Genomic DNA, 144,179 nt, shown 5'->3' with positions numbered 1-144,179 from the left:
GAGATATTGTCTTTGTTCTAGCCATTGACCTACAAGGATTAAAATTAACCCATCAATATCTTGACAAGTTAGTTAATTACAATGCAATAGCAGTATCCATAATCCATTCACTAGCCAACCAAGAACAAACAAGAACAATTTTAGCATGACATTTCATCAAACACATTGAGTGCACTTTCAAACTGTGAAATTTTTTGAATCAATTCATCCATAGGCAACCCACATTATTTAGTTTTAGCATTAATTCACACTAAAACTTACAGTATAAACACAAAAACACATCAAAACAGAGCATGGGTACTACCTAGGGTTAGTAAGAGCACAAAAACATGACTATGCATAGTGAAAATGAAGAGAAAAGAAGTAGAACTTACCTTTGGAGAGAAGTTAGCAAAGGGAGGAAGAGATTTGTGAGTTAAAATGCAGAGAAATGAGTGAATGAAGGTGCGCCCAGAGTGAGAAAGGGAGAATGTGAGCGGGAGTTGTGAGCGAGGGTTTGGGGAAAGAAAAGTGAGTGAGTTCTGTCCCTGTCCCTCACTTAAGCACGATTTCTCGCTCAAGCGATATAGTCTCGCTTAAGTGAAATGCGCGTGGAAGAAACTTTAAAGAGTCTTGCGCAGGCGAGACTGTTTCGCCCAAAATTGTCTTGGTACCGGGCATTCTCGCTCAGGCGAGCCACTACTCGCTTAAGCGAGTATATCAGCAAAAATGGTTGGCTCAGGTTCTGCATATCTCGCCCAGGCGAGACATGTTTAGCTTGGGCGAGATTTCGTGCAGTTTTACAAAACCTTGATTTTGACACTTTTCAATATTTTGTTCAACTTTCACTCACTCAATTCATGATCCTTTCAGTTCAAATAACTCAGAAACACACATCAAACCATACTTCAATCAATTCTCTATCATTCCAAAAGGTTTCACATCAACAAACTCAAAATCAAGCTTTTAAACTCAAATTTCACAATTTGGCCAAAACAAGGTAACTTTTAGTATTCAATGAACTCAATTATGGCACCAAAACTCATTCCCATGCTTAAAACACTAGTTTTGTTTGAAAACACCAAAAGTGCATGGTTTGCCTTATTGAGATGATTGGATGCTAAAAACTCACCTTTTTACACACAAAAATAGAACTATAAACACAAACACGTAATTACATACACAAACACATTTAATCACACAAGATGAAATTGAAGTGCAAGAACATAATTAAAACACTTGGTTGCCTTCCAGGAAGCGCTTGTTTAACATCACGAGCCTGACGCCTGTTTCATTAAGGTTCATCAAGTTGAATGATTGTGGCGAGCCTATCAATCTCACCACCTAAGTAGGGCTTCAAACTTTGCCAATTTACAACCCAACTTCTTTGTGATTCAGGATCCTCTAACTCAATGGCTCCATAGGGTTTCACATTTTTTACAAGAAATGGTCCTGACCACTTTGATTTTAGCTTTCCAGGGAATAATCTCAACCTGGAGTTGAATAATAGCACTGATTGGCCAGGATAAAATTCTCTTTTAAGAATTTTCTTGTCATGATAAGCTTTCATCTTTTCCTTGTAGAGCATAGAGGACTCATAAGCGCTGAGTCTCATTTCTTCCAATTCTTGCAGCTGTAATTTTCTTTTTTTCTCCTGCTGCCTTTGGATCAAAATTCAAGAATTTCAAGGCCCAGAATGCCTTGTGTTCCAATTCAACCGGTAAGTGACATGACTTGCCATATACCAGCTGGAATGGGGATAAACTAGTGGGAGACTTATAAGCAGTTCTGTAGGCCTAGAGTGCGTCATCCAACTTCATTGACCAATCTTTTCTTGAAGATGCCACTGTCTTCTCTAGAATACGCTTGATTTCCCTATTTGACACCTCTACTTGTCCATTGGTCTGTGGATGATAAGGTGATTCAATTTTATGCCGCACTCCATAATGTTCCAAAAGTGTGAACCACCATCACTAATCAACACTCTTAGAGTACCAAACCTGCAAAAGATGTTCTGCTTGAGGAATTTGATTACGGTTTTGGCATGGCCTTAGGAACTGCTACTGCTTCAACCCATTTTGTCACATAATTGTAACACCCCGGTAGGATATTACTTAAAATAAAATAAAAATAAAATAAAATAAACAGGCAGAAATAAATACATCATTTATTAATTAAAGCATTTCCCAAAAAATACGGGAAAATTCAAATCCTTTAAATTTAATTTCCAACATAAATAAATAAAGTATTAATAATATACTCAAATCCTCCTATTACAAATTCATTGTTCAAAACCATAATGAAATTACAGAAAGTTATTTAAAAATGTTTTATAAACAATCCCAAGATCTTTGTTCCCACTCTTCGCTTCTATGCAGCTCCTGGCTCACCTGAAACATCATCTGCTCCCGGATAATAAATTACCCGATCATCGCCACACACACACACATATAGGGTGAGCTATGCAGAGATAGACATATAAACATAAAATAAATATGCCTTCCATCCCAATGAAAATAACACCACTAAAAATATTTCATTATTTTCAAATTACCCATCCCTGATCTCAAAGTCCTTCGTGAGTCATATGCATGAACTAGGTCTTGGGACTTCACTGTGCTCCCACGAAACTAACCCATTCGTGGTCCAACCCTATGAGCCTATCCTGCTCATAGTCCTGCCCTACAGACTTCTCGTCTGTAGTAAAGCATCCAAGCCTCCATCGCTCGGACCTTGGCACGAACGCAATCACCATACTATGGACTCCTCGCCCAATAGCAGCCGACGAGAACATAATAGTTCCTTGCCCATCATGCGTCCCACCATCAAGCACATCCCAGACCCCTATTTGACTTAGTCTTTCAAGCCAACACCACAAACACATGCACATAATTCCTATACTTTAGGAAATAACAAGTAACAGTACAAACAACACATATAAACATGACTCCTCGCCATTCCATTACTTTTAAAGTATGATTATAATGTTCCCATACTTTCCCAAAACCCGTCATGATCATGCACCACTCGATCATAGTGATATCATCAATAGTGGCTTTATTCACACACTTATAACATCATACATTCGAGCTGACATATATAGGTTCATATATTCAACATGTTTCAACAAGCACTACCATAAACATACTTATCAATCACACATATATAAGTTTATATATATATATATATATATATATATATATATATATATATTCATCAATCAAGGCCATATCAACACTTAAGCACACTTAATCATCCATTAGTAATCATACTATTAGGGAATTCAAACACCCAATCATGAGTGATGTATATCTCCCTCTGCAGGCATCCAATTCAAATCTCCACCGTTCAAAGTGAAAAACAACATGTTGTGAAAAACCTTCCAAAATTTCACCTCAATCGAACGGTTAACGAATCGGCAATTGTAGTTTTACGAAAACTGCGCAGATTAGGAAAATTGGTGGCGCCTAGCGCCATAATCAGTAGCCTAGCGCCTGGCGGTACAAAACTACCGCCGGGCGGTTCCTGTTTCGCAAAAATACGAAAAATAGCGTTTTTCGTGAATCAGAACACCACACACCACTGGTATGGCGCCTGGCGGCCAAAGGGGTGCCGCCAGGCGATTCTTGCACCTACGAACCTTACCCCTTCACAACAACTCTGATTTCCATAAATTTCTGACTCCATAGGATACGATCCTAGTTATTGGGATTATGGTTCATCCCTAACACTTCCCATTCACGAATTCATTAACATTTTCCATTTAGATTAGTGTTGTTTTCGAAATCCCCAATTCTTCAACCCTAAGATAACCTTCATGCAATTTTCTTCTCAATTAAACCCCAATTCCATGAATTTCCAATGAAATACGATGTTTAATCATTCTTAAGGATTAGAACGCGATTTCTCGCCGATCAGAAACCTCCCAGAACGTAAGGAACATCGAAATTGAACCAAAAGTCTTACGTTGCCTGGCGTGTCAATCAACACCGCCAGGCCCTTCATCTAGAAAACCCAAAAACTTGGTACAAAGCCATGCGTCGCCTGGCGGTCGGGAGCTTACTGCCAGGCGGTTCCTCTCTAGGAACCTAGAAATAATACAACGCAGATGAGTAGCCTGGCGGCATTTCTTTACCCGCCAGGCGGTTTCTGAAAAAATCCCAGAAACATGAATTTTCATACAATTTGGACATATTATTAACACCCAATAATCATATAATCCAGGCAATCAAACAATACAAAATTAAAGGTATGGTTCCAGCTCCCCTAACCTGTTAATCCTTGCTCAATTTGAAGAATCAAGGCTTCTCTTGTGTCACCAATAGTCCCACCTTAGCCTTCTCCCAATGCACTTGATGCTCTTAACAATTCCACATGAAAACTCACCTTCAGACTCTCTTTTCCACTGTCAAATTCGTTTTTCCTACTACCCTTTCATGTTTTCCTCTCTTTCTTCTCCAAAACTACACTAATTAGACCATTAACTAAGCCTTAATGCTTGTTAATGTTAGGGAAAACGAAAATGCTTTCAATTAGGTGTTAATGATCATTGAAAGACTATTATTGGGTGCCTTCCCAGCCCACTAGGTTGTCCTTCTTGCAGCTAAGGTTTTCTCTGGCCTTTCATATTCATGCCAAAAGAAAATTTGCATGCCAAAAGAAAATTTGCCAAAAATAAAGTTAAATTCATTCTTAGCAAGGTTTGAACCCATAACCCCTCAATCACCATTCAAATGCATAACCAATTCAACCAATCATGTTTCATGATAATTCCTATAATTTTAGGATTACATTATCACGTTTCACATTCAAATATACATTAAAATAATACAAAAGTTAAAATAACATACAATTAGCATACAGAGGATTTGAACCCATGTCCTCTCACATAATTAAGTACTCTCAACCACTTGAGCTAGTACTTTTTCACATCATAGTACTTCACATTAAATGTCTTAAAGGCTCCTATTACCTGCATTTATTAAATAATTATTTAATTAATTATTTAAATTTCTCGGGTCTTACAATAATCAACTGCCACCAAAATGTATTCATTTGAGAAAGAAGATGGCAGTGGTCCCATAAAATCGATTCCCCAACAATCAAAGGCTTCAAACTCTAAAATGATATTCAGTGGCCTTTCATGTCTTTTTGAGATTCCCCCTATTCTCTGATAGCTATTGCAGTGTTGCACATATTTTTGTGCGTCTTTGAATAAGGTAGGCCAGTAAAATCCAGATTGGAGGACTTTTGCAGCTGTCCTCTCTCCATTAAAATGCCCTCCATATGGGAAACTATGACAGTGCAACAGAAAGCTATTTGCCTTTTCATTAGATACACACCTTCTCAACAGTTGATCAGCTCCAATTTTAAACAAATGAGGATCATCCCACACATATTGGTATGCATTTCTCAGGAATTTCTTCTTCTAGTGCCAATTAAAATCTTTAAGTATGACCCCTACAACTGTAAAATTGGCCATGTCATCAAACCATGGCCTTTCTTGCACCATCATCAATTTTTCATCAGGAAACTCCTCCTGCACCTCTGATTAAGTGTTGGTCACCTCAGTATTCACCAATCTGGACAAATGATCAGCTACAAAGTTTTCACTTCCCTTTTTATCCTTGATCACCAAATCAAATTCCTGCAACAATAAGATCCATCTAATTAGTCTTCGTTTTGAATCAGATTTGGTTAACAAATATTTAATTGCAGCATGATCAGTATATACAGTGACAGATGAACCAATCAAATATGCTCTAAATTTTTCCAATGCATAAACTATAGCTAGGAATTCCTTTTCAGTTGTTGCATAATTAATTTGAGCTTCATTAAGGACTTTGCTAGCATAGTATATAGCATGAAAAACCTTGGATTTTCTCTGTCCTAAAATTGCTCCTATGGCATAGTCACTTGCATCACACATTAACTCAAAACCTAAATTCCAATCAGGAGCCATTATCACAAGAGCTGAAATCAATTTCTGTTTTAACAATTCAAAAGCATGCAAACATTCGACATCAAAATTGAAAGGTGTATCCTTGTTGAGCAGATTGCTGAGTGGTTTGGCAATCCTGGAGAAATCTTTGATGAATCATCTGTAGAACCTAACATGGCCTAGAAAACTCTTGATACCCTTCATATTTTTAGGTGGCAGCAGCTTTTCAATGATCTCCACTTTAGCTTTGTCAACTTCAATACCTTTAGTAAAGATTTTGTGGTCCAGCACCACACCTTCAGTTACCATAAAATGGCACTTTTCCTAGTTCAAAACCAGATTGGTATCAACACACCGCTTCAGTACGGTGTTTAAGTTTTCCAGGCATTGATCAAATGAAGCACCAAATACAGAAAAGTCGCCCATAAAGACTTCTATGCATTTTTCCACCAAGTCAGAGAAGATTGCAAGCATGCATCGTTGAAAGGTTGCTGGTGCATTACACAATCCAAACGACATTTTCCTGTAAGCAAACACACCAAAGGGACAAGTAAAAGTAGTTTTTTATTGGTCTTCTGGATCTATTGCAATTTGATTGTAACCAAAATATCCATCCAGAAAACAATAGAAAGCTTGTCCTGCTAACCTTTCTAGCATTTGATCCATGAAAGGTAAAGAAAAATGATCTTTCCTAGTGGCCTGATTTAATTTTCTATAATCTATGAACATTCTCCAACCTGTGATTGTTCTAGTAGGAATTAATTCATTTTTATCATTACAAACAACAGTCATACCTCCTTTTTTTGGAACTACCTGGACCAGGCTGACCCAGGCACTATCAGAGATTGGATAGATCATACCTGCATCAAGTAATTTCATTACTTCTTTCTTGACCACCTCTTTTATGGTTGGATTCAATCGCCGCTAAGGCTGTGCTATAGGCTTGTAATCTTGTTCCATGTGAATTTTGTGCATACAATAGGATGGACTAATTCCTTTAAGATCAGATAAAGTCCAACCTATTGCACCCTCATTGGCTTTAAGAATTGAAATTAGTTTTTCTTCTTCAGAAGTCGTTAAAGCACTATTGATCACCACTGGTTTGTTACCTCCATCTGCAAGAAAAACATATTTTAAATGAGGAGGTAATACCTTTAGCTCCAACTTCTGATTTTCAGTTCTATTTTCTTGTTGCAAATTCTCAATTTGTATTTCATTTGATGCAACTCCTTTTGCTGAATTCAGATGTGTTAAGTATTCATCAACTTTCTTTTCTTCATCATCCTTCAGATCATCATAAGCACCAATCAAATCTTTTTTCAATGGGCTTGCCTTTGTCAATTGCTTCCTGGATGAAAGAAAAATTTCATCTATCACATGCATCTTGAAGCATTGTTGCTTGTCCTTCGGGTGCTGCATTGCTTTAAACACATTAAATTTGACTTCATCATCTTGTACCTTGACCTTCAGTTTGCCATCATCAACGTTAATAATGACCTTGGCCATCTTCATAAAAGGTCTTCCTAGTATTAGAGGAACTTCAGTGTCTTCCTCAATATCCATCACTACAAAATCAACTGGAAACATGAATCTGTCAACCTTAACCAAGACATCCTTTGCCATACCATATGGATACTTCATAGATCTGTCAGCTAGCTGTAATGTCATCCGTGTATGCCTTACTTCCAGATCCCCTATTCTCCGTAGCATAGACAAAGGCATCAAATTTATACTGGCACCTAAATCAAGCAATGCTTTTCCCATTAGCAATGTTCCAATTGTAACTAGAATAGTGAAGCTCCCAGGGTCTTTGGATTTCTGAGGTAATGATTTCTGAGGTAATGATTTCGGAATTATAGCACTGCACCCTGCTTCAAGCTCCACTGTCTCTTCAAAAAATCTTATCTTTTTTGTTAGGATCTCTTTCATGAATTTTGCATATGTTGGCATTTGCTCCATAGCCTCCACAAAAGGAATATTAATCTACAGTCGCTTGAAAATGTCCATGAATCTTGCAAACTGCCTTTCCTTATCTTTTTTGGAAGGATTTTGAGGGTATGGTAGACTCTTTGATGTGATCCTAACAAGGCTTATAGCTTGGGTGAACGCCTAGGCCCAAATCATGCTTAAAGCCCAATACATGGCCCACATGCACCTTCAAGCTCAAGCCCATCAAGAGGCCCAATAACAAGGAGCATGCTCAAAAAGATCCAATTAGGCTTCATTCAAGATGGCCCAAACCCACATGGGCTTCTCACACTCTTCACATTGGCCAAAGAAGATATGAAGATTTGAAGAGGTGTATCAAAGAGCAATAGCAATAAGATTAGCCCATTGTTTAGGCCTTGCTTTCTAGAATAATAAGTCAAATAATGTGTAGTTGAATTACTAAAAGTGGGCTTGACTAAGCCCAATAGGAGGGGTGGCCATGAGTTATCAAAAGTCCAAGGTGCACTAAGTGGAAGTCAACACTCCTTCCTAGACTTCATGGATCATGCATCCCATGGAGCCAAGTCCACACTCCACCCATGCGCCTCCTTCATCCAAGGGCTAAGGGAGTGTCTTCTTTTCCAAGCCTTCATCCAAAGGCTAGGAAGTTACCTCCTTCTCCAAGCTTGATCTAAGGGCCAAGATCAAGGCTCACTCCATCTAATGGCTCTCCTTTCTCATGTGTAAATGGCTTCATATAAAAGCCAAAATTTCACTCATTTGTAATCACTCTTGAATTTTGCAATAAAAGCATAGTGTTGAGAGTACTCCACCCTATTGCATTTGAGAGTCTCCTTTGCTAGAGGATTGAATCATCTCCTCTAGCCACATTTCCTTAGCTTTCTCTTAAGCTAAACCTTCAAACACCTTAGTCCAAACCAATGCTTAGCAAGAGCCTTAAACACTTGTTTCCACTCCCTTCCATGGATCATGTCTACTTCATGGAGCTTTCATCCATTCCGCACCAAGAGCTCCACCACTCTTCAACTGAGGTACCTGTTTCTCACCCATCTCCCTCTTTTTCTCCTCACTTTTATTTTTTTCTTCTTTTTCTTCTCTTTTATTTACAAACTCTCTTTTATTTTGTTCTTCCTCTCCCTCACACTCATTTTTTTCTTTCTCTCTCTCTTTTTCCTCCAACACCTTCTCCTCTACAACCAGGTTGTCTCCAATCCCTTTTCCCACAATTTTACCACTTCTGGTGGTAGTTGATTTACAATGCTCCTTGGGATTAGTTTGTGTGTTGGCTGAAAATTGACATGCCTGCTGATCTGATAATTGTTTTGCCAACTGTCCAACCTGTGTTTCAAGGTTCTTGATTGAAGCTTTTGTATTTTTCTGATTAGTCAAAGAAGCTTGCATAAACTTTTCTAGAGTATCCTCCAGTTTAGTTGTTCTGTCATGCACCGAAGGATAATGTTGTTGTTGCTGTTGATAAGGAGGTTGTCTGTTTGAAGGACCAACATCTTGCTTCCATCCAAAATTCTGATTTTGATTATTTCTCCACCCCTGTGAGAAGTTATTATTGTTGGAGAAATTTCCTGGTCTTCCTTGGTTACTCACATATTGAACTTCTCCTTGTGAGCTGCTCTGATACGAACAATGACCATTTGGATGATTGCATCCACAGAAGTCACATCTCATGGGTTGTTGACTGGGAGAAGATTGCACAACTTGTAATTACTCTGGTAATTTAGACATATGCTTCGTTAGTGCTTCAATCTGACAGAATTTTATTTTGAACTAAGATTGCATCTGTAATACTAAGATCAAGCACTCCCTTCCTCTGAACAGATTGCCTATTATGCTGAGCTTGATGATCTATGGATGCTAATGCCTCAATGATTCTTGTTGCTTGCTCCGCATCGACACTCATCATTGTTCCACCTGCTACTGCATCTAATATCATCTTGGTATTAGGCCTCAGACCGTTACAAAATATGTTGAGTTGAGCAATATCTTCAAATCCGTGATTTGGGCATTTCCTCAATAAAGAATTGAACCGCTCCCAAGCTTAACAGAATGGCTCATCTAGTCCTTGCCTAAACGTCTAAATATCAACTTTGGCTTTGATGTAGCGAGATGGTGGAAAGAATATGTTCAAGAATTTCTCCTCAATATCTTTCCAGCTATTCAAACTCTGATTTGGATGTGACTTAAGCCATTCCTTTGCTTTACCTGCCAAAGAAAAAGGAAACAAACACATGTATACATGCTCAAGATCTCCTTCTTGAAAGCCCATGGTTCCTATCAATTCATTGAATGTAGAGAGATGAGTATATGGATCTTCATTATCCATTTAAGTGAATTGATGAGAACTGATTAAGCTGAGGAAATCTGGCATCATCTCCAAAGTTTTAGTGGTAGGTGGTATTGTTATGCTAGAAAAATATCTTGGACCTTGTTGCATAGCATAGTCTCCAAGTGTCTTTCTGGTTGGAGCTGGTCTTTGATTCTCCATGTTTTCTACTTGAGGTGTGATGGAAGTACTGGAAGATTCTTCTCTTGTCTTTCCTTGCTTCTTTTTGTTTTTTGTCTCTATTCCTTCTAGTTGTCTTTTCTATCTCCAAGTCAAATGCTAATCAATCTTCAGGAACCTAACCTCATAAGAGCATAAATAAAAACAACTCAAGCAAGGATTAGTACAAAGGAGAATATTGAATAAACTATCTAATTAAGAAAATATACATAGAGCTCGATGAGATAACTAAAAATTTCAAAAGAACATCGTTCCCTGGCAATGGCGCCAAAAATACTTGTTCTCTTGGAGAGCGTACCAAAAGTCAACTATAGTATAATGATTTGAAGTAGGAGTGTCGAACCCACGAGGAACGAATTTAGTGAAAATTAATAATTATCTTAATCAACATATGTACAAAGATTTTAATTTGATTTGACATTAACTACTGCATAAAATAAATACAGTAAAAGTGGAAAAGTTTAGAAAAATTCAGTAAAAGAAACTGGGATTGAATTTCATCTATCTCCCTTGTCTGTAATCTGGATGAATATAATATATAACATCTAAAAATACCAATATTGATGCACACTCAAAAATCATTTATATTGATCCCTCGTGTATAAAATTCATAAGATTAGTTCACTGAATATTGATTCCTCACATATTCAACAAACAATCCAGCATTACGGTCAAGTGTTAAAAGCAATTGATATATTGAGATCTCTTCCTAGCATCACAATATATCAAGTATCATTGTATAAATCAAATTTTTAGAAATATTTTTCAGTCAAATCTAAAAATCAAAATCAAAACATCTATTGATCATATAGAATCAAGCATTAAGAACAGAAGAATAATACCTATATTGAGTAAAAACAGAAATGCTATATATAAATATCACCAGATTACATCCAAGTTCGAGTAGATTACATTCAATCCCAAGAAGGAAGATTAGCCACTCATGGCAGCCATCAAAACCTATGAACTAAAAAAGAAGAAGAAAATATGATTTGTGTTATGCTCCTGGTCGCAACTCCAGCAGGTCTGTATTCTTCTCCAAAATCACAGCTACCTTCACTTTCTGACTCACAGAGTATTTATACTCCACGAAGGTTCGCTTGAGCCACTCATTCTCGCTTAGGCGAGATAGACTTCTTTAGGTTGAAGAAAGGTCTCGCTTGGGCGACCATATTCTTGCTTAGGCGAGAATTGCAAAAAAACACTGAGGGCTTCTTCACGAACTCTCGCTTGGGTGAGCTCAAGCTCGCCTGAGCGAGAAAGGCGGCAAGTATCTCGCTTAGGTGAGATGACTTTAGCTTGGGCGAGCATGTTCTGGCTTAAGCGAAACACCTTTGATTTGAGCGACCTGTTGCACACTTTCCTCCTTTTCTTCTTTATTTCTTGCTTTCTCCTTCACTCTTCTTGAGTTCTCTTTAATCTTTCCTGAAAACACACACAAAATAGGATCAAATGATTTCTTTAAATCAAAACTTGGAAACATGTGATTGAAACTCATTTGTCTTACATTTAGGGAGAATCAATATGAAATGAACACAAATTAAAAGCATAAGTGCTAGACTTTTTTATGAATCTTTACCAAATTTTGGCACTTATCATTGACCCATGGGTTGTGGGCCAAATTAACAACTTTATTTGTGTGTTTGTGTTTATGTGTGTGTAGGGGGGTTGGGTGGAGGGGCTGGGCCATGGGCCAAATTGGCAGATGTGTGTGTGTGTGTGTGTGCACACGCGTGCACGCACAGGTGTGTCATATGACAAATTATGTGTCTATGTGTGATAAACCTTTTAGTCGCCTAAGATTTATGCAAAACTTGATTTCATCAATACTATAGTGTAGTGGCAAAACAAGGTATTAATCTAAAGAGGGGTGATGTTGAGTTTATGTGAATGTGTAATAATGATCTCAATGGAGTAAATCTAACTAAACTAATTTAAACAATCTAAAACCAACCTAAATTGAAACCTATCATGAATCTAATTCTTAATCTACACATTTGCCTAAATAAGTAAACTTATTCTAACCTAAATGTTTGAGAAAATGTCTTAAAGAACTAAAATATGAATTTTTCAATGCAGTTGTCCTAAACATGATTTATAGATTTAAATTAACTCTAATATGCATTTTAAACAAAATTAAAACTATAGGAATTGAAAATCATGAGTTAAAGCAAGTAATTCACAAAACGAATATAAATAGTAATGTGTTTATGTGAAAAAATGCATGATAGGTTCAAATATGCTCATAGAATGAGCGTAATAAGATAAAATCAACCTAAATTGAATCTTATCATGATGCATGAATCTAATTCTAACTTTACACATTTTGCCTAAATAAAGGAACTTATTCTAACCTAAATGTTTGAGAAAATGTCTTAAAGAACTAAGATATGGATTTTTCAATGCAGTTGTCCTAAACATGATTTATAGATTTAAACTAACTCTAATATGCATTTAAAACTGAATTAAAACTATAGAAATGGTGTTTAGGAATTACAAGTGCTAGTAGCAAAGTTGCACAATGATTGTGACATTTTCTTTTAAGAATATATTGTATAATATTCTTTTGAAGACTTTATATTTTTGAATGATGTAATATAATAAATAGACATAAATATGTGTATATTAGTTTATACAAACTAATGTATGAATAGTTAAATTAGAACAATACATTAGTTGTAATATGTGTAAAGTGGGTACAACTATCTTTTATTGTGTAGTTAAAAGAGGTTCATGTAATAGGCTTGGAAAAGTAGTTGCATAAGCTATCTTAAACTAAGGACGATGTTAGTCTCCAGTAATCTTTGATATGGATATATCTTCTGAAAACCATTGTCTAACATTTATACATGTTGAGCCCCTCGTGTCATTTTCCACAACATAGAAAACACTCTCTTCTCTCTCTTCAAAAACAGAGAGCCCTAGCTCCCACATTAGAGGTGCACCATGAAAAGGAAAATAAGCATGTAGTAAGAAAAAGGAAGAAGAGAGGAGAGGAAGAAAACAAGATGCAGTTGAACTGTAAGAAAGCAAAACTCTTATTTGCATTGTATTTTCACACTATGTTCACACATTGAAAAACGAGAGAGGATCTATCTTAAATAGATCCCAAAACAGAAAAGGGGAAAACAACCCTAACTGATTTCTAACATCAAAAACCATACCCCTAACAGATTCCAAAAATAGAAACCCTAAATAATAGGGTTTCAACACCCTCCCCTCAAGCCGGATGATGTATATGCATCATACCGAGCTTGGGAAGTATGGTTTTGAAGGATGTGCGATGGAGAGCCTATATAAATATGCTTGCAGATTGCTTAGAAGAACGGATCGGTAGTAAATGGAATAGCTTGCTCTGAAGTTTCTCACAGACAATATGATAGTCCAGATCAATATGTTTGCTTCGCTCGTGGAAGGTGGGATTGTGAGCGATTTGCCTGGTCGACTGACTATCGTAGTATAGGATGGCTTGATTTGTGGTTTGGACATGCAAGCCATGGAAGAGGTAACTGGACCATTGAATCTCGCAACTGGTAGTAGTCAGGGCCTTGTATTCGGCCTCTGAAGAGGATCTCGATATTGTGCTTTGCTTCTTTGATTTCCAGGAAATCAAGGATGTGCCTAAAAAGACACAATATCCTGTTATGTTGCGTCATGTGTTAGGGCAAGTAGCCCAATCTGAGTCGCTAAAGGCCTTGATTTGAATGTTGTTGGATGCAGCAAAGAAAAGGCCATTAGCTGGGCTTGCCTTGATGTATCTTAGGATATGTTGGGCAGCTTGATGATGATATATGGTAAGTGCCTGCACAAATTGGCTTAATAAGTGTACAAAATAACAAATGCCAGGTTTGAAATTAGTAAGATAAAGCAACTTCCCTATTAGACGTCTATAGGAATTAGGATCCTTGACAAGTGGAGCTTTATCATAGAGGATTTTAGTGTTGTTCATGAGAGGACTTTGACTAGGTTTGTAGTCCAGCATCCCTATTTCTGATAGAATATCCAAGGCATATTTTCTTTGACACAAATGAATTCCCTTGCTAGATCTAGCAACTTTAAGACCCATGAAGTACTTTAAGGGTCCTAAGTATTTAATTTTGAAGGTTCTGTGCAAGGATGTCTTTATTCTCTCAATTTTTGTCATAGAATTCCTTGCCAAAATCACATCATCCACATAGACAAGTAAAACCATGAAAGTATTTAAGCTTTATTTAGTAAATAAGGAGTAATAAGTTTTAGATTGTATAAAATCAATTGAAGTAAGGAAAGAAGATAGCTTAGAAAACCATTGGTGGCTAGCTTGTTTTAAGCCATAGAGGGACTTGGTTAGCCTGCAAACCTAACCTAGTTTGGGAATACGAAGCTTGGGAGGTGGACTCATGTACACTTCTTCATCAAGGTTCCCATGTAAGAAGGCATTCTCAACATCTAGTTTAAGTAAATACCAGTTTCTGGTGGCTGTAGTGGCTAATAAAAGTCTCACTATTGTGAGTATAGCAATAGGGGAAAACGTATCAATGAAATCAATTCCTTCCAATTGTGTGTAATCTTTAGCCACAAGTCTTGCTTTGTGCCTTTCAATAGTACTATCAGAATTGTATTTGATTTTGAAAATCCATTTACATCCTATAGGTTTTTTTCCTTTAGGGAGATTAGTAAAGTGCCAGGTTTCATTATTTTCTAGAGCCTTTATTTCTTTATTAATAGCATCAACCCATTTAGTATCTTGACAAGCTTCAGAATAAGTTTGGGGTTCATGATAAGTAGAAACAACAAGAGTGTAATTAAGGTGTTCTTTAGAAAGAGATTCATATGAGAGAATGGAACTAATAGGGTAATTAGTTTTCTGAACAGATTTGTTATGGACAAAGTGTCTAGGGATCATGGAATTGTTCACCTGGTGTATGTAATCCTTTAGATAAGAAGGAGTCTTTCTTTGCCTTTTTGATCTTCGTAGATTTGTATCTTCAGTGTTTTGATAATTGTTGCTTAGTTGCTCATTGTCTTCATTGTAGGTAGAATCATCACTAACAATGTCAAGAATGGATTTTGTTTCAGTGTTATCAACAGTCTCTCTCGGAAGAACTTGATAAGCATATTTGTCATTCTTAAGTAAGTGATTTTCGTTTTCAAACAAGAAATCCAAGTCATGATTTTTGTCATCAGTGGCTTGACTGCACTGATTCAAAGCCTTATAAGGGAAAACATTTTCATGAAAAATTACATTTCTAGGAACGAAAATTTCTCTACTCATGATGTCAAGGAGAACATAACCTTTAATACCAATTTTAAAGCCCAGGAAGACACACTTTCTAGCCCTAGGGTCATGTTTGGTTATGTTATTTTAAAGAGTACTAGCAAAACTTAAAGTTCCAAAAACCTTAAGATTGAGATAAGTAGGAGGTTTATCATACAAAATTTCATAAGGACATTTATTATTCAGAACAATAGTAGGCAATCTGTTAATGATGTGAATAACATGAGTAGTAGCGTAACACCAATAAGCCTTGGGCAAATTAGATTGAAACAACAAACTTCGTGTTACATTAAGAATGTGTTGGTGTTTACGCCCCACCACTGAATTCTATTGTGGAGTTTCTACACAACTTCTCTGGTGATTTATTCCTTAAGTGTTAAACACATCAACATAGTTAAACTTTGGCCCATTATCAATTCTAAAACATTTGATGGTTTTGCCAAACTAATTTTTTAATATGAATTATGAAATATTGAATAAGTTTTCTGGTTTCAAATTCAGTGTGATAAGAAAAATCCAGGTATGCCTAGAATGATCATCTACCACAATTAGGAAATATTTATGACCATGAATAAAAGGAATAGTTATGGGTCCCCATATATCAAGATGAATAAGGTCAAAGCAAGAATCATAAATAGTATCACTTTTAATGAAAGGCAGTTTATGTTGTTTGGATAAATCGCAAACATCACATACATCAGAACCTTTAGATTGAATGTAAGGAAAAGCTTTACAAATGTGATCAATAGTTCTACGAGCAGGGTGCCCAAGCCTAAAATGCCATATATTAATGTCACACTTAGCATAATTAAGCACAATACTAAGGACAAAATTAGTATTTTCAACAACAAGGGTGCCATTAAGATAGTATAAGCCCTGATTGAAATTGACTTGCCTAATCATCTGAGATGTGGTAATGTCCTGTATCTGACAACACCTAGAGGAAAAAATCATATTACAGTTCAAATCTTTGATTAAGGTTTGAACTGAAATTAAATTGAAAGAAAATTTTGAAACATACAAAACATTAAAAAGAATAAGTTTTTCAGAAAATAGGACTATTCCAGCGAAATTTACAGTGACATTACTATTATTAGGCAGTTTAATATTTGCAGGTCTTATCTTGAAAAAGGTGGTAAAGCAACCTTTATTTTGTGCAACATGATCAGTTGCACCAGTATCAAGAGCATGGTGGTCTTTACCTTGCGATTCTTTGTCAAAAGAAGTGGCATGCCTTTGAATTTGGTTAATATTGTGCCTAGAATCATTAGTCACTCAGGAGTTTCAACAATTTTTTCATTTGGTCTGCTGTGAGCCCTTTGATGGTGTCATCCCTGACATTCTACTTGTCATTAGGGTCTTCTTTCATATTCAGATTACAAACCTGCTACTCCTTCTAATCTTGACTTCCTTTTTCAGGGGGATTGATGTTGTATCCAGTCCTCTATTTATACTAGGGGGATAGCCATGTTTGGAATAACATTCATCAATGGTATGATTCATCTTATGGCAATAAGAGCAATGTTTGCCATAATTGGGATTCCTACCTCTACCCCTTCCTTGAGACTGAGAACTAACACCTTTGCCTTGACCTTTCCAATTGCTCTGTTCTTAAGATTTGTAATGCCTTTCGGTGGTATTGAATAAAACCTTACCTTTTAGGTTTAAACTAGTAGCACCATTGTTTTGTCTTTCTTGTTGCATAATGAGGGATTAAACTTTATTCATATTGGGTAGGGGTTCTAACAACAGAATTTGAGTCTTAATAGTGTTATAGTTATCATTCAAACCCTTTAGAAAACATATCACATACTCAATTTCCCTTTGTTTCACGAAAGCTTTAGAAAGATTACATTCACAAGGCTTACCACAAACGCAATTAGGAATAGGTGTGAGAAGCTCTAATTCTTCCCAAACGATCTTCATATCTATGAATAATTAAGTGATACTCCTTTCACCTTGCTTGGCAGAGTGTATTTCCTAAAGAAGGTCTGAAATGTGGAAATAATCCCCCTTTGTGAATCTTTCCTTTCAGTCTTCCCAAAGATCTTTTGTAGAATCAATATAGATCACACTTTCTACTATTTGAGGAGAAAGAGTCCTAATAATTCCAGACAAAATCATAACATTGGCTATTTCCCAAGCTTCATAGAGAGGCTAGTCTCTGGTGGGAATTTTAATGTTGTCATCCACAAATTTCAATTTACTTTTGGACATGAGAGCTCTTCTCATATTTCTACTCCATGAGCTGTAATTAGTCTCATTTAGAGCTAGGGATACAAGAACCTGTCATGGGTTCTCCCCTAGATGTATGTAGTATGGGCTGGTGGGGATAAGGGATTGATCAAGATCCAATCTTTGTGTATGTTGACCTGCGTTGTTGACTTCTGACTTGATTTCTTTATTATTGTTGTCATTCACCATGGTGCACGAAACCTTCTTGAGACTAGCAAATCATTGAGGCAAGAAAAATAGAGTGGGCAGACAGAAACAGAGCAGGCTATGAACCTGCTCTAATACCATATTGAGCCTCTCGCATCATTTTCCACAACACAAAAAACACCCTCTTTTCTCTCTTCAAAAACATATAGCCCTAGCTCTTGCATCAGAGGCGCACCATGAAAAGGAAAATAAGCATGGAGGAAGAAGAAGGAAGAAGAGAGGAGAGGAAGAAAACAAGATGCAGTTGAATAGTAAGAAAGAAAAACTCTTATTTACACTATATTTTCACACTATGCTTAGACACTGAAAAATGAGAGAGGATCTATATTAAATAGATCCCAAAACAAAAAAGGGGAAAACAAACCCTAACTGATTTCTAACATTAGAAACCCTAACCCTAACAGATTCCAAAAACAAAAACCCTAAATAGTAGGGTTTCAACATATACTATATATTAAAACGTAATTAAATATTTTGAGAATACAATATATCTTCATCTTATTATTGATGTAACAATTGAGAATATATATATATATATATATATATATATATATATATATATATATATATATATATATATATATATATATATATATATATGTATATATATATACATATATATATACATACATATATATATATATGACTCGATTTCTTATATGATTAGGCAATATGTTTATGCACAAATCATGTGTATAGTTGCAAACCTTGGACAAAGTAGATGCAGTCAAGGTTTTTAAAGCATAAATATCATAAACTATTTTACTTTCAGTCTTCTTTTATTTCACCTAAAATAAGATATTTTTATGATACTATCTTGGAAGAATAGTTATTGAACTGTTGGTGATAGTGTTGGGATTAATATTTGGAATGATTTGTGGTGTTCTGCTAGATGCATTTCTCTCCTTGCAAGTGTGCCTTATATTGTTCAGTTACATTTTTGCCACTATTTCTCAAGCATGGGCTAATTTTGTTTGGATTCTACCTCCTTTTTAAATGGGATTCTAAGTTGCAATCTACACACAATATTGAAGTGACTCCCTCTAAAGATATTCCTAATGGGATATATGACGATTTTGAGATTTTGAACTGAAAAGGAAGCTAGAAAATTTTTCTTTGTTGCTACTGCTCCAAAGAAATAGGGGAAGCTAATTTGACTTTCTTTTATTCCTCCTTAAAAGTTTCTTGTGTTTATGGAAACTTCTTCGTAATATGGTTTTGGTTGATAAATAGGTACATGGTAGAGGGTTGAATTTATGTTCCATGTGTTTTCTTTGTAAGTATAAGGAGGAATCATTCTACATCTTCTCTCCAAATGTCAAACTATTGTATAAATTTGGTCTTTTAGCATATACAAGTCCTTTAGCAATTCCCAAACATTAGTTGGATGAAGATGAATATTGATGGTGCAACTTGTGGAAGTCTTCGTCTTGTGACTTGTGTTGGCTTTTCTAGAGGTAGTATGGGTGAACATATTGGAAATTTATTTGCTTTTTTATGGGTGCAAAATATTTTATATATTGAAATTAATAGAATTATTCTTGTTATTAAGCATCACTCGAGAGGTTGACTTTGGACGTGTTTGGCTATAAAGTATTTTTGTATTGCAATGTAAGGTTTTTTATGTATCTCAAAATGTTCCTTGGTCTTTTAGAAAGAGATAAAATGCATGAAAATATGTAAAATAATGGAGTTTAAGTTTTTCATATTTTTAAGGAAAGAAATCATTGTATTGATAAGTTGCTTCTTTAGAATTATAAATAAAATTCATTATAAATGGTATGATATTATGCCATCAATGATTGCTCTTTATTCTTCTCATTATAGGTATAAACGTTCTATGTCTAAAGTTGTTTAGCTTTTATAGAAGAAGTTTGGTATATATTTTTTGTACATGAGTTTGGTTTGGCCACCCATTTTATATTTTGTTATTATTTTTTTAATTATATTTTTCATGAGATGGTAAATGATTTGTGATCTTTGATATGTAAGCCTAATTGAGATGTCATAGTATATCACTATAAAATTAGTCGGTACAACAAAATTACCAATACTAAAAAATTCATCAGTAAAATGTTCATCGATGTAACGTCCCAAAAACTGGATAACCTCATATTAAATAAAGCATCACATACATGAATTGTTCAGAGAGTACGGAGATTAGAGTATAAGAGTATCCCATACGTCGGATATACCCAAATACAAAGAACGGGCCCTACACGTCCCAAACCGAAAAGTACAGGAAAGAACACAATTAAAGACCATAGGTCATGTTCGGACAGGAAAACATAAATAGTAAAATATTCCAGCAATAGGCCCCTCAGTAGGCCCAACACCTATCCCATCCATCAAGCTGCAGCATTCCTATTACCATCACCACTGTCAGGGGTTCTCACATCTGCTCACATCAACAAGGTTGATGATCATCACAATAGAGAAAACCACACACAACATACAAGCAAGCAACAGGGTAAGCTAGAGTAAAAGAATCTTATATCATCACAGTCAACATGCAGTCTCAGGTCAAACATAAATAACAAGCATCACACCAGAGCTATCAAAAACATGTATGAGACTCCAAGACTTGACTATCCGGATACGCATATCGAGGCACCACCACGTGGCAGTGGAATTATGTCCTAGCAGTGAGGCGTCACCGCGAGGCCTTCGTGGAATTACACCCTTACAGGAGGCACCACCACGTGGCCTTCGTGGAATTACGCCCTGGCCCTAAAGCACCACCACGACCCCCCATGGAATTACGTCCTTTCGTCGAGGCACCACCATGAAATTCTCCTTGAGAGGGTCTATGGAATTACGTCCAACAGATAAGGCGCCACCAAAATCTCTCACCACAAGAGTCATGGAATTATGCCCTACCCATACTTTATACATGTCCCACCCACCAATCAAGAATTTCCATAACATTAATATCATGCATAAGTAACAAATCATGCAACTCATGCCTTCCAATTCATACCCAATAAAGCAACATACCATTTCCATCTCGAACTCACATACAAATCATGGCATCCTCCCTCAACCCACAAAGTAAAGCATTTAGATCAAACAAGCAATCACGCATCAGTGTACCATTCAACAATAACATCCAAACCTACCCGCTGCCTCGCTCAAGCAAGCAGGGCTCGCTCAGGCGACGGGGCCCTCTCGCTCAGGCGAAAACCCTCTCGCCTAGGCGAGATCGCGAAAAGGGAAAGAGCGGACTCTGCGAGGTCTCGCTCAGGCGAGTCCCTGCTCGCCTAGGCGAGACCACTTCTCGCTCAAAAATAAAAACCTCTCGTCTAAGCGGGAGATCGAGCAGCAGGTCCTGGGCGAGCCTCTGCTAAACTCGCCTGGGCGAGGCAAGCTCGCATGGGCAAGAAAACCAGTGCCCGCCACTGTTCCTTCGAGCGACAGCCACACACATGCATCCACACAGTCCAACAAGCATTTTCAACCGATTAAATCCACACACAGACCATCCAACCATCACATACTCATCAAACAGACAAATTCTACCGAAGAAGATATGATAAGGTCTAGCTTCCCTTACTTGGAAAAGCTAACAGAAACTTCGATACGTAGACGTGAACATCACAGCTCTACAAGCAGCCCCAAGACTTGAACACGATGGAACATGAAACAGAGTAAGGTTACTACGAAAACCCTAACTAGAATAATTGAACCGCAACCGGGAAGGATTAGTCATTAGCTAACAGAATACTTACTTGGAAAGTAGAAACGAAATTGGGCTTGGTTTGATCGAGATTGTGTAAACCCTAGCAGAGCTCTCTAGGTCAGTGGAGGAAGACAGCTACGTTCTGCGATTGAGTGAGAGTAATTATGTTAGGGCATATTGGGGTTTGGCTTTATCCCTTGGGCCAGCCCTTAGGTCCATTACACTAGGGCAGCCCTTTTAGATTAGGGCAGAAAAAGGGAAAAAGAATTAATTGGGCCTTACAATTGATATAATAGATAACAAAATACATCGCTAATTACTAATGACAAAAAATCCATTAGCAATTAATCGTCAATAATTATCGATAGCCTAAATCCATTGGTAAAAATATTTGTTTGCATTATCAATGAATTTCCCTAACGGATCCATTACTGACAAAAATATTTGTCAGTAATTAAAATCCTAAAATTCAACAGTAAATTCTATTTCATCAACAGATTTTATTTGTCGATATTTTATCAATAGAATCTTTTTTCACATATAAAGTTTGTTGATAATATGGTATCTTGTAATGTAAGTGATGTCTAACATGAGTTTTACACACACAAAATGATGAAAATTGTTTACTAATTGCAGATTGATGACACCTATATCATATGAGTTTTGTAAGTCTTGATTTCATTATTTAGTTAGAACATTTATTCTCTAAAAGTTACATATTTATGACAATGATTTTGTAAGTAATGAGTTTTATAGGTAATTATTTGAATTCTTTTTTAATTTTTTATTTTTCATCATGAACTTATATCTTATTGGAAGTACAAATCAAAAATTTTAAGAATGCTAACGAAGTTAGGTTAAAAAGTAAATATCTTATTATAATTAAAATAAATAAATAAATAAAGGTATAATGGATGATAAAATTATATAAAGGATTATTATATATATATATATATATATATATATATATATATTATATAGAGAGAATATGAATAAATAAAATAAATATTCTCTTTTAACATATTTTTTTTATCTTATTATTATATCTCTTATATTTTCACAATTTTTAAAATTTTCAACACTTATTTTATATTATATGACTCCTAATATTTCATATTACAATATGACTCTTAAAATTTAATATGTCTACATCCAACTTTTAATATTAAAATACAAACTTAAACAAAATATTACTGTACATATAAAATATATGTGAGATCTCTTTATAAAAGTAATTCAATTTTTATCGTTGAAAAAGTAATTTAAGTCTATTTTGTGATTCAATTTCCTTTTGTATCGAATAACTTACCTAATTACATCTAAATAGTGTTTTGGTATTAAAATCTCCAACTCATAATTTGAATATTCATCACTATCGACAGTGACGGATCTTTTTGGGGTAGGGAGGGGCCTGGCCCCCCCAAAATTTTGACTTTTTTTTTCAATTATATATATATATATATATAATATATATTTGAAATTTATTAAATTTTTAAATTTTTTAAATTGTAGGTAATATATATTAGAAATTAATAAAAATTTAATTTTTTAATTTTTTATTTCTTTTATTTAATCTTAAAATTTAATGTAAATACATAATAAAATATAAAATTAAATATAATAAAAAATAAAAATATTTAGGTTTAATTTTTCTTTTGGTCCCTGTTTTTATTTAAAAATTGATACTAGGATTAAGTTAATTACACCAATAAAGTAAATCATCCATATTAAGAGTCTCAATTTTAATGAAAAGATCATTGATTTGTTTCGAGAAATTTAACGAAATATATCGTAAAAGACCGAATTACATCAGTTTTTCAAAAATCGGGACCAAATTGAGATTAAAAAAATTGGAGGACCAACTTAACATTGTTAAACGAAAGTATGAATCAAACGAGTAATTAAACCAAATATTTATTAACATAATTTTTATTTTCCTTTTCAATGTCTTTTTAGTTTGTCATAAATTGTAATAATCTCTTACTCTTATATGTCTTCTTTTTTTTTTCTAAAGAAAAAAAAAATTAGACATAAGCTCATTATATTTCTCATTTATTCTCTTTCTTTCCTGTCTCTTGTCTTGATAATGAAAAAAATATTTTTTATCTCATGAGCTTTTTGTATATTCATTTTCTTATGAATATAGAAAACATAATAATAATGTATTATGTATTAATAATAATGAATATATTTTTCTTTTAATAATGATCAATTATTTATTATGATCAATTAGATTATGATCAATTATTTTTTAGTATTATTTACAAACAAGGTATATTTATAAAGAATGAAAGAATAAATTAATCGTTTAAGAGTGATGAAAAGAAAATTATTGACTAAAACAAGATAGATTCTACCTCTTCACATATTATATTTTGAAACATTATACTAATAATAAAAAATGTTCAGTTAAAAAAGTCATTTTTTGAAACATTATACTAATGATCGAATATGATGATCTCAAAATTATATTACTTTGGCCCCTCCGACACTTTTAGTCAAGATCCGTCAATGAATATCGATAAAGTTATCTAAAATATTTATATGAAATTCCTGGATTAAGTTAAATTAATAAGATTTTGAAGAAGAATTTTTAAATTATAATTTCTTTTAATTATGCAATTTTTCAATGAATATATCATTATATTAAATATTTCAAGTTTGATAAAAGAAATAATATTTCAATAAAACTTAGCATAATGTTGACAAATAAAATTATATTTTATCATTAAGATTATGGACGCTTAAATATGATATAGAATATTTGATTTTGTAAATAAAAACATACCACACTAAAATAAGATACATAGGACATTTTGAAAAAAAAAATACTGTAAGTAAAAGGAATTAAAAAACAAAAAGAAATGAAAAATAAAACGCCCACCGTGGGTTCGAAATCAGACCACAAGGATAAGACATTTTGAAAAAAGAAAACTGTAAGTTATCTAAAATAAAAAATAAAAAACATAAAAACATGAAAAAAAAAACGCCCACCGTGGGGCTCGAACCCACGACCACAAGGTTAAGAGCCTTGCGCTCTACCAACTGAGCTAGACGGGCAGATATTAATAGTTTATACATTACTTTATTTATTTTTAAATTTATAAATTAACATGTGACTTTAGTTATTAAATAGTTAATATTCTATATTTAATTATTTATTTACATTCTAGAATTAATATGTTCAAATCAATGAATATATATGATATAAGAATATTTTTTTGGAAGAAAGTAAAACTATAATTGATAATTTGTAAAAAGATTTCCGATGAGAGTTACTTATTAGAATTAGCTTAAAAATAAATATATTATTTAATATTATTGTTTAAATTTGAAGAAGAGGTTACTTATGTAAATAATTCTTTTTAATTTATAAGCAACTCCATTTAAATTTAAACATGTGAATAGAATCTCTATTGAAATAATATTTTTATTTGTAATTTTGTTTCTCTCTATATAATATAAAAAAAAGTATGATTAAGTCTTACAAATTTATTCGAGTTTGGAACATGTTCAAATATTTAAGGTTAAATTACTCTTTTGGTTCTTGTATTTGTCAACTGATGTCAAATTGGTTCTCCAATTTTTCGTTGTCTCAATTTGGTTCTTGTTTTTTTTAAAAATGACTCAATTTGGTCATTGTCACTAATTTTTACCAAACGTGTTAAAGTCAATGCCACATGTCAATTTCTGTTTTTGTTATTGTTTTAATTTTTTTTTTTGAATTTTTTTTTTGAATTTTTAGATTTTTTACACGTTTCATTTTACAATTGTGTCACGTGTCAAAATAATTTAATTTGGTCCCTATATTTGTTTTTAGTTTCAATTTAGTCTCAATTTTTTGTAAAAATGAAGTCATATTGTTTCTCCTTAAATTGACACTTAATTTACTTTTTGTATAAATCTTATGATCATATTCTTACTAAAATTGACATTTTTATTAAATATACAAACTTTTTTTTAGTTTTATTATTAAACAAAGTTAAATCCCAAACTTAATTTCAACACTTAACAATTTTGTCATCATATATAAAGACATCAAGTGTACCATATTATACAAACTTAGTGAAGATTAAAAATCAAATAACTTGTCACACATAAGTTTAGGAACTAAATTTCAAGTTCAAAACAAAACCAAAGTTTAATGTTTGTAAAGAATTTAAAGTTAATTTAAAATATTTCTACAAATATTTAATAAAAGTGTTAATTTTTGTAAGAATATCATCATAATATTTACGTGTCAATTTAAGGAGGGATAATATTGTTTCATTTTTACAAAAATTGAGAGTAAATTGAAACTAAAAATAAATATAAGGACCAAATTGAATATTTTGACACGTGACACAATTGTGAAGTGACACGTGCAAAAGATAAAAAAAATAAAAAAATATTCAAAAAAACTAGAAATTGACACGTAGCATTGACTTGAATATTGTCTGGTCAAACTAACGGTAAAAACCAAATTGAATCATTTCTAACATAATGAGGACCAAATTGAGACGGAAAAAACTTGAGGACCAAATTGACATTACTTGACAAATAAAATAACCAAAAGAATAATTTAACCAATATTTAACTTAAAATTACGAAGGTAATTTTATAATATCATATCCAAGTAAGATTATTAATATCACAAACTTTTATTAATATCATAGAAAGATTATTTCATAATATCGTATCCTTACGAGATATGATTCTATTAATAGAATAAACTTTTATTAAACTTATATTCACAAAACTTAGTATACCTCAATGTTGATATAATATTATGTTTATTGAAATTAAGAATATATATATATATATATATATATATATATATATATATGGGTAACAGGCCAGCCATATCCCGGTCTGTTTGTACGTGGAAAGGCTGACCACATCCCAACCCAGAGAGAGGGAAGGAGACACGTGCGCAAGCCCAATAGACAAAGGAAAAGGGGTCAGCATGGTGCAGAGGTCAGGTACATCTTGGCTCGCCGCCTGGTCGGGTATATCCCGGCCCAATAGTGGCCAGTTGGGTAGGATGATGATGTATAGATGAGCAACCTCAGTTAATGTGGAAATAATTTATCCTTGACAAGGTACAGACGAGCAATCTTAGTCAATAAGGAAAGAGCTGATCATTGACAAGGTACAAATGAACAAATTTCAGAATGGAAAGAGCTGATCTTTGACAAAAGGCACATACGAACAATCTCATTCAAAAAGGAAAGAGCTGATCTTTGACAAAATGCAAACACACAATCTTAGTCAATAAGGAAAGAACCAACATGTACAACCTTATTCAGAAAGGAAAAGTTGATCCTCGAATACAAACGACCCGCAAATAATAATAATAGGTTCGTTAAGAGATTAGTATAAATTAGGGTCTAGTGTTTAGTAAACACGTAAATGTATGCTTTTCTTATTTTACTACATATACCTCATATCAAATCGCTATTTGACTTGAGCGTTGGAGTGTTTGTAAGTACCCCCACCCTCAGAATTCATACAATAAGCATATCCAGGAGGAGTCTGGAGAGAAGCAGAAGGGTCGACATAGAGGATTCTTGATATCTTCTGATTCTGTACTAAGATAGTATCGATCAGATACAATATATATAAAGATATATTATTGATTAATTTTCGTTAATTTTATATTTTAGTTCAACCATTTTACTTTATAGTAAACTATGTGTATGTGTTTACTTTTTATGATAAAAAAAGTAATAAAATTATTTATTATTGTTATTATTATAATTTTAAAATTAAATATAAGTATTTTTTATAATTTTATTATAGATAGCTTTATTTTAATTGTATAGGTAATTGTTTAATTAAAAAAATATTAAGTTTATAAACGGTCAAATAAATTAAAATTTACAGAAATATTGACTTAAAAAGAAAATTAATAAAATAATTATTTTAATTTAAAAAAAATATTTAAAAGATAAAATTAAAATAAATATGAACACTAAATTAATTAAAATTTAATGAAACAACCATATGAAAAGTAAAATTGATAAAATAATTATTTTGATTTAAAAACTTTTATTTAAAAGGTAAAATTAAAAAAAATATAAATACAAAAAGGAAATCATTCTTATATATAAATATAGATAAAATTTATTTTTTATTCCGATAGAATGTTCTTATAAACTTACACACTCATTAATATTTTCTTTGAAAACTATTTATTTCTATTTTACATAATTGATTCACACCCACATTCATGGTACAATTTACGAGTGAACTAAAAATATGAAATCATACATTTAACATAATGCAGTAGCCAAATACGTAACAATAACGGTTAAATGTAACTTTTTGAGACTTATTTTAACTAAAACTTTGATTTTATGTTTATGTTCTACCATTTCTTATAACCACTGAAGTAGAAATTAACATAAATATGTATTTTAAAAATCATTGTTTTTCAGAAATATTATTTAAAAAAATTAAACATAATAATTAAATTTTCTTATATTTTAGATAAAATAAAATTTTTCCGAAACTAATGTTTTTTTTGAAGTATTTATAATTATTTATAGGCATTTATCTTAATGAAGTTCAATTTTCAAAAAAATGTAAAACAAACTTCAAAAACATTATTTTCAATACACAATCCAATAAATATCGTTCTTAATACACAATGCAATAAAATGCAATAAAATGTCTTTAATACACAATTCAATGATAAGTCAGATGAGTAGTTTATAAGAATTTTTCAAAATTAAAATTATTATAATTTTATGAAATATAAAATTATGATATATTTTTAATAATCATATAAATCTTTTAAAAACTATATCATTCAATTAAAATAAAAAATTAATAGCAGAAATTCAATTAAAAAATTAAATATATTAAGTATTCAACTATACACAAACATTTACACAAAAATCTATAAAAAACTTAATTAAAAGTTCATAAATTTATCAGAAAATTAAAACATAATTAAACCTTCTAACAATAAAGACACAATCAAATTTTATTATAAAAAGTAAGAAGATTAATAGAAAGATGCTGCACAAAAATTTAGAATTATTCATTTACTCTCTCCATTTCTGAACTTCAGTTGCTTTTATCCTTTTATTTCTTTTTCTTTTTCTTCTAGTTCTCCTGTTTCTCTCAGTATTTGACTTGCCGAGGTAAGGTAATTCACACCGCACTTGATATTTAAGAAATTAGAATGTCAATTACATTAGCCAAAACAAATAAATCTACACTCAGTGTTATCCAACGTATTACAGTTTACAAAGTTGAATTACATACAAACGGGGAATTATTCCCTCAAAAGAGTGGAAGATATAACTATGAAAGCCTATATAGTTTCATCTATAACTGGTCATGCATGATTGAAGCACAAAAATTATCAAAATGTAGTTCTGAAAAATTCTTCACCATGTAGTATATACTGAAACCTGTCTCTGTAGGGACTTAAAATATCATTCGGCAAACCATCTAAAATGGTGATGTGTTTCTAACTATTCTTTGGGAAATGTCAACTGCCGGTAGAGTAATGTGTTCTCTTCACCATCAAGATCGCCATCACCATCATACTCTGCAATAGATAATTCTTCTGACTCAAACTCTTTATCCATGGCTAAACCACCTGATTCAATTAACCGCATCTCTGATTCTATTAAAGCTCCCATCTTAGCTCGTTCCCTGTCTCTTGGATATGTTCTATAAAGAAATGTGTAGATTATGCAGCAGAGAGCCATTGGGATTCCTATTGCTGTGTAAAGAGACTTAGCCAATGATGCAGCGTTCTCTCTGTCTGTTAAAATCTCCTGAGATTCACTAGACCCTTCAGGAAGGGGCTTATACCCATAAACATGCTGAGCCAAAATCCCCACTGCAGGGGGAGCAAAAGATGATAATATAGACTCAAAAGATCTGTCCAAGGCATATACACTTGTTCGAGATCTCTCGGGAACTATCTCTGCAAAAATTGGACTAATGTCCATACAGGGGACAAATTAAGCCATGCATAAACATACAACTTGAACAATATTTTCTACAATCACAAATGCAATAAATTATGCTGTGTTTAACATTCTCTTTCTGCCACAGGCAGATGCAGAACTGTATGCACTTGAATAAATAAAAGCTTGCTCGGGATGTGTACAAAAGCAGAAGAAAATTTAATAATATTTCAGAAAGTGAGTTGAAAAGCAAATTTTGAAATTTTGAAATTATTTGGCTGTTGAATATTTAGTGGGGCTAATTGAAGTTACCTATTAATAACCATACTACCACTAGTCATTTTGCTCTAACCAAGTTTATAAGCAAGTTTCAAATGGAAATCTTTTCCAAGTTAAGATGTCACTGGCCTAGAAATTATAGAGGACTTTATGTCTTTAATAAATAGCAATGTATTGTAAAAATACATTGAATAACATAAAAGTTTCACGAATCATCTTAACAAAAGTTGGAAGGTGTGAGAAATTTCCAGAATATTTATAGCATATAGATACTATACCAAATAAGGGAAAGATGATTACGTAAACAGACGAACTAAAGATTAGATTGAGATGTGTACTTATTTGTAGCAGGAGCGTTCCAAGAAATCAGAAGCCCCATAATTATTAGAACCAAAGCATGAGACACTATTGAGGAGGGATCATCTGGCAAACCAAGCAAAAGAAGTGCTGCTAAGGGGATGGCTGATCCAGAGCTTATCTGTGCCAGAATTATTCTCCCAGAATTTGGAAGATGCTTGGAGAGAATATCTCCCATCTTACCTCCAAACAATCCCCCAATAGAACTGGCAACAACAAACAGAGCTATGAGGAAAGCAGTTTTGTTATGGGTGAAGCCAGTAAGCTCTAACCACATTGGTGCGAATGATAAAGCAGACCAGGGAAAGGAGCCAGTGACACCCTGTGCAACAATAATCTGAAAAGACGAAATCTTCAAAACTGACTTGGACTCCTCAACCAGATCTTTCACTTCAGACCAAAATGTCTTTTTTGGAGCTTGCCTTCTATCATTTGTACCATTATCTGAGAAGTGTGGATCATTGGCAAAGAGGTATACCAAAACACCTACTATAATGCTTATTAGTCCAACAATGTGAAAGGAAATTCTCCAACCAGGGATTCCAAACACAGTTATTGGAGCTATCAACACTGAGAAGAGGCCACCAATAATCGAACCAACATTGCCTGTTAGTTGAAGCCATCCAAAAGCCATGCCACGATTGTTATCATCAGTTGAGTCAGCAACAAGAGACTGGATTGCAGGTGCTACAAGCGCAAGGCCAATCCCATTAAATGCTCGTGATAAAGCTACCTATAATACAATGACTTCAAAGTTCAAATTGATTACAATCAGCCATATACCTACAATAGCATAACAGTTATACTGACATTGTTTCAAGAACTTCATACGTTTGTCAACTGGAAAAACGCCAATGAACAAAAACATGCTTTCAGAAATTAGAGTAGTCTTAATACTATTTTTTTTTGTAAGACAAACAGGTATGCAATGACACTAGGATGGCACCGGAGACATAGTCTTGAACACCAATTTCGTAACGTTTTTGAAGCTTACTTTAGTGTAACAAAACAAATTTTCATTTATTTTCTGCTCTTCTTATCTTGTAACATGTAAAATATGGTTCAACGCTCTTTCCTTTCACCTTCACCTTAACTAGTACTAAACCTCTTATTTTCTCACAAACAGAGCTATCATACATTTATCAGAATTATGGTAGAAAAGAGGGTACCTATTATAACAAGAAAAATTATAAGGTGATATCCCCAACTAATGCTTTTGCCAGAAATTTGAGGCTTAAAGTCTAGACAAACTTCCATGGGCTAAAGACACGCTAAAATTATCTCAGATGATTCACAGTAGATAGATTTTTGCTATAAACACTTGTTAAAAAAGTAAAACAAATTGAATTGAATTTCTCCCATCAACTAAATTAACCTTATGCCACTTTATCGAAGTCCTTTCAAGAAGATAAGCTGATAAAAAAAGATGATCAGATATTAAAGAAAACATCCGCTAATATTCGAACACATTCTTGATTTTTTTTGGTAGTGAAAGACCTAGATTACTAATCATAATACCCTGATATCGCTAATTTAGAAACACTGTTCCCGTTCATATGAATTGAAGAGTTGTAACTTGTATCGTAAGAAACGGCGGTGACCTGGAAGAAAGTGGAGGAGAATGCAACAAGGAAGGTAGCGGCGGCCCAGAGAAAAGCGCCGAGGGCGATGACATGAGCGCGGTTGTGGCGGACGGCGAGGTAGGCGGCCATAGGGTAGCAGGAGGATTGAACGATGGATCGGAAGAGAGTGAGAGAACCGAGGCCGGTGGGGTCGGTGTGAAGCGCCGCTCCCACTTCCTTGTACACTCCCGGAAGCAGTGACTCATCCGCCCTCTCCATTATCCCAGCGAGGTTCACCAGCACCAGCGTCGCCGTCTCTCCCTTCATCTCCGCCACTCACAATTCACAATTCACAATTCACAAACACAAATTATGCTTCATTCTACTTCTGAATCGACGATGACGACGATTATGATGTCAGTTATTACTTGTTGAACGGTGTGGTTTCTTCTTCACTCGTTGTCGCTCTGCCATGTTCCAAGTTCTAAGTTCCACCCTGACCTAATACTCGGTCTGAATTCAAGCCCAGCGCCACGTGGCGGAGTTTTGGATGTGCCAACGAGGCGTTGTTGGGAATACGTGTGAGATGCAAATAATTACTAAGCAGTTGGTCAATCCTTTCGGAACTTTATTCCATGGTATCATTCTTTATTCTTTTATTTTATTTCTCTTACTTCCTCTTTTCTTTGCTTTCTTTTTTTTTTCCTTCTAAAATTTCATGCGCTGGTACATAGAAGCTTCTTCTACGGGCCCGGGTAAGGGCTTGTCATGGGCTTCACTATGGCCTGGAAAGCCCAGAACGTTGAGGTCCACATGAGATGTTGGGAATTAAAATAAAACTTAGTAACGCAATGCAAAAGAGTAATACATTTTTCTCAAAAAGGCACTTTTAGTTTCTGTAAAATGACTGAGTTTCTATTTTAATCACTGTAAGAAATATTATATTTTATTCTGAAAAGATTTAATTTATTTGGATGCCGTGAATTAAGGAAAATGAAATTTGAAGAGAAACTTTAGGAGAAATGCAATTTGTATCCGTGAATTCTACAAAGGCCACACATCCTTCTTCAAGATCTGCGAAATTGGATGGAAATAACTGATGATTTTTTTTATTTTAATTTTAAATTTTAAATTTTAAGAATCAAATAATTATGCCATAGAACAATGTCGGTCATTCTAGACCTGAGAAAAAAGAGGGGTTTGCAAACAATGCTGATGCCAAGAGGGAAGGAGAGGATCGGTAGTGATCAGCGTCATCGTGATAATGGTGGTGGATGTCGACCGGGTGCGATTATGTTGTTGGAGAAGGATTGGAAAAAAATAAATAAATTAAAGTGACATGTGATCACATGATTTAACACAACAATAATTTTATTTAAATTTTTTTAAAGAGTAAATTTTTTGGTTAAAAATTCATTAAATATCAAAATTAGTCACTATATTAATATAAAATACTTACATTTGATAAACTTCTCTAAAAAACTTCTATACAAACTATAAAACTCTTGAAACTCTACTTTTTATTTATAGTCTTAGCATTCTTTTTCCTCAACATTGCCTCAACTCTTTATATCATATGTCCTAATGGTCATTCCTCCTTTAACCAACACTTACTCTTGAACGGTTTGACACACCACAACTTCTCTTTAGAGATCCACCAAACTTGTTGTTATCCTTGTGATTAAACTGAGTCCAAACCATTACCTCTCTCATATCTCTTCCACATGCTTCTTTTACTTCACACTCTCAGTAAAAACCATCCAATTATGAACTATTAGCGTTGGTTTTGCTTCAGACACCAATGCAATAGTGAACCCCACTACTCCAACTAGAGATTTTCCTTTCTTATACACTTCATGGTCTCTACCTTTTTACCTTTAACCTCAAACCTCATACATTGCTAGGATATAGAACCAAGTTAATTTTTCAAATCTTACTACACGAGTACGCACCAATATCTCCTCTTATTCTAACATCTGGACCAACTCCTCTTATAGAATCTGATCTTGCAACTCCCTCAGTCCAAAGTGTTGCTTCTGAACTTCCAACATCAATTTTCAGCCCACTAAATCAAAACTTAGCTTTCGTCGTCCATCGATATACAACCTACTACAACTTTATACCTTCTAAGCAAGAGATTATATCAAAGGTCGTACCAACACTCGTAAAGGTAAGCAGGTCAAGTTGACCTTGAATTTGCATTCCTCTACACTATAGACGCTAAACACCAACCACAGAGGTGCAAACTTGACAAGAAAAGGTATGAAAAAAATAAAAATCAGATTACCATTCTAACTTTCCATCTAACAAACCTAACTCTTCTATACACACTTCCTCAACTTCTTATTGTTTATCACTCTTCTTTCCCCCAAACCGTTAGAATTAAAAAGGAGATTTATCTTTGATATAGTCATGAGTGTGCACCCTCAGTACTTTATCGAGACAATTACAGTTCTTAATACTTCCAATTTTGTAAACAAACCCTTACTAAACTTGAAATCTAATACAAGCAAGACATGACAAAACCACAATCCTCAGGTCATCCTAAGGACAAATTATTTTGATATCTGTAACATCCCATTTTAGTAGTTTAAAACTAATAAAATATAATGCTTCATTATAATATTCAAAACAAGTAATATAATGTATAAAGTATATTAATACAGTTTTACAAAAAAGATATGAGTATAAAAATATATCATATATACACTTAAACTAAACCAACAAGAAGAACCTTATACAAAACTTACCACTTACTTAAACTTCTCAAGACTTTCCACTACTCTAACTAATAGTTCCTCATCCACTAGAGGTGTTTCTACACTTGCAACTTCATCTACTCCCACCAAATAGATCATCATTGCAAAGAAAGAGACGAACAATACAAGAAAACACAAAACACACAATAGGGTAAGCTAATGTACAATAAAAATATTCACACATATATTTATATCATGCAAAAAACCTACAAACATGGTATATAACATATCTATATCTATAATCACACAAGCAGTTGACACTAAACTCAATTATCTTGATACATGGCATAAATATAAGTACCACCATAGGTATGCACTTGTGATGATTTCTAGTTTCCGCAAAGTACTAAGACACAAGGGGTCATCGCCCAACCACACAAGGTTAATCCTAGCCTATGACCGAAGAACAAGTCCAAAGGCTACGACCTCCTGCCACTCTCACCACATAACTCATTCTACTCTATGTGAGTTTGAATGATTATTAGAGTCAGAATACCTTCTTCCAGATTCCCCTATATCCAGGCATACACTAACAATAATAGCACCAGGAATTTTCCTTGAAATCCTTCAAACTTCATCACATATGCTCACCACATCATATTATATTCAATTCATCATAATAAGAACCATAAACATACTTCACATCAACCCCAAAACTCCTTAAAATAGTCAAATAAGAGAAACAAACAAAACAAGGCAAAAAGCTATACATAAAGTAGATCAAAACTATGAAATCCATTTCTCTAACTATAGACTTCAAAACAAAGATCCCACCAGTCAAAGTAAGGAATGGTGTCTAGGATCAATAGTCAAAATTCCAGCTCGATCTGACAGTTAACGAAGCGAGAACCCTCTTTTTACCAAAGGAATGGAAATTAGAAAACAGGGTGGCATCAACGTTGGAAAAGTGGAGCCCGAAAACACTAAGTCAGTGACCTGGCGCCTGACTTCGTATTAGAAACAATAATTTGGGGAAAAATGATCAGATGCAATTGACTTATTGGACACCTCTCCTTTAGTGTTTTTGATTCCAAATGATTTTAGAGAATTAAAGAAACTAATGTCCAATCACTCAAAACACAGATTTAGACATTTCCCTAAATCAAGACCAAACACAGATCAAAATCAAACAATTCAACATACAACTAATCAATTTAACAAACGACATCAAACAATTCAACATACAACTCATCAATTCAACAAATCACATTAAAAATAATTATCAAGGTTATCAGTTCAAACCAAAATTTAATAGAAAATTAGCTTTCCTTATCTGACAAAGCGGCTCAATCAGCTCAAACAAATCAAATCTCAACAGACTCTATGAACACCAAAACACCTTTAACACCACAAGATGTTCTATCTATACCTAGGGGCAATACAAGAACAATAAGGACCTACCATTATAATCACTGACCAATAGAGACTGATATTAGGGATTAAAACGTCACATATAGAGAAGACCCATAAGCAAACAAGCAAAAGTTACAAAAAAATTGATCAGATAAAAAGGAATAACTCATTAAGAGGATCACCTTAGTAGTCGTTGATCTTTAAAGAGATGAATAAATGATGAGAACTTCTGGACAGAAGTCAAAGAATTCTAGAAAAGTTGTTTACAGAGAGATAATGTCTTTTAAAATTATAAAATTATAAAATTATAAAATTATAAAATTATAAAATAAAATTATAAAATTATATAAAATTATAAAATTATAAAATTATAAAATTATAAAATTATAAAATTATAAAATTATATAAAATTATAAAATTATAAAATTATAAAATTATAAAATTATAAAATTATAAAATTATAAAATATAAAATTATAAAATTATAAAATTATAAAATTATAAAATTATAAAATTATAAAATTATAAAATTATAAAATTATAAAATTATAAAATTATAAAATTATAAAATTATAAAATTATAAAATTATAAAATTATAAAATTATAAAATTATAAAAATAAAATTATAAAATTATAAAATTATAAAATTATAAAATTATAAAATTATAAAATTATAAAATTATAAAATTATAAAATTATAAAATTATAAAATTATAAAATTATAAAATTATAAAATTATAAAATTATAAAATTATAAAATTATAAAAAATTATAAAATTATAAATTATAAAATTATAAAATTATAAAATTATAAAATTATAAAATTATAAAATTATAAAATTATAAAATTATAAAATTATAAAATTATAAAATTATAAAATTATAAAATAAAATTATAAAAAAAAAAAAAAAAAAATTATAAAATTATAAAATTATAAAATTATAAAATTATAAAATTATAAAATTATAAAATTATAAAATTATAAAATTATAAAATTATAAAATTATAAAATTATAAAATTATAAAATAAAATTATAAAATTATAAAATTATAAAATTATAAAATTATAAAATTATAAAATTATAAAATTATAAAATTATAAAATTATAAAAAAAAAAAAAAAAAAAAAAAAATATAAAATTATAAAATTATAAAATTATAAAATTATAAAATTATAAAATTATAAAATTATAAAATAAAATTATAAAATTATAAAATATAAATTATAAAATTATAAAAGTATATGAGAAAAACGTACCTTTACCTGTTCAGTGGGCCTTAATTTATACTAATTTCTTAATGGATCTGTTATTATTATTTGTGGGCCATTCGTATTCGCGGGTCTATTCTTTCCCTTTCCGAATGAGGTTGCACGCATCGGTTCTTTCCTTATTGGCTAAGATTGTTCTTCTGTGTCTTTGTTAAAGATCAACTTTTTCCATTCTGAGATTTGTCCGTTTGTACTTTTGTCAAATATCAACTCCTTCCTTTTTGGGGTTTGGCCGTCTGTACTTCTCAAATATCAACTCCTTCCTTTTTAGATGAGATTATGCGCTGCTCCTCTGTACCTCTGTGCCATAATCACATATTATATATGTCACATCATTGGGCTGGGATGTACATGGCCAAAAGGGGCCGGAATATATTCGGTCATCACACTTATTGGGCCCTCTGTGTTGTGTTGGAGAAAAGGTGAAAAGCAGGTACCCCAGTGACTGGGCCACAACGAATGTGCCTCATACTTGGGCGGAGTGATCTCGACCATTTCTGTCTTATTGGGCCGGGATGTACCCATTTCTGCCTCATACACCAACAATAAAATTATAAAATTATAAATTTTTAAATTTTTAAATTTATAAATTTATATATATATATATATATATATATATATAATTCTGAAACTGTGAAGGTGTGAATATGTGAAATTATAAACATGTAAAATTAAATAAACTAGACATTTATCACTTATCTTTTTATGCATGGTTGCTTTAATATGTGACATGTGGCCTCTCTTCAGATGCTAATTTCCTTTCTTCCTAAGTTTCGATTGAGAAGGAGAAAAGTGTGGCCTGTTCTCTCATTTCCCAAAACTTTCTTCTTTATTCTTTTTTTATTTGTCAACACTGAATTCCAAGGACAAACTATTCTCATTTCTTCGCCATTTCTTCCTCCATGTTATCATACTTTCATTTCTCCTCTATGCATTTTGCTATAACCATGTTATTTTTGTTGTATTTAGTTAGAACCATTTTGCTATAACCATTTTACATGTTTAGGTTTCCTACTTTATGTACACATATATGGATTGAAGGGCTTGAATGAGTTTAGGATTGCTACAACCGCTTTCTTCTCCATTCTTTTCTTAAAGAGACTATTCAATTTGTACCTCAATGTTATCATATTTTTACTTCTCCTTTGCATATTTTGTTATGAACATATATTTTTGTTGTATTCTTCATTATGTTTTCTTTCCGGAAATCAGTCAGAATAGAGATCTATGCTATTTTATTCTTTTAGGGCTCATACTTTATGTTTATGATTGTATAGAACTATCAAAAACTTCGATAACATGCCTTGAATGAGTTTAGTTATGTTTTTGAATTTGAAATTTCAATTTTAATACCTCAATCCATAGGTTTAACGCCTTCTTACTTGAGTTGTGTGTGTGTGTTCATTGTATTTATCTTCACATTTATTCTTTTATAACACTTTCGATTGAGTATGTCGTTGTCACAAAAACAAGTTCACTCTCTTATTGAAGTCAGTCCTCAAAAGGAGAACTGAAATGTGTTTGTCAGGGTAGTTTGGTTGTGGTTTGTTGCAGATTTAACTAAACACAAATCTCCATTTTCAATGGAGTTGGTTCTTGAAGACAAGAAAGTAGTATAATACAAACTTACCATATGGTTAAAGTTTTTATAACTTCAAAATATTTTATCTTCACGATTTTTATAACTTCAAATATTTTATTTTCATGGGTTAATGCAGGGTGTTAGAATCCAGGCTACCATAAGACGTACCAGGATTTACAAATTCCAAGATCATATATATGAGGATAAGGTGTATTTTATTCACTCATTTAGTGTTTCATTCAATGGTGGTTCTACAAAATTAACTTCCGGTTTGGAACCAACATTGTTTTAGTGGATTTTAAATTATTTCGAATAAAAACTCAAATACATTCCTTTTATGTTCTTAATACTCTTGGCTTTGACATTGACTATTTGGTTGGTAAGTTTAACTATTATAATTGACTTTTTCAATAAATTAACTTTGACAGTTTAATGTAGTTATTCTTTTACATTTTATGTAGATCTAATGAGAATATTCACTAGAGTTAGAACTGATCTAATGAAAATATTCACTAGAGTTAGAACTGAGAGAGTTAAAGGCTAGCAAAAAGATCAAGTTGAACGTCATCTTGGTAAAAACCGATGGATAATTTACATTTGGTAAAAAAAAAATAGACCCAACCTTACTCACAAATATCCTTACATTGTATGCTTGTAAGATTTAAGTAAAATGTACACATTAAGCTGATATTTATTTAGGCTTTTGGATAATTGGACCAAAACATCAATTATTATATTATTTATTATTTTTCAAATAATATTTTCTCAAACTTATTTTACAACATTTTCTTTCTTTATTTGAATTTATTTTGTCAAACTACTTTTTTAATGATAGATATCTTGAAAATCTATAAAAAAGATAGACTTAACTAATCTTTTGGTTCTAATTTTAGTTGAGAAATTTCAAGTAGGTTTCCTTTCTTTTGTTTCAATTTGGTCTCATATTTTAAAAAATTGATTGTCAGGTCCTTCCTGTGAAACCCTAGAAAATGACATTTTAGAAGTGATAGTGGTTTAAAAATACTGAACTCGATTATTTTAATATTAAAAGATTTTAGTATAAATAGAATTATTATGAAAAAGTTCATTATTTTAAAACACACAATCTCTCTAGAAATCATTTTTCTAGGGTTCTCCTACTTCTTTCTAGGAGTTATGTCTCTCTGGTCGTCTGATTAAAGAACCGAGACCATAGGATTGATCCTCTCAGTTAGCTCTTCAAGTTGGACCGATTAGTTCCTCCGTTCACGTAGGTTGAGTGTTTGCTCTTTTTTGGTCTATTTTTTGTTTTATGTCATATATGAGCCCTCTTTCGCTTGCTTGCATCGTTTTAATCATCAATATGAGTCTCTACTGATCAGTGATCATAACAGTATGTCCTGATCGTTCTTGTGATGTTTTTATGTGTAGATAGAGTATCTTGTGGAGTTAGAGGCATTTGACGTTTGTAGAGCTGCCTAAACAAGATAATAAGTAAGAGAAGCTAATAATTTGTTTAGAGTGAGTGAGTATATTTTTGCATGATTATGATGTAACTGAGTTTGATGATTTTACTGTTATGATGTGGGGAATTATTGAAGTCTATGATTGTGATATGTTGGAATTGTGAATGATTGAATTGGGATTTGATTGCATTGTTTGAATTCGGGGTATTTGAGAAGTACCAATTAGAGTCATGAAACATGTCCAGATTGTTCAAAAACCCAAAACCTGAATGTGTTATTTTCTAGAGTGACACTAAGCGCTAGTTTCACCGTTGAACATAAAAAAATTTATGAGACAATCAGCGTTGAGCGCTGCTAAGCGGTGCCTTAGCGTTGGGGACCTCTACAGGTTTAGGAGTGTTTTAGCTCTTGGGGGTTGAACGGTGGAACCTAGTGTTGAGCGTTGCCTTTTACAAAGCGAATGGTATTGAGTGGTGAAATTTGGTGCTGAGATGTTTACGAGGCAAGTGGCGCTAAGCGCCAAATTGTCCTATTTTACTGTTTTGTTGTCTTTGATTCATTTAAAGGTACTAAGCATGATTGAATTGTATTTTTAATCTTTATTATTATAAATTGAATTGGATATATGGCAATGAGTTGTGTTGTTGGTGAAAGAATTTCAAGAAGAATTTTTATATGGTGGTATTTTAGTGTATCTAATGACATAAAGACTTAATATTGGTTGGTATCATGACACTCTAATAATCATTAATGCTTAAATAGAGTAGAATGAGTAATGTCGTGAGGAGTAGCAAGAGGTCCTAGTCACTGGACTTGATCAAGTCACAGGCGCGAAGGGGATTTACCTTGTGAGTGGTTGGGTGATAACCCCTTGAGGCCAAATTCTGCAGAGTTGGGGAACCACACACAGGTGCAAGCCACCAAGTGGTCTGATGTCACTTGCATGTATCTGGATAATTAAGTTTAGTGTATATTGTATCTCTGTTTATATGTATGCCTATGTGTGTTATTTTGATAATTTGAGTTAAGTTTTTTTATGAATATTCTTTGTTTAGATTAGCTTACCGTTCTTCTGTGTTTCTATCATGTGTTGTTTGTCTTTCTTTTGCGATGATCACCTATTCGGTGGGAGCATATATGGTTGCAGTTGTTGGAGCACCTCTGGATGACGAGGAGCCATCTTTTAGGTTCATAGAAGGTTTCAATGGGAGTTGTTGTAAGTGAGTAGTCTGTGCTTAGAATTAGACTTGGTTTTTAGTTGGTTCGTATTTAAAGTCCTATCTGTTCTAGGATTGTATTAATATACTTTATACTTTATACACTGGATCTTATGTTTTGACTACTATAGTGAAATAATCCTATTTTATTAGTTTTTAAGCTACTAAAATTTGGAAGTTACACTTTTCGTTAGTATTGTACAACCGACATTTAAAATATGACACTTGTCATTTGGTAGTTTTTTATTATTTTTATTTTTATTTTTTTCAATTTCTTTTTTCCACATATCACGTTAGTGTTGCTTCACGTGGCACTCAAGGTGTGACGTGATAGTTGTATGTATTGAAATGGTTGAAATGCCAAGAAGGGGGGTTGAATTGGCTAGTTAAAAAATATGTTGACTTTTAAAGGCCCAAAACACTTTACAATTGAATCAAATCAATCACGAAGTATGGATGCAAACACTCATGGACTTGACACTTTCAATTGATCAAAAATAGAGATAGCCAATTAATTTCATTAAACAGATACAATACTAATAGAATTAATAGATTAAATCACAAAAACAGTCGACTGAAAAACTAGGAACATTGCAGAAATGCGAATTTGTGATTTAAGCCAGGAATAGTATGAAAGATCAAACAAGATTGATTCCTATGAGTTAGACAAACATGAGCAAAGTTTTAGATTATGCTATATCACATAAGAATGTAAAAAAGATGGTTCAAATTAAAATTCTTTAAACTTTAAAGTGCAAGACAAGTGAGAAGAGATAGAGACAAGAACAATGCATAATATTTTTATACTGATTCACTCAAACCTCTCTTTCAAAAAATACAGCCTTTATAGTCAAACTATTACAAAATTCAACAGATTGATTTTCAAATCAATAGGTTGATTTCACTTAACTTAAGACAAATCAGTTGATTATAAAATAAATCAACTAATTGAATATGTACTAGTTAAGACTAATATTTACTAGTTAAGACTACTGCAACAAACCTTGTAATATATTAAAAAATCATTTAACAGATTAAAAGACACCATTTAACTTATTGAAAACCATTTCAACAGATTATAAGACACACCTAAGACCTTATACATCTAATTAACTCAAAATGGTCTACAACAAGAATACAATTCTTCAAGCTTGTTTTCCCCATGAATAATCCAGATAGAGAGCACGCACACAAGGCTTGATTAACACATGAATCATCAAGTCTCCACATCTTCATCAATGTAGGCATGGTTCCAACATGTTCCAAGGCAATGGCTTCATGTACCTTCATTAAATCTTCAGGCACCAAATCATCCAGGCTATTTGTGCCTACATTCTCCCCTTGATTTGATGAAGCCAACCTCCATTGCATATTGCTTCTGTTGGATCAACCTTTATTTGCTTGGACTCCACGAATTGATGAAGTCCCATCTCATCATCATCTTTCAACTTGGCTTGAAATTGTGAATCTAAAAAATGTTTCCAAAAGCATTACATACAAGATAGCAAGCACACACAGATGCAAATGCTCGTCCCACCAATAGTATGAGTATCATCCAGATTTGGTCTAGCAGTTTCTTATTTCAATTCATTTAAATTTCACTTTTAATGATCTAATTTTAATGCTTTCAAATATTTCTCCCCCTTTGGATTCATCAAACAGATGTAATGCAATTAAGATCACAAACAAAGGATAATTTTTCATTGATCATAGCACGTGATACATGAAACAGAAACTGAACCAGAGAAAAAAAAACATAAAAACTTATACATTAAACAAACTAAAATTTAAAATCAACCGATTGAAAAACTACAAAACACATAACAAAGCAACACAACCACATGAATGCAATGCATGATCCTAAAGGTCAACACTCTCAATCATCCTGAGGATTGTTTTTGGTCTAGAAAGAAGTCAATAGATCATGAATGTCATGGATTTAGCCATCCAAATCATTGAACCTCTAATTGCAAAAGATGTGATGTACATCTTGAGACACATTGAGTTTATGCAGTTGATGCAACACCATCCTCTCAAACTATGAGTACACAGGGCCTTTGTCCTCTGGAGGGTTATAAAGGATAATGTCCATTGGTCCAACAGTGAGCTCTTGCTCTTCCTCTTACCTTGCTCCACTTAGGCCAGCTTCATGGTTATGTGCACCACCAGTTGCAATACCACTTGCTGTCCACACATTTTCCACCTTGGTAAAGCCCATCTTGTGCAGATTTTGATAGGAGGTTCAGTTCAAAAGTCAAGTTGACCCTTCCAACTCATCTTCTACATCAACACCAAAGTACTCTATGAACTTGGACACCAAAACCACATAGGACAACCCAAAATTCGTGAGTCTCTTGGCCTTGAGCATGTGATCACGAAGCACAAAGATCCAATCCACTTGCACATTGTTTTGGATGCAATACATGAGGATCAAATCTCGCTCATTCAATGTAGAATGGTTGCTTCCACGTGGAACTATGATTTTTGTGATGATCATAGCAAGAAGCCTTTCATCCACCTTGAGACCACTAACATGAAAATGCTTAATCTCAACACCAGGGTTCCTTAAGCATTGCCCATAATATTGAACATTATTGAACTCTTGCACAAACCAGTTTCACCTTTCCTCATTTGAACACCTCTTGCCCTAAGTCCAACAACATCCTTCCAAGCCTTCTTGGATATTTCCATGTGGAATCCTTTCACACTGGACAACAGCGCATCATTTTTGAATTGCAAGTTGGTGAAAAACACCTTCACCAAGTTAGGATAGATTTTCCCTGAAAGTTCAAGGAAGGTCTTCAACTTTTGATCCTTGAGTTGTTGGATGAGTGCATCAAAGCCTTTAGATTGCAACCATGAGTACCTCAGCACCTTAGGGATGCAGATTTGCTTCCTAGTCATCTCAAAGAGGAACACTTGAATGTTGTCCTCATGTCCTTCAAACCAAGCTTCAATTCTCCCATTATGTTATTGATTTGGAGAACTTGCACTGGGAGGGGTACATTGTTCTTTATCAGATTGGGCAATGCATTGTTGATGATGAGGCATGATCACTGTGGGTGTGGCTGTTTCTAAGAGATTTTTGATGCAAATGCAAGTTTTCAAGTGCAGTATTTATAATTGAATAGGTTGAATTTCAGAAACAGTAAATTAAATGGTGTAAATTTATTTTCATTAATTCGTTTTAGGTTACCAAAGCCAAGTTAATGCATCTGATTGTTGTATCTCAATAAATCATGATGTTCCCAATGAGTTTTTATGAATAAATCAATCAACTTAGATCATGTAAGGTGGATGCACATTGGAATTACACATCACAAACGCTTTGAGGTCAAATAAATCAGAAAAAAAATATAGCTGATGTAATATCTGTTGGGGGCAATCTGTACTTGACCACGAGATGCTCTCTTTGACTAGGCCATCTTTTGAATTTAATTCATTAAAAACTTTGCAATTCAAGTAAAATCATCACATAGATTTTATAATTTAGTCGACTAAAAATTCGACAGTTCACAAATCTCTACACACAGAATCTGGTTAAGTTAAATCAACATATAGATTTCAAAAATCAATCGATTAAAAATCGTGAAATTAAACTTTATATTTCCAGATACAATTTTAATGAAATCAACACATAAAATTGTGAAAATAGCATATTAAAATTTGTGACAGATTGTGTTTCCTGCATAAAGTGACATCTTAAGTGAAATCAATGCATAGATTTACAGAATCAATAGACTGAAAAATTTGACAAATCATGATTTTTGCATACAGTAGCTATTTAAGTGAAATCAACACATAGATTTGTAAAATCAACAGACTGAAAGTTTGACAAATCATATTTTTTTTTGCAAATAGAGACTGTTTTAAGTAAAATCAACACAAAAATAATAATAATAAAAAAGCTAAATATGACAATTTTCAATTCCTGCACATATTAGCTTATTTTGGTGACATCAATGCATGGATTCATAAGATTAACGTGCTAAAAACACATCATACCACATTTTTCATGTCTAATATGCCTAGTTCAGTTCTTAGCTTGTTAAACCTATCTCTAGCTAATGGTTTTGTGAATAAAACAACCAATTGAATTTTAGTTTTAACAAATTGAATTTCACAATCTCCCTTTTGAACATGGTCTCTAATGAAATGATGCCTAATATCTATGTGCTTGGTTTTAGAATGTTATATTGGATTGTTGGTTAAGCTGATGACACTAGTATTATAACAATATAAAGGTACCCTACTTAGCTTTACACCATAGTCCATGAGTTAATGGTTCAACCATATGATTTGTGCACATCCATGTCCAGTTGTTATGTATTTAGCTTCAGTAGTGGAGAGTGCCACACATGCTTGCTTTTTGCTATTCTATGATATTAGATTTGAGCCAAGTAGGTGGCAAGTGTCATTTGTGATTTTCTTATCCAATTTTCTTATCTACTTGTTGTAAGATAGAGCAAAGACCTAACAACCTTCAATATTTGGTTAAATCAACTTGTTGCCTAGTCTTATCTACATCCATAATACAATTTGTAGCAATTGAAGTGGCAACTTCATTGCAATAATCCATTTTGAACTTTTTCAACAAGTCAAAACAGTATTATGATTGACTTAAAAATGTTCCATGCTTGAGTTGCTTGACTTGTAGCCCTAGAAAGTAGGTAAACTCATCCATCATGGACATCTCAAATTCTCCTTGCGTAGCTGCAACCAACTCTTCACATATAATGTTATTGTTTGAGCCAAATATAATATCATCAACATACACTTGAACAACTATAACATCACTTTCATGTTTTCTAATGAAGAGTGTTTTATCAATTGCACCTCTAGCATAACCTTTTCATAAAAGAAAGTTGCTTAGCCTTTCATAGCATTGTCGTGGTGCTTGTTTCAAACCATACAAGGCCTTTTTCAACTTGAAAACATGGTTAAGAGAGGTGATCCTCAAAACCAAGAGGTTGTGATACATACACTTCTTCATTTAAGAAACCATTCAAGAATGTACTTTCCACAGCCATTTAATGCAATTTAAAGTTACACATTCAAGCATATGCTAATAGTAATCTCACAACTTCTAGCCTAGCTACAAGTGCATATGTTTCATTAAAATCAATGTCTTCCTTTTGATTATACCCTTTAGCAACTAGTCTAGCTTTGTTTCTTACTATATTACCATCTTCATCCATTTTGTTTCTAAAAAGTCATTTAGTTCCAATTAGATTCAGGCCATCACTTCTAGGAACTAGAAACCACACATAATTTCTTGTGAATTGATTGAGTTCATCTTGTATAGCAACAATCCAATTATTATCATTTAAAACATCATTCACATTCTTAGGTTCAATTTGATATACAAAAGCAACATGTTCACAAAATACAAGTCTGCATCTAGTGGATACTCTTTGTCTAATATCACAATTGATGTTGTCCTTTGATAGCCCTTTAGGTTTGATCTGATCCTTAGGTAAGTTGTTGTCTGCAGCTATTTCAGTCGGCTGTTTTTCCTTTTTAGTCGATCGATTTTCTGTAACAGATTGCTTTTCTTGCAACATATCATCTTCATCTGCATTCTTTGACACTTGATCTTGTAGCTTTGGGTTAGTTTCATCAAATACAACATGCATGGACTCTTCAACAATCATTAGTCTTTTGTTATAAACTCTATATGCAAGACTATGTATAACATAACTAAGAAAAACACCTTCATCTGCTTTGGCATCAAACTTGCCAAGTTGCTCTTTGCCATTATTTAAGATGAAACACTTACAACCAAATACTTTTAGGTGGCTTAAAAAGGCTTTCTCCTTTTGAAAAGCTCATAAGGGGTTTTCTTTAAAATAGGCCCAATCAACACATGATTCAACACATAACAAGTTGTGTTGACTGCATCAGCCCAAAAGTACTTAGGTAGTGAGTTTTCATTTAACATGGTTATAGCTAGTTCTTCAGTGATCTATTCTTTCTTTCAAATACTCCATTTTGTTATGGAGTTCTTAGAGCAGAAAAGTTATGTTTAATCCCATGTTTTTCACAAAAGTGTTCAAATATTTCATTTTGAAACTCTCCACCATGATCACTTCGAATAGACATTATCTTAACTCTATTTAATCAATTAAAATGCTGCATGTGTTTGTGACAAAACCTCATATGCCATAACCAAGTATCATCCTCTTTTGTAATCAAACAATGAATGTTAAATGATGCATGATGCAGATCAATCAAGTATATATTGTTGACTTTTTTTCCTATTAATACAATACTACCATATGCATCATATATAAGACAATGATTTGGTTCAAACACAACTTTAAAACCTTTGTTACAAAGTTGGCTTATATTTATCAAATTGTGCTTTAACCCTTCTACCAGTAGCACGTTCATGATGTTGAACGAGGATTCATTGCTTATGACTCCATTTCCAAGTATTCTTCCTTTGTTGTTGTCTCCATAAGTCACTAATCTTTCATTCTTCAATTCCAACTTTGCAAATTTGGTCTTGTCACTTGTCATATGTCTTGAACAACCACTATCAAGGTACCACAAATCTTTCTTCTCACTTTTTATGACCTGCAAAACAGATTTGTATTACATGATATCCTTTGATAGGTTGGGTCCAACATGGTTACACCTTTCTAGTTCCTTTTGGGATCCATTTCATAACCCCTTTAGAAACATCATAATTTCTAGCATAGCAGTTCTTAATAACATTACCTTTCTTCATACAATAGTTGCAAGAAATGAATGGCATATAATTTGGCTTGTTTTTTGAAAAGAAACTAGAGAACTTCTTGGCTTTATTTTTGAAACTAAGATTGTAACCAAGTCCAACTTTCCCAAACACATAATTTTGAGAGCCAAGAAAAATTTCTAAGTTTGCTTTCCCTCTTGTGAACTTTGCACAAGTTTTCAAAAGGTATTTCACTTGATTTTTTAAAGTAGTGCAATTTTCACAAGGTTTTTCAGTTGGATGATTTCCAAAACAATCGATTGAATTACTATTATCCCAGTCCAGGTATGCGGCCCCAAACTCACCCGCCAACCGCTTACCTTAACAGAGCCCCCTCTGGCTCATGAAGCATCCAACAAGGCCGATGGCCGCCAACATCACCTTCTGTCCCAATCTAGGTACGCGGCCCCAAACTCACCCGCCAACCGCTTACCTTAACAGAGCCCCCTCTGGCTCACGAAGCATCCAACAAGGCCGACGGTCGCCCACATCACCTTCCGTTATGGAAGATCCCACCAACCGCATACGTCACACCAAGCGCCCTCCTAGAAGAACACGACCCTCAGAAGAACCGTGAACCGCATACTCGTAAAAGACAACCTCACAAACTATGCGGCCATCAGCAACCATCCCAGTGGCCGTCTATCCCGCATTACAAAACATCCTTACACAAGACGACCCGAACGTGTGACGCAACCCTTCCGGCCAACGACGCGAAACCATCCACCCACAGGGATCCTCATGACCGGGTACCGAGTACCGTCTACCCCTGAAGGACCCCCTGGTAATTTCCCTTCTAAGCACTGGATCCAAGAATAGCCAAAAAGGGGAATGTTGGGCCAGAAAGCCCATCCTAGGTAGGACCCACAGGTAAAAAAGTATAAATAGCACACTGTTCCATGCATTGATTACGCATTAAATTATCTTGATACTCTGACATCACTAGTGCTGACTTAGGCATCGGAGTGTCTTTTGCAGGTCCCCTACTCTGCCCCCGGAATTCCTCTGAAGCAACAGAAGAACAACCGAGATCAGTCACCCGAAGTCCTCAAGTGATTTGTGAATTACAACCTTCGGTTCCGTAAGAACAACTATAAATCATTTCTAAGTGTTCGAAATCAATTTTTGAATCCTTTGTTTTTGTTTCTAGTTGACTAACTCTGATTTCCAGCCAGTTGTTTAAGCTTTTCAATAGATTTTAATGCAGAAATCTTGTTTGCCTCATTATGAAACTCCTCAAAATCATGCAACAATTGATTGTAGTCATTTTTGTCTAGAAAGCTTACTTGACTTGATGAGGATGATTCATAATCAACCATGAGGCACAAGTTGGCTTCCTCACTCTCATCTTGTGATGAGCTACTTGTTGAATCATCATTGTCCTCCCATATTATGTATGCATGTCTTTCGTTGGGTTTCTTCTTTCTTTTCCTGTCAAAACTCTTCTCCTTCTCTTTGTTAACATTTGGAATTCAATCTTGATATGTCCTTGCTTTCCATAACTATAACAAGTGAAATTAGAAGAATTTGACTCAAATTGTTTGGAAGTGTTCCTCTTTTGATTACCTTTCTTTTTGAGATACTTCCCAAACCTTTGACAAAAAGATTTAAGTTCTCATTTTCACTTGATTTAGTCATCTCATCCTCGGGTTCATCATTCCTCTTGGTGCTAGTCTTCAAGGCTATATTCCTAACCTTTTTCTCACTTCACTCTTCTCATTTATCCTTTGCATCTCAATTTCATGCTCCCTTGGCTTGCCAAACAATGCAGTCGTAATCAATGTAGATAGGTCTCTTGATTCTGAAATAGTCGTGACCTTTGGTTGCCAAGATTTATCAACACACTTCAACACCTTGATGTTTAGCTCTTCTTTGTCAAATTCCTTACCTAAACCTATTAGATGGTTGATAATGTGAACAAATCTCTTTTGTACTTCTGCTATGAACTCTTCTTGTTGCATCTTGAATAACTCATACTCTTGAATCAAGGCATGCTTCCTTGCTCTCTTCAGATCATTAGTCCCTTTATGCATCACTTCAAGCACCTCCCACATTTCTTTGGCCTTTTTTGCATTGGAAAACTCTAAAGAACTCGTATATGTTCAAGGATGATATGAGGATATTCTTTGCGGTGCAATCATATTGAGCTCTCATTCTTTCTTCCTCTGTCCACTCAGTCCAAGGCTTGTCAACCTATTTATCATCAACATGTTTAGGAGTGTAAGGTCCATTCAAGATTGCATCCCATATACCTTGGTCAATTGATTCAATGAAGATTTTCATCCAAATTTTCCAAAACTGATAGTTTATGCCATTAAAGATAAGTAGTCTATGAATAGAGGCACCTTCAACAAAGGGAAGCTTGTTTTAAAACATTTCAAATATTTCAAAAAAAGTTTTAGGATCAAACTTGAGTAAATTTCAAGAACCTAGCTCTAGATACCAATTGTAAGTATTGAAATGGTTGAAATGTCAAGAAAGGATGGTTGAATTGGCTAGTTAAAAAATATGTTGACTTTTAAAGGTCTATAACAATTTTCAATTGAATCAAATCAACCATGACGTATGGATGCAAACACTCCTGGACTGGACACTTTCAATCGATCAAAAATAGAGATAGCCGATTGATTTCATTAAACAGATACAGTACTGATAGAATTAACAAACTAAATCACAAAAATAGTCAACTGAAAAACAGGGAAAGTTGCAAAAATGTAAATTTGTGATTTGAACCAGGAATAGTATGAAAGATCAAACAAGATTGACTCCTATGAGTTATACAAACATGAGCAAAGCTTCAAATTATACTATATCACACACGAATGTGAAAAACATAGTTCAAATCAAAATTTTATAAACTTTAAAGTGCAATACGAGTGAGGAGAGATAGAGACAAGAACAATGCATAATATTTTTATACTGATTCACTCAAACCTGAGCTACATCCAGTTGGTCAAGGCAACCTGAGTCTGACCTTTACACTATTTCAAAAGATTTACAAAGTTTACAACACTACACTTTCAAAATATGCAAAAACACCACACGATGACTCTTGAATTACACAAGAATCACACCAACAAAGCAAGGCACCTCTTGCAGACATGGAAAACCACCAGGCATAACCTAAAAGCTTGAGAAAGACCAATACTCAATGGTAGAACAACCTTGACTACCAAAACCACTTTCTCCAAGCTTCAAAACACCAAGCAAAAGCTCTAAGAATGATCCAAGATCAATCTTCAACAACTGCACACTGTATGATCATAAGAGAGAGAGAGAGAGAGTTCCACAGATTCTAGAAAGTTTTTGCGCTCAAAAATAGTCTTCTTACCTCTCTTTCAAAAAATACAGCCTTTATAGTCAAACTATTATGAAATTCAATAGGTTGATTTTCAAATCAATCGGTTGATTTCACTTAACTTAAGTGAAATCAATGGATTACAAAATAAATCAATTGATTGAATATGTATTAGTTAAGACTATTGCAACAAACCTTTTAATCTATTAAAAACTCATTCAACAGAGTAAAAGACACCATTTGACTTGTTGAAAAACATTTCAACAGATTAAAAGACACACCTAATACCTTATACATCTAATTAATGCAAAATGGTCTACAACAAGAATACAATTCTTCAAGTTTGTTTTCCCCATGAATAATCCAGATAGAGAACATGTATACAAGGCCTGATCAACGCATGAAACATCAAATCTGCACATCTTCAATAATGTAAGCATGGTTCGAACATGTTCCATCACAATGACTTCATGTACCTTCATCAAATCTTCAAGCACCAAATCATCCAGGCTATTTGTGCCAACAATAGAGGCACATGTCAGTGTTAGCGTCAAGTGTCATTGTTTTATATTCAATTCATTATTCATATTTATTCTTTGATTCAATCAAATTCCAATTATTTTTAAATCGAAACAACATTAAGATATTATATTCTTCAAATCAAGACATTTTTTATATAAATCTTATATTAACATTTTTATTTATTTAGTTTTATACATATATATATATATATATATATATATATATATATATATATATATATATATATATATATATATATATATATCGTACGTTAGTTAGACTACCAAGATTAAAAGAAAGGTAAATGATTCTTATATAATATGTGATAAAAGCAACTTTCTAAAAGTACATTTAAAATGGAAATAAAAGATAAAGTAGTGAAATATAAAATTGAGTTGTTTAATGTTCTAAATATGTGTAACTTTTTTGAATAGAAAAAGTATAAAGAGTATTAAAAGTGTGTTAATGAACCCATCCCCACTTGAGCAGGTGTGAGTCAGCTTTTAACATCCAGAAAATTGTCTAGACCATAGATGCCTACTAAATGTTTTGAAGCATTAGACACTGGCATCTTATCCGACATATCATGCTTTTTGATGTTGCTTTTATTAACTCCCTCTTTTTTCCTTAAATCCAATCTTCAAAGATTAATCCATGTCTAGTAGTGGGATGAAGATTACGAAAAGGAACTATTTTAATTCACACATAACTAAGGAACAACATGTATTAACAAAAGTCTTACACTTTCACTTTATTGAGGAACAAGTATTAAGAAATGATGCAGCTATGTATAGTTGAAGTATGAGAAGTGGGGCACAAGTGGGGTTAGGAAAAGCATTCCGGGTTGCTTGGGGGCTGACAAAGATAATGTCTTTGATCTTCCTGTCTCAGATCAAATTACAAATATATCTTTTATTCTATAAAATTACCTTACACTCAAACACTACATGTATCTAACCTCCACTTATAAATAATTTATGCATTACAACTAATTTAAAGAGTACACTTCTTTTTTGGTAATTTAACAAACTTGTAGATTTGTGAGTTAAATCTAATTTTGGTTACTTGTTGAACAATATGAAATGTTCTCTGAGAAAATAATTAGAATCAAGGCAAAATAAAGTATGATATTTAATTTGAGTGAATAAAAGATGTGAGCATATGTTTCAATATCTAAATGAAGACATTGTTTTTCTACTTATGTTTTTCAATTTAATATTATTATAATTAGGTGTTATCAAGTTAAGTATAAGTTTAGTTCTTGTAAAAAAGAAGAAATATAGTATTAGCCTACACTAAAAGGTAAAATCAACATTCAACACTCATTTGAGAAATTTTAACTTTTTCGATATGAAGTATATATTAATGACACACTCTACATTAATTTCAATAAATTAACGTGGACGACAACAATGATACAATATCTCTCTCAAGATATTCTGCGAGTGATGCAAAATTATTGGCACACTCTCAAGGTTGACGTTAATTTTTTTTTTTCTCATAAATGCAATAATGTCAAAAATTTTGTCCTATATATACAGTTTAAATCTAGAAGAGTTACATAATACATGAACACCTTGAGTTTTCACCATTTGAGCAATGGACAATCCCGAATCTTTTTCCATCATAACCAAATACTAGCTTAAAATTTTAATTGTGCCTATTGTTTCACTAAATGAATAGAAATTGCACCCTAAGTCATAATCATTAATTAACAAATTCAAAAATTGGTTTGGAAATATGTCATCTATTAACATGAATTACCATAAACAATTATTGACAATTATAAATATTTTATTCATAAATAATTTCTTCAAAAACTTAGAATCTAACTTAAGTATCCTTAATCGAGTCTCCTTACACAAATGCAAAACCAAAGTCTTCTAACAAATTTATATTTAATGGATTGAAAAAGAAATTAAACAAATCAAGGATATAGGAGTTGAGAAACTATAATTCTCAACAAAGAAAACATTAACAAATTAACAACTTCTCATGATATTAAAGTGTAACTGATCTAATGAGCAAAACCTAAAAAGATATATTATGACAACAATTATAGATATAAAAATAATGAAAGTAATGACAAAAATTAATAAGATAATATTACAAGCAATAATAGTAACACAGACAAACATATTAGAATGTGAACATTTTAACAGAAAAAGAAAAATGAAAGAATAATTTAGTAAGTAAAATTTTGAAAATTAAATTACTTTTCTTTTTCTTAAATAATACGTTTGAAAATTTAACTTAATCATACAAAATTTATCTATAAATTAATGTTCTTATCCACTTATATACTATAAATTCGTATTATATATATAAAAGCAATAATTTTGTTAAAATAGATTTTAGATAATTTTAATAAATTAATTTTAAATATAACTTAATTCTATAAAATTAATTTATAAAATAAAGTTATAATTCATTTATATATTATAAATTCATTTTTATTTTTAGTTAATGTGGACATTCAACATTCTTTTGTTTTAAAATTTAAGTAAACTAAATTCAAATATATTTTAAAGAAATGTGTGTCGTAAATCGGAATTAAACATGTTAGAGCATTTAAACTTGGTTGCATAAGCTTGAGATATGATCACTCTTACATAAATGTTATCCACTTAAAACAATTTGGTGGAACAAGGAGGGACAAGAAACGGGAAAAACGGTGAAAAGGGGATGATTTTTCTGTCTACAACATTATTAGTCTTCACCACTTTAATTTTAATTAAATGTTATGCACCAAAGTTTTCAAAAATCTCTTACTATTCTTTCCTTCTTTGTTTAAACTTTAAACATACATAACAAACGCACTCAACTCAAATTTCCATTCTTACTCCAAACTTCCCCACATGCTTAATTCTCTATGTACTACACGTATCATCACATAATAGGTTCAACTATTCACTTCACTTTTTCTTTTAAATTCTCTAAGATTATAATATACATTTGGATATAAGGTTTTCATTCACTTTTCTTCTTATTATTATTAAGGTTATATTACATGTGAGATATTACAAGTGAGGTTAGGAAAAACATTCATAAAAAATATTTTACGACTAATAAAAAACAAAGTTAAGGAAAATTAGATATTAAAGTTATGGATTTGTAACTATAAGAATCAAAATTATAATTAAGTAAAGTTTACTTTTTATATAATAAGTATAATTTTTTCACATAGGCATAAAATTAAAAATATTATCTTACGAATAATATATAACAACATTATTATACAATTTGGTATGATAAACCCTGAATTGCTTAATCAGCGTTAGACACATTAGGTTTGTTGGTCAAAAAACGAGCACAAACCACTATTTAATATAGCGTGCAACAACAAGAACATTTTATCACCATTAATTCGTTAAATTAAGTATATTTAATGTAATGCATAACCCACACCCACTATCATAATTATTTGAAAAAAAAAAACTAATAAAGTAACTTTTGAATACATAAAGTCAAATAAAACAATTTTACTCACAAATTCATTAGGCAGTATTTTGACTTTGAAAAATTATTTCTGTTTCAAATCTAAATCACACCTATTCTAACACGACAAATAAAATTAATTAAGATAGTGAATGTTATGCTCTAAATAATTATTAGTGATAATAAAACAATGCAAATTGATTACTTCATAGAGTAGTTGGAGGAAAGCTAAAGTTCAAAAGCATTTATCAAAAATACAAAATATCAAATTTAATTTAAAGTAATTCATTTTAATTTAATTAAAATTTATGTATGTTATAAACCAGAAGCAAATATGTTATATACATCAGAAGCGTGCTATCCTTAAGAGGACGAAAATAAATAAATAAATAAATTTTTAAAAAAATATTACTAAATCAAAATTAAAAAGTATTAAAAATTTAAGTGTAAGTTTAAGTGTAGTTGAATATTGACATATTATAAATTAAAAGCAATGTTAATTTTTTATATATATTAGCTCATGTTTCATTATTATTTTGTTTTTCCAATAGATTTTTCACATATAATTATTTATATTATTTTTATTTAGAGAATTTATATTACCTTTCATGACATCTACTCCTTCCGATAAGCCTTGAACTTCAGAAAAAGAGATGATAATAAATTTTAAAAGATATTTTATAATTTTGGTGAAACATTAAATATATTTTATTTATTTTTATTAAGTATAATAAATGTATGGTTTTGTATTAAAAACGACAAAAGCTTAACATCGACGAATAAGAAAAACAAATTGAACACATAGATAACCTTAGTTTAAAAATTGATGATAAAAGAAAGTACATTAAGTTATATAGGATGAGGGGGCAATAATTACTGCATGAAAAAAAAAAGAGAGTGAAGCAATTCCGAAACAAGTATGGTGTTTGGAAGTGAGTTAAAAGGCGAAAACGACAAGAATGGAATCACAACATGGGATGAAGAGAGAAAATAGAAAAAGAAAAGGGTGTAAAATTGTAAGCCAATAAGATGGTTGGTTTAAAAAACTGATAGATAGAGGACAAAATGAAAAGGCGAAGGGTGCAATTAGTAGGAATTCAGCATGTGTTGATTGCAGTGTCACTCACTCTTACACAACATGACACTGAAAACTGAGAACAACAGAACAGAGTACTGCATAGAAGAAATTGGGGGAAGAAAGTTGGAGGAGGGTAGGGGGTTCATCATTGCCACACACCAGATTATTCTCTGTCATGGACCACCATCATTCCTATGCCCCAACACTCACATGTCACCAAATCCTCCATCTCTCTCCTCTTCTTTCATATTCCCCTACCCTAATCCCTTCTTATCATCATCATTCTTTAATTCCTTTCATTCAATTCCTCTTTCAATCAAACACCTTTCCCTTATAATTTCCTTCAAATTTGATAAACTATTCCTTAAAAATAACCGGAGAGATAAAATACCATTAAAATATGAGTCTTGCATATATATATATATATATATATATATATATATATATATATATATATATATATATATATATAAATAAATAAAGAATTAACATTATTTTTAATTTAAAATATTAAGATAATACGTTTATGAGTTTTGATGATCATATATTATTAAAAAAAATTCATATTTTTTATTAAATTTTTTTTGATTTTTTTTTTAAATAATACTTATAAATTTTGTTATTTTAAAAAAATTTGTAAAAATTTGTTACCAAATTTTTTACAAAATATTTTGTATAAAATATTTTCCAAAATAAATTTTATAAGAAATATTTACGAATTTTATAATTTTGTAAGAAATAATTTTCACAAAAGAATTAATACGGAATTACCTGACAATTAAGATTTTTAGAAAAGTAAAAAAAAATATTTTCTTGCAAACTTTTTTGACAAATTTGTAAGAAAAATTCAATGTAATATGAAAATTTTTAATAGTAATATAATAACGTTTTATCTTTCTTCGATGTAAATTTAGACTCATATTTGAATTTTTAATAACTTTTTACCTTCTCACCACATCATTACCAAACCAATCAACCCCTCTAAACAAAAACCAATCTTTCATGCTTAAACCCTTGAACAAGTAGAAAAGATGCTTGGCACCCACTAATATCATATTATGTGTGCATTTATGCAAGCAATGTTGAGAATCGTTTCTCTTTTTCCGGTCTCCGAGGAAAAAGAAACACGAGGGCGTGTGTGGATCACGATCCTTGAGGTTTATTTACACTCTACCAATGATAGCTGATTGTAATGCGTGTTGCATTGCATCTTCGTACTTTTTATGGTTTGTCTATTTATGGTATCCCTAAGTGTTCTAGTGTTATTTAACTCATAACTTCCTTTGTACACACCATGATAATAACAGCAAAGGGGCCACAAAAAAGAAAACATACTATTGAACTGCGTGATTAAGAAATGCGCATTAGAATTTTAATGCAATTGAGAAATTTCCCAAAATTGACAGAGGCACATGTGCTAGCAGCAGATGTTTAGACAATTCTAAATTATTTGCTTCTTTTTTTTAGAAGTATGCCAAAAGGTCAAATTCTGACTCTATAATGACCTCTATTTTGTACTCAATGTGTAGTTATAATGTATTTGTTTTCCTTTTTTCTTTTTGTTCCGATCCTGTGCTTGCTACATTTTTATTTTTATTGCATTTACAGCAAAAAAAGAAGAAGTAAAGTAACGTGTGAAGAAAACAAAAAAACAAGTCTGTCTGTGTATGTCATTATCTATCTAGATTAAGCCGAGTAACTTGTTTTGAGGGAGATCGTTTTATAAGCACAAATTTGTACTATTCTTTCTCTTGCCACAACTTTGCCCCGAATTGTTTCAAAACAAATTATATGAAGGACATGTCTGTCATTTAGGTTAACATTTTTTTAGTTGTCTAAGACAACAATAATTTTTTTTTTTGTAATAAAATACTGTTAATTCTTAATGTCACCCTTTTTAGTGTTTTTTTTCTTGTGTACCATGATTCTCTCAGAACTCCAGAAAAAAAATTGTCCCTCTATCATTTCGAATACAGAAACGATTTATGAAGGAAGTGACAATTTGTTGATGTCGTTAATGTTACACTATATACGGATTGGAATGGAGATGTATTTGTACAGAAAATTCATATAAAACAGTTTTGCAATCATATGAACATGTTCTTTGATAATGAAATTGCATGATTTTACATGGACGGTTTATGTTTCATATAGATGACATTTTAATAAATTTTTTTTTCTTTTGGGAAATTCATATTTTACATGTATAAAAGTTATCAGGTTGTGATGCAAATATTAATATTGTAGGTCTAGAAGTTTTGAAGGGCATAGATGAAATTTTATAATCGTGCTTGGCAGGTAAAAGAAACCACTAATCTTGCCACCAATTGCTCCACAAGCAAATATCATTCATAGTTGAAAAGTAAGCCGAAATACATTCAAATCAAGGAAAGAGTAGTAACATAAAAACGTACCATGGAATATATCATCTATTATTATTAATGGAATACTTTTCCTGCGAAATATCTTCCGTTTGTGACTAGATCTGAAAAGTATCACAAAGCCACCACGTATTTTGCAAGTCCTGCGAGAGAGCACGAGGAACTGAAAAAATAAAATAAAATTAAGTGTGATATTTTCATCTTTGAAAATTTGAGCTTTATTTTAATAATTAATTTCATTATTAGATTTAGCTTTTATTTAATTTCTTGTCGAAAACTAAAACAACATTTAGAACTCTTTATTTAAGCTTTATTCATTAAAGAAACAGAAAAATGCAAAACCAAGACACAGACCATAATAGAGTTTTGGCTAAATTTATGACCTTCTTCCAAAAGCAATATATGTAGTTCAAATGTAGATTCATTATTATTTATTAAAAATTATAGTACACACAGTGAGTGAAATTAAAAATAAGATAATTAACGCAAAGAAAATAATATTATATTCATAACCTAAGAATTATAGAAAAAGAGCAGCCACACCACATACATATCACGTAACAGTGGTGCAAGAAAGTAGACATTTTTGCATTAATCTTCATTAGGCTCACGTCAAATAACGGCCAGAGTGGGAATATTACGAGGCATTGAACATTCAACAAAACCCGGAAGAGTTCACATTGGAGGGACACGTAAGAGGTAGAAGAAACAGAAGAGAATGAAAGACGAAGACAAAAGTTGAGTACAAACCTTTGGAAAATTTCAGATTTGGACAACAAAGACAAAGAGAGATTGCACCCAACATTTCAACCTTGGGACAGTAACTAGAACCCGAAATACAAGGGAGCGTTCTCAGCAACATCAACCTGAAACTTTGCAAATTGCAAACACAATCTCTCTCTTTCTCTCTCTTTCGTTCTTTGTTTCTCTCTGCTTTAATCGATGATGCTCCTCAGTTGATGGCAGCACTCGGCCACTCACCGACTTATCTATTCGTGAATAGTGTGCTTCTTAATGTTTTCTTATAGCAAGCACTAGACAAGGGTTCGTACGAGGAACAGTTTTTCTTATTATTGGGGATTTTAGCCGCAGATTCCCTTTAGCAATAAACTATATAGTAAACTAAACTATGGATTCCCAATAATCATAATAATAACCTACTCTACAATGTAGTCTGCTAGTATAAAATTATCACCACCCACCCTTATAATTACCATGATCAGCATCATTATCAAACACTAATCAAAGTACAATCATATGCTACAACTAGCTACCATTATGTTTCTGCAATAACATTAAACATCATTTGGTCATCATGTAATATATAATAATATTTATATATATAGATATTAAAGGAAGTATATATATTTAATTTACACATATATCATACATGATTAAATTAATCTCATAACGGTGGCTACAGAATTTTTTGACAATATCAACATATTTAAACAAAAGGGAGAGAAAAAAAAAAGAAGAAAGGAAAGAAAAAGGAAAGGTGAGGAAAAGAAAAGAAGAAAGATGTTAGCTGCAAATTCTAACCACCAACACCCACTATCATCAACATCATCATGATCACGATCTTAATTCATTGCAGCATCATATTCTACCATGTAATGATAACAAGTTTCTGTACCGGGTTTAGTCTAATCAGAAGAACAAATCCAGGAATCCACGGTACCTTCCCCTCTAGTTGTAGGGTTATTATTGTTGTTGTTATTTGGTAAGGTGCTATTCTCACGGTTCAAGCTAGTGGACGCAGAAGCCACAGCGAAGTTCAACTTGCAGCTACCACCACCATCCAATGACCTTAACGAAACATCTCTTGTTCCTCCTCCATCGACGTTAACACTCCTCAGTGGCACCGATATCCCACTTGAGACAAAATTTGCATTATTATTAACCTGACCATGGCTCATACCCAGATCCTCAATGGATGGTAACTTTGCACTAAACCCTGCCTGGCCAAAAGGGTGAAGAGGGGGTGGGGGAGGGTTGAATGCAAGGTTGGGGTGGTTCTGCATGCTGAGCATGATGTTTTGTGGGTTATGATGATAGGGTATACCCAAATCAGGAGGAAGTTGTTGTTGGTAGTTGATGGTGGTGGTGTTGTTGTTGTTGTTAGATGAAGAATTGTTGGTGGTGGTGGTGGTGGGAGTTATAGCATCAACCATGTTATTATAGGGCGATGATGAGGAAGATAAAAGCAATGGGTTTTGATGATGATGATGATGATGATGATGATTTACCTTTTGTGGCGAAGGACGCAAAGGGTAGAAAGGACCCGTGGTTGCGTCTAAGTGAGAGGTGGTTCTGAGGGAGGAGGAGCCAGTGAGAAGATCGAGCCTCCGAGAGTAGGAGGAAGAAGCCGAAAAGGGTGGTGCAGGGATTCCAGTGAACTCTTGAACCATGGCTCTGAAATTAGAAGTGTCCGTGGTGAGAACAGTGGTAGGTGCTCTCCTGGAAGCTCTGGTTCGCTTCTTGGAGTTACGTCCAACGTTGTTAACCGTTCTACCGGGTTCAAGCGAGATTGGCTCCTGCGATCTGGCATTGTCGGAGGCGAGGCCAACCTGAGGACCCAACAAGCATTGGCTTATGTTTGTTGTGGTTTGGGGTGAGGAGGCAACGTTAACTCCTGAAGGGTGGGTGCAATCGGGTTGAGATCTCGGGGGGTGGGAGGAGGATGAGGTGGCGGTGTCCAAGTGTAGGAAGGAGGAGTTTGGTTGAGAGAGGGCGTGGAGGTAGGTTGAAGAGAGATCGAACAAAGAAGGGTGAGGGTGGTGTTGGTAATGAGAAGAAGAAGAAGAAGAAAGAAATTGGGAGGGGTGATTATTGGTGAGGAAGGTTGGAGGGAGGAGTGTGTGATGAGGTCGTGAATCGTATTCTTCATCGCCACTTGAAGAGATACTTCCACTGTTGCCAGAATCCATAGCTTGGAAATTAAGCAAAAAGCGGTGAAGAAAGAGAAAGAAAGGGGAAAGAAAAGGAGAGAGGTTTTTGAATGAATGAATGAGTGTGAGAGAGTGGGTAATAAGAAAGGGTTTTTGAAAAAGGGAAGAAGCGTATCTTTGGATGGAATCCCTGATCTGCACTGCAACAATGGAAGGAAATCTTTTGTTGGTTGTCTTTCAGTCGGGGGAAAAGGGTTATTGTGTTGTATAAAAAGAAGAGAAAAAAAGGCATAGGGAGATGATGTAGATCTGGCAGTGTGAGTGTGAAGGAGAGAGAATTAGGGTTTTGGAAATGGAAAAAGGGGAAAGGAGTTGGTTATTTAAGGTTTGGAAGATGAAGATGGTGGAGAGTGGATGGTGGCGGTGGCTGGCAACGGGTCAAACTCAAAGTGAATGGTGAGAGGGACAGTGTGAGAGGCAGGGGGTTATGAATGTGAAACCCCGAAAAGGATGTCTATGTGTTATGTGTTGTGTGGATGCAACTATGCAAACTTTTACCCAGACAACCCCAAAAACCTATCTCCACATCAATTATTTTACTCATTAATAAATAATAATGACCTCATTCAAATTTATCACACAAAAAGTGAAAGGGAAACCACAACTCTTGTTTTAAACATACATATTCCTTTCCACCGCTATTTAAATCCTGATTTATTCTTATTCCATTTGTTTTCAACTTCATACATTTTCATGCAACATGTGTTAGCGGCATTTTCATTTTCTAATATAATATTCAATTTCTTTTTTTAATATTTGTCGTTTCGATCATTTAATATGATTAATTATGTGACATGTGAGTCTCAAAGAAAATAATGAAATCAGTGGGTGGCTTAAAACCAATTAAAACATAAACTTATCTCATCAAATGTGCACACTTTATTATTGTTATTGATTATCTTATTAAAAATATATATATATTGAAAAAGTATTAATGGTTGGATTCATCGAACCTTTTATTTAGTAAGTATTATACATTACAGTTCATTTATATATACAAATATCATATAAACTAAAATAAAAACCATGTATGGTTTTAAGGTACACAAGTGTAGAGAGGGTTGGAATCTACATGAAAACTTTCCCTTCCTAAACCAACCTGATTATATTTTAGTAGGTTAATCTGAGTCATCACTGCAAGCTTATTTTGACGAATTTATTAAAAATTAAATTAAATATTTGATTTGTTTTACGTAATCACTCAATCTATGTGTAATATTAATTATAAAATAATTTTTACATCATATTTGCTTTCATTTATAAAAATGAATGGGACTGAAAAATATGCGGAAACGAGAAGAAATACCTAAATGAAAAAACAAGTATTCACAATTTGTTGCCCAAAAATACAATAATTATATTGTGACAATCATTTACATTCATTACATAATCAAATATTCATGATTATATAATAAATAATAATAATAATAATAAGTAATATTAAAAAAATATTATATTTATTCTTCCTTTTATTGTCACTCTCATTACGCCATCCAACAACATGTATATGTAATTTTAAACATATATGATTGTTGAAATCATGTTAGATTTGAGCTACTCAACTTATATTTTAAGTAATTAGTTGCTTTTTATAGTTTGGAATAAGTAATTAACGTAAAATTGGGTAGAGTAACTTTATTTCACTAAGTTGAATATTAAATTATATCAAGTGACAAGTCCATTCAAATTCTACATATTTCAAAAACACAATTTTATGTAATTTAAAAATAAAACAAAATTCACAGAAGTAACGATATTCCACATTCTCATCTCATAAGAAGTTGTGCATGATATATAAGTCGAGTTTTAGAATCTTTAATTACTTCTGTATAAATATTTTTTATTTTTGGATAAGCACTTTTATATTGACCATCAAACATATTATAACTTTATAAGAATTATTGTTCAGTTATTGAATTAATGAAAAACAGCATTTAAAAAATTTGATTAACGGCAAGTCTTTTTAAAATATATAATTTGTGTACGTAAAATTTTATTATGAACAACTAATAAAGAAAAAAAGAAAAAGAAGAAACAACAGCTAGACCAAAAATAAAATTCCTCGCTTAATCAAAATCTATATTCCAATTAATTGATATTAATTTGAAGTGTTAGTGTTAGTCCCAATCTTATTTATTTATACATTAATTAACATGAGTAAAAGAACTTTAATGATTAGAATAGCTATCTAATTAATTAATCATTTAATTCATTTACACACATAGTAAACATATAGTACTGAATATAAAATGTTTACATATTAAGATGGAACAAAATTAAAATGATGAAACAACTTAATAATATATATTGCGTAAAGGCATAGGTACGTTCGAAAGTTTTGCTTAAAGGCTTATGCTGCAAATTATATTTCAACCTTGAAGAAACCGCTTGACTAACGCATATATGTTAGCTTGATTATTTGTGATTGAATTATTACAAAAATTTCAATCTTGCTGCCCATTGAAGTTACTAACTTTGCATAATTCAAATATTTTGAGATATTCAATATGCGAGATTGGTTGCATCATCTTAGGTCCAAACAATGTTAAATGTTAGATAGGACCGTTTGGAAACGGAAGTTCCCAATCTATATCAAAGTAAGGGTAGTTTTGATGATGTTTTGAAAAGGAAAAAAAATCAGTTATATTTTCAATTTCCAAGAAAAAAAAAAGTTTATTTAAGTTAGCCTTTGCTCTATAGTGTTTTGTTATTCGACCGTTAAAGATATCAAAAGACAATAATAGAAGTTGCGTTTGGATCAAATTAAAAACATATATTTGAGAACTCCAAATATATTCTCAAATTTGAAGACATAATAATGATAAAAAAAAAAATCCGCACTTACAAGTAAAAATATTTTAAAATTCCACAATTGATATTCAAGCATACACAATGTAACGGAAAAAAAATTAATCCATGGATTGTATTTTTCAGATATAATTTGAAATAAATAGAAAATATCAAGAAAAAATATTTTTAATGGAGGTTTATTTTTATATTACCCAAGGTTAAAACCTCTACTAAGTTCTTTACCCAGGGTTTCCATTTCTCCCGCTAAACCATCCTTGGAGAATGTGTTAGCCGGGGTTTTTACGAACCCCGAAAAACACCAATCAATAACAGAGGTTTTTTATCCTCTTGTATTTAACATATGTTTTAAAACCTTAGTTAAGTTTTGTGGGTTTAAAACCCCCGATTAATTACCATGAATTTTGAAACCTCCATAAAATACTATGGGTTTTAGAACCTCCATAAAATAACATAGGTTTCAGAACCTCCATAAAATACCATGGGTTTCAAAACCCCCTAAAATACCTTGGGCTTCAAAACCTCCGTAAAATACTATAGGTTTCAAAACCTCCGTAAAGTACCATAGATTTTTAAATTATTATTATTATATTTTTTTACTCATTTATCATTTATGTATTCATATATATATATATATATATATATATATATATATATATATATATATATATATATATATATATATATTTCAATCACAATTATTTACATTTATTCTATTTTTTAATCTATATTTAATGAAATTATACCTAAATAGATATAAACTCATCAAATTGACAAATTATTTATAGATGACTAAATGTATATCAAAGTATAACAAATATACGAATTCAAATTCAAATTCAAATACAATATTAGTCAGCAAAAACTATCATGAAGTACTGCAATGGTTCTCAAAACATAAAATGATTCAATTAACTTCCACATTATATTATATTCTTCAACTATCACATATGATTTTCCTCATGTCCAGAACTTGTTGTATTAGTTGGCACACTTCCTTGATCAGAAACCTACAATATAAATGTGAATCATAATTACAAATGTAAACTCTGAAAAATAAAAGAAGTTATGCAGTCTTAAACATTACCGGTGCAGGATTGAACATAGTCAACTCAAGAGGCAATTGACCTTGATAATTTTGAGAAAAGAAGTTCATGATTGCATCAAGTCTTTTGTCACGTTCTTCATTTCGTTTATTTTGTTCATCCAATTGTGACTTTAATGCAGTGACCTATATTAGAACACAATCTATTATTAAAATCGTAAAAAACACATAAACATTATAAAACACTCAATCTATCAACAAGAAATATACTACATTCTTACTCCTACTTATAGAAAACAATCCAAAGCAACACAACAACATTAATAGTGTCCAATAATATTCAACACAACAACATTTGCAACCTTGGCATGACAATCCAAAGCAAACAACATCATATTGCTACACATGACAATCCAAATCAATAACCTGATTTTGCAATTCTGAATAAGAAGGACAAGATGAGGATGTCCCAAAATGAAAATTCTTAGTATATCCAAACACACGAGAAGGGCAAGGTCCCAATCCCATTCCTCGGACACGACCACAATGTTTTTTACTTCCTAGAACATGAGCTAGTGAATCTTCAATTGATATATCTTGTGAAAGGGAAGATGTATTTGTCTCATATGCTTTAATTTTTTCCTACAAATAATACAAAATGTTATCAATAAAGGTAACATTCAATTTGATTTAGTATTTGTCTTTAGAAAACTTATACTTACTCCAATCTCTCTTGCTCCATCATTCACAAATTCCCCATTAGCATGTTTATGTGTTGCTATCCAAACTTCTCCCCTACTAACTTTGCGACCAAGCTCTTGCTCCTATAAAACTTAAGAAAATCATGAATTATATGTGATATAACAAAAATGATTGATGAATAAAGTTACCATCTCATTCTTCTTCCGTGCAATGCTTTTCGATCCACCTGTGTGAGGAACTGTTTGCTTCTTTCTATTATCCTTATTTTTTTGGGCAATTTCCTAAGCATATATGTAGAAAATTACTAAAAATAAGTAAAGTAACACTAAAAAGAATAGAAAAGATAGTTTTTATTATCTTAGTCCTTGAATTTAAACGGTAGTCAACAAAAGAAGCCCATTGGTCTCTATTCATTCCTTCTGGACACATTGTAATAATTTCATCTCTATTACGTGTTCCATCATCTCTTTGTTGTCATAGTTGTTGTCTATACTCACTCCATTTTATGTTAAGTGATTTGAATATATATGTCACATGAGCATCAGATTCCACTAGAAACTTAGCCTTCAAAATTATTTCACAACTAGTTTAACAACATTTGACATATAACAAGAATCAAAACATATAAAAGAAATTATAGGTCAATTACTTGAATGGTTTTCTTAAGTATATCTTCTTTGTAATCATTGGGAATCTTCCTCTAACTTTGATAGTTGATTGGAAAGGCATTAACATTTCTTGCAACACGACCTAAAAACCTATTCAACAATGCTCCGCTATCATCAATTGGTTGGTTGTCACTATTCCATTTCACAAGAATCCTTTCATTGGAAGATAAAAAACAAATATCATTCAATGTTAATTGTTTTCTAACTTGTGTGCCTTCATCATCTGTCAAAATAAATATGAAATATATTGTTGGTTTAAGATAGACATAAAACACAAATACTATATGGCTTGGACAATTACACATAAAAATCAATAAATTAACAATTTTACCAATGACATCAACAAGCCATGACCTTTTACGTGATACATGCTTTGATTGATTACTTTGCATCTCAATATCCACATTTTCTTCCCCTTCACTATCAGATTGTAACCTTGGTGTTGATTCAGATGTAGAATCATGCACAAACTCATTTCTGAGTTGATTATTAAATTCAAATTCAAATTCATGTGCAGAATTGGTCTTGCTAGTGGAGAACAACCTCTTCTTCAAACATTCTAAAAATTAACTCAAGTCACTAAATAAATAGATAATACATGAAATTTAAAAGTACCAAAATGATATGCAAATGAGACATCTTACTAGATTTAGATGTTGAAAGCATTGAATTCATGTGAGGTGGGGGAGGAGGTTGCTCATTATTATTCTCTATAGGATGAGAATTCATGTGACCTTCTGCATAATAATTAGATTAATACACAAGAAAAAGCAAGATACTTTTTAACATGGAAATATAATCATCATACCAAATTGAGATGCAAATTGAGGTGTTATGCTGGACTGTGGCGGAAATGAAAGTTGAGGTGGATTACTAGGCCCTGGAGTATGAGTAGGTGAAACTTTTCAATTCTTACTGTAGGTGAAACCCATGGTGAAACTTAGTCAACCTACTTGGGCAAGATGGATGAGGCACAGGTGGACACATTGTAGATGATGGTTGGCCACTTCTATTTTGGGTAGGGATTGAAACTAGGTCATTAGTCTTCTTCATGCATATTTTCTTCATCATCAAGAATTCTATAAACAATAACATTAATACAAGTCAATTCACATTCATTAAATTATGATTATCTAATATAATGCATGTATAAGTAATATGGATGATAATTTAAACAAAAACTAATATAGAATTGTTCAATTTCTCCATGACCTTGTTAATGGTATATTCCCTTCTCCATCTGGAAATAAAGTTTCCAAATTTTGTTGTTCAAATGGTTCACATTCATGGAAAGTGACATCATTATCTCCACCAATGTCATATAAGTCTCGTGGCTTTAGATGCACAAGAATGCTCCAATTTTTATCTAATTCATCCACTACATAATAAACCATTTGAGCTTCTGCAGTCTGGATGTGTGGTTCGTCATCATCATTATCACCAATGTGTATTAAACGTGTAAAGTTTACTAATCTAAATCCCAAGTCATCTGTTATAATCCCTCTAGAAGTAGTTGTATCAGCCCACATACATTTGAACAAAGTAACAGAGAATCGACCATTATAGTTGATCTCAATTATGTCTTCCAATTTTCCATAATAAGGCACACCCCCAAATTGCATTTGATTGTCAATGCTACTAGCATAGCTCCTTGTCCCAAAAGTACCAAATATTCCACTATTTTGTGTTTTAAGTCCATGATCTCTCTCTAACGTACAAAACTTGAAGCCATTAACATTGTAAGCATTGTAGCGTTTTGCACAATCAATTGGGCCCATAGCTAAGAACTTTAAATCATATGAGTAAGGTCCATTTAAGTCATTCTTTATCTAAAAAAAAAGAAAAATATGATCAACATAATTGGATATCTTTAATATTATCAAATTTAAGAATGTAAATTAGACATACCCGACGAGAAAACCATTCCACAAATTCTCTATGAACCCTCTTATTTATCATAGAGGATGATCGTGTACGACTTCTTAATTTTCTTCGTACAATTTCTCTAAATTCTCTAATTTAAATAAATGAAATAATTACATGGTTAGTCCTCAATGTAGATGAATTATAAAAAGTTGTAAAGATAAAGTACTTATTGAAGAAAATGGTTAACTTCGGCACAATTAGTCAATACATGACGATGTGCTTGTAACTTTTCCTTTGTTGATAAAGAGAAGTAAGTAAAACCCCCAATTGGTTTTCCAACTGGTGGAAACAAACCACTTACACTAGATGCCATGGTGTCAGGTTCGTCATCAACACGCCTTATTCGATTAAATATAGTCTCAATTCCATCTAAATATATGGAACAAAAGGTTAAGGACTCTTCAGCTAGGTAGCCTTCAGCTATTGAGCCTTCTGGTTGAGCCTTATTACGCACATAAGACTTCAATTTTCCCAAATATCTCTCAATGGGATACATCCACCTATATTGGACAGGTCCTCCAATCTTGGCATCTTCCACCAAATGCACAATCAAATGAACCATGACTGTAAAAAATGCGGGAGGAAACAACATCTCCATGTGACATAATGTAAGAACAACTCTATTTTGCAATTGGTTAAGTTCATCCACTTTTAAAACTTTATTGCACAAGTGCTTAAAAGAGGAACACAGATCAATCAAAACAAAGCATACTTCTTTAGGGAGCGTCTTCCTCATTGCCAAAGGTAAAAATTGCTCCATCAAAATATGAGAATCATGACTTTTCAATCCTCCAAGCTTAGATTGTTTGACATCAACACATCTACTAATGTTACTTGAGTAGCCATCTGGAACAGTGATGTTCTTCAATATTTCCAGAAATTTATGTTTATTTTCTTTTGTCAATGTATATATAGCCGGAAGATATCTGTTATTTGCATCAGGCCAAAGATTAGGTCTAACACCCCAATATTAAGTCATTTCGTGCCTTTAGGTTGTCCTTTGACTTTTTACCTTGGTTCAATAATGTATAGACCACATTATCACATACATTTTTTTCAATGTGCATAACATCTAGATTGTGGTGCAATAAATTGTTCACCCAATAAGGAAGTTTAAAAAATATACTATTTTTTCTCCATTGTAGAGGGCCATCAATAGGGTGGTGACCTTTCCATTGTCTTTTCCCACGTTCCTCAACTTTTGCTTCTTTCCCAAATACAATATTAAGATTCTGAACTTGTTGTAAGACATTTGTTCCTGATATTCTCAAAGGAGGATTTCTAGTTTCCACACTTCCATCAAAACGATTGTGGCATAATCTAAATTTGTGCCCTACATTTAACCAACGCCGATGGATTCATGAAACAAAATTTACCCTGAATCTTCTTAGGAGTTGTGTCAAAATTACACCTAGGGCAAGCCAACCCAGTATGTTCCACCCAGATAAGGTTCCAAGACCAGGAAAATCACTAATAGTCCATAATATAGCTGCATGCATATGAAACACTTCTTTCTTATGTGAATCAAAAGTTTCAACCCCAGTGTTCCATAGCTCTTTTAATTCTTCTATTAATGGCCTTAAATATACATCAATATCATTTTCTGGTGCTCTTTTACCAGGAATGATCATGGAAAGAATGAATGAACTTTGCTTCATACACATCCAAGGAGGAAGATTGTAAGGTATAAGTACAACAGGCCAAGTACGATGACATGTACTCAAATCACCAAATGGATTGAACTCATCAGTAGCCAAACCAAGTCTGACATTTCGAGGGTCTGAAGCAAATTGAGGATTCATTAGATCAAAGTTCTTCCATGCTTCAGAATCACTTGGATGCCTCAATATGCCTTCATGTGTACTTCTTGATGCATGCCATTGCATATGCTCAGCTATTTTAGAAGACATAAACATTCGTTGTAAGCGTGGCTTCAATGGAAAATACCTTAAAACTTTAGCTAGAACTTTCTTTTGTCTTTTAGTAACACCAACAATACTATTGCTCTTCTTTGTTTTCTTCCATCTAGATTCATTGCATTTCATACAAAATTCCCTATCTTTATCTTCTCCATAGTATAACATGCAATCATTTGGGCAAGCATCAATTTTGGTGTAATGAAGGCCAAGCTTATTAATGATTTTCTTAGCTTCATAGAATGAAGATGGGATTTTAGCATAATCAAAAGCATCTGCTAACAACTCCAGTATCATTAACATTGCCTTGTCAGTCATTCTGCATAGACATTTGATATGGTACAATTTGAGCAAGAAAGAAAGTTTAGAATATTTGTCACATCCTTCATACAAACTTTGTTGTCCCTCATGCATAAACTTCATATACTGAGCAATTTCATCAGGCATCATGTGGCTTGATTCAGGTCGCATATTGTCATGATTGTTTACAAAATTCCCAAATGCATCATTAACCATGCCACATATGGGATCATTAGCAAAACATGTATCCTCATTCGATTGGAAAATTGGAGGTGTTGAAATCGTATGTTGTACATAATTTGTCTCACCATGTAGAAGCCAAAATGTATACCCTTTTGGAAAAGGATGAAGAATTAAGTGTTCATATGTTGCTCCTCGAGTTTGCCATTTGTTAAGATTGCATTTCGGACATGGACAAATTATCTTACCCTTAACGCTCTTATTAGCAAATGCAAAGTCCAAAAATTTATTCAATCCATCCATGTATTGTTGTGTATTTCGAGGCAAATCAATCCAAGACTTATCCAAATCCATTAAGAATAGTCTGTTAATGAGAATAAAAATAAATTTAATAAAGGAAAAAATGTAACTAATGATATAAGAATAAAAAAATGTATTGATTTTTCCACCCACAATCAAAGGAGAATAAGGGTCAAAACAATTCTACTATGGATAATTCTTTATCTTAAAGGTCCCTATTAGAGAAAATGATCTAAATAGGAATCAATAGATCTTAAAAGGTAAATCAATAGAATTTGGATATAACTTTAACAGTACATAAACTCTTAGAAACTCCTAACATGAGTCTTTATTAAAAAATACTCCTAAAAACATAGGAATCAAGCTATCCAGATTTGCATGGACTCTCAAGTTTTGCATAAGCTTTGTAATAATAGATGCTGCCAATGTATTTAACTACTAAAGTGCATTGAATGCAAACAATTGTATATTTTAACACTTTTAGAAATGGGAACAACTTGAATTTAATATTTGTGAATAAAAACAAAACTTATCATATTTACATACAAGATTCTTTTCATCCTATTTAGCAATTAGTATGTATTTTCTAAGTCCAATGATGATATCATATCATTGGTGAATTACCAACATACTGAACAAGTTCTGAGACCCAATTCACTGCAGTGCCAATGAATATCTCCCAGAACCACAGATCCAATGCTAAGACTGATGAAAAAATGAGCAAATGAATTTGAATATCACGATGATCATCTCGTTCATCAAAGTCCTATGCTCACCAACATTATCAATAGAAATTCACATTGACAATACCAAAAGAAAAACTTGAATTTAATCATCTACACACAATGTCATTAGTCTAATACAAAACCACGAAAGTTACAAATCAGTAGTTTGTTAGACTTGCATGAACATTTATGTCTAAAACCACCCTCATCAAACTCTTAAGTTAACATCTTTGATTTTCACATTTATGAGCACATTCTTTATAATTGGTTAAAATTCTTTGAAACTGCAGAATCATGAGTGAGACTCACTCACTAAATAAAAGACAGATCCACAAAAAAATTGTAATTTTCAATAAATTTCAAACCAAATTAGAGTGAGCATTTCTCACTCAACAAATACTCGCTATTTGAAATAAGATTACGAACTTCCTAAACAAACTTGAGAAAAGCCCTCCCTGAATGGCATATACCCCAACAAACTTGAGCCTTGCTCTAAAAAGTTAAAGGAATTGTAATAACTCTCTCCCTCGTGTTGATCCCTTTATAATTATTATATTAATAGATTTTTTCTGGATTACTTCAAATACTAAATCCAAAGGATGTAAATGTAACTAATTCTTTTTTTACGGGGGATTAATGTTTTTTTGTTGTTATGAAGGCTTGCTGATATTTTGTATGGAGAAAGACAACATCGTTTGAAACAAAAATCTACTGAGAAAGGAGGAAGACCATTTCTTAAAACTCTTAGGGTTCCTTCAGACAAAAGTGAAGCAAATTGGGCATTTCAAAAGAACAAAGTTATGTAATGTTATTTGCATGAGTTTGTATTAGTTATCCATGCTTGTTGTACTACTATCTATAGAATAAGGCTGAAGGCATATATATGTGAGTTGTGTGCAACTCTTAATTATAGCCAGCAAGAACCATGAATAATATACCAACCATATCTCCCTATTGTAAAAAGAAGGTTAACTCTATGTCAGTTCTTCTAATTAAGAAGTTATTACTTTTTGTTTTTTTGTATTCTTAAGAATAAAAGACCTTTCTGTGATTATGAATGATGTATAGTGTGTCTCAACAATACATAGGTGGGTTCTGTGTGAAAAAATAGGGTCATGTGGACTTTGTCAGTATACGTGTGAGTTGTACTCTGTAAGTTTATTGTGGGAGTAGGAGTTTGAGTAGGAGGATTTAGCTCTATGTGAGCAAGTGTCTGGTAAGCTCTTTGTGAGTAGTAACCTTGTGTGGGTTAAAATATTTGTTAAGCTCTGTTAGTATTTTAATTGTTGCTGAGTTGATAGATTGAGGTTTGTGCAAAGAGAGATTATCACTACAAAAAAAATTGAAATTACCAACGGAATTTTACCGACGGATATACTTCTGTCGGTAAATTTGAATTACCGACGGATTTTACCGACGGATTCTCAAATTTTAATTACTGACAGAAAAATTCGTCGGTAAAAAAAATTTCATTTACCGACAGAAAAATCTGTCGGTAAAATCCGTCGATAATTCAAATTTTTTTTACCGACAAATTTACCGACGGATTTTTCCGTCGGTAAAAGAAGCGGGAAATTTCCCGCCGCAATTTGAATTACCGATGGATTTACCGACGAAAAAATCCGTCGGTAAAAGAAGCGGGAAATTTTTTGTCCTAATTTGAATTACCGACGGATTTATCCGTCGGTAAAAGAAGCGAGAATTTTTCCGCCCAAATCTCACCTTATAAGAAGACGAGGAGAAGAAGAAAATAAGAAAAAGAAGGAGAAGAAGAAGAAGAAGAGAAGAAGGAGAAGAAGAAGAAAAAGAAGGAGAAAGAGAAGAAGAATGAGAAGAAAAGAAGGAGAAGAAGAAGAAGAAGAGAGGAAGAAGGAGAAGAAGAAGAGGAAGAAGGAGAAGATGAAGGAGAAGAAGGAGAAGAAGAAGAAGAAAGAGGAAGAAGATGACAACGGCGGAGGCGGCGGCGGCGACGGCGGCGACGGCGGCGACATTGACGGCGACCACGAAAAAAAAACGAAAAAAAATTGAAAGAGGGAGGAGGAAGAAGATGAATAGTGTAACTAATTTACCGACGGATTTTTGGTAATTACCGACAGATATTTTCCGTTGGTAATTACCGACGGAAAAATCCGTCGGTAATTACCGACGGAAAAATACGTCGGTAATTACCGACGGAACATGATTTCCGTCGGTAAAATTTTACAGACAAGCATTTTACTGATGAATTTTTGACCGTCGATGATCCGTCGGTAATGTTGATTTAGCGACGGATTTTGGCCATTACCGACGGATTTTGACCGTCGGTAATAATGGTTTTTCTTGTAGTGTATGTAGGCTTGAATAATCTAGATGCTAAGAATCCATTGATTTTATCTAAATTTGCTAGCTATAGGAGGAGACTAGAGCTTTAGTTGGCATAGATAATCAAATATATTTATTATTTAGCTGCAATGGTGTGAGTTGATTTATACAGAGCTTAAAGTGATTTTTAAAATTCAAACATGGGAACTTGGGTTTGAAGGTAAAGAAAAGTTGATTATTGAGTTTAGTTTATGATTATAGTAATATAAATTGAAGGGTGGCGTCAAAACTAGTTAGGCAACGAAAAGTTTTTAGCGAAAGTAGATATATATTAGCATAATAGTTAGGCAACAAAAACAGAAAAGAAATGGTTGGAAAACCTGCCCCTGCACTGGTGTGTCCTAATGAAATTCAACAATGTCATTTCAGCAGCAACGACCTCAAGTTTTCCCGTCCTTCACCATACCATCACCATGGATCTATTTTTAAAACTAGGCCACAAAACAATCCCAACTACCGTGACCTTTTGTCAGCTACTTCACTATACAGTGGCATTTTAACTAGTCAACTCCAAGATCATTGTAGGGTTTCAAAGGCCTTTTGGTGTATGAAAATGATCATTTAGATTTTCTTTAAATTTCATAGGGGCTTTTCCTTCCATCTCAATGCACTCAATACTATTATCCTTAGTAGCAGAATTTGGCTCTGTAGCTGCCATGATAGAGAATATAAAACTGTACAGTATCAGGGTATCACTTGCATCCAACCCATGGTTTTCTTTTCTCTAGCTAATTGAATTACAGTATTAGGGTATCACTTGGTCAAATATACAGGGTTGAATATGATCCAAAACAATACCTATGGGAAAAGGAATTCACCCTTACAGTTGTTTTATAATTACTAAATGTTACTTTGATAAGTTGGCATATTATGCGATTTTGCCAAAGTTTCATGAGTGAGATGTATCGCTACCTAGGGCCTAACAAGGTAACTGAAAGCATATTATTTTTCTACATCTTTTAACTGTGCCATATCCAAGTTCTATTTCATGTATATTCTTGTGATGAATCTCTATTAGGACCTTCCATCAGAGGAAATGGGTGTTGGTACTCGAGAAATGGGACATCTCTTTAGACAATATAGACGTCTAGCTGGTCATTTTCAGGTAATGCAACCCTAACACACTATTTGGTGTAAAAATAAATGTTTTACCTTTTTCTTATGTATTTTCCTCACACTTGAATCGGTTGATGCATTTTATCTAAAGTGTCAGTAGAATAAATCTCATTGACCTAGGGAAAAGTGAGTAAATAGGTAGAACAAACTCAAAGACATGCATCTTACATTTGAAAACCTGGAGTAAGTATTATTGTCTACATATTTTGTAATTTTGATCATCTTTTTGTTGTTAGCAAATAAGTATCATTTTCCATTGCATTTTTGTGGCTGTACAACATCAAGTTTCAAGATAATTTTATCTTGTTATGTGGTACATTGTTATTTTCAGTTTGTGAAGAAGTCTTCCTACCTTCCACCACGATTGCTTTTATCAAGGTGGCTTCCTTTTCCCATAGTCATTCCTATGCTATTACATTCCTAGTTTTCCATGATTATGGCCTTAAGTTGGTTCTTTCTTTTTAAATATCATTAAAAAAGGTGTATGTTTCATAGGAGTATTCTAATAATGATTTGTACTTTCATGTGCATGAGTTTGTTTAGCAAGACAAACAGGTATTTACCGTGTATTTATTTGAACATTCTCTAGTCTAGAAGAAAATAGTCTTTCTTATTTAGTCTCATTACATACATCTGATATATATGCAGTCATTGATTGGATAGTTTAGGAAACAAGACCAGCCTCTTCTGCAGAACAAATCGCTGAGACAAAAGGATTGATATACTAGTGATAAAACCAAGATACAACCAATTTACATAATTAAAACCAATCAGAATAAAATCTGAAACTTCCTAAAATATTTTGACAGAATAAAATTGAAAGCGTTCAAAAATATCTTGATAGAATGAAATCTAAAACTTCCTAAAATATCACAATGAATATATTGATTAAAATATTAAATGGACAATGTTATAGTTTCTATGATGCTTCATTCCTGAATTAGTTTTTTCCAAACTTATATATATATATATATATATATATATATATATATATATATATATATATATATATATATATATATATATATATATATATATCATTTGAAGTACAATGATGTAGATCTGCTTTATTTTTTTCCCTTAATTTTTCCTATCCTCTAGAGAATCTCTCGATGTCCTTATGGTTAAGGTTGGGCATGTATGGAAAAGATCTGCAGAAGCGCTGGTTAGGAGAGTACATCACTGGTGGTAGGGGAAGATTAAGAAAAAATTGTGATGAAAACTATCAATGAGTATGCATGGGCATGATTTATGATACAAAATTAGGACATTGTTTGATTCATGTAATTACTACACCACTGTAAAGTAGCCTTGAATGCTATCCAAACCTATAGTGGAGCCTTTTTATGCAGCAGCATAGCAGAGTCACAACTATGAATTGCGGCCTTCAGCCTAGAAATTTGTGGCCATTGTGCCTGCAACTGTTGACAAAATGAAAATTCCCTCACTCACTACCCTTTTTCTGTTTTTTCTTTTTTTGGTATTTTAGTCTGAGATAGGTTTTTTTAATAAGAATAGCTAGGTTTATGTTGTGAGAAGTTCAGAACAAACATGAGACCTAACAGCATTGTGGGCAAAGAGCACCTTGATTTTGGTAAACATATCCATTTATGGAAACTCATAGCTCTTGCAGTTGTGGTGTTGTTTCTATATTTTTGGTGAAATCAACATCTTGTTCTACATTTTTGTTCTGTTTTCTCTCCATCAGATTGACATGTGCCCTTTATTGTATTGTCGTATTTCTTTTTCTTCTTTACTTATATATTTTAACTTGAGTCTTGATCGACCACCTGACTACCTTGTTTTTTTTTATTGACTTTTGTTGTTATATAAGCTTATGTACTTAGCTTAGGACTCTTACAAATATTGACATTTGTGGATAAAGGAAAACTATTTCTTTTGTTGGGTAATTTTCATATGTATCCCTCACTTATCCCTCACTTATGCCAACGACTATGAGAAAATGCAGGATCCAAAGCAAACAAAGTGCATCAGGTTAGTTAAATTATCCACTTTCAAAATTTTATCTAGCTTCATGCATTAGATTAGAAAAATTATTCACTTTCAAAGTTATTCATAAAGGCAAGATCAACCATTATTCTGTCTAAAATCTTATGATAATCCTTAATACATAGTGCTTTTGCAAGATTTTAAAAGAAAGGAACCCTGAAAACCCCATCCAGCCTCTCTTTAGTGTGGTTAAAGCAAATCATTCATCATCGAGCAATCGCATACATATACAATGACAGATAAAAGAACATTAAAATCAAATCAAACAAAAATTACAGATACAAATTTGGCCATAAATTCCTTAATTTTAGAGAATAATAATAGAGACACAAAATCCTAACAGATGAAAAATATCATAAAGAAAAACGCTTGCAGCAGAATTATATCTTTATTTTAACAAAATGAAAAAGAACCAAAAAGGGGAAAAACACAAACTGCGAACTTTTAATTTGCAAAAGTTTCCCACTATCCACTTAGCCACCTCTACTTATAGCACTAAAATATATAACACCACCTTCTTTTCCAACTCTCACCACCACATGACTACAATTCTTTCTGCAGATTACAACTTACTTCCCCCTTTCACTAACTTTTACATTGTTAAAAGATACCAAAAAAGTTAACCTATAAAATTACAACAAGGATTATTGTGTAAATGATTAGAATATGTCTGTGAGAGAGTTACACAAAAAAGAAATACAATTAAACCACAACTGAAAATGAAAATCAGAGAAAAAGTGAGAAAACCTACCTATGAAAATTATAGAACCTTTGAAATGACAGAACACTAGAACCTGTAAAAAATAAAATAGCAATTAACAATAGAACCATTTCAATAACATGTGAAAATCACAATAACAATGTGAATCACGGAGAAAGCATACGAGAGGGGAGAGAGAGCAAGAAGAGAAAATGAAAGTGCAAACAAAAACCTAAAAGAGAGTGAACCATTGAGATCAAAATTCGAACCTATGTGCCAGGAGCGAAAGACTGAGAAAAATGATGTTGCCAAGAGCAGAGGAGAAAGCAAAATGCGTAAGATTGTTGCTAGGAAATGCGGAAAATACTGTGTCGTGGTCGTGTGAAGTAGTTGAAAAAGAAAGATGGACAACGTTTGACTGTGAGAGGAAGAATGTCTTGTAATTTGAAAAATAGATCTTTGGTTTGCTGCAAATTAATTTTATTTATTATAAAATTACTTTCATATTTTTTAAAATAAAAATTATCATAAAAATAAAACACCTTTTCTTTATTTTGATAATAATACTTAATTTAATTATTAAAAAATAAATCATAATAAGTATAATTACTTTAGGATAATTTTATATAAGAAAATTCACGTGAATTAATTGTGGAAGGCTTTTTTTTAAATAAAATAATCTACACGTATTTTTTTAATAAATAATTTTTAAGGAGCATTACATATATTTTCATAGAAATAAATTGGCAAAAAATATTATAAGTAATAATTGTATACATTTTATGGAGTTTGAACTTGGAGTTTGAAAGAAACCTAAACTATTTTCTAGAGGTTTAAAACTAAATCTTTGTATTTTAACAAAGGTTTTAAAAACCTATACTACTTTTTAAAGATTTAACATTAAACCTTTGTAATTTAAGGGAGGTTTTAAAAACCTATACTATTTTTTAAAGTTAAACCTTTGTAATTTAACGGAAGTTTTGAAAACCTACACTATTTTATAGAGGTTTAACACTAAACCTTTGAAATTTAATGGAAATTTTAAAAACCTTAGTTAAGTTAATCCATTGTTAAGGTTATATTAACCTCCCCTAAATAACCCCCGTTAAATGCAATTTTTTTTGTAGTGTATTTTGAAATAGAAAAGAATATTAATTTTACATATATGATGGATAAGTATGTAGGATGTTGAAGTTTGAAGTTGAAGGATGGTTTAGTAAGAGAAGTGACAAATTGGAGCTTCAAATTGAAGTTAAGGAAAGTAGCTTCAAAAGGGAAGATGATTTGTGAGAAGCCTACACACTAGAGAGTTCTTATTATTTTGGAATAAGTAGAAGACGCAAATTTAGCAACAATTTACTGTTTATTTAAAAGTGAACATATAAGGAGCGGATGGTTCTATTTATGGGAGTCTTGACCAAGAAATTCAAGAGCAAATGGGAAGAAAATTCAATTTCTCCACGTGTTTCTAGAAAATTGGTGTATATTATGGATCTAGGCACATGAGTCACACTTTGTATGTGTTGCACTTGCTATGTGCCATAAGGTTCGCTCCCATGACTGACTAGGGTTTTTATTGAGCTTGGATGAGTCCAATTTAAATCCTACCAAGACTTTCTTAACTATGCAATCCTACATGTCCAACTATCCTAGACTACTTGGTCCAAGTACAAACCTAATAACCTATACTACTTGAACCAAATACAAGCCCAATGTTTTATCCCATTAAGAGATTGTCCATATAGTAGTATTTTGGGTCCCTTATCTTCAATAATGACACAATCTCCGCGGATTCTTCTAATCATAACTCTTGTGCTTGATCTTTTACTTATTATTCTTCCATCATCTTGTTTCTTGGTCAAAGTGATTGGATGGTTTTTTATCAGTCCCTCCCTCTGGATGGTTTCCTTTTGTGACGACAATGTGTGTTTGGTTGACTCTCCTTCCTTTGGAGTTAAATACCAAATTATAATAAATTGTAAAGACTTGGAAAATGGAATTTTAGAAGTGATAGTGGTTTTAAAAAAATAGTGAGACTCAATTATTTTAATATTAAATGGTTTTAGTATAAATAGTTTTGTTAAAACGAGTTTCATTATTTTAAAACACACAATCTCTCTAGAAACCACTTTTCTAGAGTTCTATGACTTCTCTATAAGGGTTCTCCTCCTCTGCTCGCCTAATTGCAAATGTGAAATCGTATGATTGATTCTCGCAGTGAGCCCTACAATTTGGACCAATCACTTTCCCTGTTCGTGTAAGTTAAGTTTCAACCCTTTTCCTTGGTCTTCTTCTAGTTTTTGATGCATGTGGAGTTTTTCTGCTTACATATGCTCTTTTAATCTTCTATATGAGTCCCTGTTGATCAGTGATCGTAATGGTATGTCCTGATCGTTCTTATGTTGTTCCTAGGTATAAATGGAGCATCTTGTGGAGCCAAAGGTGTTGAGTTGTCTTAGGGCTATTTGTGTAGTTTGGTCAGGTAAGGGAAGCTATAGCCTTAAACTTGTTTTGAATTGAGTAATTTCTGGTTTGTGAAATTTCTTGGATTGTTAGTATTCTAAATTGGTATGATTTTGATTGGTTGATTTTGTGCTTAAATTGAAGTGTAATTCTTGATTGCATGTTAATGCTTGATTTGGTGGTAATTGGGAATTATAGGATTTGAGTCATTGATCAAATTAGTACAAATCAATATTGTTTCATTTTGTGAAGCTATCTTGAACTCTACTAGTTATTCATACTCACGTATAGCAGAATGGTTAGGTGGTGGGAGTAGCAGGAGATCCTCTCATAAGAATGGTTCCATTTTTCTTATGATTGTCAAAGAGATTAACCTTGTGTGTGGTAGCTCGGGAGAGTAGGTTATATCACCACAAGTGCATGGCTTCACTAGTCAAACTCAAGAGCACGTATCCAAATAATATTGAGTCTAGAAGAGTTTGGTTCATAATATGACATTTGAGTGATTGTGTCGTATGTTTTTAAATAAAAACTTATATGCATATCAAATGTTTTAAAGTGATTTTGTATAATTTATCTGGTTAGCTTACCCTACTTCTGCATTATTTTCTCTGTGTTGTTTGTGTTTCTTTTGCAATGATCACCTTATTGGTGTGAGCAGATGAAGATACAAGTGTAGTGGTACCTCTTGTGGTTGAGGCGCCTTCGGTTTGGGTGGTCAAGCGATATTAGATCCTGTTAGGTATTGTTTAGTATTTAAAGTATAATATAGTAGATTGAAAATGTATGTGTTATATTATTGTAGTTATATATGATATGAATGTACTAATATACCATATACATTGGATTATTTGTTTTCTGAATATTCATAACAAAATAATTTATTTTAGTAGTATTATGCTATTAAAATGGGATGTTACGTAAACACTAAGTAATAGCAACACAAATTGTATTTTCACAAGCAGTCTAAGAAGGATAGTACATTCAAAGACATATGTAGAAGATAATTGTCTTTTAATGTCCACGTACTTTTATCAAAGGAAGACAAATGAGCATTGCAATTAAGAATATTTTTTATGATTTTTAACTCTTCATTCTATTGTTGTCATGTTTTCTTTATAGTTATATTTTCTTTAGGCAATAAAATAAAAAGGTTCAATTTAGAAGAAGAGTTGGATTTATTTGAAATATAAGAAGAGTTCAAAGTTTTGTAATTTTTCATGAACAATTCTTCCTCAGTTATTTACCTGAAGATTCTATGATTAAGTGTTCCTCTTCACGATCATTTCTTACAATTATTTATTTTTATTGTTTTTTTTAATTTCCTTTTCTTTCTTTTCTCTTTCTTCTCTTTTTCTTCTCATAGTTTTTAAGTTTTCTCTTCCTCCTTTCTTCGATTTTTCACCCTTCTTGCTTTAACATCCTAAGTTTTTCTTCCAAGATAGCAAGATTAACTTCTCTTTCAATCCTTTTGTTTTCTTTTACACCAACTTCTTGCTTTCCCCATAGCGTTAACTATTTAAGTTATTACACCAAATGTGGAAAACATTTTGGAGAACTCGAGTCACCATAACTATGTTATGAGTTGGAATTTGACATGTTAAAGTAAGATTTTGTTTTAAAACTAAAGAAACAAAATAAGACTCAACCCTCAAACCAGACTCTCAACAATAATACAAGCCTTTGTATAAGTGTGTAAGATTTGTATTCATAAAATAAGGTCAAAGTAGTTTAGTAGTTATCGATTTTAATCTTTGTTTCTTCATTCTAATTCTCCTTCTTTTGGCTTTTGTTTACTTTTTGTTTGTCGATTTCAACTTGTATTTGATTTTATAAATGAAAACAATAACTATTGTCGTATAAAGAAGCCTAATTGGAATTGAAATGCGCAAACACAAACACGATATAATGGAAGCCTAAATCTAAGAACTTATCAGTGATCTACAAGAAAGCATGAACTCAAAATTGTAAAACAAAGGCAGATAAAAGTTATGTCACTTTGAGGATTGATAATTTGGTAACAAGAAATCAAAATGTTATACTATAAGAACTTAGAGACATATAAGGATTATAATGACTTCTAAAACAATATATGGATTTTAAAATCAAAATAATTAAGATGAATTTCAATTCAACTGAACAAAACAACAAATACTAAAATAAAACAAAATAAAAAAGCTCATGCAAAATAGGAATCCTACTAGTTCAAATACAAATGGTTCTAGGAATCATGCAAACTATTTGGACCAAAATTTGAATAAATATATGAAATGTAAATGAAGAACACAGAAAGAAAACTAAACAAATAAAGTATCACAATATGGAAAACTCAAGAAGAAGATAAAATCACTTAACTTTTAAGAAGCTTGCTTTAGAACCTTAACAACTTACGTTTTTATTAGACTTGGATGAGCCCAATTTAAAGCTTAGAAGAACTTTTCTAACTTTTTGCAAGTTGTATAAGGCAACCCTAGACTAAAAGGCCTAAATACATGTTCGCATGTCCTAGATTATTTGACCCAAATACAAACCCATTAACTTAGACTACTTGGTCTAAATACAAGTCCAATAACTTGTACTACCTAACCCAATAACGTAGATTACATGGCCCAAACACAAGTCCAATTCATTTCTATTATATAGAAAGAAGGGGTCTAATGTTCTAGCCCAGTAAAATGCCTCATATAGGAGTGTCTTTGATATGCTAGAGGCCCAACCTTATGCATTATTATTACCATAACTTTTGTTGTTGGTGACGTGCTTATTATTCTTCCATCATCTTATTTCTTAGTCAATGTGGCTGGATTATTTTTCTTCAATATATTACCTTTCTTATCCATTATTAGTATACTTGATAAAGATATAAAAAAGGTAACAGTGAAATTATTAAAAAGAAGTGGTTAATTTGATATTAAAATCGAAAGAATATTTTCACAACATTCAATAGTCTAGTTTGTTAAATCAAAATAAGTTAATTTCAAATTTTGTAATAAATAAATTACAATTTGAAGAAGTTATTTATTATATTTTAAATATTAGTTTAATTATTATGATTTAGTTATAGTAATATATATATATAGAGAGAGAGTATAACACCCCAACTTTTAGCGGAAACGATTATCGATAAAATGAACTTAAGTAAAAAATTCATAATTTAATCTATTAAATATGTAACTAATTTTGAAATATCCATAATATGATATCTAGTAGGACAAATCTGTTTAAAGATTCATGAATTTTGGTCATGTTGTTTGTGTTTACTTTGGCCTCAAGTTTTAGCTAGTTTAAACCAAATCTCAGTGTGGCAATGTTGAGTCTCTATAGTTATCATAGTAGAGTCTTTATTTCAGGTGTCACATATTAATTTTTGCTCTGCATTCTCTTTTTCAATATATTTTAAGTATTCACATGCCAATGTTTGTTTGATTAAAATGTTGCCAAAACCCAATGAAGTTGGACTGGATATGAAACAATTGTGAGATTATTAAGATGAAAGATAAGAAAAGGATAAATTAAAAAAAATAGTTAGAGGCAATACTATTTAGTGGCATTTTTGTCGAAAATACTTGAGTTTCCTCACAAAAGAGAATTGAATTAAGTGTTATCTCATATGGATGAATTTGATTTGATATGATATATGACATTGCATGTGAATGATGATAAAAAATCAATGAAGACTTCATATGCTCTCGATGTTGAAATTGAATGGTGCACATCTTTCTTTGTCTAATGTATTGACAGTGATGTTTGCATTCTATAATGGTTTGGTGATACAAATATATAATTTTTTAAATGTTAATAAAAATTATATGAAATAAGTTTTTAAAATTGTATTTTTGTTAATAAGACTATGATTTTGAAATAGTATTTCATTCATGTGTAATGAATTTTATGAATTCTTATATTTTTATATCAAATCAAATTTATAATATTTTAAGTACTTTGTCTTCACTACGCTTTGTTAAATACTTTAAGTATTTTATTTAATATATTAAGTAATTATAAGAAAATTTATTAGATAATTTTTAAATGGTGAACTTTATTTGTAAAACGTTCAATATGTGAAACAATTCTCTTATTCAATGAATTTTTATAGGTTACACTACAAAAAAAAATTACCAGAGGTTATTTATAGCATTTTCGGGGGTTTTAACCCCCAGTAAAGGAACTACCCACAGTTTGTTTTCCCCTTAGAAAAACTAGCGTTGTTAATGAATTATCAGCTATTTTGACTAACTCATGGTAAAGCAACACTTACCGACAGTTTTGAAACTCCTGATATTTATCGGCAATTTGGAACCCCTAGTATTTACCAGTTGTTTTGAAACCCTTGGTAATTACCGACGATTTTGAAACCTCTGGTAATTACCGACGCTTTTTTAAACCCTTGGTAATTATCGACGGTTTTGAAACCCCTAGTAATTATCAGTGATTTTGAAACCCCTGGTAATTACTGACGATTTTGAAACCCCTGATAATTACCGACGGTTTTGGAACCCCTTGGTTTTCCATGTTTTTCACCCTTGTAATGCAATTCATTATTTATTGATGTTTTTACTTATTTTTCAAATTCCTTTAATTTTATTTGTTACACTTTTTGAATGTATATAATTCATAAAACATGATAAGCAAAAATTTTAAGATTTGGATATTTATTTATAAATAAATATAACATTCATATAAACAAGGAATATTGTCTACAACGACAGATTATTATGGGTGCAAGGGGGCCTTGGCCCCCCCAAAAATTTTGAAATTTTTTTTACAATAGATATTTTGATTTTTTTTATTATAGATATTAGGTATTTTGATTTTATTTTGTTATAAATATTAAATTAAACATTTTATTTCTTTTATAAACATAATAATTAATACTAATAAATAATAAAATATAAAATCAAATATAATAAAGAATAAAGATTAAAAACATTTATCAAGATATTTTTTATTATTTGTTTTCATTATAGATTGTGTTTTTCATAAATTGTTCTCATATTTCATTCTCATCTGTTTTCTTTCGTTTCTAAAAAGAAAAAGATCTATTATTTTTTCTCTTATTTCTCCTTTATTCTCTTCCATTCTCGAGGAAGAAAAGAAGAAGGTAATTCTTTCGTCTCACTTGATAATGAAATATTAATTCAATAATTTATTTAATGAGCCTCTTTTATATGTCTATGCCTTGAATTTCTTACAAATTGTTCTCATCTTCCATTCTTACCTATTTTCTTTTGTTTCGGAAGAGAAAAAGATCAATTATTTTTGCTTTCATCTCTTAAATGTTCTCTTCCATCCTCGAAGAAAAAATAAGAAGGTAATTCTCTTTTGTCTCACTTGATAGTGAAATATTAGTTTAATAATTTATTTAATGAGCCTTTTTTATATTATTTTTTATTTTATCAACATAGAAGAAAAAATGATTATACTGTGTTTTTATAATTGAATTTTAAGTGTGGTTTGATTATCATCGAATTTTCTTTTGGTATTTATGTCTCTCATTTTTTTATTAGATTATGATAAATCATTTTTTAGTATTATTTTTTTTTAAATAGGTATATTGATGAAGAATAAAAGAATAGATTCATTTTTTAAAAGTGATAAAAGGAAAGCTACCCGTGAAGATGAAAACAGGACAAATTTAACTCTTCCAGATATTTTGAAGCATGATATTAATGTTCCAATTGTTCAATCAGAGGAGGCCCCTTTTAAGGTTCAAAAAATTATAGGTGAGGAGTTTCATATTAATTCTTTGGAACGTGATCCAGGAAAACGTCTTCAAATATGGGAATATTCAATGAGTTAAAGAGATGAGATTCGAAGAGCTTAGTCAAAATGGGGTCCATATCAAATGCAACTTGAAAACTATCCTTATTCTAAGGAAAAACATCCAAGGAGATTTCAATCTAGTTGGTTTAAAATGTTTCCTTCTTGGCTAGAGTATTCCCCTGCTAATGATGGAGCTTACTGTTTGGCATGTTATCTATTTAGTTCAAAGCCAGATGGTCGTTTTGGATCAGATGTGTTTACTAAACAAGGTTTTAGATCATGGAAAAAGGTTAATGCGGGAAAAAGATGTGCATTTCTCAACCACATTGGAGATAGTCCTTTCTCACCGCATAACAATGCAATGAAAGCTTGTTAAGACTTGTTGAATCAATCTATGCACATTAATAGCATTATAAATATTCAAAGTTCAGAACAAGTCTGCAAGAATCGTTTACGGCTCAAAACCTCTATTGACACAATTCGTTGGCTAGCATTTCAAGCTTCTGCATTTAGAGGCCACGAGGAAACACCATAGTCAAGTAATAAAGGTAACTTTCTTGAAATGATTAAACTTATAGCATCATATAATGATAAAGTGGCACAAGTTGTGTTAGAAAATGCTCTGTATAATGCTAAGTATACTTCTCATCATATTTAGAAAGAAATCTTGCACATTTTCTCTAGAAAAGTAAGAAGTCACATTCGAGAAGAAATTGGAGATTCTAAATTTTGCATAATTGTTGATGAAGCACGTGATGAATCTAAAAAAAAAAAGCAAATGGCTCTTGTTTTAAGATTCGTAGATAAGGATGGTAATATAAAAGAACAATTTTTTGATATTGTGCATGTTAAGGATACAACAACTGCCACTCTAAAAAAAGAATTGAGTGTCGTTCTCTCTAGGCATAATCTTGATGTTTCCAATATCCGCGGTCAAGGGTATGATGGTGCTAGTAATATGAAGGGAGAATGGAATGAGTTGCAAGCATTATTTCTCAATGATAATCCTTATACTTATTATGTGCATTGTTTTGCTCATAGACTACAACTTGCTTTGGTGGCTGCTTCAAGAGAGGTCATTCCAGTTCATCAATTTTTTTCAAATTTGGATTTTATTGTAAATGTTGTGTGTTCCTCTAGTAAACTTCATGATGAGTTACAAGCTATTGAATTATATGGAATAACTCAATTGTTAGAAATGGGTGAACTTGAAACTGGTAAAGGAAAAAATCAAATTGGCACTTTAAAACGAGTTGCTGATACTCGTTGGAGCTCGCATTTTTATTCCATTTGTAGTATGATGAAGCTATATAATGCATCTTGACTAGTTCTTAAAAAAATTATTGTTGATGGATCAACTTATTCTCAAAGGGGTGATGCTGATGCTGCATTGAATATGTTGTCTTCATTTGAGTTCACATTAATTTTACACATGATGAAAGATATTATGGGAATTACTGACGGTCTTTGCCAAGATTTGCAGAAACAATCTCAGGATATATTGAATGATATGCAATTGGTTTGTTGTACTAAAATTTTGATTCAAAAGTTGAGGGAGGATGGTTGGCAAAATCTATTGAAATGTGTGGTATTCTTTTGTGAACAACATGACATTGATATTCCTGATTTTAATTCTACTTATGTTGCACGTCATGGTCGTTCTCGACATCAAAAAGATCATGTCACTATGGAACATCATTTTAGGGTGAATATATTTCTTGTTACAGTGGACAAGCAGTTGCAAGAATTAAATGACAGGTTTAGTGAGCAAACAATGGAACTTTTAACTCTAAGCAATGCTTTAGTTCCTAAGGATGCTTATAAAGCTTTTAACATTGAGGATATATGCACTCTTGTGAACAAATATTATCCTTTAGATTTTAGTGAGCAAGAGAAGATTAGTTTAAAATTTTAACTTCAACATTTTATTATTGATGCTCCTAACCATCCAGATTTGAAGAATTTATCAACCATACTTGAATTATGTCAATCTTTGGCAAGAACAGGAAAGTCAAGGACATTCTACTTGATTGATCGTTTAATTCGTCTTATTTTAACTCTTCCTGTCTCTACAACTACAACAAAAAGATCATTTTCTGCAATGAAGATTATCAAAACAAGATTGCGGAATAAAATGGAAGATGAATTTCTTGCTGACAATATGATTATTTACATTGAAAAAGAAATAGCTGAAAATTTTAGTTTTGATTCAATTATTAATGAGTTCAAGGATCTGAAGGAACGAAGGACAATCTTTTAGATATTTTTGATTTCTTTTTTAGTTATCGTTATACTAAGTTATGTATTCATTTTTATTGTGTTAGTGACAATAATGAAATGTATAAATTTTGGATGTATTATTTGGGCACCCCCAACAATGTTGGTCAAGATCCACCACTGATTGTCTATAAGTTCAAAGTAAATAATAAAGTTTAAACGTACAAACTAGAGAAATATTACAATATCTTTGTTCTAATTATTATAAAGTAAAACAAAATGAAAGTCAAATAAGATTCTTCTACTATCAATCTTGACCTGAGGCATTTGTTTCTTCATTAGGAACACTCCCCTAATTAGATACCTAACATAAGAAATAATCATAATTAGTAACATTCTTTACCGTATCAAATATATATTAATATACTAAAAATTTAAATATTGTCGATGATGAATGAAACATAGGAAAGTCATGAAGCAATTCTCCTTGATAGTTTTGTACAAAGAAAGTCATAGTAACTTCTTGTATAGTAACTTCTTGGTTCATAGTATGCCATACAAGGCTTAATATCTACAAGCTACAATTACTCTTCCGAATGATTAAATCTATATCAAATGCGTAAACTATGAACTTTTTATTTATAAGTTGGATTTACCATCACCTTTAGCAAATTTAGACCAATGTATTTCATGTATCTTAGTTGAGAAAGAAAGTATGTATAATCCTTATTATATCATCAAATTTTATGTAATTCAAGTTAGTAATGGTTTATCCTTTCAAGTCAAACTTATACAAATTGATACCTTTCTTTTCCTACATATTTTTCTAATTCATGATTCTCTAAAGGAATTAACCTAGATTGGCTAATGAGAGTTTTATTGTAGATAAAGTTTTTCCATTTTTAAATTTTTAAAGTTAACCTAGATTGGCTAATGAGAATTTATGTTCACCCTATATAGACATGAACTAGCATTTAGAAATGTATTGAAAAGTAAAGTTGAGTGAAACAAACACAAACTTTAAATCAATAACTTTTGAATTGAATTTGTGTAATACTGATAGGCAATGATGAAAACAATGATTATGATGTGTTTGGTTTCCATTGTTTAAATAAATAAAGACAAGGATCTTTTGCACCACTTTTCATATCACAATTTACCTTCACTCTCTCTGTTTCTGTTCCTTCCCATTAGTATTCATAATAAATAGCTATAGCATCATGAACTGTTATATGTGATCTGACTTAATGTTAAGTTTTAACTTCTCTAGTATTCATAATAAATAGCTATGCATCATGAATATATGTGATTTAGGGACTACTAAATCATCCATAATAGTACACCACATGAAACTTTTAAAAAGAAAAAACTGTACAAATCTAAGATGTGAAGATAATCTGTAATAGGTTGCAAATGCATGCCATATGTGAAGATACAATAGTGATTCTATATACCTGTGAAAACTTTCTTTTTATTTATTTATCTACTAAGATTCATATTTATAAATTTTAAAAACTAATGAATAAATCTATCAGCCAACAATAAGTAGTGGATGTTTATATACTTAAGTAGGATAAATTCAAGATCAATTGATAATAAATGTTACTACATAAGTAACATTTAGAGAAGTTGGGATCAGCCTGTTAGGAATCCAAGTGTGAGTCTAAATCCCACATTGACCAGAAATGAGAAAGTAGAGCACTATATAAGAATCACGACCCATAAACCCATAGCCTTAAGGTTTTGGGTTGAGAGTGGTGTCAGTGTCTTATGTGGTTAGGCTCAGATCTCATTGGTGTTGTTCTCCCTAGTGAAACCCCCTCTGTAAAACTTGACAAGTGGTATCAGAGCCGATGGTTAATACCGGCTCAGACGAGTGCAGTACCAGTATGGTCCTAGTATCAAAAGTCTTCCTGGCAAGAGTCCCAGGTAAGGGTTCCAAGTAAGCGTGTCCCGTTAAGAAGAACGGCGACACAGAAAAGGGCAGAAAATGAGTACTCGTGGTTGGGCAGCTTCCGCTGGAGGGGGGAGTGTACCAATGTGGTTGAAGGGACTCACCCTTGAGGGGGAGATTGTTAAGAATCCAAGTGTGAGTCTAAGTCCCACATTGACCAGAATTGAGAAAGTAGAGCATCATATAAGGATCAAGGCCCATAAACCCATAGCCTTAAGGTTTTGGGTTGAGAGTGGTGTTAGTGTCTTATGTGGTTAGGCTCAGATCTCATTGGTGTTGTTCTCCCCAGTGATACCCCCTCCTTATAAACCTGACAGTCCCAAGTTATCCCCTAGGAAATATGCAACAAAATATTTATGATTGATATCATCAACCAAACTATATACATTTTCAACTTTAACACCATTAATAGGCTGAAACTATTGACAATGTAGAATAATCACTTTTTTTCAGTGATGGAAAACCTAACATTGTCCATGATAGAAATGGATATTCTAATTGGACAAATATCTTTAAAGGGCAAACTTAGTTTTTTTAAAACTCTCCATATTGGCTTTGGCAACATGTCATGAAATGCCAAAGCAATAAGTCTTTGAATAAAAACATGACAAACGTGACTCTTCATTCCATATATTTTCCTTTATCCAGATTAATGCAATGTGATATGTTAGTTGCACATCACACATCCCTCTGGAAACTTTAGTTGTTTTATCCACTCACATCATTCTTTCTTTTATCAAAAATTCAAGGCATCTGTTGCCTTTTAGTTTTTTATACCTTTCATTCTTAACTATTAGTTATAACTTGAAACATTTAAGTATTAACTTCAAGTATCTATATAATTCAATTAAGTTAATCTTTTTATCAATTAAGCATACTAACAAATTAGACACATGACAATATGTGATAGGCTACATGGAATTTTGTTTAGTGAATCAGAATTGTTATTGTGGTAAATTAGCAAAATTATTTAGTTTGACACAAACTTTTCAAGAGACCAAGGAAAATTTTTTTTAAATTTAGAAGATAAAAGAAAATAAAACAATGAAAAAAGAGAGTATTTTAGTCTACTATTTATTGATACTGATTTTGTTTTTGCAATGTGATTTTCTATTGATATCATCTTCTAATAATGAACACATATTTTTAACTAACAATTAGTGAAATTCAAATCAAAAGTACTACTAAAATGAATGCAATGCTTACTCCTTTGTATAAAGCTCTAGTATCACTACAAAAAAAAATCATTTAATAGCAACCAATTTTAGAGGCAAAAACTAATTAATCAATACAATGATTAATTTAAATAACAATTTATAAACAAAAAATATTGGTATCTAAAATAGTTTATATTATGAATAAAAATTATAGTTCATTTTGTGAATTGGAATCTAAATAGGTCTCTAATATTAGTTACCAAGATTTTAGATATTAAGAAATTAGTGTCTAAATTAGTATTTGCTAGTGTCTAAAAGAATATGTTTTATAAATATAATACTTACTAATGGCTTCGCCTTTGCTTCATGAACACGAAAGCATGAAAGAAGAAGATTGAATGTGTTTGGTTCGGTGTAGGTGAAAGGATCTTAAGAGGGGTGAGGTCAACTCTAAAGGAGGGAAGCTAGAGTAGACTAACAAGGAGGCTATTCTAGAGTGAGCTCAAGGAAGAGAGGATGTGCACACATTTTGGTAGCAATTCTCTACCAAATTTCAAGTTGAAAAATACATGAGGTAAGCCTTATATATATAGGCTAAAAGGAGAGCAAAGTGTCTAAAAAAAAGAGGTGGGACAAAGGAATCTAGAAAATTGAAAATTGGAGCAAAAAAAGAGCATGTGGGAGGTGTGACTTGCCACCTAAGCAAGTCACACTTGCCATACCTTGCTACACTACTTGCGGTCCTTTAAGAACAAGCTTGTGAAGCTTCTAGATCACTCTAGGCTATGCACTCCAATTCTAGGCCCAATTTAGGCCCAACTCCCATGTTGGTCCAAAATGTTTCTACAACCTAATTTCCTCTAAGGCCTAATACACAACCCAGAGAAAAGCTTATTTTACTGGACCCAAAATACAAAGCCCAAAATTAATTCTTAATCTAGTATTTAACAATGTTGGTGCAAAAGAAAAGAGTTTGGGTCCTCTCAATAGTTGAGTTGAGGCCCAATCCTCTTGTTTGCATTTGGCCATGATTGGGATGTTTATCATCATCTACATTCAATTTATTTTTGTTTATTATGTATTATAAATAATTTATCTAATTTTTAAAATTTTACAAAGAAATTAATATATAAAAAATGATAGCATCAAATGTAATAAATTGTAATATAAATTAATTAATCAGTATGTATTTCATATAAATTACCACATAAATTTTTTAATAAATAGTTAAAATATAAATTATTTAATCATTTGCTTTTAAAAATAGTTAATGAATATTTTTTATAGCATTCAAACTGGCAAGAAAATAATATTATCTTAGTTAAATATCATTCATAATTTACAAAAATAAAAAAATTGTGTAGTAAATGTAGTTCACAAATAAAAAGTTGAGTCAATTCCTTAACACATCGACTGCTTATTAATTTTCTTTAAAAAAATTATTTTCTTAATTTAATTTTGTGAAATTGCTGTGATAAAATTGATAAATAAATTAGTGTAATAATAGTTTGGATAATATGTTTTTACTAAACACAAGTTTTCAAGAAAGTAACAAAAATTATATTATATAATTTTATATTAGTCACAAAATCTTGTATTTTTTTTTAATACACATAGAGAAATAAGGTGACAAGAGATAAGATATATTTACATGATCCAATTAACATAAAAAATTTAAATGATAATAAATTAATTAAAATATAAAAATATAAAATACTTAATACATCTATAACTATATATAAAGGGGATTCCCTCTTTTGTGTCCACATTTCATAATTCCAATTTTACCCTTTACAATTTAATTATTTATTAAATTTTTAAAAATTAACGGTTAATTTTACAAGTTTTTATAAAACTATTTATTTATCTCCTTTTTCTTTTTCTCATACTATTCATCAACAATTATTTTTTTCATATTTTCTCCATACATTTCACTTTAATTTTTATAAATATACTTTTATTTTGTTCATTAACTTAATAACATTACAATATCATCAATTATAAATATAATTCGAAAATGTGTACACGCAGGCGCGATAGCGCCTGTGTTTACACTAGTAAAAAAATAATAGAAACTTAATTGAAAAACAAACAAATTTATCAAAACTTAATTAAACCATTCTTAAATAGTTGAATTTGAAATTTGCTGAATTTGTTGTAAAACAAATTATATAAAGAAATTCGACACAAATAAATCATGTACCATTCATTTAAATATAAAAAATTGTTATAACTTTTGATATAAAATTTGAAAGCATACAATATGTGAACTTTATATATGTTAGTTTACTTTTTTTTTTCTCGTTTTATTCAATATTGAAGTCAACCTTATATTTAAATTCTTAAAAAATATTATAAAAAAATACAATTATAAAACTCAGAAAGATTTATTAAATCCTTCTTGAGAGCTTATTCTGAAACATAACAAGAAAAAACACAAATACTATTATCTTTTTCTAAATTATGGAAGTGTCATAGGGTGATAGAAAAAACAATATTGTTCTTACATGCAAATAATGAGGCCCAAACAGAACGCAATGTGAATTCATCATTGGCCATTTGGGCTCTTAGGAGGCAGGCCATATCAACATGTGAACAACAAAACCAATCTCTGCACCCCATTTTTTCTTTCTGCACCACACATACTATTTAATTCTCAAACTCCGGCATCACTAAAAATATAATAAAAATCCTGGATTTTTTTTTTTTTCCATACTGGGGTACGACTTTGTTTAATGAATGCTAAACCTACAACATAAGATTGCGTTGACCCGAAAAACATGAGACTCAGATTTTCACTCTATGACACCCTAAAACGTGGAAGCTTTATAATTGAAAGAATCTTATAAAGGTCTATCATGGAATAAAAAGCTTGGAATGTAATTCTGAACATGTGATATTTGAGTATAAGAGGATCAATTGCATGTTATTTTTGAAAGCAAGATGAAGATATATACACTCAAACGTTAATATCATGATCATTTGTACCTTTGTTTTTTCGATTGCAGCGTGGAATGTTTGGTTATTTGTTACATTACAACTATTCACATTCATCCTTTTCTTTAGCATCATCAATGAAATGGTTTATTATTGTAAATGGAGAAATCGAAGTTCTTGGATCACAACACAAGAGGACCATTTTTTTTTCTTTACGTAAAATGCACGTGCGTCTCTATAATTCTGCACCACTTCCAGTTAAGAGACTTCACTGCCAAGTCTGGTATTGATTCTTTCTACACAATCCTAATTTGCTTGAAATTATAGTTATGAATTAAATTAATTATACTTCTTCTATACATTAGATTAAATATCATAAATTCTTTCTGTTTCTTGTATCAAGTTTTTCAAAAAAATAAAATAATGTTAATTACTTTTTATCAGATATATTTTTCACCTAATTTTTAAACAATTTATACGTGTATATTTATTGTTTCGTAATTTATTCTTATGTTTCGTAATAATTCAATCTTACATAATAGGTTTGACCTAGTAGATCTGTTTGAGAAAACTACAAAAGCAAATTAGACGATAAAATTTATGAATCATTATAAAATAATATTTATATTTAAAAAATAAAAATACTGCACTAAAAGTATTTTATCAAAAACACGCACATTATTATAATCTACCTATAAAATCATTATATCAAAATTTAAATTAATTTTATTAATATAGTCTAAGCTTTATATAACTTGGAATTTTTTTTTATCTTTCAAAGTAAGCTAAAATGATTGCTGATAAGGGCTCATGCGAATCATAGCTCATTTAAAATAGATCAGGTTAAATGGACAGTTTTGCCATCTTCACTCGGTAGAAAAAGAGAAAAATAATTTGAATAAAGAAAAGATAAATAAAATAAAAGTTAAAAGTGTATGAATGAAAATATAAAAAAAAAAAAAACAAGTAAAGTAAAGTAATACTATGAATCTTATTATTTAAAAAAAAAAAATTCTCTCGCACAAGATAACGTTGGCTGATTTATTATATCATATAATGAGATATTAAAAGAAGGAGTATCTCTTTTAATATATTTTAATAAATGTTTCTTAGTTTGGAAGGTACGTGACAAACTTTGTTGTATATGATTTTCTTCTCTGCAAATTCATACTATGTGGATGTTTTCTCTGTTAATTAATGTGTGAAATCGATATTAAAAAATTAAAGACGTGTTTATTGTAAATGGTGCATGGATGAGAATGATGATTGGAGTTATTAATATGTTGGTGGGTCACTACTATTTTAAAAGCCTGCAATTAAGCATTTGCATATGAAGAAATGTTATTGAAGTTCTAAACAAGCTCTAACATGTTAAATGCAATGCATTCCCCTTTTCTGCCAATGCATGTCAACACTTGAATTATGGGGTAACATTAACTTCTAAATACTCATAAATATTTACTTTTTCTATATAACAACGTTTCCTAAAAGTTTATCAATTGTGAGAAGATTTAACTCCTTGTTTTGATTTTCGAGAAAGGGATTTCATCCCTCCCATAAAGTCTCAGTCAAGTCTTGTACAATTTCTTTGCATAATTCATGCATTAGAACAAGTTTTTACTATAAATTCATCATTTAATTATATTATTTTATTCGGTTTGGATTACGTGTGATTTTAATCTTTTAAATCTGGCTCTAGAGTTAGTTCAAGTTTTCACCATTAAATTCAGTAAATTTTATTTTATTTATATCTTTTTCTTAAAACTCATATTTTTAGTTTTTATCTTATATAATGTTTAACTTTATCTTTTCTATCTAATGTGAGATTCTAACTTACATTTGGATTATTTCCAATAATTTCCTTTTAAGGGTGAATCCCTTTTTTCATATGGTATATTTCTCATCAAGTGTATGGTGACCCTTTTTGTTATGATTATGGTGTCAGTCACCCCGAACTATCGACTCAGTCATCCCGAGCCATCGAAGCTTTGATACCACTAATGGGTATATTTTTCTCATATGGTATTATTCTTGATAGACAAAGGTATTTGCACCAACCATTTCGTTGCTCTTATGCATGTCTTGTCTTCTAGTACTAAGTGGCAGGTACTTACAACAAACACTATGACATTCAAGTTAGCATTTGCATGTGACAATTTCAAATAGATAATTTTAGAGTATTGAAGAACTCACCTCATGTCACTTCCACTACTTGTATTTGTAGAACTATGAATTAGGCTTGGTATTGTTCACATGTTAATCTTGATCCAATCGTGTTCTAACCATGGATTATTGTTAATTATTTGATAATGCTTATTTTATTATGAGTTGTCCTTAATTTTATCTCAGAGTGTCCCCGGCTTGGCAACATCTTATTAGGAGAGGTCTTCTAAATTTAAGAGTCGAGCAACATTGTCGACAACAATTTGGGGTCCTAGACCTGGGATGGTTCAAATACTTAATCAAAAAATACACACTTAGAGAGTAATTCAAAAGAATTAGAGCAATTCATTGAACTTACATTATCAAGTAATAATGTAGGAACCATCAATTCTTTACCTTTAATATCCTCGTCTACTTAATTTGAATACTTGTAAAACATGAATATCTCCTTTCATAAATAATTGCACTACTCATACCATTGATAATATTAAACTAAAGTGATTATGCCATATATAAACCCAATTAATTATACCATCATATATCTTTATTTTCACAATCATGTCAATTCAATTATAAAATAAGTATTAAAACATCAAGTACAAATAATGAAATTTAATGACAGCAAAAAATGATACTTTTTTAGTTATTTTAGTTTTTATTTAACTTAATGGCTAAATCAATCACCAAATGAAACATGTTGCTAAAATGTTAGTCATTCATTTAATTAGCAATAAATTTTAGAGTTGTGACTATGTATTTTTTGCTAGCACAAATGACTTGCATAAAGATTTGATGAAGATATTGCATAGAGACTTGATGAGGTTATGAAGGATTGATGGAAATTGATGAAGACTTGATAAAGTGATTAAGACTTGAAGAAATGGTGTGTTGACCAAGCTTGAAGTGGGCTTAATCTGGCTAACACGTGAAGAACTTAAAGCTTGAAGATTTAAGCTTAACTTAAAGATTATTTGACATAGAATAGATATCTTGTGTTTTATTGCATTCTTTTAGTCTGTTAAAAGGGTTTTTAACATGTTAAGTGGCTTGTTGTTATAATTCTGGTATTAACATATTCAATCAGGTGAATTATCATTCAATAAGATGATTTCACTTAAGTCAAGTAAAATTAACAAATTGAACAAGCAAATAAACATGTTGAATATGTCAACTAACAAACTATAAAGCCTATATTTTTTTAGAGAGGTCTATGACAAATTCATTTTTAGCGCAAAATGAGTGTGAAATCTTTGGAAAACTCGTCCTCTTTGAATTACACAATGCCACAAACGTTAGTGAACTGCTTCTTGAATTCTAGAGTCTTGTTGGCTTAGTGTTGGTTCCTTGAAGAAAGCTTTTGGTTGGCTAGGGAGAGCCACCCCCAAGGTTTGGTCTTTCTTGGGTATTTGGGTTTTATCTAGTGTGATTCCAGATCTGCAAGTGGGAGTCTTGTTATGCTGAATTAGATTGTCATGGTATTCAAGAGTCTTGGTGTGGTTTTTTAGTTTTATCATAAGTGTAATCTTGTAAGGATTTTGTAAAACTTTTTGTTATAGTGGAAAGCCAAGTTAAGGTTGCCTTGACTAACTAAATGTAGCTCTGTTATGAGTGAGCCAATATATAAATCCTTATGCATGGTTTGATTCTTTTTCTCCTAATTAAACTTTGATAAAATCCTCAAGAAAACCATTTTAATAAATTTTTTGTATAATTATGGTACTTTAATGTAATTTGTTGTAAAAACATTGTTTATACTGTGAATTGGAATCAGTCTTGATTGATAATTTGATCAGATTTCATGTTATGGGTTAATTGTGTTTTCTGCATATTTTTTTCATGTTTTTTTCATGTTTTTCAACCTATTGATCATGTTTCTCAATCGATTGAATTATATTGATCTCATTGTGCTTCTCTATTAAGTGATTTCAGTTTGTTGATTCTGTTTTTAATTAGTCAAAGTGTATGTTGCAGGTGTGATAGATTGCTAGAAACTTGGTCAATTTAATTCAAACAAGAGATTTTTAAAAATCTAAAATTCAACTTACCTTCTTAGTTAATAACATCTTTTATATCTTACATTTTTCAATTCTTATGATGGTTTTATTAATGGATAGAATATTAGTCACTAAATTAAGTGTGACAAATGTTTGTGATAGAAAATATAGTTCCAATTATGATCACAATTTTCTTAAAAATATATTTAAAAATTGGTAGTAAATTTCATTACAAATTTAAAAAAGTTAATATAAATTTATGTTGTTAATCCAAGCACAAGATTATCAAAACTATTATTTATTATTTTGGTACAAATTTGTTTAATGTTAAAGAATACAAGTTTTTTTTGTTCTTTTCAAGTGCAGATAAAGTTATAGTTAGGATTAAATTTATGAACTCATTTTAAGCCAAAAGTGACACAAAAAATACTAACGTAATCAATTTGATTACAGTGGAACCCTTTAATAGTTTTTTTAAAGGAAAACTAAGTGTAGCTTAATTATAGTAACAAATATAAAAATCATATATCTCTATGTTTAAGCTATTCATTCCACTATGTAACAAATTCTAATGTCTTAGCGACAAGTCTAAATTTTAATAAGAATCTGTTAGAATATGTGGTTCTCATTCAATTCCTAATACCACATGTTACTTAAGCACTAATTATTAATTATTTACTGCTTAAGTTTTGAAGACTCTTCATATGACCTATTTACTGGTTCAGTTTTGAAGACTTCATATGGCCTATTTAGTGCTGCAGTTTTGAAGACCCTTCATATGGCCTATTTACTGGTGCAGTTTTGAAGACTCTTCATATGGCCTATTTACTAGTGCAGTTTCTGAAGACTCTTCATATGGCTTATTGAATGGTTCAACTTTGAAGCCTATAAATAACATCTCCATGACTTGAAAAAAATATAGAAAAACATTTTACAGAGACACACTTTGTAATATACACCTGAGTGTATTTTGGTGAGGATTCTTGTTCCCATTCAAGAGCTTTGTACTCTTCTTTTCATAGTGGAACTTTGTTCATTATCGTCCTGTGGTTTTTCCTCTTACATTCAAAAGAGGTTTTCCACGTAAATCCTTGTGTGTTATTTCTCTTGCTCTTTTATTTGTTTCTCTTTAATTTCCAATTGTCACGATCCTGTGCTTCCGCATGCTACGATACCATAACAAGTGGTATCAGAGCTCTTAGTTGGAAATTCCAAAATGTCTGCAAAATTTGACATTGAAAGTTTGATGGCAAGATTAGTTTTTCTATTTGGCGAGTCCAAATGAGGGCCGTTTTAACCCAGAGTGGGTTAAAGAAGGCTTTAGATGGAATAGAAAATAAGCCAGCTTCCATGACTGATGAGCAGTGGGAGGAGTTGGATGAAAAGGCGCTATCATCAATCCAACTCTCGTTATCAAAGGAGGTTCTCCGTGAAGTAGCAAATGAAACAACCACTGCTGCATTATGGCTAAAGTTAGAGTCTTTATACATGACCAAGAGCCTTGCAAATAAGCTTCGTCTCAAAGAACGCTTATATACCATTCGAATGGTTGAAGGTACTCCTATTCAATCTCATCTTAATGAGTTTAATTCTATCCTCTTGGATCTGGAAAATATTGATATTAAAATTGATGATGAAGATAAAGCTGTTTTGTTGGTTGTCTCTCTACCTTCTACCTATAAACACTTCAAAGAAATTATGTTGTATGGAAATAATGATACCTTATCCTTTGAAGATGTTAAATCTAATTTATTGTCCAAAGAAAAATTTGATCTTGAAGTTCATTCTGTGGACAAGGGTGAGGGTTTAAGTGTCAGAGCTAGAACTCAATAAAGAAGGAGTACAAGTGACAAAAAGTTTAGATCCAAGTCTAGGGGACGCAAATCCAACAAATTTTGTCGCTATTGTAAGAAACCTGGACACGAGATTTCTGATTGTTTTATCTTGAAGAAAAAACAAGAAAAACAAGAAAAAGGAAAAGCCACACAATCCCCTGAAGCTGCCAATATTGAAGCTGACTCTGACAGTGACATTACTTTGTCTGTTGTCTCTTCTAATAAGAGGAGTAAAACAGAGTGGATCCTTGATTCTGGATGTACTTTTCATATGTGTCCCTATAAGGACTTATTCACTACTTTTGAATCTGTTGATTGTGGTGTTGTCTTGATGGGTAATGATGCCCAATGCAAGATTGCAGGAATAGGTACAATTCAGATCAAGACTAATGATGGTGTCGTCAGGACTTTGTCTGATGTTCGCTATATACCCGAATTAAAGCGAAACTTAATTTCACTTGGCACTCTTGAATCTCTCGGGTGCAAGTACTCAGCTGAAGGTGGAGTTCTAAAGGTATCAAAAGGTTCTCTTGTTCTCTTGAAAGCTAACCGAATTGGAAGCTTATATGTCCTGCAAGGGACTGTTGTGACAGGTTCAGTAGTTGTATCATCTTCTATGGCTGAAAATGATGTCACTAAATTATGGCACATGCGCCTAGGCCATATGAGTGAAAAAGGTTTGCATCTTCTAAGCAAGCAAGGATATCTTGGTAAGCATGTCATTGGTAAGTTGGAGTTTTGCAAACATTGTGCTTTTAGGAAACAAAAAAAGGTTAGTTTCTCTACAGCAACTCACAATACAAAAGGTATTCTTGATTATATTCACTCTGATCTTTGGGGGCCTTCTAAAGTTCCTTCCTATGGAGGACGTCGTTATATGATGACTATCATTGATGACTTTTCCCGTAAGGTTTGGGTTTATTTTTTGCGACATAGAAATGAGACTTTCCCCACATTCAAGAAATGGAAAACTCTTGTTGAAACCCAGACTGGGAATAAAGTAAAGAAGCTCAGAACAGATAATGGATTAGAGTTTTGTAATGGTGACTTTAATGAGTTCTGCACAAATCATGGTATTGCTAGACACAAAACCATTCCAAGGAATCCCCAACAAAATGGTGTTGCAGAATGAATGAACAGGACTCTACTTGAGAGAGCTCGTTGTATGCTCTCAAATGCTGGGATATGGGATCAACATGATCTTTGGACCGAGGCAGTTTCTACTGCATGCTACTTGGTCAATCGTTCTCCACATTCAGCACTTGACTTCAAAGTTCCAGAAGAGATTTGGTCAGGTAATCCTGTTGATTATTCTAATTTAAGAATTTTCGGATGTCCTGCATATGCACATATTAATAATGGCAAATTAGCTCCAAGAGCTATTGAGTGCATATTTCTAGGTTATGCATCTGAATCAAAGGGGTATCGTTTATAGTGCTCTGAGTCAAAGTCTCAAAAGCTAATTCTTAGCAGAGATGTAATTTTTAATGAGGATGCATTATTATCTTCTGGAAAACAGTCTTTTGTGCCTTCTTCTACCAATACAGGTACTATATAGGGTACTAATGAGAAGGTGGAGTTTGAATTCAAATTTGAAGTTCCTGGTATTGATGTCCCATCTTCCTCTACAAATGAATCCAATAATGATCATGATGATGATGATGAATGTGATGATAAAACCACTTCTCCTATTCAACAACAAGGAGATGATTATTCTATTGCTCGGGACAGACCAAGAAGACAAATCAGAAAGCCAGCTAGATACACTAATGATTATTTCACTACCTATGCATTGTCAATTGCACAAGAGGTAAATGATGGTGTTGAGCCTGTCAGCTACACTGAAGCTGTTTCTTGTGTTGAGTCTTCTCAATGGCTAGGGGCTATGAATGAAGAAATTCAGAGTCTTTATAAAAACAATACTTGGACTCTGACAGAACTTCCTAAAGACAAACGGCCATTAAAGTGTAAATGGAACTATAAGAAAAAAGATGGCATTCCTGGGGTTGAAAATGCAAGATGCAAAGCACGACTAGTCGTTAAAGGCTTTAATCAAAAGGAAGGTATTGACTTTAATGAGATATTCTCACCTGTTGTTCGTCATACTTCTATTCGTGTTTTGCTTGCTTTTGTTGCTTTGTTTGATTTGGAGTTAGAGCAACTAGATGTAAAGACAGCCTTTTTACATGGAGAGCTGGAAGAAGAAATTTACATGAAACAACTAGAGGGATTTATTGTTCCTGGAAAGGAGCATTTTGTTTGTCGTTTGAAGAAATCCTTATATGGCCTCAAGCAAGCACCTAGGCAATGGTACAAGAGGTTTGATTCTTTCATGATTGGGCAAGGTTACTGCAGGAGTCAATTTGATGACTGTATTTATTTTCAAACATTCCAAGATGGATCTTTCATATACTTGTTACTATATGTTGATGATATGTTAATTGCATCACGTGACAAGTTTTCTATCAGGAAATTAAAAACTCAACTAAGCAATGAGTTTGAAATGAAAGAATTAGGTGCAGCAAAGAAAATTCTTGGTATGGAGATTCGCAGGGACCGTCAAGCTGGTAAATTGTTTTTATCTCAACAAAGGTATATTGAGAAAGTACTTGCTGCACATTTCAAGTTATCCTCAGATCTTTGCCCAGATACAAAGGAAGATATGGAGTACATGTCACATGTTCCTTATGCTAATGCTATTGGCAGTCTTATGTATGCCATGATATGCACCAGGCCAGACCTTGCATATGCTGTTAGCATGGTAAGCCGATATATGCATAATCCCGGCAAGAAACACTGGAATGCTGTAAAATGGATTTTTCGGTATCTAAAAGGTACTTCTCATGTTGGCTTGGTATTTGACAAAAAAATGGCTACAACTGATAATGTTGTAGGATATGTGACTCAGATTATGCTGGTGATCTTGATCGAAGAAGATCTCTCTCAGGTTACATCTTTACCCTCTGTAATAGTGCTATCAGTTGGAAAGCAACACTTCAATCTATTGTTGCATTATCTACAACCGAAGCAGAGTATATTTCAGCCACAGAGGGAGTGAAAGAGGCTATTTGGCTCCGAGGTTTGGTAAATGAACTTGGTCTAACACAGAAAGTTCTTACTGTGTTTTGTGATAGCCAAAGTGCTATTCATTTAACCAAGAATAATCGTTATCACGACAAGACCAAACACATCAATATAAAACATCACTTTATTAGAGATGTTGTTGTTGTTGGAGAAATTATGGTTGAAAAGATTCACACTTCTGAGAATCCAGCAGACATGCTTACCAAGCCGCTTCCAATTACCAAGTTTGAACATTGTTTGGACTTGGTTGGTCTATACAGCACGTGAATGCCCTTTGGGGCTTTATCGGACGATGAACACTTGTAGAATTCGAACCAAGGTGGAGATTGTTAGAATATGTGGTTCTCATTCAATTCCTAATACCAAATGTTACTTAAGCACTAATTATTAATTATTTACTGCTTAAGTTTTGAAGACTCTTCATATGACCTATTTACTGGTTCAGTTTTGAAGACTCTTCATATGGCCTATTTACTGCTGCAGTTTTGAAGACCCTTCATATGGCCTATTTACTGGTGCAGTTTTGAAGACTCTTCATATGGCCTATTTACTAGTGCAGTTTCTGAAGACTCTTCATATGGCTTATTGAGTGGTTCAACTTTGAAGCCTATAAATAACATCTCCATGACTTGAAAAAAATATAGAAAAACATTTTACAGAGACACACTTTGTAATATACACCTGAGTGTATTTTGGTGAGGATTTTTGTTCCCAATCAAGAGCTTTGTACTCTTCTTTTCATAGTGGAACTTTGTTCATTATCGTCCCGTGGTTTTTCCTCTTACATTCAAAAGAGGTTTTCCACGTAAATCCTTGTGTGTTATTTCTCTTGCTCTTTTATTTGTTTTTCTTTAATTTCCAATTGTCACGATCCTGTGCTTCCGCATGCTACGATACCATAACAGAATCTTAATGTCTTAGACCTTTCTTTATTAAGAGTTCGCGTTAAGCCTTAAGTTCAAATGTTAAGAATGACCAATGATGTACTCTATGTCTAGATACACAATCAATTAGTTGTCTATTCTAGTTTAAGTTATAATATCGTGTCCAATGATTAGATATCCACAAATATGAAATAAATAATTATCATGCAGTTACGATTGAAAATAGAACACAAGAGTATGAAAAATAAATATATTGGAATAGTAGAAATCACAAAGAGTTAATATACATTACGTCCAATCCTTCTGATTACAGGAGTTAGTTACTCCTATACATTCTGAACACTAGAAAAAGAATCATGTTGAATGCCTCTAGCCTCCAAAATGCTCCTTTGCCTCCAAAGATTTTTAGAAGAATTGAATAATTGAATAATTAAGGAATTCCTTTTTAACTATCTCAAGTCTTCTATTTAAAGATTTTTCATAGGCCTGAAATTTGTATTTGAATAAATTGTAATAGGTAATCCTTGATATATATATATATATATATATATATATATATATATATATATATATATATATATATATATATATATATATATATATATATTAATCTTTGAAAATTTCATATCTTTGATATATTCTCAAAGCTTATGATTTGTAATTGAAGTAACCAACTCGGTGGATAACTGATTTTGTTGATATATTCTTTTAATATTTAGATTATATTGATAATCTTCTTAAATCTCAAAGATTTCCACTTATCCGCAAAATATAAACTAAATATTTATTTTTTCCAAATTTATTAAATAAAATCTGAAATATCTAAAAGGATAATAATAAAATATATATAAAAAAAGCAAAAAAAAAAAAACACGATAATGCTAATTATCATATTCAATCCTCCAAGATTTGTTATATGTAAAACAAAGAATGATTAAAAACACAACCCAAAAGGGGTGAATTGGTTAAAATATATTCTCTAAAATTTCTAAGAAAACTTTACCTTAAAATTGGTGATAACAAAAGAAATCCAATGTAGTTGTTAATGAGCACCAAAAACATCAAATTTGAAGATAATGAGCACCAATTAATACAATGTTTTGACATGTTTAAAGACAATGCTTTTGCAAGCGTACCAATTTGTTGTTGTAACAAGTAAATGGACAAAAGTTCAACTATTCAATCCTCAAAGATTTGTTATAAGTAAAACAAAGAATGACTAAAAACAAAAATTAAAGGGGGTCAATTGGTTAAAATATATTCTTTAAAATTTCAAAGAAAACTTTACCTTAAAATTGTTGATAACAAGAAATCCAATGTAATTGTTAATGAGCATAAAAAACAACAAATATTGAAGATAATAAGCAAAAATAAAACATAAGAGCACACAAAGAATTTTATATTGGTTTCATTATTTTGAATCTACATCTAGTTAATCCAAACAACTTGAGTTGAATTTTTCACTAAATTCTTGAAAATGTTTAATTAGAAGAAACACCTATTCAAGTCAACTAAGAAAAAAAAACACGTCTTGAAACACCCTTAAAGAAGATTTATAAGGTAGTGAAAACACTCAATTACCTATTGCACAAACTAAATACTAGTACAAAGATATCAAATTCAAGTTAGAAGAAAAGCGAAGAAAGATATCACCTGATATGTGAAAGATTATACAATACAAACTTCTATACCATTATCACCTTCCTTAAGAATCTTGAACACTTATTTTCTAAACAAGATGTTTTTCTATTATATATAGTTTTAAATTTATAAAATTCTTTAGTTTTTAGTCATTTTCTTTGCGGTTTAAAGAATACATCTTAGGTCACATACCAACAATTAAATTGTTTATATAACCCTAATGCTTTTGATTTATTGTCTTGTACCACATGTCTCTTATTTGAACATTTTCGAGACCGTTTAAGTGAGTTATCTTCCCTCAAACTAGTTTTGTGTGCGACACCTGCTTAAATTAGTGTCTTTCTGATAAAGGGTTCTTTGATTTGTGTCGCTTAAATACTAAAATTTTTGTTTGAATAAAACTTCTTTCCTAAAACTTGAAAATGAAATTAAATAAAGGTAAAAAAATGTAAAACCATAATAAAAATAATTAAAAATAAAGTTGAACAAAAACATAATATAAAAGAAAAAATATAAGAGCGTAAATAAACACTAATTTTGATATCAAAAGTATATGCATTTGGAACTTATAAAAAAATACCAAACTTAGGAAATTGTAATAAAATATAGTTTTTTATACGAAATAAAGGCAATGATGTCTTTTTCTATAATTTATTACTTTTTGAGAAGTTAAGTTGTTGTGATTAATATATATTAAGGTAAGTTGTTCTTAGATTAATTCTGATTTCCACCTTTAAATATATGTGCATTTGTTAATTCACACACTTGCATATTCTAAATCGGAATCATTCGAATAAATTCAACAATAAAATATACTAAAAATGAAGAAAAACTGTTAACTTGGTCTTCGACCAAAGTATTTGTTGACCAACATCTAAATGTGAGTTTTCTAGTGTCATAATTTAACTCAAATATAAAATAGTAAAACCATTTTCTTTTGCTTTTGTTTTCCTTAACACAATCACGTTTCACTATAGATTAGTTTAAATCATTTGAGTTTATTTTTCTTGCAACCTCTCAAAGTATGTCCTAAAACTTATTTTAATCTCTTTTTTTTTTAGCATGATATTTTCAACGTTTAAGTTTGCTAATGAAACACAAAGTTGTTTTGATGCATATATACTACTAAAAATATTTCTTTATTCCAAACAACTTATCGATGCGTACAATGTAATAATGCATAATTAGTATTAAATATTACCTAGCCTTTCCACATAAGAAACTTAAGTTTCACTCAAAATTAGCAAGTCAAAATAACCCATTTTTCGTATACTTGTAGAAATCAGGGAAAACTAGCTACATATACAGCTGATATATAGTTATCATATACCCTTCATTCTCTCTCATTGTGAACTATATTGGTTTCTATAATCAACTCGTGTTATCATGATTAGTCTTTATTTTTTAATGAATGCGTTTTAAAATTCATATTCATTATCTAATTGGTGATGGAATTTTTTTTTCACGTTTTTTATAATTTTAATTTTTTTTTTGGTTGTTGATCAACTCTGATATTCATAATGCTAAGTACTTGTTGTACTCATATCTAAAACGATGAGTATAATATAGTGCGTAGGTATTATTTTTGGTTGAATCCATTGGAATTTTTCTCTAGTCTAAATTTAGTATCATTGAGCAACATAATAAATATAATACAAACACAAAAGTCATGAAATTAATTAGGTCAAAATATCGTTGTCGACGACCATATCTGAAAGAGAGACAGAGGAGGCAATTAACCAATGTGGTGGAACTAAAAGTCTAGGTCCAAATGGATTTAATTTCCTCTTCTTAAAGTATAATTGGGTATCCTAAAGAGTGATGTTTGTCAAATTGTAAAATGGTTCCAAAGTGAAGGAAAAATACTAAACGGGTGTAATTCTTCTTTCATAGCACTTGTACTAAAAAAAAAAATAAACCCTTTAGGCATGGATGATTATAGGCCTATATCTTTAGTTGGTTGCACGTATAAGATAATCTCAAAGATCCTTGCTAATAGACTAAAGAATGTGTTACCTAAGATCTTGGTGCTAATGAGATTGTGGAAGAATGTAGGCTTAAAAAGAAGAGGTTGACAATAGTCAAGGTAGATTACAAAAAAGCCTATGATTTAGTAAGATGAGATTTCTTATATTACATGATGGCCAGATTAGGGTTTTGTGCTAGGTGGGTTGGGTGGATTAAAGAGTGTTTGGAATCGTCGGTTGTGTCGATTCTGGTTAACGAGAGCCTTACCAAGGTGTTTGTTCCTACTAGGGATCTTAGGTAGGGGGTCCCTATGACACCTTTCTTATTCCTTCTTATAGCGGAGGGCTTAACAAGGTTGGTTAGACAAGCTATCAAGAAAAACCTATATTGTGGAGTAAATGAGGTTGAGGGTTTGGGGTCTGAAGCTAGGAAAATAACATGGGTTAAGTGGAAAAACATTTGCAAACCAAATGAGGTTGAGGTTTGGGCATAAGAGACATAGGAAACTTCAACACAACATGCTTAGACAAATGGAAATGGATACTAGGATTGGAGGATCATGGTTTGTGAAAAGAGTTACTTGAATCAAAGTATGGGTCATGGAGGAATCTCAATGACTTTAACATTTCTAGGAATGCCTCAAGGTGATGAAAAGATATCCATAAGGTGTGTGGGAGTGATGTGCGAGGAACATGGTTTGATAATTATTGAATATAGAGAAAATAGGGATTGAGATTAATCTCCCTTGTGTAGAAAATACACATAGGGGCTGTATTTATAATAAAGAACATATGAGCTAAGCCCAAAAATACATATGAAGAATAATAACAATAGAAACAAAAAGTAAGATATTAAAGATATCTTAACAATAATTACATTGAGTGGGTTGTAGGAGAAGGGGAAAAAAACTAGTATAATAGGCATCGATTCTTACCAAAATCTAAGCAAAAAGGGAGTCTATAGCTTCGGTTCTTACCATAACCGAGGCCAAATGCTCTAGGAATTTTTAAATTAATTAAAAATTTTGTGAACCTATGGTTTCGGTTCATGGCAGACCCGAGGCAGAAAAATGCCTTTATGGCTCCAGTCCGTCTACAATCGAGGCAGAAAAGCGCCTCTATGGCCTCGGTTATCACCCGAGGCCAAAAGGCACTCCCTTTTGGCCTCGCCCCAATATGCCTCGGTTCTAAAATCGAGGTAGAATTACGAAAACAACATGGGCCAAAAGTCCTTACTGCACTGGTGTCATCACATTAAAAATCCATCAAAATATTAGTAACCGTAGGATGATACTTCAATTATATATTTTTTAAATTATATTAAATTATTTTCAACAGCGACGGTAGTGGTTGTGGTGGTAGTGGTGAAGGGTTATGAAATAGAGAGTGAGGGACATAAAGTGGAGGGGGGACTAAACTGAACAAACTTAACTAAAATAGGAACTTGTTTGAACAAAGCACAAATTGTCATAATTAAAACAATCCACGTAATGTGAATAGTGTCAGCTTGTATACTCTATCGTTATTAATTTAAATGGCGTCAATTAAAAGGGCGAAAAGATTGAACATAATTTAGCAAAATAGGGACCAAATTGAATGTGCAAAAAAAAAAAGTGACCAAATTAAACAAATTGAATCAAAACAGGGACCAAAATAGTATTTAAACCATAAAAATAAAATATGTATCCTTTTGACATTGGATATTTGATAATATCATGTTTTCTTTGTTGTGATAATATATGAAATTCTTTTGTAAAAGATTATTTAATTAGTATTTGAAATAGTAAAAGGTTGGTTACAAGCACAAGTAATGCATATACCAATTCACCGATGGAGATGAGACAAGAATTTCATACTTCGTTGGGTATGAGGATGAGGTTTTACTTCGAGGATGGGGATGAGATTATCAAACTCACACCCATCCCCCTATTTTCATCCCTAGTTGGGCGAGCCTAATTTAATTTAAGTTTATGGGCTCAAGTCGAGTTTAGATAAGTGGAGTCAGGTTAAGTTTCAGTCAAGTAAGCTTTATTCGATATTTGGCCACGTAAATTTGAGTCCGGGTTGCATTAAGTTATCTCCGGTTGTCAAGTCAACATGGACACTCAAGTTTGATTTAGCCCGGGCCTAGTTGGACCTAAGTCAACTCAGATCCACCTTAAGACAAGCCCAACTCAAGTTTAATCGGGTTGAGACCAAGTTGAGTCGATGAACACACATAAAGATTGAAAATTTTATCTCATTTATAACTCAACCAAAAATGTTAACTTTCTTATAAGAATAATACTATTTTTTATGTAAGATTTTATTAAAAAAATTAAACCATTTAAATTCTTTTAATTTAGACTAAAAATAAATATAATAATTTGAATTACCTAAATATTATACAATACACTTTAGCGCCAAATTGAGCACAAAACTGAAAAGAAGAATCCGTAATGTTTCTTTCATCATATTTTTTTCTAATAATATATAGGTAACGAGAACTAGTAAGGTATATCTGAAAACTACTTCAAAGACATATACTATTTTATAATTTAATGAATAAAGTTTGTTTAAATTTAAACTACTAGGGAGTTAGTTATATATAGATTAGATGACAAAAGGGAAAAAAAAAATTAAATGGCAATCATTGCACACGCAATCGGGTTCAGCGTTTTCGTTCACCCCATACCATACCTACTCCTTGGAGTTATCGGAATTTAGCGAAAGAGATAGGAAAGAGGAAAACACTTCACAAATGCATGCATTTCGTTAATGCATTCATTCAACTACTTTTTATTCCACCAAAACAAACATATGGTCATCAAAAAACCCATAATATTCAAAATCTTAAATAATATTTTTAATCATTTTCGTCACCCACCCTCCCTACCTTCTCTTCCTATATTATAACACTAACAATTACACACACCAACTCATTATTATCTCACTCACACCGACGCACACGACAACAAAACTCTCTTTATTCTTTTGTTTCTCACCTTTGTCTTTGGTTGAACTTCAAAAATCTCTAAATTATTCAACAACAAAAAATGGTCATGGGGCTATGCAACCTGCCATGCCTTTTCTCTTGATGTTTTTCAGACAAGAATTTTTGCGACACACTTTTCAACTGTTCATTCATCGTAAAGGTTTGACTACTTTTCATAATGTCAGAAAATATATGCATGTAATAATGTTATCCTTATAGGTACGTGTATGGTGTTTTACTTGTTCCTTGGGTTTTGTCGGCAAAAACTATTCGAGAATTAATAAGACGCATCAAAATGTTCTATTCTCTCTAGTGTTGAAAATTCTCTGACTTTCGTTTTCCTTCTGCGAATAGAATGAATTCAACATATTCGGGCTACACGAAGGACACATTTTGATCAATGTGTTGGGGTTAATATAATATTTAAACTAAGAATGATTTTAATGTCTAGTATTCTTCAATATTGTAAGATAGCTTAAACAATTTTTTATCCTACATGTTTTCTATACCACTTTTATCTTATATGTAACTAAATTATATGGAATATTTATACCTTGTTTATTCATAAACAACACTGGTTCCTAACTTTGTTTTTAAAGAAAAAGCCTCAAAAACGTTAAATTTAACGAGACTATCTCATCCCTGTTAAAATTTGGCACTAGTTATATGGTACATAAGTTCAAGTTATGGATTTTAAGTACTTGTTTAAATTGTGAACCACATGTTGCTTAGTTTAATTATAGATGTTTATAAAAAATCTACATGGGCTTAGGCTTAATAAAATTGCGGCATAAGCTCCATTCCCACGTTTTTTTTTAAACAAAATTCATTATTTAAAAGTACTACGTAACTTCCTCTTCAATATTTCTTACACCCTTTTTCATTTTTAGTGAATTTTTTAATGGAGATAATTAACATTCTTAATTGTAAATATAGTTAACATTTGTTTTTCATATACTTTTTTTTTTATCTTCCAAAATTACTATTTCATTGATATTATATAAATATTTCATTATTGAAATAATTTGCGTAGATCCTACAATATACTTTCTCTGCTTCATCTTTTTTTGCTCGATATAATTTTTTAACCTTCACTTCACATGTTGCCTTTTACATTTCACTATATTATGAGATCAAATCATTTTTAAATGCACAATCATTACAATGACTTGAAGATCTTAATAAACTCAACCTTTTATTTCCCCAAAATACTGTCTTAATAAAAAAAAATAGATTCGTTATTTTGTAAACAATAATATTTAATAAATATATTCACGATTTTCAAATAGTAATAATTTCACCCATAAGGTTCGCCAAGTTGTTAAGAATAATTTTTCATTAATAAATATGTCAAATTAATATTTCTGACAAAAAATAGTCATAAAACATTTCAGTTTAAAAACTTACTTTTTGTTGAAAATATTTGTCAAATCTTAAAACCAATTTAATTCATTCCACATTATGAATATTTTTTTTACTAAACGTACTACCCTAGCAATTTTTTAATATTCTTAACACAAGTTCTATATAGTAATATTGTGTGAATTTTTTCTTCGTTGAAAAAATGCAACGGACACATTTCACGGTACAGTTTTCGGATTTCATATTTTTCAATGCTTTTTCCACAAGTTAGTTATGACTTCTCCCAAAATGTCGACTCAAGAAACTTCTATTCCCTTGGTGGACTTGATAATAATATTAAATTATATTTATTTTTAATTCTTTTATTAATTTTATAGTGTTCGCCAAGTTACTAAATTTGTATTTCAATTGTAGGTCTGATGTAAAAGGTTGCTAAAATTTTGTACTTGTAAGTTAGAGGTCAAATTAATAATATATGTGAAAAGTGTTTTTAGTAAAATTTTGTACGCTTTATTAATAAGAATTATACATAAATTAAATAAGATGAACCAATATGAAAGCTAAGAATCTTTTTATTCCGTTATTTGCTTATCTTTAACAAGTTGTATACGAAAAATATTTTAAAAACTTTTCAACTAGTAAACGCTCGTCTCCTAACGACTTCTTGTAAAAATTCTAAACAAGTTTGTCAACTTTATTCAACTGTGTTCTGAAAACTAACATATGTTTATTTTCGGTAGAAAGGAACATAACACAACAAAAAGAAAAAGCTAAAATCTTATTGATGGTATCTAAATCTTTTGCAAAACACCATCCATCCAATTGAGTTTTTCTTTCAATTTCCTTTTTCAACATTCAATTATAATTTATCACTTCGTTTTCTCTGTTTTTCTTTTTATTTTCAAACTAACAGTGAAAACAGTCTTTCTTGTGTTATTTTTTATTTGCAAATAAATCTTCAAGAACACGAAAAATAAAATAAAAAGAAAGTAACCTAAGGCATTTAGAAAGTGAATGGTTTAAACTGTGATATGTGGTCCGATAGCAACTAAATGAATAAATCCCACAAACATTAAATTTTATTAAAATAAATTTTAACCCATATATCCTTCCTCGTATTTGTGTTAGTTTTCGTTATGTGTGTATTCGTATATTTTTTTAATATCCATATATACTCACGAGTATTTAAAAAAATAAGTTTAAAATATTTAATAATATATTTTAACAATAAATTTATATAAAATATAATATATAATATTCATAAATTTCAAACAAAGTTCAATAACCCATTTAAATAGTGTTGAATGACAATTTATAGAAAAATGGAGATTTTTTTTAAAACCAATTGATAAAAAATAACTCATTCAAAATCAATGTGTTAATATTTTAATCATTTTTAAAATTTTTTTAATTTAAATTAGAGTATAACGAGTACGGGTATCCACGTGGTATATCCCGTTATGCAAGTATAAAAAGTATCCGTACCCATTACTCAAAGATATTCATTTATAATGTTCATTTTTTATTCGTTGCAGATTTTATCCACAAATATCCAGAAATACAAGTTTTTTTCATATTCTTATTAAAAAATAATTTTTAAATTTTAAATTTAACTCAATCTCATCGATAAAATTATATTCATTTATATATATTAAATTGGTATTATCTTTTATATATATATATATATATATATATATATATATATATATATATATATATTATATGTTTAGGGTTTGGGGTGTATCATTGAGAGAGGGGTGGTGGGGGCAGAGTTATGGACAAATGGTTCAGAAAAAATCTGAATTCTGATTTCGTAGGAACAATGGATGGCCCAAGCACTAATCGTATCTAATGAAAACGAGTGAAATCCTTCATGTTTCCGTGTCACATAAAAACAAGAAGCAAGAATCTTCACCAACCTTCAAAATGGAATAGACAGGAAGGTGGCAAAAAGGGTACTAAAAATGAAATGGTTTCAATTCAATAATATGAGGATTCATTCAACCTTGTGCCCTAGCAAAAATGCTTTTCTTGTCAAATCCAATAGAAAGATGAGGTGAAAAAGAAACAAAAGTTACGTGATTGGTTTCACAACTATCCAAAAGTTGAATTGGGAAAAGTGCTCAGTGATTGTAGCTTCAACAGATTTCATAATCACGAATCAACACCTAACAACATGCTTTAGTTTTTCAATGGACCCAAAGTTGCTAACAGCTAATATATACAAAATGTTTAATTCTCATCATTTCTCACCGTCAGAGTAAGCATGCAACCGTGTTTCATAGATGATGGACTAAAATTACATTTCAATTTTCCAATTTGGAGTTTCTATATATAAAAGATATTATAAAAACATATTAGAGATACTTACACATTAATTTCTTTTATAAGAAACCATTATTATCCAACTTAATGAATGTTTATATCAGTAACATGGTTATTTTTTAAAGACATGGTTTGGCGAAACGTGACCATTGTAACCCCGTTTCAAATTCAAATGGATTCCAGGTGTTTTCATTTCAAAACATTTAAAAAAAAAAGTTTGGTTTTGTAACATTCTACCAAATTCTTTTCAATTCTTTTTCTTTAATTTAAATGGATAAATATGTGAATATATTCTCATGATTTTAAAGTAACTACTTTTAGTGAACTTTTATATTAAATTGACAAATTGGTTTAAAAGGATATTGTTGTGCTTATTAATTAGAAGATTACATGTATTCTTAAAGTGATAGATTCGGGTAACTAAAATCACCCTTTCGTATCAGACAGTCAATGTTTTGTCTCGTCATATATCACTGATTAAACATTAAATAATTACTTTGTTTAAACTTGAATCTTTTGGGTCATTTACTGATTTTGTGATGAGGAAAATATATTTTCCAACTTCATCGAAGATATCAGATAGCATAAATTATTTCTTATCTAATCCTTGATTTGTTTTAGATTGATACATCATGTTAGATATGTCTTCGTGCCTTGTTGTTAGATTGAATATTTTGGAGGTTACTAACATAAAGGATTTTGACGATTAAGTTAGCAGTTAGCGAGAACTCTCAAAAGTCAAATCACATTTTTGGAAATTAATGAATTGTGTACCTTTAATTGTTGGAATTCACCTATATTTATAAAATATTAGTCACAGATTATCTGGTTAATAGAGTGAGCCTTTATTGGACTTGCTAGGTATCTTTTGAACTTATGTGGGCCTACTCAGGACCCGAGTATCAAGCTTAGGAATCGATTTTTGTGTGTTTGGCTATTATTTCTAAGTTCTGACAGTCTATGTCGATATGCAAGTTTAGTGCTATGTATGCATTAGTTTTGTATGTGGTTGATTGATGGTATAATCAAGCAAGACTATAAGTTGACGGCTAGAGCCGGGTATTCAAGCAAGACTCTATTTACGTAGTATAGTACACAACTTATAATTACGTCTAATCTATTTCAATCCTTTAATGCATTAACCATATATAAACAAATAATGAGAAAAATAAAATTCTATTAGAGATCTTCATTATGTAGATCAAAACAAAGTTGTAAATTTAAAATGTGAATCTTGTAAAAATATTGTATTAAAATATATTATAATATGATATAAAATTTAGGATTAAATATATTTTTTTATCTTTAACTTTTCGTGAAAATTGTAATTAGTCTTATCTAAAATTTTGATCCAATTTAGTCTCTGACCTAGAAATGCATATTTAGTCATTTTAACCAATTTTTATTAATTTATTTTGATGTTTCAAATGTATTTCATAATATTTGGATTGTTTACACCATTTGAACATTTCCGTTACAATGTTAGTTGAGAAACACATTTTTTAAACATCAAATAAACTTAACAAAATCTAGTTAAAATGACTAAATCAATGCATTTTTAAGGATGATAGACTAAATTGGTCTAAAGTTTTGAGGAGAGACTAATTCCAATTTTCATTAAAAGTTAAAGAACCAAAAACATATTTAATCCTAAAACTTAAAATTAAGATACTAAGTTATAAAAATAAAAAAGTATTTTTCTATATTAAAAAACATGTTATTAAATAAAATCTGAATTATATAAAATTTTATATGGACTTAAAAAATAAAAATGATATATAATGAAGCAGAACATTCATAAAAGATAAATTCAAACCTTATATGATTAATCAATAATAGAGATAACCTCAATTAGTGAGGTCCTATTTTTAATTTGGAAGCTATTGTATCATTCATTAATTATCTGTGAGTTATATTTTTAGTAATATAAAACTATGTTGTGAATGAACAATGTTCTTTTTTGCAGTTTGAAAATTGAAACTAGGTGAACTTGTATTAAATATAAGGTAAGGAAAAGGTCAAAATGTTAGTATTTGGTTAAAGTAGAAAGATGTGACACCTGAACCGAACAAAAACTTTATATAATAAATAATTATAATCACAAGTACACTATGACATAACAGAATATAAATCCATTCACATCAAACTGCCCATAATCTTCAGTAGGTTCCATTCTAAATGACAGATCCATCCGAAGTTGGTATGAATGCAAATATAAATAAACATATCTCCGTTTTTGTTTACATATTTGCCCTAATTTTTATTACACAGGCCGAAAGAGAGATCATAAAGTAATAAATTACCTGAAAATGAAATGGAACAATTAAGGGCCTCAATATCCCTCCAAAGGCTAATTTATATTATCACTTTTATAAATTTAGATATTTTTAATTAAATTTATATTAAAAAACTAATGTATTTCAGTAAATGTTTAAGTTACCATGAACTACAGGAACCTGGTTGGTCGATTGTATAATCATTATAGTTATATGCCTTCACATAAAAATTAATTACATATAAAGAAAAATGTTCGATTGAATCATAGTTCACAAGAAGGTTCTAAGAGGTTAGTAGCAATTGATAAAACGATTATCTTGTTTGCTAACATGTTTCTATTGGTCCTAAAGATGGTGCTACAAACCTTATTTTAATAATCCAACAAACCTTTTCTTTCAATTTTAATGTCAATTAAACTACTCGAGTCCTTGGTCCTACACGAGGGAACATCCTAACAAACTTGAGTATAAAAATAATATATCACCCACAAACTATTCTACAAATAACATTTTTCTTTACCATTGACATCACTGACACTTAATTATCCAGTGATTAAATTATTACCTCCTTCGGAATCAAAGGCTGAGGTAACATCGGACCAACATACACAAATAATAGGATTTTAAATCCGATGCTGTCACTGTAAGGTGTTAATCTTAGTTCCTTTTGACATGTTCAAATCTGTGAAATTTCACTTTAAACTTGGTCTCTGTTTAACCACAGAACTTACGTTATGAATTTTGGTTACATGCATACGTTATCATGTTACCCTACTCTTGAAATTGAATCATCGACCCTTGCCCTTTTTGAGTACCGAAAGCCGCGGAAAGAAGTCAAAGAAGTAAAGTAGTTTCTTGGAAGGCACTCTATAAGACTATAAGGGTTATATAAACATCTTCTACAGGGCAAGCCTCTTCAATAACAAAGTGCTTCCTCGCACATATCTTTCAGCTTCTGTGCTTTATTCTTTGGTTGATTTTGTTTTTGTTTCTGTGGCACTTCACAAACCTTTTCAACAACAATTCATGGCAGCAAAGGCAAAGAACAACAACAATGAATTCGGGTGTGGCCTCATGGGGAGAATTCTCCACCTCAAAAGCCACAAGCTCAGAAAAGCCTCTGTTCACTCCCTACCCTTGAAGAATCCGCAGAGTGATGATGATGGCAAAAGTGAAGAACCAAAGAACATCCCAAATGAAGAATCCAAGGTTACGAAAAAAAGTTTTACTGATACTCAGCCTCACAGAGTGAGTGGTGCAGAACAGAAACCGGCCAGAAAAAGTGCCTCTGTTCACCAACAACAACTTAGTACATACCGAAACAGTCAAAATCAAAGGCATTCGGATGTTGTTGCAAGAAGCTCAACATCATCATCATCATCTCCTAGAACTTCAATTTCAACTCACATTAAGGTTCAACAAAACAAGGACAAGAATCATGAGAGCAAGCCACATAGAGACCCCACTGACAATTCTCTTGCACTTGCTAGGATAAGCACCGGCAATGAGAACAATAAGTCTCAGTTGAAGCTCACTGGGAATTTGCTTGTGAATAACACCCCAAGGAGAAAGAGTGTGGAGTACATGCCAAAAAATGCAGAGTTGAACTCTGCACCCATTTCCTACTCCAATACAAGCAAAGGCTTAATGGGGAATATCATGAGGAGAAACAGCACAGGGAATGAGCTTGGACAGTTTTTGAGTCCAAGGCAGAAAAAAGTGGACCCTGAGGTGTTGAAATCCATGGGAAATGAAGCATACAAGCAGGGAAGATTTGAAGAGGCTTTGGCTTTGTATGACAGAGCAATTGCTCTTGATTCAAATATGGCAACGTACCATTGCAACAAGAGTGCAGCTTTAATTGGCTTAGGAAGGCTTCAAGAAGCAATTTTTGAGTGTGAGGAATCTATCAAACTGGACCCTTCTTATGTCAGAGCTCACAACCGTTTGGCCACAATATATTTCAGGTACTCAGTGATGATAATGCTTTATTCAATGATTTTAAGTATATGATCTGCATCATGATAGTATTCTGTTTGGTATTTTTACTTATAATATTGCAAATTTGAATGCAGGTTGGGAGAAGCAGAAAAAGCACTGGATTGGAATCAATCAACAGGATGTGCTGATTCAATACTTGCTTTCCAAGCTCAGACTCTTCAAAATCACCTTAACAAATGCATAGAAGCACGGAAAGTAAATGCATGGAGTGAAATACTAAGGGAAACACAGTCTGCAATATCCTTAGGTGCTGATTCAGCTCCACAGGTTAGTCATTTCCTTGGTCTAACATTTTATTTTTGAGGTTTCTTACGGAAACCCAAATAGTCTTGGATTCTGCATCAATTTTCCTTCAATTGGCCAATAATTCTGTCAATTTGAAATATCAAGAATTCCCCTTTGCATTAATATTGGTCTCAAGAAATACACAGGACACAGCCGCTATGATTCATGCTGATTAATTAAAAATGGATCATGTATGACAGGTCTATGCTTTACAAACTGAAGCCTTTCTGAAGCTCCTAAGATATCAAGAGGCTTATGCCATCTATGAAAATATGCCAAAATTTCCACTTGATTGGTGTACCAAGGTATTTGGTCCGGCTCGCAGCGCTTACCTGTTGATGATAAGGGCACTGGTTTATTTGGCCTCTGGCAGGTTGGTGAGAATGCTTCATTTTTATGTGTTTGACGAATTCTTCTGTTGATTTATGTATTTAGAAGTTCACATTTGAGAATGATGAATTCTAAAATAATAATAATTCATAATATTAAAACGGGAACGTGCGGTTGGTATATATGTAATGTTAATGTTGTTACTTTTTTGAGGCTAACTGGATCTGAATCTGAAGATGAATTGAACATTGTTGTATAAAAGGTTTGAGGAAGCTGTGACAGCAGCTCAGGAAGCAGCTAAAGTTGATCCAGGAAACAGAGAGGTGAATGCAGTGGTAAGGAGGGCCAGAGCAGCAACATCAGCTAGAATGAGTGGGAACTTGCTTTTCAAGGCCTCAAAATTCACCGAAGCATGTAGCGTGTACAACGAAGGACTTGAACATGATCCTCACAACTCAGTTCTGTTATGCAACAGAGCTGCTTGTCGTTCTAAGCTTGCCCAATACGAGAAAGCCATTGAAGATTGTAACGCCGCACTAATGTTTCAGCCAGGTTATAGCAAAGCAAGGTTAAGGAGAGCAGATTGCAATGCTAAGGTACTTTAATTTCTATGCTATGATTCAATTATTCTGCTACACACATACATACTTCATTGCAGTAACAATGACCCTTTTGTGACTTTTTTGTGTGCATGTAGTTAGAACGGTGGGAAGCTGCTATTCAAGACTATGAAATGCTATTGAGAGAAAGGCCAGGGGATGAGGAAGTGGCAAGGGCTTTGTTTGAAGCTCAGCTCCAACTCAAGATGCTGCGAGGTGAAGATATCAAGGACTTGAAATTTGGTTCTAACTTGGTTTTCATCTCAAGCAATGATCGGTTCAGACATTATGTAACCTCACCTGGTAAGGCATATTTGGCTTCTTCTGTTGGAAAATTTTGCATTTACATGAGTACTACAAATACACTAACCATTTGTGAGGTTTATTGAACAGGGATGGCTGTGGTGCTGTTTAGCAACAAGGCAACCCACAAGAAAGTGTTACTTATGTTGGAGCAAACCAGCAAAAGATTCCCATCACTTCATTTCCTCAAGGTTGGCCATGTTGCATAAAATCAAATAGCTTTATATCAAGGAATAGTGTGACTAACAAAAATAACTTTAAACGACATCAATCTTTTAACTTTGTTTCTGGGTCTCTTTCGTTGTTTCGTACTTATATCTTAATGATACTTTTTTTAGGTGGAAATTGAAGACCATCCTTATTTAGCAAAGTCAGAAGGTGTGAGCTCCATCCCAGCTTTCAGAATATACAAAAACGGATCAAGAGTTAAAGAAATTTCAGGCAACAACTACGAGTTGTTAGAAAGATCAGTTGAGTTATATAGTAGATGAGAAATTCCTACAAACTGCTTCTCCTTCATAAATTACCCGCCCTAGATTAAGGGCTGAGGAAACCCCAGAGGGTATGGCATTGTGTCAATGCAGCATGTAAAAAGTATAGAGAAAAGGGAATTATGTGTTAGTATAGATTCTTTCAATGCATTGGATGTTCCTTTGATTATTCAATTCCATGTATATTGTTCGAAAAACTTAAACAACTGCATTGTATTGTTTTAAATGTTACATGTTCTTAACAAGAATGTTTCTTCAGATTCTGTTCTTATGAAATGGTAGTTGTATTATGGTAGAGGTAACATAACTGCTTGCATTGCAGAAACTTAGAGGAATATCAGTGGATTTCTGTTCCGAGCTAGTTGTTAGGGTGGATCTAAGAGTTTCTGTCCTTTCATTTTCTGGCCTGGCTTCATAAGTTGCATTTCAGTTCTTTTCATCAGTATTAGTAACATTATAGAATGCTTCACTCATCCAAATCATCATAGAAAACATATTATTAAGTTCAATCACCACAATCACGATATTATCTCGTTTTATAGTTCGAATCTCTATCTCAATTTTGTCTTTGAAAGACACCGAGTATGTGAAGCTTTAAACAATTTGAGAGTTCCATTGATAACTGGTCGGTTGCTTGAATTTTTGTTCTTCTTGCATCACATATGAAAACATAGAGATGATTAAGGCTTAAGGCATCGTGTATTATTGGGAATTCAAGTCTGAGTTTAAATCTCATATTGAGTCAAAATAAGAAAGTTGAGAACTATATAAAGATGAAAGCCCATAAATCTATTGTTTTAAGGTTTTGGGTTAGAGGTAATGTCAATCTCTTATGTATGATTTGAGCTCATATCTTATTGATGTTATATATTTGACAATTATTTTTTTCATAACCCGTTTGAGCTCAAACTCCTTTTAATTTCACCTTAGCCTATATAAATTGAATGCTTATTTATACAAATCAATAATAAATGGTTTATTTGTCTCTTACTTTCTTGCTTTGCACACCGAGTTTTTTTTTATTTTGTTTATAAAATCCTTCTCAAAGCTTATTTGAAAGTTATATCGTTAGTGATTTCAGATCGATTAGAGATAAAATCAATTTATAGTATATAAATGAGTGAAATCTCACCTTACAAATCGACTCTATAAAATTGAATTAGGTTTAAGCTTTGTCCCTTAATGTATAAAAGATAAAGATATATTACAAAAACTAACTATTATAAAATGTATTTATTTTAATACATTGGGGAAACTAATTTCCGTAAGATTTGTGAAAGAAAAAATGAAAACAAATTGTGTTGAGTTGGTGATGATGAATGCATTCAGAAAGTGATTCAGAAAGTGAGAATATAAAATAGAGATAAATTGAAATGACTTTAGAGATAAGAAAGTGTGAGATACGATAGTAGAGGATGTAGTTAGAGATATCAGAGAAAATTGTTAGGTTCGACATTTTTAAATGTAAAAAAAAAAAAGAAGTGGAGAATGTGAAGTGAAAAACACATTAAAAAAAAGTCCTTAATACAACTAAAACTTATCTTTGTTTTAAAAAAAGAAAATGAAAAAAAAAATCCGTGTTAAGCATGATAAGTGAAACTTTTCTGTTTTTAAATATATACAAAAGAAAAATATGTTTGTATTCGCATTTTGTTTAGCTACTTTAAATAGAAACTCGGGGAGGTGCCAATAGAAGAGCCTAGATTACAAATATAACATACGGAGCCAATAATACAACTTATCATATTTCGAAATCCAGTTTAGGAATTCACCAAATTTCGAAATTTGATTTAGGAACATATCGGATTTCAAAATCTGATTAACAATTCTCTTGGATTTCAAAATCCGGTGAAGTACTTTATCAAATTTCGAAATCATATATATATATATATATATATATATATATATATATATATATATATATATATATATATAAATTCTTTTTTAATTTAATTTAATTTATTTTTAAAATTTTATTTTTTAGTTTTATTTAGTGGCTTATGGTTTTGTTAGTTTCTTATTTAATTTTATTTATTTTATGTTCTTGTTTTTGTTTATTTGTTATCTTTAATTTTAGTTATTTGTTAGATGTATTGTTTTAATGTTTGTTTGAATTTGTTTGTTATAATTTAGTTATTTGTTAGGTGTATTATTTCTTTTATTTTTTTATTTTTAATTTATTTTACTTGTTTTATGAATTTTTTGATCTCCATTTTAGTCATTATTGAACAAGTGAGGTATTCTATGTTGATGTCATGTTAGTGGTGGATAGAGTCTTCATATCTAAGATGGAAGATTTTCTTTTAAGTTTTGTGGAATCACAAATAAATTCAAGTTTTATGTTAGATTTATCTTATTTTATAAATGAAATGTATGAGGAAGATTATACAAATAACTTTACAACTAATTAGATTTTTCCCACAATGATAAGTTAATTCAGTGGGTTTAAAGGATTGCTTGTGATCTTGGTTTTGTTGTTGACATTATAAGATATTATAAAGTTAATGGTTAACATGGGATAAAGACGTAAGTATTTTTGGGATGTGAAGAAGGGGGTGGAAAGTACAAGAGATATAAATCTAATGTTCAACCTAGTATATTCGACACAATAAAATGCGATTGTCCTTTTAAATTAGGTTAAAATACTTTTTTGGTCCCAATTTTTGTCAAGTTTTTTCAAATAAGTCATAATTTTGGTTTTGTGTTCAAATAAGTTCTAATTTTCGTCAATTTTGTTCAATTAGGTCCTTTTTTGATAACACCGTTTAAATTATTAACAGCCATGAACAGTGACTTCCATGTGTCACTTCGTGGTTTTTTTGAATTTTTATTTTTTGAATTTTTATTTTTTTATTTATTTTTTAATTTTTAAAATTTTTTTTTAAATGTACACGTGTCAACCTAGGAGTGTGCCATGTGTCACTTTGTGGTTTTTTTTGATTTTTTTTAAATGTTTTTTAATTTTTTTTTAAATGTCCATGTGTCAACCAGTAGTGTGCCACGTGTCAAAGTCAATGTTCTAAATTCAATTTGGTCCCTATATTTGTTATTTTTGTTCAATTAGGTCCCAAATTTTGTTAACATTAACTAATTTGGTCCCTCTCCAAATTAAAACCAAATTTAATTTTTATATTAAAATTCACATTTTTTATTAAATATTTTTATATAATATATTAAAATTCACATCATTATAACTTTGATATAAAAATTAAATTTGGTCACATCTTCGATAGGGACCAAATTGGTTAATGTTAACAAAAATTGGGACCTAATTGAACAAAAATAACAAATACAGGAACCAAATTGAATATAGAATATTGACTTTGACACGTGGCACACTACTGGGTTGACACGTGGACATTTAAAAAAATTCAAAAAAATAAAATAAAAAATTCAAAAAAACCATGAAGTGACACGTGACAGTCACTATTCATGGCTGTTAATGATTTAAACGGTGTTATCAAAAAAGGACCCAATTGAACAAAATTGACAAAAATTGGGACCTATTTGAACACAAAACCAAAATTAGGACTTATTTAAAAAAACTTGACGAAAATCGGGATCAAAAAGGTATTTTAACCTTTAAATTAAGAGGCAAACCAATTTCTAATGGAGAGGGGTGGGTATTGTAGGTAGTGTGTGAATATCATATCCATGGTTTGTCACAGACTTTAGTTGGTCACCATTTTGCTGGGAGGTTAAAATCCACTAAACATTTGTTGCTTGTTGATATAACTAAGATTCAAGTGAAGCTTGCAAACATTCTCCTTACTCCCAAAGAGAATAATGAGTGTAATGTTACAACAATCAAGCAAGTATATAATGTAGATACACTTACAAATGACCATTAAGAGGTTTTAGAGCTAAATTACAACAATTGATGATGATGTTGGAATGTGATAAATACATCCATTGGAGTATAATTGTTGAATGCATTTAATATTATTCTCTTGATGGATTACACCTACAAAATTAACAAATATTGGTTGTCATTACTTGAGATACTTGGGGTCACATCAATAGGGTTGACTTTCTCAACTGCTTTTGTATTCTTATCAAGTGAACAACAAAATAATTTCACTTGAGCTTTCGAAAGACTAAGAGGATTATTTATGACATTTGAAGGTGGCCAACAAGTCATTATTAGCGACAGAGACCTAACTTTGATTAATGTTATTGGCATTGTATTTCCTAAATGTTATCATCTGCTACGTCATTTCCACATTCAAAAAATGTGAAAGCTAATTGCAGAATGTTAGTCAATTCTATTGAGACATGGGATGTTATCATAGAAGCATTGGAAAATGTCATGGATTGTGATTGTGTTAATCGCCTTCATCATGTTTGTATTTCATGGCCTTTATTCTTTGAATATGTAAATGACTCTTGGATCATTTCGTATAACAAATACGTTTTAAAGGCATGGACAAACCAAGTAATGCATTTAGGAAACACAATATCATATAGGTATGTTTTCATCTTATTTTGTTTAGTTGTCTTTGTTAATTGTTTTATGATATTGTTTGTGTGATTTGTTAGTTGTTTCTCCTTGTCACAAAATGTGCCACCTAAGGTCTCTACTCATCATATGTATGCGACAATTGCTTCATTACCATCCCAGGGAACTATTGATATATCCAACTTTACAAAAAAATGCAAATGTATTTCAATAATGAAACAATCCAACAAGATGCATCAAATAAGTCGTGCAACATACTCCTACTGTTGGTTCTCACAACAATCATTGTATATGTCTCTCCACCAATTTTGTCTTACATAAGGACCACGACATTGCATGAGCTTAGATGTAGCCCTCGTGCGGTCCACACTCAAAAGATCTATGACAATTTCCAAATAGCATCAAAGTCTTCTAGTCAATTTGGAGAAAAGTGTCCCATCATAGGCAAATGTAACAACATAGACACATCATCTAGTGTGACAGTCATCTCACCAGCAAAGAGATGAAAAATGCTTATATCTCTATGCCACCTCTCAACTAACGCCAATATCAACCCCTTATCGGGGTAATCATAAGAAATATCTCATAGAGACATCAAAACAGAATTCATCATAAAATTTCGACAACCATATTACATGCTCCAAATTTGTTTCATGAGAGACCAACTTTATCTCCACTAGGTCCTAAACAAAATAATTTCATATAAAATTAAAACAAGTCATCAAGCATCAAAAGCAAATATATATATATATATATATATATATATATATATATATATATATATATATATATATATATATATATATATATATATATATATATATATTCAACTACTTTACTAACCTCGCCCTCCCACAACGTGAATGCAACATGGTCAACATAGCTAGTCAACAAAGAAGTATCCTATAGACCTCTAAGAAATCCACTTACTTCATGTTCTTGTTGATCAACATCCTCGTACTATTCAACAACATAATCCTAATGCTCAAGAGCATCCTTATGTTGGTCATCAAAAGCAGGATTAGCTAATTCTCCAGCTTCACCATAACAACCCCTTCTACAAGCAAATGTTGTAGGTCTCCTTTTAGCTTTACCCTTGTGAAACTCTCAGTCCATTATGTAGAGACACATCATGTTCTAGCCATGTCTATAACAAACAAATTCAAGCAAACATTGAAAACAATACACCTAACAAATACCAAAATTTAAAGAGAATAAATAAACAAAACAAGAACACAAAATAAATAAAATTAAAAAAATAACAAAACTATAAGCCATTAAAAATAAATATTTTTTTCTTAATATATATCGAATTTCGAAATTCGGTAGAGTGTTTAACTAGATTTTGAAATCTAGTAAAAAACTTAACTTGATTTCGAAATCCGGTATACTTTTAAACTGGATTTCGAAATTTGTTTTAGAAGTGTACCTGATTTCAAATTCGGTTAAGACATTTCCTAGATTTCACAATCTGGTGCTCTACTATGACATTTGATAGCCTCCTACATCGAATTTCGAAATTCGATAGCCTCATAAACTAGATTTTGGAATCTGGTACTTTCCTAAACCTAGCTTTGAAATCCAATTTTAACCCTCCAAATTCATTACTTTTCCTCGACACGTCTCACCTTCTACTACGAATTTCTAAATCTGTTTCAGCTATCAACCAAAATCAACCATTTAAACCCTCAGATTTCAAAATTTTCAAATTCGATTCATACATAAAATTATTCCCAAAATAATAAGCAATAAAAGTAAAATAAAAAAAATTCAACTTACCTCACATTTGTGCCAATAAGACAATGTGTGGAGGAGAAAGGATAAGATTGTGGGGTGCACAAGAGAATGTTGTAAGGTTAATGAAAGGTTTCTGATGTGTTAGGGAGTGAGGGTTGTTGAGAGAACAAATAAAGAAAGAGAAGTGAAGAGAAGAAATAAGGAGATGCAACGTTGCTAGGTTAGATGTGAGGGGCTAATTATGCTTTTACCTAGACAATCAGGAGGCTATTTGATAGTCTCCTCCTCAAGATAGGTTGGACCAAAGCTTGAAATGGTGATTATGGTGGATGATGGATTTGTAGAAGCTTGGTGTTGAGAGGAAATGACTCTCGATTTTGGTGATTTAATGATGAGATGAATGTTGTTTGTGGAGCTCTAAGAGAGGTTAGGCCAACTCTAGAGAAAGAGGTGTTAGAGGGACCTCTTGGGATGCTCTAGCAAGTGACTAAGAGAAGAAGTATGGCTCAAAAATAATTTTGACAGCATAACATTATCATTCTCAAAGTGAGAAATACATTTATAGAGTAAGGTGTCTACAAAATGGTAAAAACCCTAGAATGCTAACATACACCAAAGCCCTAAAAATGCTATCTTGGTGAAGAAGAGTTTGACATGTGGCAATCCTCACTCTCACAAAACAAACCACTTATGTGTTGCCATGTGAAAAGCTACTTTATGGAAAAGCCTCTCCAATAGAATAATGACACATGACCACTACCTATGTAAGAGAACTCTCCATTAAAGAGCTTGCCATGTGGCACATGTGGGATGCTCTTTCTAAGCTAGCTTTATTAACATAATTAAACATCAAAGAGTTGCTTAAGTAGACGCATATGATGCTCCTACTTAAGCAAGATTGTTTTTAAAACCCTACACTACTTGACTCTTAATACAAGCCCTAGAACAAACCTACACTACTTGGCCCTTAATAGAAGGCCTAAATATTCATAATCTACTAAAGATACTCCATTGTGGCCTAAAAGAAAAAGTTTTGCTTCACCTTGCAAAGATGACTCTATCTCTTTATGAAAGTATTTGACCATGCTAGGGGGTATGTCATCACTATTATAGAGATTTAAAAAAGTTTTGAGGTGGATGAAGAAAGCCCCAACTTATCAAAAATTAATATCTATAAAAATTCAAGTCACACGAATTAAGTTTCGATTTCCTGTAAATTTTTTTTTAATTTAGTATTTAAAAGGAAATAAAAAATTTTAGAAAAACATTTAATAGAAGTATGAATTTGAAAAAAAAAACAATTTCCCAAAGAACCTATTAAAGAAATGACAAAAATGATGCACTATCCAAAATGGCATAATCTCTACACTATGAATGACGGAAACTAACTTAAAAAGTTAAAGAAAAAAATCTAATGAAACAACACAGAAATTACAGTAAAATGACATTATTATTTACCTTTCAATTTATTAATTTACCTTACATTTATGTTTATTTTGTAAAAATAACTTTCTTGAAGGTATTTTGTGTAATGAATTAAAAGTTCAATATACTATAAAAGTATTAAATTTTAACACATTCTAAAAAAGTATTAAAAAATTATTATTATTCTATAATGTATCTTTCAAAAGCATATATATTTTAACAATCTAAAAATGTCAACATTATTGAAAATTTAACCAAATATTGGATAAACTAGTTTCAAGTTTATAAACTTTCAATTAGCTCATCCCACCGTATAATTTTAACTTAAAAATTATTCTTATTTATATGATGTATTATAATCTTTTCTAATTCCTCAATTTCATATTCTGATGTATATATAGAAAGTATATTATTTGTCTTGGAGTCTTCTCCCTGCACCCCAAAAGGTTCTTCTGTACCCCCCAAAATTACTCTTATACCCTTATTAATTACCAGTGAGAGACTGGGTGAAAGTGCGTTAGACGCAGTAAATTTCATTTACTGCGTCGCCAACGTCCTGCACCCCCAAACGTTATTTCTTTTGCTCCGTTTCGTTTCTTCTCCATCCCGACATCCATTTAAAATTTTGCTCTCAATTCTCTGTGCTTCGTGGTCCCTTAAATTTTTAATTTCTCTGTCATTCCTTCATTCTCTCTGGTTCGTGGTCCCTGGTTTGTATCAGTTTCATCTATTTTTACCCTAAAAGCCGTTTCATAAAATGATAATGTATGCGAAACGGATTACAGAATCCGTTTCACAGTATTATGAAACGGAATCTGTATTCCGTTTCAAAAAAATTGCAAATTTTTTTATGAAACGGAATACAGAATCCGTTTCATAATACTGTGAAACGGATTCTGTAATCCGTTTCATAAAAAAAATTGCAAATTTTTTTATGAAACAGAATACAGAATCCGTTTCACAGTATTATGAAACGGAATCTGTATTCCGTTTCAAAAAAAATTGCAAATTTTTTTACGAAACAGAATACAGAATCCGTTTCATAATACTGTGAAACGGATTCTGTATTCCGTTTCATAAAAAAATTTGCAATTTTTTTTGAAACGGAATACAGATTCCGTTTCATAATACTGTGAAACGGATTCTGTAATCCGTTTCGCATGTATATTTGTTTGGGCCATTACTGATTTCTTATTATAAGGAGTTCTTTCACTTTCATAACTCATTATAATGATACTAATGCTTTCGCTCAAATTTAATATATTAAAATCATGCTTACAATGAAGTAGGTTATACTAAGGTGTTCTTTTAATCGAGAAAACAAATTTGATTGAAAAGTTAATATTAATTTATGGACTAAATATATTGTACTCGTTAATTTTATATGCAAAAGTAAAAATTAGAATTCATGTCGATCTCAAATTAAAAATCTTTCAAATTCTAAATATAAATAAATATAATTTCTAAATATAAATAAATATAATTCCACATCAGATGAAGTGATCGCATTAAAAATAAATTAATTTTGATATATGTTTCAAGATCATATTAAGTCATCCATTACGATTTAAAAAACTATTTTAAATAAAAAAAATCTTATTTTTTTTCATCCAAAATGTAAATCCAAACTTCAAAAAATCATCACTTGAGCAAAAACTGTTTGAATTTCTGAATGAAAAGGTTGGTGTAACCAGATAGGTAGCAAGAGAGGTTTTATAATAATATATATACACGCATGAAAGGAGAGAAACTTATCTACACTGTTTTATTGCTTTATATATATACAAGGCAAACGACTGCCCCTAATTCCTAACACTGCTCTTAAATATTAAATGCTAATTCAAAGCTTCGCAGCATAACACAAAAACACTCAGACTGTACAGTAAAGCCTCCACAAGTGACCTAACAGGACTCTCATTGTCCTGCATTCCAAGGACAACCATCTTCAAAACATATACAAAACACCACCATATCTACCATCTATCACTGCCAGAAGCAAACAAAAACTCAAACCAAAAGTTATACATACATATAAGTATATATGTATGTATATATTTATATATGTACGTCTTATATACATATGCAAGCATTAAGAAGCTATACTTCCTTTTACCAAAAACCTTGTCTTTTTTAACCTTCTCGCTCCCTCTTTATGTGCATTCTTCAGTAGATAGATTGAAAACACTCTTCAGTGAAAAACCACTCTCCACATCCTTATGCAGACAGAATAGCACTCTCGGATTTAGTAGTGCTGCAAATATTAACATGCTTCGATTCATCAGAGTCGGTATCATATGATGAAAGCAGCCTTTTCTGCATTATTAAAAAATAATTTGTCAGTAGACCATGAAGAAGTGCATGTTATGGAAAGTAAAATAAAATAAATGAAGCTAGGACTAGGACTTTGTCAAGCAGAATAATAATAAGACAACACTTGCATTTGCATGTCTGTGAATTCGGAACAAACAGAATAAGAATATGATGCGGCAGAATATCCGTGCATGCAATTCAAAACCAATAATCCGTTTTTAAAAAAAATAATAAAAAAAAAGGAAACGGATTACACAATCCGTTTCCAAAAAATTAAAAAATTAAAAAACACCAAACGGATTTCACAATCCGTTTTAAAAAAAAAAAAAGAAAAAAAGACCAAACGGATTTCACAATCCGTTTTTAAAAAAAAAATACATATAAAACGGATTACACAATCCGTTTGAAAAAAAATATAAGGAAACGGATTACACAATCTGTTTCCTAAAAAAAAAAAAAATCCCAAACGGATTCCACAATCCGTTTTAAAAAAAAAAAATAGGCAAAACGGATTCCATAATCCGTTTCCCAAAACAGAAAAAAAAACTCATAAACCATCTCAAATACTCAGACATCAACACAACACACCTTCCGAACTATTTCCGAAACAGGTTTAACACAAAACAGAGAGAAGGGGGAGAAGAGGGAGTATGAAACGGATTCTGTATTCCGTTTCATAAAAAATTTGCAATTTTTTTTGAAACGGAATACAGATTCCGTTTCATAATACTGTGAAACGGATTCTGTATTCCGTTTCATAAAAAAATTTGCAATTTTTTTATGAAACGGATTACAGAATCCGTTTCACAGTATTATGAAACGGATTCTGTATTCCGTTTCATAAAAAAATTTGCAATTTTTTTTGAAACGGAATACAGATTTCGTTTCATAATACTGTGAAACGGATTCTGTAATCCGTTTCGCATACATTATCATTTTATGAAACGGCTTTTAGGGTAAAAATAGATGAAACTGATACAAACCAGGGACCACGAACCAGAGAGAATGAAGGAATGACAGAGAAATTAAAAATTTAAGGGACCACGAAGCACAGAGAATTGAGAGCAAAATTTTAAATGAATGTCGGGATGGAGAAGAAACGAAACGGAGCAAAAGAAATAACGTTTGGGGGTGCAGGACGTTGGCGACGCAGTAAATGAAATTTACTGCGTCTAACGCACTTTCACCTAGTCTCTCACTGGTAATTAATAAGGGTATAAGAGTAATTTTGGGGGGTACAGAAGAACCTTTTGGGGTGCAGGGAGAAAACCCCATTTGTCTTTCTTTAACTGAAATCAACTGGTCCAATCCATTGGTCCATTTACCATTTTACAGGTTGGGCTCTAAAGTATAGGCCTTGCTTTAATATATGTTTGTACGTTGCTTTCTACACCGCTTCAAAAAATTTCCTGTGTACCTACTATACAAGTAACATACTCAAATACTATTCATATTGGATCACATTACAACTGCCATTGTCGCCACCATTTCCGCTACCAGTTGACAGTTAGTGTAAAGGAAGAAGAAGAGAAAAAAATGCTAAAAGAACTCATTAAGAAAATATTTTCAGTAAATTATTTCATGTGTTTGAAAGCTTTTCTCGAAACATATCTCATGTTGGAGTGTTTGGAAAATGCATTCCGGAAATTTTGTTCTGGAAATATGTTTCCGGAAACATGTTCTAATATATATTTCATGCATTCCGAAAATTTTATTTAAAAATTTAATTCCGAAAATTCTGTTCTAAAATAAAATTGTTTTGAAAATGGCATTTTGGAAGTTTTGTAAATCCGGTTTCGGAAAGCCTGTCCTGGAATTAGTAATCCAGAAATCACCTTATACAAGGCTAAAATGGTCATTTCAAAATTGAATAGATCCAGTAAAAAATTGATCGGGTGCAAGAAGTAATTGCCTATATTATGATCTTGTAATTTTAAATTTTTGACTGGATTTGTTTGAATTACGGGCTAAGTCCACTTGTATCAATAAATATTTCGCTTTGCATCTCAAGGTTTCTTCTTGCACTTCTATAGGATGTTTTCAGAGAGACGGCAACGGCTATTCTATCTAAAAACATTCATCTAGTTACTTGTCTTGTTGTCCGTTAAGTATCTTGAAAAAAATTCACAGATCTTCTTTCTTTATACTTGTAGATTCTTTGAAACTCCACGAAAATTTATATAATTTTTTTTATTTTAAATAAAATTATTTAAAAATTAATCTTTAAAATAAAAATTATCATAAAAGAAATTAATTTTAAAATTCAATTTAAAGAAAATTACATACTAAAATATTAATGCAAATAAATTTAATCATTTTAAAAAACAAATTTAAATAAGTTGTCCCAAATGTTAATGCAAAAAGAAAGCATAGGGTGCAAAAAGAACTTCTTCCCAAATTATCACTCCATTGTGCTCGGCCCATACTGATATGGTTCGTTCTTTGTGATTATTGGGCTTGGTTAGTACATGGATTTCGAAATTCAAGTTATGGACTCTAATTTAGGAATTTAGTCATGAATATTGGGTTTGTGCCCTAATTCTCCTTTTCTATAATAACAATAAACAATTTATTATTATTATCATTATTATTATTATTATCTAAAAGGTGTTTTAAAAAATATTAACACATGTTCTTAATTTAATGAATAAAAATACAGCACGTCAAATATCAGGTTTTTACCAATCTCGTGCAATTTGGTTTTCAAAATCCAAAACTAGTACAAATTCTTAAACAATTTCACGTAGAGAAAGTTGTGGAAAAATGATACGATTTCAAGAAGTCGTGTGAGTTTAAGGCGACTTTTATTAAACTAATTTAAAGTTGTGACAAAATAGAAAAGCTTTCGAATAAAAAATAAAGTCATTCCAAATTCATACGATTTTAATTAACTTAATAACTTATCTAAACAAAATCATGTTATATTGACATGATTTCAAATTTTAATACAGAAGTCGTAAGATGACACAACTTAAATAGAATATAATTTGTCAACCTAATTTTAAATTTTTCATGTTTTCCATTCTTAAAGTTAAAAATTAAAAATTTAGTTGAATAATTAACAGAAAAATAAAGTGAATATGCAGATGCAGAAAAAAAAAGATTTCCTTAATATGAAAAGTACATTAAATAAAACATCTTAATTAGTAAATGACATATATAATATATCTTGAAAGTTTAGAAAATAATTTGGAGACTATTGGAAATTTTTTAAAATTTTGCACCAGTTTTGAAATTTCAAAACAAAACTGCACATATTTAAAACCTCAACTATCCTTATATCTTAAATCATCTTTCGTATTAATTTATCTTGTATTAATTTTCACAAAAGTAGAGCCATTTATTTCATATCTTTCTTTAACACATATTGAGATTATCATCATTTACATCCATTACTACCTTATACATATTTAGCTGATATAAGTCTTGAGAAGTAATTTTTTCCTGAAATTATTTTTAAACTTAAGGATAAGATATTTCTCCAAAATAAGTTAATTAAAACACATTTTAATAATGTCAATATGAATGTAATGTGAGTCATCTACGTCGACACAGTGCGTAAGCATTTACGTAAGAACCCATAATAGCATTACTCCTCTTTCTTTATTTGGTCAATGATGTCTAAGATATTCATTCAAATGTTTTTTTTAATTTCCATTCAATAAAGAAAGTTTTTTATTTTATTTTATTTTAAGTTCGCCATTATTTTACTAATAATATCAATTGCACTGTTTAAGTACTTTTTAATTTTGCAGAGATGTATGTTTCTAATTTGCTTTTTTCAAAGGAGGAGGCACAGTCATATGTTTATATAAGCACAAGAGAAACTTGGAATGAGGAAATATTTAGTTTAAAGTTGCATAAGTATTTTTTATGACTAACTATAAGTTGAAAATTTTATATACGATATCAGTAAATAAATTGAATAATATATAATAAGAAAAAAAAAAGCATACCAATTTATTATTTTATAGTATTTTTGAACAGGAAACTTTTAGAAGGCGTTTAATCTTTATAGAGAAACTAAAACATTTTACAAACAAATACATTGTTTGAATAGGAAATTTGGAAAAAATAAATAAATAATCCATAAGAGTAAATTAGTTATAAAAATTTTATCAAATATCAAATTTCATTTGAAATTGAAATTCTCGATATTTTTTGTTACATAATCTATATCTATTTTTCTATATATATTTTTTTCAACTCCATCTCAATATAGTTAATTAGTTAAAATGTCGTTAATTTAACTTGATATTACTTCTTATGTTTTCTTTTTGTTACCAAAGTTAATTAAACTCTATTTTTAAATCTATGAAAACTATAGTTATTTAGATGACATTGATATAATTTATTTTTTTCGCATGTAAGGATTGTGACGCTTAAGTGAGTAATATTGCTCCTTGTGATTGTGAGTATTTATAAGCTTTCATGGTCTGGTTAGTATGATAACAAATAAGTGTATGTAAACAATTGATATTAGACCAAAAGTGTAAATTTTCTAAAATTTAGATAAAATCGTGATTAAAAAATTAAAGAGGAACAAAATTAAAAATTTGGCATATATGTTTTTTAATAATTTGCTAAATTATATTTTTTAACAGTTTAATAGTTTAATGTAACTAGGTACTATAAATGGTGGTTTAATAATTTAAGTATCTTTTTATTGGTTTAAGTCATATACATGATTTATATCTATTTTTAAATTAGTTAAATCATCTTGCGGGGTTATGAATTTATAGGTTACAGTCTATTTTATATTTTTGATAAATTTATCTATTATACTTTAATTTTTACTCAATTAGACATTTTTTAAAATAAATTTAAAGAGAATAAAAAGTTTTTAAACAATTACCATAGAGGGAATAATGTGGAACTCCCATTGAAAAAAAATATGAAAATTAATAAAAAATATCAAATATTTATGTTTCTCAATTGAATAAAAAAAAATTATATACTAAATAAATAAAATCATCTACAAAACAAATAAAAACTATCTGTGATTAAATTATAAAAATTATTCATATTTATTTTTATATTTATAATTGCATCATGTTTGATTATCATATTAAAAGTGAACACACATGTGCGTGTGTTTTCACCAGTTATCTTATCTGTTGGATAAATATCTATCCCATATCCGTACTCGTACTTATATCTATCGAGTGTAACGTCCCAATTTAGTTGAATAATTCAAATAAATAGAACGCCGCATGTTTATAGTATAACCTTTTTTAGAATTAACCTTTTTTAGTTATCCCACATTATACTATAATGAAAATCCAAAGACACAGCACAATGACCTGAATAGAATTTAAACACAAATTAGATTAAATTGGAAATTTGCTCAAAGAGCAAGAAACTACAAGATAACATTACACAAGAAGAAAGGCTCAACAATGAGCAATAAAGGATCTAGGAAGCCTAACTACATCGCAGCCTCTCCGCCAACATCACGATCACTAAGAGTCTCCACATCTGCTCCCACCAAGGATTTGGTGATCATCGCAAAAGGAAAAAGCCAAAGAAGAGAACAGACACAAAGAGAAAGGGTAAGCTAGAGTAAAATATTTAATATGTTATTGAGCAAGCAGATTATAAAATAGGTTATAGACAAGCAAAGCAATAAGCACCCAAAACATGTGAAAGCAAACAATTAAAGGACTCTCTAACTCAATATCCAGATCATACTCTTGATATAAAATTCTAAAGAAAGTATGCACCTGTGCTAGTTTCTAAACTCTGCAGAGTCTAGACGCAAGGGGTTATCACCCAACCACACACAGGGTTAATCCTCTAATGTCTTGGGCCCAATATGTCCCAAGACTAGGACCTCCTGCCACTCTCACCACATAAATTATTCTACTCTATGTGAGCGTGAATAATTTTTAGAGTTCAAGATACCTTCCTTTATCTAAACATCTCTTATATCGAAGGTATACACTAACCACCATCATTAAGAGTTTCTCTTGAAACTCTTTTACCAACTATTTCCACATGCCATATCAAACATTCAATTCTCATGCCAAACCACCACCAATCAAACAAGTCATGTTTTCCATTTCATACTCAACATAACAAGATTTCATTTAATCTCATACTTTATAAATGCATACCATGACATACATATATCACAAAATAGTATTCATCCCAAATAAATGAGTGCCAACATTTAAGTACCTGCAATTCCATACAATCAAGCACAACACATAACCATAATTCTTACACCAAAATTCCTAAGTAAATTTATTATCACAAAACCAAAATAAGTGCAGTAATGTGTGACATATTTCTTAAGCTACAGACATCTAATCGACGATCCAACCGGTCAAACCACAAGATAGCATGTTATGAACCAAATGTCCAAATTTGAGCTCAATCCAACGGTTAATGAGTCAGGAAAGTCAATTTTACTAAAACTGCGCATATTAGAAAAATGACACAATCGCCCAGCGACCAATCACTCGCCCAACGACCACCCGACGCTTCCAGAATACGAGAAATAACGTCAAATATCACAGTTTCATGAATATTTTAACCCCTAACTTGGAAATACACCCGATCTTGACTTATATTCCATAAAACACTAATCAAACTTAGCCAAACGAAATAGGAACAAGCAAAACAACTTAGAAAAAAGTGAAACCCTAGCTTCCCTTACCTGAGAAAAAAAGGGCTAAAGGAAACGAGAGCCCTAACAACAGCTCACACAGCACCACGATAGATTAAGAAGCTGTAACGTATCTGGGGTACACGAAAAAAAAAATTATTAGAGCAACCCCAAGTTGGACCAACACTACTAAGCAGAAAAGGAATGGGACAAATACAAAGCTCAAGCGTTTTACTTACTTGGAGAGAACTTTAGACTAGCTCCGAGGAACGCTCTAGTTGTGCCCTAGCAGAGCTGCTGCTCAAGAGTTGGAAGAGGAAGGGGGACTATTTTCTGTAAGATGAGACAAAATGAAGAGTGAGGGATTGTGAGGGGGTCTTGGGGGTCCAAAGTGGGCTGGTCTTGGGCCCTCGAAAAGGCCAGGCCCAACCCCTCCTTAGGACAGAGTGTAAAATAGAAAAAAAAGGGGTCTTACATCGGGTATCCGTTATGCGAGTATCTGTCTATTTTTTTTCATATCTGCGGGTATCCATGGGTACCCGCAAGTATTTACAAAATTATTTAAAAAACAAATATTTAATCATAAATTCAAATAAAATACATCACTGTCATAAATTTTAAATAAAGTTCAAATAAACTCAAGTTCATACAAGTCCAAATAATTATAAAAGTAAATATAAAATGGCGTTCAACACAATGGAAATTCTTTAATTAGTGTTTTGATCAACAAGCCCACTTTCTCCGATTGATTCCTGAAAAATAAACAAAATAAACAAATAATAAACCTCAATTGCCACGCGAAGTATTCTTATTTTGATTCCATCATTTGGCAATAAGCATACCATAAACGTCATTGTTTATATAGGGTTTAATGTATATGCCCAATTTCAAAGAAAGAAAAGAGAAAAATGAGGGTTGTACTAAGAAAACAATGTACCAATACTTGAAGCTAGAAGAATGAAGATAGAAGACAAGACAACATATGTAGCTTAGAAAAAATTAGGTCAGAATGTTTTTTACTAATATATATATATATATATATATATATATATATATATATGAGGGTATTTTTGTGAATTAAAGTTTAGCGGGTACGGGTATTCATGAGTACAGATACTATGATACCCGTACCCGCCCTGTTAACATGCAGGTATAAAAAAATACCCGTACCTGCGGATAACGGGTATCCAACTTTAATATCCTGTCCTACCCATTGCAGGTTTTATCTGCGGATACCCACGGGTACAAATTTTTTTGACATCCATATATATATATATATATATATATATATATATATATATAGTTATTAAGGAACTTGTTTCATGGTTTTAATTTGAGTCGTCGATCCAATTCTGGAAGCTGAAACACCAACATTAATAGCGAGTCTTATTTCAGCATTAAATAGGTCAATCGATAAGAATATTTGGCCATCGGTAATGGGAATTACATTTGTAGCAATATAAGCTGAAACATCTCTCAATTGAGTTTCAACTATTGGTAAAACAATCATACTTCCTTCGCCTAACTAAGAACTTGATTTAGCGACTTCCAAAAGACGCAAATATAAATAAAAAACATCCCCTAGATAAGCTTCGAGAGTTGGTGGTCTTCGTAATAAAAGAGACATTTGTGTTAGAATTAATTGACGAATTAATTCTATTATGTGACTTATTTGAAATATTATGTTGCATCCAATTGTGATTTAATAAAATATAAGGACCTATTGGTTATTGTGGGAGTTATAATAAAATAAAATAAAGATAAAATATAGTCCAATCCAACTTGATGGACGCGGCTTATAAAAGAGTATTAGGGTTCTATCTCTGGCCATATTAAAGCTCTCTCATAATAAGCAATCAAAGAAAGAAAGTGTGAGAGGAGAAACAAAGGTAAAAAGATAGATTAGGAAAAAAAGGTTGAGGAAGAGAGATTGAAGAACGCATTCTTATTGGATCTCTCATGGATCAAGGTTAGTATCCTATTATTATTCATATGCATGAATATGTGAGAATCATGAATCTTAAGACCCTAGAGTATATTTCTATAATAAATTATTATTGAATGGAAACTCTAAAATAATTTACATGTGGTACCAGAGGATATGTTATTAGATTTATGATTATCCAATTATGATGTTTTTTCTTAAATTATTAGGAACTCTAATTATGATTTTAGGAATTTTATAAAATTATGAACCCTAATTATGAGTTTAGGAATTTTATAAAATTATGAATCTTAATTATGAATTTAGAAATTTTATGTTTTTTTGAACCTAATTATGATTTCGAGATTTTATGATATTATAAACTCCAATTATGTTTTTAGGGATTTTTGAAAGCAAGATAAACCCTAATTATGAATTTAGGGATTTTGAAATTTTATTTTTTCCAATTTTATGAACCCTATAATTATAAGTATTAGAGCTTTATTGTTAATTGAAGAATTGCATTATTATGTTTCTTTAAGGTTTTCATTTATGCTTTAATTGAATTGAATGACATGATGATGAAAGTTATTTTGTTGTTTACGTGTTTTCCATGGGCATCAATATTAATGATGGATCAAGCAAATATTTAATGTGCAATTGTATTGTTTTGTTTTATTTGCCGTTGTGCTTTAACTGCAAAATAAAAGGCTTGAATTATTATGAGAAATTCTTGAATTAAAGAAATTGAATGTTTGAATTGGAAATTCCATAAATCAATTATGTTTCATTAATTGTTTATTTTTCATGGATCAAGTGTGGTGATATTATTGAATTGCGTCACCAATTAATGTTAATATTTTTATTATATGAATAATGTATTTTTTAATCTATAACTATATATAAAGAGAATTCCTTCTTTTGTATCCACATTTCATAACTCCAATTTTACCCTTACAATATAATGATTTGTTAAATTTTAATTTAACAATGTTTTCAATAAAATATTCTATCTTCACTGATTCTTCTTTTTTCCTATTCATCAACAATTATTTTCTCATCTTTTCTCCATTCACGTCACTTTGTTTTCTATAAATATAATTTAATTTTGTATATTAATTTTATAACATTACAATATCATCACCTAATAATATAATATTGTGCATATCTAAAACATGAATATGCATAGGCGCGATAGCGCTTGTGTTTACACTAGTATATAATAATGTGCATGTTTTGTTATTGTTAAATTAAAATTAATGAGAATGCTATGTATGGTTTATAGCAATTAAATGTATATTTATCTATTTGAAATCAAGCATGATCAATTTTGTTAGTCACCAAAGTTGCCAAAATTTTAAAGTTTTTTTGATTCAAATTATTAATGTTTTTTTATTTCAATTACCCGTAGTATGGATGCTAAATTATGGATAATTGATTTATGGGTTAATTGAAGTTCATTATTATAAGGCATTTCATGATCGCCTAAAGGTTGATTAATTTTTCTTATAATTAATGAGCATGATAGAAGATAATTTTGTATGCGTCATTAGTTTTATGGGTTAAATATGTTTTTGGTCCCTCAAGTTTTAGTGAATTTTGGAATTAGTTCCTCATCAAAACTTTATACCAATTTAGTCCTTCATCTTTCAAAATGCGTGAGTTTAGTCCTTTTAACCAAATTTTGTTAAGTTTATCTATTGTTTCAAGCACATTTCATGATAATATTTAAGTTAACATTGAAGCAAAAATGTGTCAAACAGTGTAAATAATTTAAATACTATCATGAAATGTGCTTTAGATAAACTTAACAAAATTTGGTTAAAAGGACTAAATTCACGCATTTTGAAAGATGAAGGACTAAATTGGTCAAAAGTTTTGATGAGGGACGAATTCCAAATTTCGCTGAAACTTGAGGGACCAAAAACATATTTAACCCTAGTTTTATTTATATACCCAAATGTAGTAGGTGATTCTATTTGATGCATATTTTAATTATCAATAATGTTATATAATATGATTAACATCACTATGTTTATGTTTGTGTATTAGTGGATCTCTCAAAGGAGAACATTAGTATGCATAGAATGATTATTTATGTCTGAATCTATATTTATGTTTAGTTTTATGATTCAGAGCATTAATGTTAGGCATCTAATAGTTGAAGTCTTTGTTATGATATTTTTATATGTTTGTTCTAGTCTTCAATGTGTTGAATTTCCCTGACTAGAATTTATGAAATTTGTGGAAGAGTGCTCCTAAAATACTAATAAATCCCTCGTTGGGAAATTATTGAGTATGTTGACCATCATGAAGTCTGACGGTTCACGTACTATGCACGAACGTGGTCGAAATGACAAATATCGCAGCAAAACTTAAGTCTCTAAGAATGGTAGTGGATGAAAGTTTTTTTGGCTGTTTATTATGTGAAGAATCAAGGAGTTTGAGAGAAAGTTGCAAAAAAACATGGAAAGGGTAAAGGACCACTAAAGATTGACGAGTCCTCAACTAAAATCCAAAAGAAAAATGACAAATGTCATTTCTATGGAAAGTTTGGACATTTTCAAAAGAATTGCGTAAAGCGTTGAGCTTGGTTCAAAAAGAAAGGTGAGCATAATGCTTATGTATGTTTTGAATCAAAATTAATTGAAATTCCCCATAATGCTTGGTGGATTGATTTTGGATGTACGATTCATGTTTCTAATGTGATGAAGGGATTTCTTTCAACCAGAACCATAAATCCAAATGAGAAGTTCATCTTCATGGGCAATAAAGAGAAAGTTTTAGTGGAAGTCATTGGGACTTAACGTCTCTCGACACTGGATATCACTTAGACCTTATGGATACTTTTTATGTACCTAGTATCGTTAGAAATTTAATTTCTTTGTCAAAGCTTGATGTTGTTGGATACTCTTTTAAGTTTGAAAATGGTTGTTTCAGTTTGTTAAAACGTACTTGTATAATTGGATTTGGTACACTTTATGATGGTTTATATAAATTGAATTTGGATAATTTATATGTTGAAACTCTTATGACCTTGCATCACAATGTTGGCACTAAACGTAGTTTAGTGGATGAACGATCTGTTTACTTGTGGCATAAGCATTTGCAACATATTTCCAAAGAAAGAATGCAAAGATTAGTAAAGAATGAAATCCTTTCAGATTTGAATTTTACTAATCTGAATGTGTGTGGATTGTATTAAAGGCAAACAAACAAAACACACAAAGAAAGGAGCCACAAGAAGCACTTAGCCTCTTGAAATCATACACACTGATATATGTGGTTTGTTTGATGTAAATCCTTCAATAAAGAGAAGTATTTCATTACCTTTATTAATGATTTTTTGCGTTATGTATATGTCTATCTACTGCATGAGAAATCACAATCATTGAATGCCTTAGAAGTTTATATCAATGAAGTGGAAAGACAATTAGACAGAAAGATGAAAATCGTAAGGTTAGATAGAGGTGGTGAGTATTATGGAAGATATGATGAAGGAGAACAACATCCTGGTCCATTCGCTAAGTTCCTTGAGAAACGTGGTATTTGTGCTCAATACACAATATCAGGCACACCTCAACAAAATGGTGTATCAGAAAGGTGTAATCGAACCTTAATGGATATGGTTAGAAGTATGTTAAGTAATTCATGTTTACATGTATTGTTGTGGATGTATGCTTTAAAGACTTCCATGCATTTGTTGAACATGGTTCCTAGTAAAATTGTTCAAAAGACTCCTTTTGAGTTGAGGACGAGTAAGAAACCCAGTTTGAGACACCTGCATGTTTAGGGTTGTCAAACAGAAGTAAGAATATACAATCCACAAGAAAAGAAACTGGATGAAAGAACAATTAATGGATATTTCATTGGTTATCTAGAAAAATAAAAGGGGTATTTTTTTGCTGTCCTACCTATAATACAAGAATCGTTGAAATTGGAAATGTTATGTTCATTGAGAATGGTGAAATCAGTAGGAGTGAAGCTTCACAAAATGTGAAGATTAAGGAGGTTAGTGTACAAGTTCCTATAGCTAGTATTTCT

General features: G+C 31.6%; 5 protein-coding genes, 2 long non-coding RNA genes, 2 other non-coding genes and 1 pseudogene across 11 annotated transcripts; 3 read left to right on the top strand and 7 right to left on the bottom strand.

Moving 5' to 3' along the window:
* Positions 1–6,844: 6,844 nt before the first annotated feature.
* LOC114195018 lies at positions 6,845–9,818 on the bottom strand. The gene is made up of 3 exons (XM_028085418.1): positions 9,654–9,818; positions 9,053–9,499; positions 6,845–7,903 (listed from the first exon to the last, which is right to left on the bottom strand). The coding sequence occupies exons 1-3, from the start codon at positions 9,816–9,818 to the stop codon at positions 6,845–6,847; spliced, it is 1,671 nt and encodes a 556-aa protein (XP_027941219.1).
* A 55-nt stretch (positions 9,819–9,873) lies between these two features.
* On the top strand, positions 9,874–9,980 carry LOC114195725. Its single transcript, XR_003606558.1, has one exon. It is a non-coding gene; the product is annotated as a small nucleolar RNA R71 (small nucleolar RNA).
* A 14,773-nt stretch (positions 9,981–24,753) lies between these two features.
* On the bottom strand, positions 24,754–24,826 carry TRNAK-CUU. The gene has a single exon. It is a non-coding gene; the product is annotated as a tRNA-Lys (tRNA).
* A 4,076-nt stretch (positions 24,827–28,902) lies between these two features.
* Positions 28,903–32,419, bottom strand: LOC114194523. Of its 3 annotated transcripts, XM_028084803.1 has the most exons (4): positions 31,914–32,419; positions 30,612–31,045; positions 30,294–30,518; positions 28,903–29,707 (listed from the first exon to the last, which is right to left on the bottom strand). In XM_028084803.1, exons 1-4 carry the CDS (start codon positions 32,199–32,201, stop codon positions 29,233–29,235), a joined length of 1,422 nt encoding a protein of 473 aa, XP_027940604.1. In that variant the 5' UTR covers positions 32,202–32,419; the 3' UTR covers positions 28,903–29,232. The 3 variants fall into 3 exon arrangements, with proteins under 3 accessions (XP_027940604.1, XP_027940603.1, XP_027940605.1); XM_028084802.1 differs by having other exon boundaries at positions 30,294–31,045; positions 31,914–32,417; XM_028084804.1 differs by having other exon boundaries at positions 30,294–31,059; positions 31,914–32,021.
* Positions 32,420–58,875: 26,456 nt separating this feature from the next.
* LOC114193226 lies at positions 58,876–60,232 on the bottom strand. Its single transcript, XR_003606241.1, has 2 exons — positions 59,708–60,232; positions 58,876–59,120 (listed from the first exon to the last, which is right to left on the bottom strand). It is a non-coding gene; the product is annotated as an uncharacterized LOC114193226 (long non-coding RNA).
* Positions 60,233–60,340: 108 nt separating this feature from the next.
* Positions 60,341–62,415, bottom strand: LOC114193798 (paxillin-B-like). Its single transcript, XM_028083739.1, has one exon. The coding sequence runs from the start codon at positions 61,885–61,887 to the stop codon at positions 60,604–60,606; it is 1,284 nt and encodes a 427-aa protein (XP_027939540.1). The 5' UTR covers positions 61,888–62,415; the 3' UTR covers positions 60,341–60,603.
* Positions 62,416–65,566: 3,151 nt separating this feature from the next.
* LOC114195671 lies at positions 65,567–66,727 on the bottom strand. Its single transcript, XM_028086218.1, has 5 exons — positions 66,652–66,727; positions 66,484–66,585; positions 66,188–66,403; positions 65,804–65,947; positions 65,567–65,726 (listed from the first exon to the last, which is right to left on the bottom strand). Exons 1-5 carry the CDS (start codon positions 66,652–66,654, stop codon positions 65,661–65,663), a joined length of 531 nt encoding a protein of 176 aa, XP_027942019.1. The 5' UTR covers positions 66,655–66,727; the 3' UTR covers positions 65,567–65,660.
* A 5,523-nt stretch (positions 66,728–72,250) lies between these two features.
* Positions 72,251–79,050, bottom strand: LOC114193064. The gene is made up of 3 exons (XR_003606215.1): positions 78,935–79,050; positions 78,717–78,759; positions 72,251–72,458 (listed from the first exon to the last, which is right to left on the bottom strand). It is a non-coding gene; the product is annotated as an uncharacterized LOC114193064 (long non-coding RNA).
* A 7,635-nt stretch (positions 79,051–86,685) lies between these two features.
* LOC114195017 lies at positions 86,686–89,151 on the top strand (annotated as a pseudogene).
* A 29,355-nt stretch (positions 89,152–118,506) lies between these two features.
* Positions 118,507–121,867, top strand: LOC114193132 (TPR repeat-containing thioredoxin TTL1-like). The gene is made up of 7 exons (XM_028082835.1): positions 118,507–119,628; positions 119,737–119,929; positions 120,148–120,320; positions 120,540–120,873; positions 120,975–121,179; positions 121,270–121,370; positions 121,518–121,867. The coding sequence occupies exons 1-7, from the start codon at positions 118,688–118,690 to the stop codon at positions 121,668–121,670; spliced, it is 2,100 nt and encodes a 699-aa protein (XP_027938636.1). The 5' UTR covers positions 118,507–118,687; the 3' UTR covers positions 121,671–121,867.
* Positions 121,868–144,179: the final 22,312 nt, after the last annotated feature.

This window comes from Vigna unguiculata, chromosome 8 (assembly GCF_004118075.2).
Source record: "Vigna unguiculata cultivar IT97K-499-35 chromosome 8, ASM411807v1, whole genome shotgun sequence".
Taxonomy (NCBI): Eukaryota; Viridiplantae; Streptophyta; class Magnoliopsida; order Fabales; family Fabaceae; genus Vigna; species Vigna unguiculata.
The sequence above is the reverse complement of the archived record's forward strand: the minus strand, read 5'-3'. Positions and strand labels throughout refer to the sequence as shown.

Bases quoted from the DNA above. Each gene is read 5' to 3' on its own strand.
- LOC114195018 (XM_028085418.1), bottom strand. From the start codon at position 9,818: ATGATATTAGATGCAGTAGCAGGTGGAACAATGATGAGTGTCGATGCG. The intron at 9,500-9,653 runs GTTCAAAATAAA...TGTTCGTATCAG, and splicing joins GTATTACAGATGCAATCTTA to AGCAGCTCACAAGGAGAAGT. The intron at 7,904-9,052 runs GTGTTGGAGGAA...AAGCGACTGTAG, and splicing joins ACCTGGTTGTAGAGGAGAAG to ATTAATATTCCTTTTGTGGA.
- LOC114194523 (XM_028084802.1), bottom strand. From the start codon at position 32,201: ATGAAGGGAGAGACGGCGACGCTGGTGCTGGTGAACCTCGCTGGGATA. The intron at 31,046-31,913 runs GTCACCGCCGTT...ATTGTATTATAG, and splicing joins TCTCCTCCACTTTCTTCCAG to GTAGCTTTATCACGAGCATT. The intron at 29,708-30,293 runs GTACACATCTCA...TATGGACATTAG, and splicing joins AACGCTCCTGCTACAAATAA to TCCAATTTTTGCAGAGATAG.
- LOC114193798 (XM_028083739.1), bottom strand. From the start codon at position 61,887: ATGGATTCTGGCAACAGTGGAAGTATCTCTTCAAGTGGCGATGAAGAA.
- LOC114195671 (XM_028086218.1), bottom strand. The intron at 66,404-66,483 runs GTAAGTATAAGT...TATTATTTGTAG, and splicing joins ATGGAGCAAGAGAGATTGGA to GAAAAAATTAAAGCATATGA. The intron at 65,727-65,803 runs GTAATGTTTAAG...TTTATATTGTAG, and splicing joins CTATGTTCAATCCTGCACCG to GTTTCTGATCAAGGAAGTGT.
- LOC114193132 (XM_028082835.1), top strand. From the start codon at position 118,688: ATGGCAGCAAAGGCAAAGAACAACAACAATGAATTCGGGTGTGGCCTC. The intron at 119,629-119,736 runs GTACTCAGTGAT...ATTTGAATGCAG, and splicing joins TTGGCCACAATATATTTCAG to GTTGGGAGAAGCAGAAAAAG. The intron at 121,180-121,269 runs GTAAGGCATATT...TTTATTGAACAG, and splicing joins ACATTATGTAACCTCACCTG to GGATGGCTGTGGTGCTGTTT.